At 45.1% G+C, this 144179-nt stretch overlaps 1 long non-coding RNA gene across 1 annotated transcript; it reads left to right on the top strand.

Annotated features, from left to right (window-relative positions):
- Nucleotides 1–26771: 26771 nt before the first annotated feature.
- LOC147964306 (uncharacterized) lies at nt 26772–27395 on the top strand. The gene is made up of 4 exons (XR_015607722.1): nt 26772–26854; nt 26944–27096; nt 27189–27251; nt 27342–27395. It is a non-coding gene; the product is annotated as an uncharacterized LOC147964306 (long non-coding RNA).
- The last annotated feature ends 116784 nt before the right edge of the window (nt 27396–144179 follow it).

Below are 144179 nucleotides of genomic sequence, written 5' to 3'. Positions count from 1 at the left end.
CCCGATTCCTGACTGTCGTGGTTCTAAGTCTGACAGTAGAATGGAGGGTAGGAATGTAGAGGCAAGATCCTAGCTATGGAGGAGTTGTACACACGAGTTTTACGAGTTCAGGCCCTTCTCGGAGGAAGTAACAGCCCTACGTCTCGGAGCCCGGAGGCGTTCGACTGGATTATATGCGTGTGTGTTACAGGGGGTGCGAACCCTTGTCCCTGAGGAGGGGGTGGCTTATATAGAGTTCACCAGACCCCTCCCACCCTCAGTTATGAAGGGTTTAAGGTACATAAAGATGGAGACGTTACTGGTAACGCCTGTAATAAAAGTACATAATGACCATTAAGGCTATGACTGGAATCCCGACCGTTGCAGAGTGGAGTGGCTCTAGATCTTCTGGTAGTCGAGTGGTTGTCCGTACGGTCGAGTGTCTTTAAGACTGTCGAGTGGAACATGGCTTCATGGTCGAGTGGATGATGATTTTTCTTCGACTGCTTCTGGTTCTTTTAGGGATGTCCTTGTGGAGTGTATCTTGAACAGATCCATGACCCTACCCTAGGTACATAGCTTCATCATTAGCCCCCGAATGGATCAGGGTTTGAGTGAGGAAGGAGTTGAGAACACTTCCGACTCATTTTTCGTGCTATGAGTATATCTTGCTCTAGATCAATGAACTGAGGGGATGACACCAACTTCTTTTTCAGTCGCCTTGCTCCATTCTTAGTTTTTGTCGAGTGAACTTTTACGGTAGAGTTCTGAATGACGATGCGAAGGATGTTTTCCGTCTAACAAGTTGTTCTGCTGTCCGCGGATTTTGCGGGATTCGAATTTCGGGAAGCGCACCAGAAGGGCGAGGTCATGGTAATCGGGACCGATTAGGCAGGTCGCCTCGATTCCCGCGCCACCTTTTTTGCCACGTATCACGCACGTGACTGTTGCGGGATTTGTTTAGATCGTCCGGGCCTACAAGTCAGTCACTCGGAAGTGACCTTATAAAAGGCACCGAACTGGGCTTTTGAACAGTGCGCCCTCATTCTTTTTCTTCTTCCTCAGACTTCTCCGCTGCGCCCGCTTCCGCTCTCGGCATCGTAGCCTCGCTCGGATTTGATCCACCGCTATGGGAAAGGAGAAGACGGTGGCGTTGGAGCACGCGAAGAAGGCAACCGTGAAGGCGAAAGGCAAGAGGACCAGCCGGGGTGGATCCTCGTCGAGATCTGGCCTGCCGCCGGGCTAGATCCAGGGCGACTGGATCCGCTTGATGACCAGCCAGGACGACCTCGACGACCTGGTGGAGGGAGGGCTGATCCCCCACGAATCAGCGCGGCTCCCGGGGAATGAGACCGAGCTGCGGCCGCTGGAGGGTGAGTGCGTTCTCCTCGCCACTCATGTCGACCGCGGATTCTCTTTGCCTCCCCACCCTTTATTTCACGGCTTTTTGAACTTCTTCGGGGCTCAACTCCACCACTTTACTCCAAACACCATAGTGTATCTGGCTGCCTTTGTGTCAATGTGCAAAAATTTCTTGGGTTGTCGACCGCACTAGGTCTCTTCAAACACATATTCACCTGCCGCTCCCAGTCGGTCAAGAAAGCCAACCCGAGTGACGAGAGGACGCATGTGATACAGATGTGCGGGGGCCTTGGAATCCAAATGAGGAACAAGAGTACCTTCCCAGCGATGATCCTTCCTGACTCGGTCCGAGGCTGGCAGTCGACCTGGTTTTACTTTAAGGACCAGCCGACCCCAGGCCAGTCGACTGGACTTCCCCCCTTTTCCCTGGCTCGAGTGGAGAAGCCCTCCTCCTTGAGGGTGATCCTAGAAGAGAAGGCGCAGGTCAAGGCGTTGGTCGAGCGGGTCATCCAACTTGTCCGCGACGGGGTGACTGGGATGGACCTGCTGGAGGTCTTTCTCAGTCGACGCATCCAACCGCTCCAAGCCCGTGACCATCCGATGTGGATGTACTCGGGTCTCGAGGACTCCACTCGGATCCACCCGGAGGACGTTAGCAAAGACAAGGTGGAGAAGTGGCTGAGAGGAATCACCGGCAACAAAGATAATCCTCGGGGGTCTAGGAGGGTGATTCCATTCGACCATTCGCGCCAGCCGGAACAGGTGTGATTCTGCATTGTCAAGTATCTTCTCGATTCATTGTGTAGCACTTTTTTGATGGTCGACTGTATTTCTTTTGCTTGTTGTCCTTTCAGGCTATCATTGATATGTACTCGATGCCCAATGGAGTGCAGGAGCAAGACGTCGAGGAAGGGGCGAGCGGGGGCGAGATTGGCCAGTGGCACTCGGATGCAAAGGAGGACGAGGAGAGCGACGACTCGAGTGATGATGATGAGGTCGATTCGCCTCCTCGCAGAGAGAGGAGATCCAAGCACGCTCACGACCCAGCGGGCACCCCGGTCCTGGCGACCGTGCCGACTGGGCAAACTTCGAAGCGCCCTCGGACATCTTCCCCAGCGCCGATTGAGAAGGCATCGAAGCAGCTCAAGGTTGTGCCGCCTCCTGCGCCAAAAGCATCGAAACCCACCTCCTCTAAACCACCAAAGGCTTTGCCCAGAATGAAAGTGATCGTCCCCACCATCTCCGGGTAATCATCTGATCCGTTCTTTTCATCGACTCGAGCAATCGAACATAACCGACTGAGTGTGGACATTTGCAGTGCTGCTACATCGGGAACCTCTTCCTACTAATATCGAGACGAGGATATGGAAGACGCGGTCACCTCCAACCCAGGTAAAACTCTTATGATCTTGTTCTTGATTACTCGGTCGATTGAATTCTAGCGATTCACTTGGGGTTGACTGATTTCTCTGCAGCTCCTCCCAACGTCATCGATCTTCCAGATGATGATGAAGACGTGGCCCCTAGGCCCAGAAAGAACAAAAAAGTAGCAGCTGGCAAGACGTCTCAACAGGGACCGACGACCACACCAACCGCCCGGCAATCTAAAGACGCAGGCGGGGCCTCTGTAACTTTTGTTGTACCATTGTCGAGTGAGCACCTTGCACCGTTGATTGAACCGGTGTTCCCTTTAGTCGTCCAGCCTCACGCTTCGGAGCTCCAAGCTGCCGCACCTAGGTCGTCTGCCCCCTTCTTCACCAACTACCATGTTCCGAAAAACCAGTCGGACGCGGCTGCGGAAGCCATCCGTCAGGCTGACGTGATGATGGAGCGGATGAAGACGGTGCACGAGCATAGCCAGGCTGCTTACGATGCCAGCGCTGCTCTCCGGGCCAATGTCTAGGTAAGAAAACTTCCGACTGACCTTGTTCTATTAGGATATGCTACTCGAAATATTTTCTTCCATGCAATCTCTTATTGTTTGCGTCGAATCTGTACACCCACTGGGTGTTTTGTTGTCTTTGGTATTTGTGCTCTTCTACTCGGTCTGGGTGAGTAGGATCTGAACCGGTGGGGGCACTCTAAGTGCACCCACTGAGCGTAGTCCCTGAGACAGAAGTCGACTGCGGGCAGTCGGCTGGGGTCTGAGTTCTTTTTTCTTTATTTTCTTCCACCCGACCCGGGCGGACCAGTCGAATGAGATCTGAACCAATTGGGGCACGTCAAGTGCACCCACTGGGTGTAGTCCCCGAGACCGCGGTCGACTGCTGGCAGTTGGCCGGGGTCTGAATAGTTCTTTTCTTCTCTTTGTTTTTTTACTCGACCCGAGCGGACCGGTCGAGTTGGGTCTAAACCATTGGGGGCACGCCAAGTGCACCCGCTGGGTGTAGTCCCCGAGACCACAGTCGACTGCGGGTAGTCGGCTGGGGTCTGAGTAAATAACCTTTGATCTTGTCAATTGACACGTCTTTTACCTCCTGCAGAAATCGTGTACTCTCATTTCCAAGTTTGCTGAACTTGAGGAGAAGCAGAGGCAACTCAACCTCGACTTGGAGCTGGTCCAACCGAATTTGAAGAAAGCTCAAGATGAAGCTACTGGTATGGAAGGTAGTAACTGCCTGTCGACTGTTCGCGTCGATCGTCTTTTAAGATATTTCTTCAATCTCTTGTTTGATCCGATTTCTTCTTTTGCAGAGAAAATGAAGTTGGCTCTAGAGAAGAAGGACTTGGACCTTGCAGCTGCGCAGAAGGAAGCCCAAGATAAGACTGCCCTTGCAGACCAGAAGCTGGCTTCAGTCGGAGCGTTGGAAGGGGAGGTGAACAAGCTGAAGTCCTGTCTCAATGAGTCTAACCGAGAAGTGAGTCGTCTGAAGAAGGATAAAATTGCCCTGAATGAGAAGTTGGAGCCTGCGGTCCGCAAGAGAAATGACACGGAAGCCTATTTGAGAACTCTTGCTAAGAAGCTCTATCTTATGCTGGAAGGTACTCCTTTTAAACCGACTATTTTGCTGCTTGCAAGTTAATCCTGTCCAATCGACTCACTAACTCTTTGACTGCAGAATTCTGCCAAAACTTTGACGAGGAAACCGGAAGGATCGAGACGGGTCTGGACCCTATCGCTTCTCCAGTTTGCGATGAAACTGCCATGAATGTGCTCCGACTGGAGTCTCGTGTCGCCAGCGTCACAAGTTACCTCGCGCGTCTGAAGGTGGCAGTTTCACGAACCGACCCATTACTCTGGCCAAGGGCGACGCTTCAAAATGACCTGGAATCTCTGATGGCTCGGCTCGACGAGATCCCTGGTGGAGTGCAAGAATGGAAGAAGTCCTCTGCCCGGTGTGGTGCTGACGTGGCGTTGTCCTTGGTAAGAGTCCACTTCAAGGAAGCTCGTGAAGACAAGCTGGCGGCGATCAAGGCCGCCAACACCAAAAGGCACGACTTCCAGTCCTTTATGGAGACTTTCATCGCTGCTGCTACTCGGATCGCAGATGGAATCGACTTGGACGAATTCATCAAACCCTCCAGCCCTCCTTCTGCCGAGTGAACAAACTATGAGATTTAAACTTGTCTTAAATTTGCCTCGGAATGCCGAGTGGATGTTGTAACCATTAAACTCCTTCGGGCTGGATGCTTGAATACTTTTGATTTGTTGCTTGGAACTTTAGGATTTATCTGAACTACTTTTGAGTATACTTGCGATTGCTTTTGGGATATGCTCCGTTGTATTTGTGGCGTAGCTCGGAGGAGAAGGTTGCAGTCGACCTGCGCCTCGCCGTCCTTGCGGACAAGGATGGAGCGCACGTTGTACTTGTGGTGAAGCTCGGAGAAGAGGGTTGTAGTCGACCTTTGCCTCGTCGTCCTTGGGGAAAAGGGTGGAGCGTACGTTGTATTTATGGCGCAGCTCGGAGGAGAAGGTTGCAGTCGACCTGCGCCTCGCCGTCCTTGCGGACAAGGATGGAGCGCAAGTTGTGCTTGTGGCAAAGCTCGGACAAGAGGGTTGCAGTCGACCTATGCCTTGTCGTCCTTGCGGACAAGGGTGGAGTGCACGTTGTGCTTGTGGCGAAGCTCGGAGAAGAGGGTTGCAGTCGGCTTGCACCTCGTCGTCCTTGCGGACAAGGGTGGAGCGCACGTTGTGCTTGTGGCTAAGCTCGGAGAAGAGGGTTGCAGTCGACCTGCGCCTCGTCGTCCTTGCGGACAAGGGTGGAGCGTACGTTGTATTGGTGGTGCAGCTCTTAGGGAAAGGATTTTACAAACTTAGGGAGGACTGGACTGCAGCTAAGCCCCCGAGTGGGAGGATTGCTCACCACTCGGTAGGAATTTTTAAACTTAGGCGAGTACTGGACTGCAGCTAAGCCCCCGAGTGGGAGGATTGCTCACCACTCGATAGGATTTTATAACCTTAGGAGAGTACTGGACTGCAGCTAAGCCCCCGAGTGGGAGGATTGCTCACCACTCGGTAGGATTTTTTACACTTAAGCGAGTACTGGACTGCAGCTAAGCCTCCGAGTGGGAGGATTGCTCACCACTCGATAGGATTTTTAAACTTAGGCGAGTACTGGACTGCAGCTAAGCCTCCGAGTAGGAGGATTGCTCACCACTTGGTAGGATTTTTTTAAACTTAGGCGAGTACTGGAATGCAGCTAAGCCCCCGAGTGAGAGGATTGCTCACCACTCGGTAGGATTTTACAAACTTAGGTGAGTACTGGACTGCAGCTAAGCCCCCGAGTGAGAGGATTGCTCACCACTCGGTAGGATTTTACAAACTTAGGCGACTACTGGACTGCAGCTAAGCCTTCGAGTGGGAGGATTGCTCACCACTCGGTAGGATTTTTTAAACTTAGGCGAGTACTGGACTACAGCTAAGCCCCCGAGTGGGAGGATTGCTCACCACTCGGTAGGATTTTTTAAACATAGGCGAGTACTGGACTGCAGCTAAGCCCCCGAGTGGGAGGATTGCTCACCACTCGGTAGGATTTTACAAACTTAGGCGAGTACTGGACTGCAGCTAAGCCCCCGAGTAAAAGGATTGCTCACCACTCGGTAGGATTTTACAAACTTAGGCGAGTACTGGACTGCAACTAAGCCCCCAAGTGAGGGGATTGCTCACCACTCGATAGGATTTTACAAACTTAGGCGAGTACTGGACTACAGCTAAGCCCCCGAGTGGGAGGCTGGCTCACCACTCGGTAGGATTTTACAAACTTAGGCGAGTACTAGACTGCGGCTAAGCCCCCGGGTGAGAGGATTGCTCACCACTCGGTAGGATTTTACAAACTTAGGCGAGTACTGGACTGCAGCTAAGCCCCCGAGTGAGAGGATTGCTCACCACTCGGTAGGATTTTACAAACTTAGGCGAGTACTAGACTGCAGCTAAGCCCCCGAGTGGGAGGCTAGCTCACCACTCGGTAGGATTTTACAAACTTAGGCGAGTACTGGACTGCAGCTAAGCCCCCGAGTGGGAGGCTGGCTCACCACTCGGTAGGATTTTGAAAACTTAGGCGAAACGGGTTCGCAGCTAAGCCCCCGAGTGGGAAGCTGGCTCACCACTCGGTAGGTTGTTTGAAAACTTAGGCGAAACGGATTCACAGCTAAGCCACCCACTGGGGGTTTTCAGACGAAAACAAAAGCAACAACAATCGTGCCAGAGGACTGTAAAGCTCTTGTCTTTGATAAACAAATTAAATAGGTACTTCTTATTACACTTTATTCGAACGAGTACTTAAGTATAAAAGGGGTGGAGCAGCTCCGCATTCCAAGCTCGTGGCTCGTCTTTCTGATGCTCGACACTGTAAAGATGGTATGCTCCATTGTGGAGAACTCTGGTGATGATGAAGGGGCCTTCCCAAGCAGGGGCGAGCTTGTGTGGCTTCTGTTGATCCACTCGAAGAACCAAGTCTCCCTCTTGAAAGGCTCGACCCCTCACGTTTCTGGCGTGGAATCGACGCAAGTCTTGCTGATAAATGGTCGACCAGATCAAGGCCATCTCTCTTTCTTCCTCTAAGAGATCGACTGAATCTTGTCGGGCCTGTTCTGCTTCTTCTTCAGAGAAGAGCTCGACTCGGGGTGCGTTGTGGAGCAGGTCACTTGGCAGGACAGCCTCGGCTCCATAGACCAAAAAGAAAGGAGTTCGTCAAGTCGATCGATTTGGAGTTGTCCTCAAACCCCAAAGAACTGACGGAAGTTCATCGACCCAAGCACCTGCTGCGTGTTTGAGATCACGCATCAGTCGGGGTTTCAGTCCTTTGAGAATTAGGCTATTCGCTCTTTCTGCTTGTCCGTTCGACTGTGGGTGAGCGACTGAAGCATAGTCGACTCGTGTGCCTTGAGAAGCGCAGAAAGCTCTAAACTCATCAGAATCGAAGTTCGACCCGTTGTTAGTGATGATGTTGTGTGGAACTCCATATCTAAATGTCAATTCTCTGATAAAACTGACAGCGGTGCTGGCTTCAAGATTCTTGATAGGTTTAGCTTCAATCCATTTGGTAAACTTGTCGACTGCAACGAGCACATTAGTGAAGCCGCTCCTACCAGTTCTCAGTGGTCCAACCATATCCAATCCCCAAACAGCAAAGGGCCAGACGAGGGGAATGGTCTTCAGGGCTGACGCTGGCTTGTGAGACATGTCAGAGTAAAACTGGCAGCCTTCACATCTGTCGACTATATCTTTCGCCATTTCATTTGCTCGTGGCCAATAAAATCTGGTCAATATGCTTTAGCCACGATGGCCCAAGAGGACGCATGGTGACCACAGGTCCCCGAATGGATGTCATTGAGGATCATTCGACCTTCTTCTGGCGTTATGCATCTCTGACCAACTCCAGTCACGCTTTCCCTGAACAATTGTCCTCTTATCACAGTAAAGGCCTTGGATCGACGGACGATCTGTCGAGGCTCTTCTTCGTCCTCTGGGAGTTCCTTCCTAAGGATGTATGCAATGTATGGAACTGTCCAGTCGGGAGTAATGACCAGAACCTCCATGATTAGATCGACCACGGCTGGGACCTCGACTTCAGTCGGATCTGTGGCGCTCTTAGGCTACGGGGGCTCTTCAGTAAAAGGATCTTCCTGAACTGTCAGTGTGTGAATATGTTTCAGAAACACATTGCTGGGAATGGCTTCTCTCTTGGAACCTATCTTTGCCAAATCATCGGCTGCTTGATTTTTCAGACGGGGTATGTGATGGAGCTCTAACCCCTCAAACTTCTTTTCCAACTTCCTCACCGCATTGCAGTAACCAGTCATAGCTGGGCTTCTAATGTCCCATTCTTTCATCACTTTATTGACCACCAAATTTGAGTCGCCGTAAACCATGAGGCGATGGACGCCGAGTGAAATGGCCATACGTAACCCATATAGGAGTGCTTCATATTCTGCTTCGTTATTGGAGGAATAAAGTGAATCTGGAGGACGTATCTGAGCTTGTCTCCTCGGGGGGATACCAGTACCACCCCAGCACTAGAACCATTCAGCATCTTGGATCCATCAAAGAACATGGTCCAGTGCTTCGAGTGAACTTGAGTTGACAGTTGTTGTTCGATCCACTCGGCGAGGAAATCTGCCACTGCTTGGGCTTTCTTTGCCTCAAACTTGATATCTAAAGAAGGAGTTCAATCGCCCATTTTGCCACTCGACCAGTTGCATCTCTGTTGTGCAGAATCTCCGACAATGGAGCGTCGCTGACGACTGTAACAGAGTGATCAGAGAAATAGTGTGCAACCTTCTTCGTGGTCATGTAAATCCCATAAACAAGCTTCTGATAGTGTGGATATCTCTGCTTTGACGAAGTCAGAACTTCAGAAACATAATAAACCGGGCGCTGAACTTTATAGGCTTTTCCCTCTTCTTCCAGCTCGACCGCAAGTACTATACTAACGACTTGTCCAGTGGCTGCTATACAAAGCAGTAAAGGATCTTTGCTGATTGGGGCAGCAAGCACCGGCTGGGTGGAAAGCAGGGCTTTTAGCTCTGCAAATGCTGCATCAGCTTCAGGAGTCCACTCGAACTTATATGATTTCTTCATCAGTCGGTAAAGAGGCAGTGCCTTTTCACCGAGGCGAGAAATAAATCGACTTAGGGCGGCCAAACAACCAGTAAGTTTTTGGACATCGTGCACATGCACAGGGCTTTTCATCCGGAGTATGGCACCCACTTTTACTGGGTTAGCGTCGATCCCTCGTTCGGAAACGAGAAAACCGAGTAATTTTCTGCCTGGAACTCCAAACGTGCACTTTGATGGATTAATCTTGATATCATACCTTCTGAGGTTGGCAAAGGTTTCAGCAAGGTCAGCCAGTAGGTCGGAACCTTTACGTGACTTGACCACAATGTCATCCATGTATGTTCCACATTATGACTGATCTGAGTGAGCAGGCACTTCTAAATCATCCACATGAATGTGGCTCTAGCGTTCTTCAAACCGAATGGCATAGTGACATAACAGAAGCACCCAAATGGGGTGATGAAAGCTGTTTTTATCTCGTCGGGTCCGTACAGATGGATCTGGTGGTACCCGGAATAGGCGTCCAAAAAGGACAAACGCTCGCACCCCGCAGTCGAGTTGACTATTTGGTCAATGCGAGGGAGAGGAAAGTGATCTTTTGGGCAGGCTCGATTGATATGTTTGAAGTCGATGCACATGCGAAGTGAGTCGTCCTTCTTTGGGACCATGACAACATTAGCTAACCACTCGGAGTGGTAAATCTCACGGATAAACTCAGCTGCCAAAAGCCGAGCCACCTCTTCACCGATTGCCTTCCTCTTCTGTACGGCGGGACGTCGAAAATGTTCCTTGACTGGTTTCACTTTTGGGTCGACTCGCAAACGATGCTCAGCCAGTCCCCTGGGAACACCTGGCATGTCCGAAGGTTTCCATGCAAAGATGTCCCAGTTCTCACGGAGGAACTGGATGAGCGCTTCTTCCTATTTGGAGTCGAGTGTTGTTGAAATGTGAGTCGGAGCAGCATTGGGATCCGTCGGGTGAATGTGAATCGACTTTGTTTCGCTAGACGACTGGAATGCTAAATCCGTGGCAGGCTTCTTGGCTCCCAACAAATCACTCGGATCTGCATTTTTTTGATATTCCTGCAATTCTACTACGGCCATCTATGCATCGGCGATCTTTGAGCCCTTCTGGAGGCACTCTTCCACCTTCTTCCGACTACCAGTGATAGTGATCACCCCTTTTGGACCACGCATCTTCAATTTGAGGTACACATAACATGGTCGAGCCATAAAACGTGCATAAGCTGGCTTGCCCAGAATAGCATGATAGGCACTCTGGAAATCCACAACTTCAAATGTCAACTTTTCTTTGCGGTAATTCTTGGAATCACCGAAAACCACGTCGAGAGCAATCTGGCCGAGTGATGCAGCCTTCTTGCCGGGAATGACCACATGGAAACTCATATTGCTTTCACTGAGTCTGGATATCGGAATTCCCATTCCTTTCAACGTTTCTGCATACAGTATATTCAGGCCACTGCCACCATCCATCAGAACCTTAGTCAGTCAGGTGCCTTCGACTACTGGGTCGACCACCAACGCTTTCCTCCCAGGGGTGGCTATGTGCGCTGGGTGATCAGACTGGTCGAATGTAATGGCAGTCTGGGACCACTTCAAATAATTAGGTGTCATCAGAGTGACCATGTTCACTTCTCTGTTGATGACTTTCAATCGACTTTTACTCTCAACCTTGCCTGCTTCTTTCTCCTTTTCCTTGGGTTGTTTCTCTCGGAATTGCTAGATTAGGAGTCGACACTGTCGAGTGGTATGCTTCGGGTAAATGAAATTACCCTCTTCGTCTTTTTTGGTGTGAATGTGGCATGGTAAATCCAGCACATCATTTCCATCTTGATCTTTTACTGTCTTGGGGTTCCACGGCCCTTTGGGCTTCCCCTTGAACTTTCCTTGAGTCACGGCTAAGGCTTCACCAGGAGCGGCTGGCTCGGCTTTGCGCTTCTGCTTCCGACTGGAGTTTCTTCCTCTGGTTTCGTGGGCGACTGTTTTGTGCTTGCCACTCCGGAGTCGGTCTTCTTCTTCACCGTTGGTGTACTTGGTGGCAATTTCCATCATCCGAGTCAGAGTCATATCTCCTGTCCGACCGAATTTCATATTCAACTCCCGATATTTGACGCCTTCTTTAAAGGCACAAATTGCCTGATGATCAGACACATTTTCCACCATGTGGTGCAATGTGGTCCATCTCTGGTTATAATCTCTCAAAGTTTCATTCGGTTTCTGAATGCAACATTGCAATTCTGTCAGCCTTGCCGGCCGTTTGCAAGTACCTTCAAATGTTCTGACAAATACTCGGGCAAGATCTTCCCAAAGTATAAATGCTACCAGGTGCTAACTGATTCAGCCACGCTCTAGCTGAGCCCTCCAACATCAAGGGAAGGTATTTCATGGCCACCTCATCGTTGCCACCACCGATCTGAATAGCCACTCGGTAATCTTCAAGCCAAGTATCAGGCTTGGACTCACCAGTGAACTTACTGACTCCATTCGCTAACCTGAAGTTGGGAGGAATCACCGCAGCCCTGATGGCTCTGCTGAAGCACTCTGGACATGAGACACGCGCTCTGCTGCTGGTTGGAAAATCTCTGTCGGGACCTTCTCTGTGAGCTCTATTTCTGTCGACCAGACCCTGAACGAGAATAGATCTCGCGTAAAAGCCCGGTTCCCTGGGGTCGACTGGAATCCTTCGCCCACCACTGTGAGGGCGTCTGTCATCTTGTTGCCGAGGCCCGTACGATCCACTCCTTGGGGGTGGCGTGGGCACTCGACGACGATCGTCGTGATCGAGTCGGTGATCATACTGCTCGCGGCTTCTGTACTGATCTCGTCGATCTCCACGTCCCTCACGCCTCGGGGGTGATCTTGGGCTGTGAGCCGACTGGACTGTGTCTGCAACCATGGATCTGCTGTGAATCCTATTCCGCGACTGAGATACTACTGTGTTCTGCTCACCCGCGGCTCGGAGCAAGGCCCGGATCTGCACAAAACCCCGACCAGCTTCTGACTGGGAAGGTTGAATTGACTCCGCTATTCGGGCCGCAGCTGCGAGATTCTGGATTGGAGTTCGGTATACCTGAGTCGGAGGCGGAAAAAGTTGACGTCGACTGGATTTGGGAGCATGCTGCCGAGCACGCTCGTGGAGTTCGCGCTGGAGGGTCTCCAGTCAAGTGCGCTCAACCAAGTTGGCCAGGCGTGCCTCCTCCAAGGCCTGGGCCTCAGGGGTTTCTCCAACGATAGGAGTGTGAAGTGCATCCATGTTCTGGCGGCGAAGTTCTTCTCTCCGCTATGAAGAGAGGGGTTCGGGGCGGTACTCTTCATGAACAAGCGACGAATCACCGCCCCCATCGCCTCCGTCTTCATGGGTGAAGCCAGGAGGACTGCGTGGTCCATTGACCATCAAAACTTCCACCGTAGGGTCGCTGCTGTCGCACTCGGATGCAGTCTCTACGGAGCCAGTCGATAGATCGAACAAGCCGTAGAGGGTTTCATCGGGCTCGATTGCCGCGACTTGGGGGTGGCCGACTGGCGAGCCACCGCAGGCTTCACCCATCGCTGAAGCCTCGATCGACCAGAACGTTTGCTCCGGCGGGCCGCAGGGAGGGGGAAGCTACAGGAGCCGACCGATACTGGGTCGACAGCTGCTGCAGGAGGACGCCGCAGATGCACGCGCCAAAGTGCGTTGCCCCGCGGACAGGGAGTGCGTCGACGTCGAGTGGAGCCTCCTGAAGCCAAGCGGAGTCGTCGGCGACAAACACGAGCGCGCCAAGACGGATCTCGCGGCCCTCAGCCAAACCTCCACCTGAAACCATGATGAAGGGGATCGGAAAAATTGCAACTTCACCAAAAAGTCGCTAAGACACCTGCCCCACGGTGGGCGCCAACTGTCGTGGTTCTAAGTCTGACAGTAGAATGGGGGGTAGGAATGTAGAGGCAAGATCCTAGCTATGGAGGAGTTGTACACACGAGTTTTACGAGTTCAGACCCTTCTCGGAGGAAGTAACAGCCCTACGTCTCAGAGCCCGAAGGCGGTCGACTGGATTATATGCGTGTGTGTGTGTTACAGGGGGTGCGAACCCTTGTCCCTGAGGAGGGGGGGTGGCTTATATAGAGTTCGCCAGACCCCTCCCGCCCTCAGTTACGAAGGGTTTAAGGTACATAAAGATGGAGACGTTATTGGTAACGCCTGTAATAAAAATACATAATGACCATTAAGGCTATGACTGGAATCCCGACCGTTGCAGAGTGGAGTGGCTCTAGATCTTCTGGTAGTCGAGTGGTTGTCCGTACGGTCGAGTGTCTTCAAGACTGTCGAGTGGAACATGGCTTCATGGTCGAGTGGATGATGATTTTTCTTCGACTGCTTTTGGTTCTTTTAGGGATGTCCTTGGGGAGGGTATCTTGAACAGATCCATGACCCTACCCTAGGTACATAGCTTCAGCACTGACCACCTCCATGGTATATAGGTGCCTCCCCAATGCTCCACCATGTACAGGCTGGCTCTTGCATGAAAGCCCACTCCTCCACTTTTTCCTTGCCTCTTTCCTCCATGCAAAAATGCCATCTAAGCGGGCTTATAGCCCACTATTGTACTTGCTCGTATAGGTGCTAAGCCTGCCACATAGGCATAAAGTCTGATGTGGCAAGTTAATTACTCCCTCCGTCTAGGTGTGCAAGTCATTTTACGAAAACCAAATAATCCCAAAACACTTAGGCGCGGTGCATACATAGTTTCTTATTTCTTGACATATCAACCAATAAGAGATGTGGGGTGTGCATGCTTTTAATGACTTGAGACTACCATTTCATTGGAAGAGGTCACTCCTTGGCAAATGCAATAAATACTAGTTACATTCCTTTTAGTTCTAGATACATTCCTTTTTGTCAATTTTGATGACAAGTATTTTTAGACGGAGGGAGTACATACGAAGAAAGAGATAGAGAGAAGTAAAAAATACTCTTATAGCTAACCTTGTTGTATGAGTGACTAAGTGATCACTATGTATGACATGCCAATATCAAATAGCCTAACGCACCATGTTAAATCTCCAAGGGCGCGACCGCGCGAGCAAGGCGACGGTCGTGGGAGGCGTGACCATGATACGGGCTGCTGGCAGCCCTTAGATCTGAGATCGAACGGTCGCATGCTAAGTTGTTGAAAATTTGCAGAATAACCCTCCAGGATAGGATATTCACTCATAGGTCTAGAATCACGCCATGCAACCGTTCGATCTCAGATCCAAGGGCTCTCGGAAGCCCGTATCATGGGAGAATGGAAAGCTTCATATCACCTGTAATTTTCCCGACGCTTGACATGACATCGAAAGCCATTTAATTTGGCATCGAGTAGACATGACATCTAATTGGGCCCCCATAGTACTGTGCATGAATCCATTTATCCACCACGCAAGCCACTACCCTACCGTTCGCACGCCCCACTCAGCATTTTTACAAAAATCGCTGGCACTTCACTCCTACTCGTCCCCGGATGTCCTTTAACATTACGACAGTTTGCTCCTAGTCGTCCCGTCCTTTCACATTACGGCAGTTCCACTAATCCTAGCCCTCCTCCCAAATCCATGGTGTCCCAAATCTCCACGATCAGCGGTGAGTACAAGGTTGGAACCATCACCAGTGATGAGTTCGACGTCATCTACACCGGTTCTTCTGTGACGGTGAAAGGATGCCTTGCTCACTTCAGATGCATGTTTGAAAACTCAAAGGATGAGTGGGTCGCTGGGCTAGATGTTGAGTACACCACAGTCCTGCAAAGCAAGAAGACTCTAAAGGAGGCAGAGAAGAAGAAGCCCGCCATGATCCAGGTTTGCGTGCATGACTTATGCTTGGTCTACCACACATGCCATGCCGACGTTGAGTGCCAGGATTTTAAGAACTTCCTCAAGGATGGCCGAGTCAAATTCGTTACTGTAGACTTTAGGAACGACAAGGAAACCCTGGGTCAGATAGGCCTCATTGTAGGCAACCCCTTCGACCTCCAGAAGAAAGGGCTGGTGCCCTCCTGTGATCTGCCTTCAATGCTGACCCTGGCAAGAGCCATGGTTCATCCTTCGTACGGTACACTGAAGAAACCTTTGTTCAAGTTCCATCATGCATGGGAGTGGAATGTACTAGATATAGACCACATCCACTATGCTGCAATGGATGGCTACCTTTGTTTCAATATCTACAAGGGTTGGATGAAGAGCAAGAGCCAGGTGTGCAGTTCAAGCAAAGAAGTATCGGACAAGAGGAAGAGGGACAAGGACGAAGTCGAGCACATGGACGAGGAGTCCGAGTAAGGTGGCAGTGTCGTTGCTCATGGTGGTTCTAATGCAGTGTCTACCGGATTAGTTGCTTAGTTCAATTTCAGGTGTGCTTAGTTTTATTTGAGGGGTGTGTTGTGTTGAGCCCCCAGCAGAACTATGTTATGTTCCTTCTCGTTACTTTAACTCTTCAGTTCGTGCATACTAGTATTTCTTACAGTTCATCTTTTAGTTGGTATAGTACTACCACTCGTTTCTTCACATTATATACTTACAATATATATGGCCAACATCATACAGCCAGCAGTTTAGTTGTCAAAGAATTTCAGGGTGCTTAGTTCTATTTGAGGGGTGTGTTGTGTTGGACACCATTATTGTGACTCAAATCTCTTTGGCCATGTTATAATGACATAAATACCGATTGACCAACATGCCAGCTCTCCCTCTATCTCACTACAGTAAAATAAAGTGTGGGGCCTACTTGACCCCAACAACGTTCTTATATTCCTGTAAAATTATTCACTTGTTTACTCCTGACAAGCAGGGCCACACTTATCAATGTTAGAATCGGCTTATTTTGTCATACGTATAACATGGTCAATGGGTTTGACGTGAAAATAACAATGTCTAATGGCATTTTTGAGCAAACATCTAACTTAACGATGGCATTTTTGAGATATCTAATTGGATTTTTGAGCAGGCATGTCACGGATCGATGGCATTTTTTAGTAGTTGTAACTTCTAATGGCAAAACTGAGTAGTGATACACAACTAGTGGCATAAATAATAAGAACCCAAGAATTAAATAGGTATGCTAATTTCTTTAATATAATTTAGCACCCCATTTAAGCACGTACTAGATTTTTTAATAGTACTATATGCACAATTTGGCGACGAGCGCTCTCTATGTATCACCTTTTTTTCTTTAATTCCATCTTGTTAGTTTTGCTCCATTGCGCAATCCATCGATACTACTACTGTACGGAAGTATACATTTTTTAAACGGCTAGAGGGTGGGGCAGTCTAGCTTGGTCGGTTTCAAGAGAGGCGAGGGCCTTTGTGATTTGACGGCTCATTACTGCTAGAAGGCGGGGCCTTGTGATTTGAATGCTCGTATAAATGTGCCAACGACCTGAGGAGCAGCAAAGAACCATGCGGTATACTCAAGTTTTCCACTGGAGTAGTACGACGGAGGATCACAAAACACGGCAGCCCAGTGACATATAGCGATAAAAAATGATCTAATTTGCTAGTCATCTCATTTTTAGAATTGTTCTATTCATGCCTCGTAGAGAACGTGACACGTGCGGCGAAACACCCGAAGCAAAAGAAGAAACACAGGAGCAAAAGAAGAAGGAAGATTATCACCCAAAAAAAGAAGGAAGACGCACACTGAGGGAGTCCTAGATTAGGGGGTCTCCGGATAGCCGGACTATATCCTTTGGCCGGACTGTTGGACTATGAAGATACAAGATTGAAGACTTCATCCCGTGTCCGGATGGGACTCTACTTGGCGTGGAAGGCAAGCTAGGAAATACGGATATGCATATCTCCTCCTTTGTAACTGACCTTGTGTAACCCTAGCCCCCTCTGGTGTCTATATAAACTGGAGGGTTTTAGTTCCGTAGGACAAGATACAATCATACCATAGGCTAGCTTCTAGGGTTTAGCCTCTCTGATCTCGTGGTAGATCAACTCTTGTAATACTCATATCATCAAGAACAATCAAGCAGGACGTAGGGTTTTACCTCCATCAAGAGGGCCCGAACCTGGGTAAACATCGTGTCCCCTGCCTCCTATTACCATCTGCCTTAGACGCACAGTTCGGGACCCCCTACCCGATATGCGCTGGTTTTGACACCGACATTGGTGCTTTCATTGAGAGTTCCACTATGTCGTCACCATAAGGCTCAATGGCTCCTTCGATCATCGCTAGCGATGCAGTCCAGGGTGAGGCTTTCCTCCCCGGATAGATCTTCATATTCGACGGCTTTGCACTGCGGGCCAATTCGCTTGGCCATCTAGAGCAGATTAAGAGCTACGCCCCTGGCCATCAGGTCAAATTTGGAAACTTGAACTACATGGCCGATATTCGCGGAGACTTGATCTTCGACGGATTCAAGCCCATGCTGGACGCGCCGCGCAGTCACGAAGAGAAAGACGTAACTCTACCGTCGGACAGTGTTCGGGAGATAGCATCCGCAGCTACTCCGGCTTTTAATCTGGAGCAAGTCGCGCCATCCGAGAGCGAAGGCATGGACCCCGCCATGAAGGCCGCACTCTCAGCGGCGATAGAGCCGGATACTAACTTCACCCCTTACGAGAGCCATGTCGCCAAACCACTGGATTCATCTTCGGCCACGGACTCCGAGCTGCTTGTATCTGTGCCCGTCGAGTCCGACTAGGCGCCGATCATGGAGTTCACCTCTGTGGATATCTTTCAGCACTCACCTTTTGGAGATGTGCTAAATTCATTAAGGTTTCTCTCCTTGTCAGGAGAACCTTGGCCGGACTATGTCCGGCTAGAAAGGGATGTGGACGACGAAGAAATTCGCGCCCCACCCACCACCCACTTAGTAGCCACTTTCGACGACTTATCTGACATGCTGGACTACGGCTCCGAAGACTTCGACGGTATGGAGACGAAGCCGGAGACGAACGGGATCCACCGCCCTCGGGGCACTGGACCTCCACCTCATCATATGATATATATATAGGACTCCTCTTCTGTACTCCTGGGAGTATGTACTCCCATTCACAATATACCTCATATACGCATTAATTATACTTCTTTATTATTCTCAATATACTTCATTAAATATTCTAAGATACCCCAATACGAGTTTTGTTGAAAAAATATCATCTGCGATGTACTTTTTGTAATATAACTTTTTCACGTACAAACACATCAGTATATACGTAAACATTTAAAAATATGTAGACTCACATGAATTTTTTCATGGAACTCATTTTGGGGTATCTAATAATTACTAATGAAGTATATTAAAAATAATAAAGTGGTATAAAAGATTTATCTATGTGGTATATGAGAAGCGGGAGTACGAAATCGCAGGAGTACACAACCATTTTCCTATATATATATATGGTGGACACCCCCAAAGAAGCCAATGGCGATGAGAAAGCGGAGGATGACCACTCCAACACTACTGGAATCAGCTACTTTGCCATCTGCCAGCTCTTTGCCGTCAGCTAGCGGACGGCAAAGAAGCTCTTTGCCATCAGCTACCTGAAAGCAGATGGCAAAGAACAGGCTGATGGCAAAGAAAGCCTTTGCCATCAGCCTGTTCTTTGCCGTCTGCTAGCTGACGGCAAAGAATCTTTGTCGTCCGCTAGCGGACGGCAAAGAGGGAGGGGGACCCACTGAGGAGCTGGTTAAAAAAAACTTAACGGCCCCCCTCTTTGCCGTCCGCTAGCGGACGGCAAAGCGCACATTAGCGGACGGCAAAGGTGGCGGACGGCAAAGATTAAACCTATCTAGCTAACGGCCGGCGCGCCCCACCCCCCCTCTCTCTCTGTTTCCCTCCCACACACGCGCGCCGCCGCCCCCACCACACGCCGCCGCCCGGTCGCACCACCGCCGCGCCGCCCCACCGTCCCCCCGCCCCGTTGCCCCACCGCCCCGTCGCCTCGGCCCCCCGCCCCGTCTCGGCGCCGCCGCGCCCAGGCCCCCCCCGCGCCCCACCGCCCCGGGCGCCGTCGCTCCACCGGCCGCCCGCCCCGTGGCCCCCGCCGCGCCCCGGCCCCCCGTGCCCACCCGCCCTGGGACCGGCGCCGCCGCCCCAGGCCGCCCCGCCCCCGTCCTCCACCGGCGCAGGTGAGCTCTGCCTCTCCTTTTTTTTCTGTTTTTTTAGTTTTAGGTTTATGTTTAGTTTAGATTTAGTTTTAGTTTTAGTTTTAGGTTTAGTTTTAGGTTTAAGTTTAGTTTTAGTTTAGTTTTAGGTTTAGATTTACTTTTTTACTTTTTTTCTTCTGTTTTTTTAGTTCTAGGTTTATGTTTAGATTAGATTTAGGTTTAGTTTTAGGTTTAGTTCAGTTTTAGGAAAGAAAAAGAAGAAGAAGAAAAAACAGGAGAGGAGGAGAAGAAGAAGAGGAAAAAGGAAAGGAAGAAGAAGAAGAGGAGGAGGAGAAGAAAAAAGAAGAAGAGGAAGAAGAAGAAGAAGAAAAAACAGGAGAGGAGGAGAAGAAGAAGAGGAAAAAGGAAAGGAAGAAGAAGAAGAGGAGGAGGAGAAGAAAAAACAAGAAGAGGAAGAAAAAACAGGAGAGAAGGAGAAGAAGAAGAGGAAAAAGGAAAGGAAGAAGAAGAGGAGGAGGAGAAGAAAAAAGAAGAAGAGGAAGAAGAAGAAGAAGAAAAAACAGGAGAGGAGGAGAAGAAGAAGAGGAAAAAGGAAAGGAGGAAGAAGAAGAAGAAGAAAAAGAAGAAGAAGAAGAAGAAGAAGAAGAAGAAGAAGAAGAAGAAGAAGAAGAAGAAGAAGGAAAAAAAGGAAGAAAAGGAAGAAAAGGAAGAAGAGGAAGAAGAAAAGGAAAAAAGACCCCGACCCGGCACCCCGACCCCGACCCCGACCCCCCGAGCCTGACCCGACACCCCGACCCCGAGCCTGATCCGACACCCTGACCCCGACACCACACCCCGACACCGACACGGCACTACCCCGACATCGACACGACACCCCGACACCCCGACCCCGAAACAGCACCCCGACCCCGACACGGCACCCCGACACCGACAGGACACCCCAACCACCGACACCTCCCGAAAAGGTGTTCTTTGGCCTTCCAGAGGCCGATGGGGTCATATATTTGTGAATTATAAGTTAGGTCATATATTTTTCGATTTTGTTATGAAAAACATCATATATAATTGTGTTGATCGTGTAGTTTTAAATGTGCAGTTGTTTCATCGCTGCGAAGTTTGGTGTTCGACGACCTCGCCGTGCGTTTGACGAGCTCTGCCCCTTCGTTCGTGGGTGAGCACAAATGACAAGTCCTCCTCCCCCATTAATTATTTGATCTATTCCGATGAAACTTGATAGCTAGCTATATATGTGTCTTGAATCATCAGTATGCGTAACCAATATGTGTCTCCCGTTCGAAAGCGTCATAGTTATAAATATGCATGCGTTTGCATATTTATAACCTTGATTCTTTCAAATTGTCCAACGCTGTCCATGGACAGCCCGAGTATGTGTAGATTGGGTTCGTTTTCCCATATGCTTTGCTCCGGATCCGACGCATATATTTCGTCAGTGCCTCCCCTGTTGTTCTCCGGGTACACATCCTCTCTGTTTATTGCAGAGACGTGTATCAGGAGAACAGCGGGGAGGTGCTGCCGAAATTTTGCGTCGGATCTGGAGCATAGCATGGGAAAATGAACCCAATCTACACATACACGGGTGGGATTAGGACCTATCATTACCTATTAGAGTGTAGGTTGCATGGACGTAATAAAATTGACAAAGTAGATCAACTGATGAATATATACATGGTGAATTACATATATAATTGTTGTGTGCCCAGTAGCTCTGAAAGTCAAGATGAGTGACCGTGCGTGGATGTATACCGGTCACACTGGTCAGAACAAATGGAGCGCTGAATGGTTCACAAAAACTAAGGGGTTTGTGCAAGCCGCATTTGCAAATGGCCAAAATAAAACCTGGTGCCCCTGTTTCCGGTGCGGCAATTGGGAAAAGAAGACAGAGGCTGAAATGGGCAAACACCTGCAGAAGAGTGGTTTTACGCCCGATTATACGGTGTGGACATTTCATGGTGAGTCTGCCCAACGTGACCGAGCTGAGGTGGATCATCGTCGCACCGACGAGCATGGTACCGGGATGGAAAACATGGTGCAAGGCTATGATGATGCTTGGGATTCGGACGAGGAGATGGAGGAATCTGCAAAGGCCTTCAATGAAATGTTGGAGTCTTCGAAACGTCCGCTCCACGAGCACACTGAGCTTTGTCAGTTGGATGCCATCTCACAAGTAATGGCTCTGAAGGCTCAGTTCAACTTGGGCAGAGAATGCTATGACGCAATTATGACAGTATTTGGATGCTTTCTACCCAAAGGCCATGTAATGCCTGCAAACCTGTACCAGTCGGACAAAATCCTCCGTGCACTGAAGATGCCCTATGAGAAGATACATGCCTGTGAGAAAGGATGTGCCTTATTTAGGCTTGACTATGCGGACTTGAACTATTGTCCTATTTGCAAGTCTTCCAGGTATATTGTGGTAGACAACGGTATGGGTGAGAAGACACAGACCAAAATCCCCATTAGTGTTCTTCGGTATATGCCAATCGTACCAAGACTTCAACGTCTTTTCATGGTCGAAGAGACGGCCAGACAGATGACATGGCACAAAACAGGCAAAAGAACCGAACTAGATGCAGATGGAAATCTGATGATGGTACACACATCGGATGGTGTTGCGTGGAAAAAGTTTGATGAATTACATGCTGACAAAGTGGCAGATCCGAGGCATCCTCGAGTCAGCATCAGCACGGATGGGTTCAGTGTGTTTGGTATGACGGCAGCCCAATACAGTTGTTGGCCCGTATTTGTCTTTCCACTCAATCTCCCCCCCGGACAGATTATGCAAAGAAAGAACATTTTCCTGACGTTGATAATTCCAGGACCCAACTATCCGGGCAAAAATATGAATGTGTACATGCAGCCGCTTAAGGATGAATTGCAAGAAGCCTGGGATAATGGGTTCAAGACATACGACGCCTTTAGCAAACGGAACTTCATAATGCGTGTCTGCTACATGTACTCGACGCATGACTTGCCGGCGTATGCGCTATTCGTTGGCTGGTGTGTGCATGGAAGGTTCCCGTGCCCCACATGCAAGGGAGCTCTTGAGTTTCATTGGCTTCAGGCCGATCGCAAGTTTTCTTGCTTCGACATGCATAGACAGTTCCTGGATCCTCGCCATAAGTTCAGGAAAGACAAGAAGAACTTCATCAGGGGTAGAGTTGTCAAAAACTCTGCACCACCTGCATTGACAGGCCAACAGACCCTGGATCAGTTAAACGCTCTCGAGCCAGATCCACAACGTCTAGGGTACTTCAAGGGGTATAATACTAAGCACGCGTGGACTCACAAAACATGCTTATGGGATCTGCCTTACTTCAAAGACCTCCTTTGCCCACACAACATCGACGTGATGCACACTGAGAAGAATATCGCCGAGGCACTTTTTGGTACATTGTTCGGCATAGATGGGAAGTCAAAGGATAATACTAAGGCTAGAGTCGATCTGGAGGCGCTATGTGATAGGCCGTTACAAAACATGAAAGAACCGAAAGGAAAGCAGATCTGGATGAAGCCAAAGGCATGGTTCAATCTTGGAAGGCCAGCTATGAGGGAAATTCTCTTGTGGGTGCAACAGCAGTTGATGTTCCCCGATGGGTATGCAGCGAATCTAAAGAGGGGAGCGAATCTTGATAAACTGAAGATATTTGGTCTCAAGAGTCATGATTGGCACATATGGATTGAGCGGGTAATGCCGGTGATGTTGCGTGGCTTCATCCCTGAGGATGAATGGCTAGTACTGGCAGAACTCAGCTATTTCTTCCGTGTTCTTTGTGCGAAAGAACTATCGCCTGGCGTGCTAGAAGAAATGGAAGAGTTGGCGCCGGAGTTGATTTGCAAGTTAGAGAAGATCTTTCCACCAGGCTTCTTTAATCCAATGCAGCATTTGATTTTGCATCTCCCGACCGAGGCAAGATTGGGGGGGGGGGGGCTCGTGAAAAATCGTTGGTGCTACCCAACTGAGAGGATGCAGAAGACGCTTCGAGAAAAATGTAAAAATAAACGTAGAATTGAAGCATCGATGGCTGAGGCATTCATCACAGAGGAGGTGGCAAACTTCGTAACAGTGCACTACGAAGCCAAAAATCGTCATTTGCATAATCCGAAGCCTCGGTACAATGCTAACGAGCCTAAAAAGGGTGGATCCGACCTCAGCCTATTCAAAGGGAATCTCGCACCAGATAGTGTTTCACATCCAGTATCTTTGGATAACGAAGAATGGCGGACCATTTCGTTGTATATCTTCAACAACCTGATAGAAGTGCGGCCGTACATCGAGTAAGTTCTCGGTACATTGTTTCGCAACTTCTATTTCCTTTGAACTACTCTTATTCCTGGATATGTCATACAGTCGATACGTCACCATATTCTCGTATGGAGCGGAGATCCAAAAGGATTCCGTCGAAGAGTATGAGCTTCTCGCAAAGCAAGGAGGTGGCTATCCCGGTTTCATCTCTTGGTTCAAACAAACAGTAATTTCTATTAGACAATTTCATTTCATTCGCTAATTTGTGCATAATGCAACAATCCTTTCATATTAAACTTGTAGGCTAATTCAGAGTCTATGGACGCCGAATTGAGACAAGTCGCTAATGGTTTTGACTATAAGGTCCGTTCATTTGACAAGTATGACATCAACGGGTATCGCTTTCGTACCTATGGCAAAGAGCTATCTATGGCCGACCGAAAGTCTACAAATTGTTGTGTATCTGCTATTGGCGAAGGAGGTACCGAGTATTATGGGAGAGTTGAAGCAATTTATGAACTTCTGTTCTATGGTGAAAACCCACCGAATGTCGTAGTCTTCAAATGTTATTGGTTTCAGCCGAAGGAGACTAGAAGGACTCATGAACATATAGGGCTAGTTGAAATCAACCAAAGCACTCATTTAGATGTTCCTGATGTCTATATTATGGCTCAACAGGCGACCCAAGTATTCTATCTACCGTGGGCCTGCCAAACTAATCCAAATCTGAAAGGTTGGGATGTCGTTTATGAAGTGCCGCCACGTGCTAGACTTTCTCCCCCAAAGGAAGAGGATTATGAACCTCACATTAACCCAAACACATATGAAGGAGAATTCTTCCAAGAGACACGTCTTTCCAAAAAGCGTTTCAAGAACCGCTATACTTCACCCCAAAACATTGAAGTAGACAGCGACAATGAATCTGACATCACCCCAGAGGAGGAACAAGAAGAGCCGGAACAAGAAGAGGTTACTGCTGCGGATGACCTGTCAATGCTTGACCAATTACGTCAAGGTGGCCTTGCAGATGTTGATGCCAATGAACCCTATGAGCCCATCATTGATTATAGTGATGATGATGATTATGCATTTATTGATGATACTGATCGAGATTATTAGTAGTGTCAGGTATTCAATTTTTTTATGTTGTACTTGATGATGATACACTTAAGTGATATACACATTATTATTCATGTCGGTACTTTTTTTATGTTGTACTAATTTCGTTTATTCTTTGTCATGGCAGGTGTTGAAAGATGGTGGGCGCTGGTCGGGAGCGCGCCGAGGCCCCTTCTTCGTCGGCGCGTGGTGCGAGGTCTTCCATTCCACATGCACCTCTCCGCCGAGCGTTGCTGGATAGTATGGCGACACCGCCAGGCCCTTCTTCATCGACCGCGGTGCCCAGCAGGGGACGAGGTAAGAAGAAGAGAGGAGTTGGAGCACGTGGTCGCGGGAGAGGACGTACGGTGACTGCTAGGGCGCCTTCCTCGCCGCCACCCCCAGCTGTTTCACCCGAGCACGTGACTGCTAGGGTGGACTCGTCTGAGGAGGAGGCTGCACAGACTCCGGTCCACGAGCCTCCGGTCCACGAGTCTTCGGCCCACGAGCCTCGGGTCGACGGGCCTTCGGCCCACGAGACCCCGGAGGAGCACACGTCTGGATGGGGTACCTGGTCGGGTCAGCCTGAGCATGGCGGGGAGCCGAGTGGCCATGCTGATGATGGCGGGGAGCCGACTAATGAGGAGGGGGAGGAGGGGGCAACGTCTACCAGCGTGGTGCTACACGGCTCCCGTCCGTGCCGGTGACCCGCGAGCAGAGGTGGTTGATTTTCCCTGATGGGGAGAGGTACGTAAGTGCATTTAATATTTTTGTACCTTCTGCATTCATGTTTCTTCAAATAACTAATGCGTTGGCCTTGTCATGCTGCAGGGGTTGGGACCACCATCATAGTGTCCACCGGCCCAACTCCGTCCTTGGAGTTCTTTGCCGGCAAAACTTCCCGGGGTTTGTCATGTTGCCTGGTGAGGGTCGGCTTCCAGAGCTTGGATTGAGCTGGGAGCACTACGTGGCTGCCCCGGCCCCGCCGGATGAGATTATCGACGGTGTCGTGTGCGACACGAGGGCAGACATGGTGATCAGAAAGTTCTGGGTAATTTCTCCTTTACACATTTAAAAATCTTCAACTAGCTAGTTATTAATTGTACTAATCAATATTGTCTCATTTTATTGCAGACATTCTACAGGTGTGAGGAGGGATACGAGGAGGACGCGGCACATGTTATCGAGAACGTCTGCAAGCGCCTACTCCAGAACTTACGGCATGAGGCTCGGGTGCAGGCTGTTCGAGACTACTACGCCTTGCGTGGTATCAAGAAGACCAAGCCGGCGTGCCGCGATAAGTTCCTGAGTAAGGAGCAATACATGAAGGTAATTCTTAAGGCCTTCTCTACTTAAGTTCCTTCATTTAGTAATTCTTAGCCGTAGTGCTCAAGTTTCTATTTGCTAACTTAGGCGCCTCCGAGATGGTGTGCGGATCGGATGGATTGTTGGGAGGTGTTGGTCGATGAGTGGTGCTCAAAACAATGGCTAGCCCTCCACAACGAGGCCAAGGACAAACGTGCCCAAATGGAAGGTGTGCCACACCATCAAGGCAGCTCCAACTTATATCAGTTCGGGCGCAACTGGGTATGTGGTTTGCTTCATGATTCATGCAATTCATTCATCATGCTAGCTTGAGCCCTTTAATTACTAATTTCATTGTTTCTCTCTTTCAGGCACGCTACAATAAGGCGGATAAGGTGCCAGAGGTGTACGACCTGTATGCCATGGCCCACACTGCCTCTTTCAAGAAAGTCAAGGCTTTCTCTCAGTCTGACCTCGATGATGCAAACAACTTCACCAACATCTCCTCCCACAACAAGCTCGTGAGATATAGAGATGAGGGGAAGGCGAGGAAAGGGGAGGACTTTAACCCGAGCCAGGGTCCCATTGATCCAGAGCTGGTGATGATATCTGGTGGCGGGAGGTCCCATGGCTCCATAGCCATTGGAGATGGACTTATCCGTTGTCCTAGAACTCTCCCGGAGATCAAGGCGCGCCAGTCGAGCTCCGCTCCTGAGATAAGGCCTCGTGAACGGCCAGTGCAACTCGCCATCAAGGTTAGTGATACATACTCAGTTATCTTTCTCCATTACATTGTATGCGCTTCCATCAATGATTACAAATGGTCATGTGAGTGGTGTTGCAGGCTGCTATACAGAGTGAGAGAGATAGAACGGAGAAACTTCTGGCGAAGGCGGCGGAGAGGCAGCGGGAGTTGGAGGAGAGGACGACAAAGATGATGGAGGAGGAGAGGGCACGGAATGACATGCAGGCAAGGGCCATGTACGAGCTCCTTGTGGTAAGTTTCTTCTACAGATTAGCCAAAACATTCATGTAGTGTTTGTCTCGTTACTAACTAGTATGACTGAGTCGTCAAAACCAAATGTGCAGTCTGTGTGCGAGAAGACAGGTCAGACCGCTCCGCCGATGCCAGTGATTGCTCCTGGGACCACGGTGAGTTTTATTTGAATGGACATTACTTGCTAGTCTTAACATTTGAGTGTCATCATGCTAACAAGACATTGGAAATGATCTTTGGTGCAGCGTAACTCCAGACAAGCATCGCACGATCCTTCTCCAGCTACCGACACGAGCCACCCTGCTCCTACACCTCCTGGATCTTGGTAGGTTTATCTAGTGTTTTGCTTAACACATGCATAAAGACCTAGACTTAGCTTTATTTCGTCCAATGCTTACCATAATGACCTAGACTTAGCTTCTTCTCCTCCAAAATGACTTAATAAGCTTACTGACCTCCAAAACCATCCATTTTACCTAAGTTAGCTCTAAAACGATCTGTACTTAGCTTACTTATGTCAAAAATTGCATAATTATCTTAGTTAGCTCATAGACGATCCATTTTACCTAAGTTAGCTCTAAAATGACCCATTTTACCTAGGTTAGCTTATAAATGATCCAGTTCATCCAAGTTAGCTCAAAAATGACCCATTTTACGTAGATTAGCTCCTAAATGATCCATTTTACCTACGTTAGATTTAAAATGACCCATTTCACCTAGGTTAACTCCAAAATGACCCATCTTACCTAGGTTATCTCATAAACGATCCATTGCAACTAATTTAGCTCATAAACAATCCATTTCACCAAGTTAGCTAAAAAACGATCCATTTCACCTAAATTAGCTCTTAAATGATCCATTTCACCTAAGTTAGCTCAAAAAGATCCATTTCAACTAAATTAGCTCATAAATGATCCATTTCACCTAAGTTAGCTCAAAAACGATCCATTTCAACTAAGTTAGCTCATAAATGATCCATTTCACCTAAGTTAGCTAAAAAAAGATCCATTTCACCTTAGTTACCTAAAAAATGATCCATTTGACCTTAGTTAGCTCATAAACGACCCATTTCAACTAAGTTAGCTCATAAATGATCCATTTCACCTTAGCTAGCTCATAAACGACCAATTTCAGCTTAGTTAGCTCATATATGATCCATTTCACGTAAGTTAGCTCATAAATGACATACTCTTCTTGTTCTAGTCTTCTTCTTGTTCTACTCTTCTTGTTCTAGTCTTCTTCTTGTTCTACTCTTCTTCTTGTTCTACTCTTCTTGTTCTAACTTTCTTATTTTTCATTTTGCAGATTTCATTCACTTGACGAAAGCTTGCATAGATGGAGTGCTCCTTATCCCTTTCTCTGTTTCTTTTGTATCGTTGAACTATGCATGTATCGTTGGATGAAACTATTGTAATATATATGGTTGGATGCCTCTATGTTGAACTTGTTATGTATGATGGAACTATGCATGTAATATATATGGTTGGATGATGAAGTTATGTGTTGGATATCTTATATGTTTGCTCTGTAATGGCCTTTTGAAATATATCTATATATGTCATATATATTTGTGATGAAAATTGTTGGATTTAATAAAAAAACAGATAAAAGAGCCAATATGCAGGCTCTTTGCCGTCTGCCACCGACGGCAACGGGCTCTTTGCCGTCTGCCGCGGACGGCAAAGAAGACACATGGCATCCAGCTGTGCTTCCTGGGAGCTGACCCTTTTGGTCAGTTTGCCTACAGTGGCAGACGGCAAAGACTTTGCCATCAGTGGCAGACGGCAAAGAACCTGCACTTTGCCATCAGTGGCAGACGGCAAAGAACCTGCCATGTAGTGACGTGTAGATGACATCATACGGCGGACGGCAAAGACACTAGAAATTTTGACGTCAGCGGCTGACGGCAAAGGCCTGCCGTTAGCCACTTAACGGACTGACAGCGCAATTATTGCCGTCCGCTCTCTTTGCCGTCCGCCGCAGACGGCAAAGGGCCTTTGCCGTCAGCCGCCAGGAAGCGGACGGCAAAGTAGCTGTTTACCGTAGCCTACTTTGCCGGAGCCTTTTGCCGTCCGCGGCTGACGGCAAAGGCCTTTGCCGTCCGCCGTTCATGCCTTTGCCGTCCACTGTGGCAGACGGCAAAATAGCTGATTCCTGTAGTGCAAGAAGCAACCCAAGCGCCGACGTCAGCGGCGCCGCTCTAAGTCCCGCCACAGCAATAGCAGTGATACCGGCACAGGAGATAATAACACTCCGGATAGCGCCGAAGACAACAACAATCCCCTCCAGCACGGCGAAGAGCTAGAGGACTAACAAGCTATCCCTCCAGAGCAGGCAGCAGATGGAGAACCGGAGGAGGACAATTACATGCCTCTCTCCGAAGATGAGGCGAGCCTCGGCGACGACGAGTTTATCGTGCCTGAGGACCCCGTCGAGCAAGAGCGCTTCAAGGGCCGGCTTATGGCCACGGCAAATAGCCTAAAGAAGAAACAACAATAGCTTCACGCTAATCAAGACCTGCTAGCAAACAGATGGACCGAAGTCCTTGCGGCCAAGGAGCATGAACTCGAGCGCTTGTCCAAGAGTCACCCAAAACGCAGGTTGCTACCTCACCTCGAGGAGGAAGCATTGAAACCTCATTCACCAGTGTACGATGCAGCTGACCGGCCACTACGCGGCCGAGCCAAAGAGGCGTTTCAGCCTAATGTTCAGTCTGCACCACGTCGCCACTCAGTCAAGGATACTAAGGCCTGGGGCAACACAGAGGACCAGCGAGACATCTTGGACAGCAAGGCAAAAATCGCAAGGTCAATATACGGGACACGAACACGTGCGCCCACATGGGACGATGATCGTCGCGTCGGATACACCAAGAGTAAATCCGGCCGGGCCGAATACAGCAGACAAAACTCATACGAACTAAGTCGGGATATAGCCCGGCATAGAGGCGCCGCACACCCCCTATGCTTCACTAATGAAGTTATGAATCATGCATTCCCGGAAGGTTTCAAACCTTTAAATATCGAATCATACGATGGCACAACAGATCCCGCTGTATGGATTGAGGATTTCCTCCTTCACATCCACATGGCTCGCGGTGACGATCTACATGCCATCAAGTACCTCCCACTAAAACTCAAAGGACCAGCTCGGCATTGGCTGAATAGCTTGCCAGCAGATTCCGTCGGCAGTTGGGAGGATTTGGAAGATGCATTTCTTGACAACTTCCAGGGCACTTAAGTGCGGCCAACGGATGCTGATGACTTGAGCCACATAACCCAGTAGCCAGGGGAATCGGCTAGACAATTTTGGACACGGTTCCTGACTAAGAAAAATCAAATTGTAGACTGTTCGGATGCAGAAGCCCTAGCGGCATTCAAGCACAACATCCGCGACGAGTCGCTCGCCCGCCACCTCGGCCAAGAGAAGCCGAAATCTATGGCAACCCTCACAACACTCATGACCCGCTTTTGCGCGGGCGAGGACAGCTGGCTGGCTCGCAGCAACAACACATCAAGGAATCCGGATACCTCGGATACCAAAGACGTTAACGGTAGGCAGCGTCGTAATAGACCAAAGCTCCACAATAACGGTGATAACACCGAAGATACGGCAGTCAATGCTGGATTCAAAGGCTCTAGATCCGGTCACGGAAAAAGCAATTCAAAAGAAATACTCCGTCTCCGTCCAGTCTGGATCGCATACTGGATCGCTCGTGTCAAATCCACGGCACCGCTGACAAGCCAGCCAATCACACCAACAGAGAATCCTGGGTGTTCAAGCAGGCCGGCAAGTTAAATGCCGAAAACAAGGACAAGGTCCTGCATAGCGATGACGAGGAGGATCCCCGGCCGCCAAACCCAGGAGGACATAAGGGGTTTCCCACAAGTGAAGACAGTGAACATGATATACGCAACCCACATTCCCAAGAGGGAGCGGAAGCGTGCACTAAGGGATGTCTACGCGATGGAGCCCGTCGCCCCGAAGTTCCACCCATGGTCTACTTATCCGATCACCTTCGATCGCAGGGACCACCCCACTAGCATCCGTGATGGCGGATCCGCCGCACTGGTCCTAGACCCCATCATTGACGGATTTCACCTCACTCGAGTCCTTATGGACAGCGGCAGCAGCCTGAACCTGCTTTATCAGGATACAATGCGAAAAATGGGTATCGATCCCTCAAGGATCAAACCCAGCAAAACCACCTTTAAAGGCGTCATCCCAGGTGTAGAGGCCCATTGCACAGGCTCAATCACACTGGAAGTGGTCTTCGGATCACCGGATAACTTCCGAAGCGAAGATTTAATCTTTGACATCATCCCGTTTCGCAGTGGCTATCATGCACTGCTCGGACGGACAGCATTTGCAAAATTCAATGCAGTGCCGCATTACGCATACCTCAAGCTCAAGATGCCAGGACCTCGCGGGGTCATAACAGTAAATGGAAACACATAACGCTTGCTCCGTACGGAAGAGCACACTGCGGTCCTTGCAGCAGAGTCACAAAGCAGCCTGTTCAGACAGACCACTCATTCGGCGTTACAGCCCCCGGACACCTTCAAGCGAGTCCAGAATAATCTACAACAGGATCGCCTGGCGCGATCTGCGCTCGCCTAGCAATTCAGCCCCGTACCAGTCCCAGTGCAGTGACTAAATTCGTGTCGCGCATACATAACTACGCATTGAAAATACCATGGACATAGGCGGGGGCACAATCAGGACACGCCCCGCATTGTGGCTTAACCACACCAGAGGCCGTATACCTTTGACATTCCCTTTCTCTTTTAGGGCCTAACTCTTCGGAAGGCCTTTCCGGCAATCCGTCTGCCAGACACATTCCGGAAGCAACAACCAAGGCGACAAGAAGCTAAGATGAACATGGGAACCGCCAGGTGGTCTCTAGTAATACTTGATATAGCCGCTTTTCACTATTATTGCGTAGCTTGCCTTGGATAGGACATTTTGAATTGTCCTACTTTATGCTTATTGCACTACTTGTACGAGTACGCTTCGACATATTATCCAAATAACAATGCATATTATTAATCTGTTATTGCATTATTTAATTTTTCTCTTTCTCTTATATGTCCATTTACGACATTCCGCACCTGCATGCTCGGGTACGGTAAGTATGCCAGGGGCTCTTGTTTACCCCGTAATACGGCGCAAGAAGTCCGAACACTTTCGACAGTGCGGCACCCCGAACTTATAGCATTATATGCATTAGCTCCGAATCATGTCTTGGGTCAAATGTTGGGTTGCCCGGCTCCCATGCTTTGGTACCTTACGTTCCGCTATATCGGCTAAGGTAGAAGTGGGAGAACTACTGCGATTGTGTCCCGGTTCTTCCAGACGAGCACCTCAGTAGAGAAAGCCAAAAACTGACTGTCATGATAAGGCGAGAGACTGGTCGCTGTTCGAGAGGTCTCAAGTCCTTAAAGACTTTTTTCGCTTCGGGCGAGGAGGCAGCCTTGTCCGGCTTAGGCGTGTATAGCGCCCCAAATTCGGCCCTCCGAATACCAGGGGCTTCGCCAGAAATTCAAAATCATAGACTTCTATGGCAAAGTGAGAGTGATAAAGCATTATAGTCCTATTGCCTGGTTCTTTGCGCTGAGCACCTCCCTTGAAGGACCCAAAATTGGGGTAAAGAGTGTTCAGATTTACCCCGAACACCGCAGTACTAGATACATGGGGGCAGAAGCCGACGACTGGCCAACTCTCAGATTTTATAAACAGTCGCACAGAAGGTAATATTTTAAATTAAGAAAGCGTCGCATGGCGCAAAAGAACTCGTTTCATATTACAAGATCACGTGGGCATGTTCATTCAAAAATTACATCCTTGGCACACTCATCTGCCGCTAAGCAGGAACCCTTCAGGACGCTCTCATAGTAATTCTCGGGGCAGCGATGCTCCTTGCCCTCCGGCGGCCCCTCCTTCACAAGCTTCACGGCGTCCCGCTTCGCCCAGTGCACCTTCGCCCGGGCAAAAGCTCTGCGTGGACCTTCGATGTAGATGGATCGCTTGATGGCTTCAAGCCGTGGGCAGGCTTCCACCAGCCGCTTCACCAGACCGAAGTAGCTGCCGGACAGGAGCTCGCTAGGCCACATCCGGACTATAAGGCCCCTCATGGCCTGTTCGGCCGCCTTGTGAAGTTCGACCAACTGCTTCAGTTGGTCGCTCAAGGACACGGGGTGTTCGGTCCCAGTATACTGAGACCAGAACAACTTCTCCGTTGAGCTCCCCTCCTCAGCTCGGTAAAACACTACGGCATCCAGCACACTGCGGGGAAGATCTGCAAACGCTCCTGGAGAACTCTGAACTCGGGTAAGAAAAAGGCACGTCTCCTTCACATGCTTGCTTTGCATATTGAATGCCTTACCCGCTGCTATCTTCTTTGCCGCATCAATCTCCTAGAGGGCCTTGTGGGCTTCGGCCTTGGTGCTCCGGACGCTTTCAAGCGCCTGTGCGAGCTCGGACTCCCGCGTCTTGGAGTCAAGCTCCAAGGACTCATGCTTCTTGGCAAGAGCCTCGAGCTCTTGCTGCACCTCGCCCACTCGGGCTTCTTGTTTCTCCCGTTCAATACGTTGTTTGGCCGCTTTGTCTTCGGCCGCGGACAACGCGTTCCTCAGGGTTTCCACCTTAGTCGTGGCCCCTCACAAATTCATGATGATCCTATTACTTTACACCGAGCTTCTTTTTAACTATATAAACTGGGGTATATCTTACCTTTGCTCTCTATGAGCTGCCCCTTGGTAAGGCCAAGCTCGTCCTCGGACCGCTTCAGGGCCTGCTTCAGCGCAGAGACCTCCGCAGTATGTGCGGCAGCGGCCAGTAGGGAAGCCTGCACATACACATAGACATACTCTAATTAGACTCCTGAGTTATCATTTGATAATCTATTCGGCTTTTCTTCGCGAACGCCGAACAGAGCATCAGGGGCTACTATCTATGCGGTAATATTTTTATATTTTGAATGCTTACCTCAAAGCCTGTTAGGAGGCTGGCGCAAGCTTCGGTCAGTCCGTTCTTGGCGGACTGAACCTTATTAACCACCGCACTCATGATAGTGCGGTGTTCTTCATCGATGGAAGCGTTGTGAAGCGCTTCCAGCAAGTTGTCTGGTGCCTCTGGTTGGACAGAGGACACCAGCATGGATGGTTGGCCCCCCTTAATGGGGGACCGCCTACCGGAGTCCGGAACCATTGAAGGTTCCGGCGCAGTGTCCGGCTGGGGCCCGAACTCGAAGCCCATAGGAGCCTCACTCCCTTGGTACCCAGGGTCCGGGAGGTCGCCGTGAGGCACCCCCAGGACCGCCTCCCCTTGGGTCGGTGCCTTTTGAGACACCACCTTGGCTTTGTCCGTAGGGCGAGGGGTGGAAGCCGTCGGAGGAGAACCGCTGTTCATATCCGACGAGCCCAAAGAGCCACTCGACGAGGGTACGTCGAGACGAGCTCGGGCCAAACTGCATAATCAAGTTCGGCATGAGCAAAGGCAGTACAATAAAACATACCATGAAGTACTATGGTGTCCGGACACTTACAATTTCGCCAGGGGCTTGTCCCTGGGTAGCCAGTGAGCAAAGGCGGCCGTCGTGGCACAGTCCGGAGGGAGGGTCCTTCCCTTCTTGGACCCTTCGGCCTCCCCGGATGGGTCGGCCTTCCTTTTCTTGTCTCCCCCGGCTGGGGGGGAGAACTTTTCTCCTCCTCCCCGTTTCCATGGGAGGAGTGCGCGTCGGACTCATCGGATGATGAGTCCGACAGAACCACCTTGCGCCGGAGACCCTTTCGGGTCCCCGCGGCCTTCTTCTTGGCCGTCTTTTCCGGCACCTCGTAAGGTGCCGGAGTCAGCATCTTCGTTAGAAGAGCGTTTGCAGGATCTTCGGGCAGGGGCGCTGGGCAATCAAGCTGCTCCGCTGTCTTTATCCAGTCCTGTTAATGACGTGAAAGCTTAGATCCAGCACATAACTAAGCCAGGGCACATAAATACCCTGAGTGATATAAAAGCCTACCGGATGGGCGCGACGCTTTGTGCTGAGTCTGCGGTCCTCGGTGAGGGAGGGAGGCATCTCGACGCCCTTGAACAACACCCTCCAGACGTTCTCGTGCATCGTGTCATAGAGCTCTCGCAGCTTCTGGTGCTGGGCTGAGTCGAACTCCCACAAAACAAATGCCCGTTGTTGGCACGGAAGGATCCGGCGGAAGAGCATAACCTGGACCATGTTGACGAGGTTGATTTTCTTGTTCGTCATGTTCTGGATGCAGGTTTGGAGTCCGGTCAGCTCTACCGAAGAACCCTAGGACAGGCCCTTCTTTTTCCAGGAGGTGAGCCGCATGGGGATTCCGGATCGAAATTTGGGGGCCGCCACCCAGTTGGAGTCACGCGGCTCGGTGATGTAGAACCACCTCGATAGCCACCCCTTTATGGTATCCACGTAGGTACGCTCGAGCCAGGTGACATTAGGCATCTTGCCCACCATGGCACCTCCGCATTCTGCTTGCTGGCCACACACCACCTTCGGTTTAACATTGAAGGTTTTTAGCCATAGGCCGAAGTGGGGCCTGATGCGGAGGAAGGCCTCGCACACGACGATAAACGCCGAGATGTTGAGGATGAAGTTGGAGGCCAGATCATGGAAATCCAGCCTGTAGTAGAACATGAGCCCACGAACAAACGAGTGGAGAGGAAATCCCAGTCCACGGATGAAATGGGTAAGAAAGACTACCCTCTCATGGGGTTCGGGCATTGGGACAATCTGCCCCGCATTCGGCAGCCGGTGCGCGATATTCGTAGGTAGGTATCCGGCCTCCCGTAACTTTTTGATGTTTTCCTCCGTGACAGAGGAAACCATCCACTTGCCTCCTGCTCCAGACATGCTTGGAGTGGTTTGAGAAGAGGAACGTGAGCTTGGGCGCTAGAGCTCGAGTGTGCGGGAATGGGTAAGCGAGAAGGAAGAAGGCGTGGGTGAAAAAGGTAGATCTTTGTCCCTTTATAAGGGCGAAGGAGGCGATGAGTCTCCCCACTTGCCTGGAAAAACCGCTTATTCCCCAGGCGCCGTAATTGATGGCGCGGTTGGGTTACCCATGTCCGTATTGATGAGAATCCCATGATAAGGGGAGCACGATCTCTGCTTTGACAAGACGTATCAAGGAAACCGCCTCGCGATATGTGCGGGGCTGGTTGAGAAAAGTGGTTCGGCTAATAACCGGGCCGTGAAGTAATGTCATACTATCGAAACGTGTCAGCAGCTTAGATTTGTGGAAGTATTATTCTCTCTACGGTGGTATGTGGAACTTATTTTGCAGGGTCGGACACTATCCTTGTATTCAAACTCTTCCATGGTGTATTCGGAGGAGGAACCCGCCTTGCAATGCCGAAGACAGCACTGCGCCGGACTCATCGTCATGAAGCCTAGTTCAAGGGCTACTGAGGGATTCCTGGATTAGGGGGTCTCCGGACAGCCGGACTATATCCTTTGGCCGGACTGTTGGACTATGAAGATACAAGATTGAAGACTTCGTCCCTTGTCCGGATGGGACTCTACTTGGCGTGGAAGGCAAGCTAGGCAATACGGATATGCATATCTCCTCCTTTGTAACCAACCTTGTGTAACCCTAGCCCTCTCCGGTGTCTATATAAACCAGAGGGTTTTAGTCCGTAGGACAAGATACAATCATACCATAGGCTAGCTTCTAGGGTTTAGCCTCTCTTATCTCGTGGTAGATGAACTCTTGTAATACTCATATCATTAAGAACAATCAAGCAGGACGTAGGGTCTTACCTCCATCAAGAGGGCCCAAACCTGGGTCAACATCGTGTTCGCTGCCTCCTGTTACCATCTACCTTAGACGCACAGTTCGGGACCCCTACCTGAGATCCACCGGTTTTGACACCGACACACACACAAGTCTAGGGCGTTGCTCTCTACTACACGAAGGGTTGCTGGCCGCATAGTCGTAACTGCTTCTTCATTGCCTCTGAGACCTCCATCTCCTTGTGTGTCTCCTCTGCCATCTTCTTCATTTTGTCCATGACACGGGATTTCTCGACTCGAGCCTTCATCATCTGTTCCATGACCGCATTACATACCTTGACAGTAGTCGGGTGCTCGATGCGAAGCCTCGCCAACTCCTCTTTCTGTTCCATGACGAGGGCCTACAGCATCTTCATCAAGGAACTACTATTATCATGCAGCTTCTTCCAGCCGACGTTCTCCTCCTTCAGCAGGTCGAGCTCGTGGTAGAGCTTCACCTTGTCCTCCTGAAGTTGCAGGATTTCGCCGGTCGCCTTCTTCTCCGAGGCAATGTGCTTCTTCAGTAGCATCACCAAGACGACAGTCAACTCCCCCTGCTAATTGAGCTCAGCGGGCATGTCGTCGAGGCTCTGCTTTAGCAGCTCCACCAAGCCGTGGATGAGCTCCTTCTGCTTATTGAGGTGCTTGTTGAGTTGATCGGGCATGCCGGCATGTTTGCCTCTGTGGCTAGGGTGCTCCTGGGAGCCATCGCCTGCCCGTGAGAGATCTTTCAAGGTCTCTGCGAGGCGGCGAGCCCTCTCCTTTTTTTCCACGGCCTTGGTGGCTGCTCCCTTGTTACGAGTAGTTTGGATAGTTCTCAACCTAGAGTTCTGCACACCGGCCATGGCAAGGACAGATGAACAAGAAAGACTTATGAGGAGGAAGAGGTAGAGTGATTTTCAGCTAGGTACTAGTTCCCCTTTTTATAACCTAGTACTCGCACTAGTACTAAAACATGCATAGTGGGAACACGTTCAGGTTTGACACGTACTAGGTGTGAGCAGGTTTGCACTTAATTATACTATTCCCTCCGTCTAGGTGAATAAGTCATCTTAGGTTGTCCAGCGTGACCAAGAAGGAGGGGAGAACGAGAGAACTTAATGTTTATTTGCTAATTAATAGCATTGCATGCAATGAACTAACCACTACGCATGTCGTGTTTGGTAGTCTTGAGTCATTGAAAACATGCACGCCCCACATCTCGTATTGGTTGATATGTTAAGAAATAAGAAATGAGGTGGGAGCATTTGTATGCACTTTTGGAATGTGATGGGAACAAGCTAAAGATTAATTGATGGTTTTGGTTTCGAGGCCAGAAACGGCTCCCGATGAGTTTAGTGGAACATACATTTCAAGTACACCCTCCATCTCCAGTTTATAAGGCTTGCACGTGTATCTAGGTCGTCAATGTAACTTACATAAAATAAATTGTTTAACATAAAAATACTCTGAATATTTGAAGTTTGTAATAATTTTTGTAATGTATGCATGTTATTAAGTTGGTCAAATTAATGACCTAGGTACATGTGTAAGACTTGTAAACTGAGATAGAGGGAGTACTACACTGCTCAAATGCGGTCGCACAAGTCAATGATGTAACTGGTCATACATGTCATACCAAGCCGATTCGTGTCTCTTCGGTGAGACGCGGGTGCGACCGACCGTGAAGTATTACACGATGGAGACTTCTGGTTGTGGCTTCGGTTGATTGTCACGACCAAGCATTCTAAAACTAGTGATAAATCAATTACCATCTTTTCCCAAACGACCAAGTATTTTCACAGGAATACAATACATATAGATGGAGTGATTGTCAAGGTTGCAAACCGACATGGCATTGCAAGTTCACTGCAGCAGCAACCGACTAGGTCACTACATTGCTGGCGGGGAAGGAGGGCATCTCACCTCGCCAACGATGCATACCCAGTGGCGCCGCCGCAACTCGTCCCGAGATTTGGCTTCTCCTACAACCCATTTGAACAGTTGCACCGGCTGTTCATGCCATTGTGCAGCCATGCACGTTCTTTTCTCCGCAGTCGACTCCGTGAATTTGATATCTGCCATTAGCCCTAGCTCGAAATCAATGCAACGCTAGCAGATGCTGACATCCCTCAGCATCTCTCCCCTGAGATCGACTTGCGCCTCCGCCTTGTGCTGCGCCAGGCGCAGCTCCTTGGAACTTCTCTCCAATCGATGCGACGCTTCCTCGATCCGATTTGCCCTTGCCGCCCACCACCTGAAACACAGCCCTGGCATGTCCTCCAGCGCCACCGGTCTATGATTCCAGAGCAATGGATCCCCTCTAAAACACATGTGGGTTTCACTCAAAGGCGGCAGTGCTGTGGGCCGCAGCGAGAGGGCAGCCCGTGGGATCCTGGGATCTAAGGGATTATCCATGGCGGGAATCTCCATGGCAGGATGGGCCTAGGCGCTGGGAGAGCCCTACGAGGCTAAGATAAATATAGTACTACTCCACTTCGTCCATATTTCAATACAAAGGCCACCAACAGTAGCCCTGGCAAAAATTGATCATGCTGCCTGCATCCTGGTTTATTGGCCCCCTTATTTTTGTGCCACTTTTTATGACATGCATAAATATTATGTTACTTAAAAATATGGTCAAAATTGGCACAAAATACGAAGTAGGCCAATGGAGGTAGCAACCCATGATTTGACTACTCGCATGCATGCAGTGGACTAGTAATGTCTTTCTTCCTCCCTCACGTCCACTCAATTTGCATGCACTGTATTAATTGACCATCAATGAAGTGAAGGACTTTACACGTGTCAAAGTATCACATGGGTTGGACCTTTGTACAAAAATGTGTCCCCCCGTGTACCCGCGTGTGCGTGCGAGGGAATGAGTGCGTGCGTGGTGTGCGTGCACATCTTCGCTTCATGCATGTACCGCCAGTGTGCCTCAGAGAGGACGAGTACATTCTTCTGGAACCAACATCACGTCACTGTGATCAATCCACACAAGGAGGTCGTGACAACGCCTCCACATGTGCCACGTGGCTTCATGAACTCTAAAGGAGACACTGCCTAGCGTGCCATTGAAATTCTAATTTACGTGTTTTGCACATACTCGAAGAACTAGTAAGGTACACGTGTATTGCACGGATCAGATTTGGCAACCAATTTATGAATAAATACCACACTATAGCATATAAGCTGTGAGTCATATATGCCTGATGTTGATGTTCGTTTAATTCCTATAGTTCAACTCATTCAAAATCAATTAGTTTTTATAAAAAAGCTAGGGCCTCTTTGATTCGTAGGATTTCAAAACGCGGTAATAGGAAAAACATGGGATTAGAGTGGAATGTCGTCTTGAATCCTATATGATTGTACAAGTGACTGATTGTGCATAGAAATAACGCGGGATTCTTTCAAACAAGTTTGAGTCGATGGGATGTTTCCTATGAAATCTGGTGCAAATGAATCCTATGGAAAAATTCCTATGGTTTACAATCCTTCGAATCAAACAACCAAGATAGGAAAAATTCCTAAGGGTTAGAATCCTCCAAAATTCCTTTGAGAATCATTTGAATCAAGGAAGCCCTTAATCTATTTTAGGATTCATGGAATTGTGCATTGTAAAGCATAAAGTAAAAAAAATAATGTCAATTCAACTAGAAAAAAAGTTTGGGCAATTATGATACAGAAGATTCTAGAACAAAGGAGAAGCACTTGTGTTTTGAGGTTTGTGCATTATGCTTAAGTTCAACCATGGAGTCTGCTAGATTGTACATGTGGAAAAATCTGGTGGGGGCTAGAAGATGGTGCGAGGGTCCCAGTGGAGGGAGACTATGAAGGAGTGCACATGTGTGATATCGATATTTAATGAGAGGGGGTGAGAACGTGCGCTGTTGCACGCAGTGGCGGAGTCATGAAAAATAAATGAGCTAGGGGGCCAAGCATTGCTAATCCTTTACGAGGAGGGCCAATTCATCAACTTAAACCATTTAGAGGAACATCGATCATTGCACATGCACGTGCGAGATAAAGAATGCCTGATATGATGGAGAGGGGAGGTGAGTGTGTGTGTGCATGCATGGGAGACCGACCTGAAGAAAAAGATTGCATGTGTGCGATGGATAATGCTGACTGGTAGTGTGTGTGTGCATGCATGCACGGGAGAAAGTTAGTAGTACAATTATAAAGAGAAGATGATTGTGTGGGTGTAAAAGACTAGGTAAGGTCGTAATCAATGTAAAGTTGAATTCAAATATTTGAATAAGAGATCATGATGTTTGAAACCCAGGCATGCATGAATATAACTGAGATATGTGTGGTGTGGTTTGGAAACGAGCATGTTGTACTGTATACACATAGAACAAGGTCAGTGTCAGGACCCTGATCCTAAGCCATATTGATCTAGCATGTAACACATCATATCACTTTGCGGCCTCACGCACGGTATCCCCACGGGTGCCACCTTACCTGGCCCGGGACCGTTTGCGTCTTTTGGCTCACGTATATGATAGTGTCGCTAGCATCCATATGACAGAGAACCCGGGCCAACATGACTAGTCATGAACCCAAAGTGGCACTAACTTACAGGGACAGACATACATGACCCAGCAACGAAGATGTCGGTCATCAACAAGTGAATTCGGGCTGTAGCAACCAGGCTAGCAGGACTCCGGGAATCCGGGCTGTAGCAGGCTAACAGGACTCCGAAAGACACCGTGTGACATTTCCCCGAAGGTACAGACACAGGATCGAAGAAGGACACATGCCGGCCAGTCTAAGTGTTCCGGAGCAGTAGCAACTGGGCTAATAGGACTCCGGTAAACCGGGCTGTAGCAGACTACCATGGCTTAGTGGAAGCACTAGACCACATTTCCCCATAAGAGAGACTACTAAGGATAGACAACTAGGTTGTCAGATCCAACATACCAAGCATTTCAGTCATACACACAATATGCTCGATATGTGTAAATACAACATGGCATCACAACAAAACTCTACGACTCAAGTATTTATTCATAAGACTCCGAAGAGTTAGATATTACCAACATGGGTCTCATGACCCAGAATTCAAGTCATACAAGCAATAGCACATGCGGAAGCTTATCTTGTCTGAGTACAGACAGCTACAAATGAAAAAGCCTGAGAAGCCTGACTAACTACAAGATCCTGCTGAGGGCACAAGATCGTAGCTGAGGTAACAAGCTAAACGTCGAAGTCCATGTAGAACTACTAGCGAGACTGAAATCTCTCTGTAAAAACATAAATTAAGCAAACATGAGTACAAATGTACCCAGCAAGACTTACATCAGAACTATCTACATATGCATCATTATCAATAAAGGGATGGTGTGGTTTAACTATAGCAAGCCAGCTTTGACTCAGTGGCTAACCTGAACTACTACTGCAAGTAACTCTTTTGAGGTGGCGCACATGAGTCCACATATTCAACAATCAATACGCCACTATGGATCCGCTCCCGTCTCCCTATGAGAACGCCATCCACAGCACTCACGCTTATCTTGCGCATTTTAGAGTATCCACTTTCACTTGTCTAGGAAGTGTACAGGCAACCCAGAAGTCCTTTACTGCGGACGCGGCTATTCGAATAGATCCTTTATAACTCTGCAGGGGTGTACTTCTTCACACGTGCTCTCGCCACTTACCACCATGTATACGTTGTGTATCTCGGCAACCTTCAAGCGGAAGCCTGGCGAGGGAGTCGGCCACGACCTGACTAACCACACAAGTCTCTAGTCCAGGTTTATCACCTATTCGCGTTCCATCCGCAAGGAGATCCGGTCGGGGTTTTCTCACGGCCCCAAATGATGAGATCAGGGTTCCCGAGGCACCAAACGGGCATCCCGGTACACCGTGCCTCATGTCTCTACCGCATCATAGCCCAACCCTAGGGTCAGTGCTACACACGGCCCCCAACACATATCCTACAAACACCAGAAACTAGTTGTAACTCCTGGACAGAGATCAAGGCAATTAATAAGCCGAGAGGGGTCGAGTTATCGGAACCCAATGTGTGGTAGTAACTGTTCATGGATCACCAACACAGAACTCAGTTCCTGACGATGGTTTCAATGAGACAACCCACCATGTACTCCTACATGGCCTCTCACCACTACCTTTACCAAATCGTGTTCACACACTTAGCTCTCAACAGTAGGACATGTTCACCACATTCCAATCCATCCCCGATGAATAAGACCTGACTCAACTCTAAGAAGTAGCAGGCAGGACAAACAAGCATGAACGAGTAGGCACATCAGGGCTCAAACAACTCCTACTCATACTAGTGGGTTTCATCTATTTACTGTGGCAATGACAGGTCATGCAGAGGAAAGGGGTTCAACTACCGCAGCATGTAACTGTTGAATTGTTGTTGTCCTAATGCAGTAAAAGAGAGCAAAAGCGAGAGAGTGGGATTGTATCGGAATGAACAAGGGGTTTTTGCTTGCCTGGCACTTCTGAAGATAATGATAGCTCTTCATCGGTGTCATCAATCACATCGTCGGTGCAACGTCTACTGAGAGGGGACAAATACCGGCAACAGAGAAGGAACACGATCAATGCAATGCAACAATATGATGCATGAATGTGACATGGAAATATGCTTTGATTTGAGCTAATGCAGCTAGTAATGATTTAAATGGATTTGGTTTGAACGCAAGATTCAAATTCAAATTCCACATAAGGCATTTCCAATTCCATTAATTCAAATTGTCATATACAGTAGCTTTAGGTTTCTCAAACATGTATGACAATGCCATAAACAGATTCTTTGGGTTTTTATGATAATTTTTCATATATAATTTGTTTCATTTAGAGTTACTGATTAATTTCTATGATTTTCTAAGTTTATAGCAATTTCTGGAATTTTCTGAATTATTTTAAATCTAGAAAACCACTTCAGCAGCAGGCCGCACAGGTAGGCGCCAGGTAGGTTTTCTCTCTCTGGTTTTTCTATTTATTTATGTTTTCTATTTTCTACAATTGGTTTTGATTTTATCTAAATACCAAATCATTTCATAAACTTCTGAAAATTACTATGTGGCCTTTTTAAAAAGTATTCAAAGCCACTTACAAACTTTCAGAGTTGTTGGAGTTATATTTAATATATAACAAATATAACTACAATGCAAATAATTATCGAGTTAACTCAAATGTCCAAAATAAATATTTATGAGCTCTTAAAAATATTGGTTTTAATTTTACCTCTGGCCAATATTTTTAGAGAGAAACATCAACATTTTCTTGGACCTATTTGAAGCAATTTTTATCTTGGTCATTTTCAGAAATGTTTTCTGAGGCTTTCACATGTCCCCATTTCAAATTCATTGAAATTTAAACATGATGCACACATGACTAGTGGGTCTAGGTCAAGGTAAAGCTAGGGATGTGACAACTCACCCCCACTAAACAAGAATCTTGTCCTGAGATTCAAGACATGAGGTAAGTAGACAAAGGGGGCACAAAGCTAACACGGTCTTCATGATCCAACTGCCCTCATCGAAGATGTTGATTCATTGCTTCAAATTGATTTTGACGATCTTGCTTTTGAGATCTTCATCCAACACGACGAAAGAGAGAGGAAAATTCTACAAGAATCGATCTTCACAAAGATCGAGCAACTCTGGATCAACTCATGGATTGAGACATAAAACATTTCTCGAGCTGAGACACAAAACACATATCTGGAACGAGGAAAGGTAGCAGATGATGAAGGTTCAATTTGGTAGGCAAGAACTCCACACTTAAGTAAGTTGGTGCATAGTTTTCAAAGTAGCGAGGAAGTAATTGCCATGATTCCATAAAGGGGCACCTTAGGGAAGGTAACTCGTAGAATTATTCCCTTAAGTGGAAAAAAGAATTACATTTGATCTAGAAATCATTGAAACTCTCTAAACCAGCCCAAGGAAAATCACAAACGATCGTTTGAAAGAATTCGGAGAAATAGCGTACTCAGCTTGGAAAGAAAACTAGAATTATAAGACAACTCAGCAAATAGAAAGTACATTCCAGATGATGCCGAGGATATAACCTAGTGAATGAGCGTGCTCTCAAGAATTTGAGCATTTCCTTACTCATCAGGGTCTTACCAACATCCGTGTCGAGGATCCTAGCAACACATCGTACTACCATGATGAATATTGATGGATGATTGCAAATGCAAAGGAAGACAACACATTCTCAGATTTCACCTTAGCGATGCCAAGGAAACGAAATCTAGATGTTCGACCGAGAGACATTTAGCACTCCGCTTCTACTGTTCTCCTTGATGTACCAGCTTAACCCAATAACATTCGGTATCTCGAACATCAAGTAAAGGTCTGACTTCGGGATCTCAAGGAACCCATAAGGAACAACTTATGTACAAAGTCATACCAACTCCTCAAGGAAGAATGGCCAAATTGCTGACTCAAGATACTACAATAAGGGATCTCCCGGATAAGTGTGTTGGCGATGACATCCACTTAACGGTTCAAAAGACCAATATTATAATTCTTGGGAATGTCCCAACCATTATCTCTGCCTAAGATTCAGATCTGGTTGGTGTCAGGATATTCCAGACTCATCAAGTCTAGAAAGAAAAATGAAAGTTTGCAACACAAATCGACGAGATGGTGTTGCGATATTCTCTGGGAGTGAACTACGATAGAAAGCTCCAAAACATGAGCCGGTTCTACTACATACATGTGAACACGTTGTCCAAGACAAGTATAACCACATAGTAGTCTTACAACGAAACACTATCGAGTTTTGATTGCGAACCATCATTGCGGAGAGTGAAGTCCTGCGCATGTACCTTTGGGTCCTTAAGGATTAGCGCTTAAGAACTTCTTTTCCTTGAAAAAATCAATCAGTGGCTTGGTGTGCTAGGAAACACATATGGAGTGGAGGCGGCCAACCTATCAAACCATAGAGTACTTCGCACATATGCGTGACTAACTTGGGATGATTCCAGAGGAAGAAAAAACAAGCTTTCTCAAATTCGCGGCGGCAACTTACATCAAGTGCACGTGAATTAGAGGAAGTCACTCCTTTCATCCAAACGTATACCTCATGAACGGAACATGAAGGCAATGTTTACAAAGTTTCCAATGCTAGCTTTAGTGTTCAACACGAGTCGTGGAGAAGATAAGGATGTTGCTGATGGGCTCAACAACAATTTATCAAAATTCCAATGGAGATGGAATTCCACAACTATGTGAACAAAATTATAGCATTGGTCAGACCCAAAAGATATAATGATGTATGCTCGAGGAAATGTCCACGAGTAAGACAACATTACGAATATCATTGGTCCTGAGTTGATTTGACGATATAGCCCACACTCAAATCAAATATTTGGACAAGACAATAGATCCAATAACTGATCATGATGACCAATCGATGAAGATATCATCTTTCTTCAACACACACACCCAAAAGATATCCTTTTAGCATGAACTAAGTAAGGCAAGCTTTTATCTTCCAACTCTCCAAGTTGTTGTTTAGCTTAACCGACTAGCTCAGGGGTAACCAACACAGATTCTTGGAGAAAGGGGTGGCTACAAGAAACCAACTTGATCACGAACTCAACATAGCGGTCAGGTGACAACCTGGTAACACTTTCGAGAAGATATTCGGAAAATCACGAACCACCGATATGTTACTAAGCTCGAGAACAATCTTGCTTTTCAGGGCAAGACGATGTGACCAAGAGTGTGATGGATTGACACAATCCTATCTCATTGATCAAGGAGTGCACCAGGGAAAATGGACTAGGTAGCACGATCAATCTTAGAATGATGGTTCAGTAACCAACACACTAAGAATGGAATTATTGTCCATTAACTACCAAGCAACGAAGTTGCTAGGAGTATTGATTTCACACCTCACAATTCACTTGTCGGTATTCCGGTTACAATAACACGGAGACCGAGAAATGAACAATGATGGTGAGAGGTATCACTGTATCAAGAGTTCATAGGAGGTGGTGCAATTCCCATGACATTCTTGACATAAAGATGGTAATGCTCTAGGATAGAACGGAACAATAGCTGGATTGGTATTTTGATCTGTGGAATACAACTACTTTGACCCAATCCGAGATATGGATGAGGTGCTGGAGTTTGTTTCTCTTAGTCATTCCGGAATAGAATGGCTTGACGGACCACAAGAATAATAGGCATCAATGAACACGATCGCACACATACTCTAGACTATCGATTGATAGATAATGGTCGGAATACAAGTGAAGAGTAACAACTCAAGGAACATATATCTTTCTGAGTTGTGGATGTATAGATTAGTATGTCGAGCAAAGCTCAACATTTCTTTCAGATAACCCATGCAGAACAGTAGAACTGGCAGATTCGCAATGTAGAATGGAGAACTCATTAAGAGCACTCTGGTTGTGATCTTTTGGTTCAAAGAACTTCTGCCATAAGCGGTTCATGGTATTTGGAAGAAGGAAATACCACGGACCTCGAGGACTATCACAAAGGTTACTAATATCCTAAAGGAACTAGCAAACACCATCAACGGGAGGTGAGTGGAGTGAATCTTGGGTTCAAAACCCAGGAATAGAATACCTACTAACTAAATGGCATCACGGGATGCTTTCAAGAATGGTGGCCAGAATCATCACACTGGGAACAAAAAGCATTGCTAGATTACTGGGTGACTCCCTAAGACACCTAGGGTCATAATAATAGCTCCAACATATATGTCGAGGAAATAGAGTACCTCAACTCACCGATTAGTGTGGTTGAACTGGCCCAAAGGGACATCGAGAACGGAAAGAAGGGATTTGCAAATGCATCGGACTACTTAGAAACCTGGGATGACTCGGACAGCATAACAGCTGTAAATGCTCAAAAAGATTTGAGACATCCTGCAAAATGGTGGCATAACCACTCAACAACATCATATCAGGGTTTTGAGTCCAACTAACAACACACTGGAGTAGTAGAAACTAAACTGAGGCTTGAGACCAACAATCCTATGAGTCTATGGATTAGTAACATGTGATCCTGATAGAAAGATGACAAGCCTAGTTCTTAATCCTCGTAGAAGAGAAGAGGGTGACTCAGATCAGAAGGCATAAGTTATAAGGAGTAAAAAGAGCCTTACGTTCCCTTCCACAATCAATTCCCTTATATAACTAAAGCGTTTCTAGACTCAACTTAGACCAGTTTGGCCTGGTAATCCTAGAGGCAGTCAGGCTCTGATACCAAAGCTGTTAGGACCCCGATCCTAAGCCATATTGATATAGCATGTAACACGTCATATCACTTTGCGGCCTCACGCACGGTATCCCCACGGGTGCCACCTTACCTGGCCTGGGACCGTTTGCGTCTTTTGGCTCACGTATATGATAGTGTCGCTAGCATCCATATGACAGAGAACCCGGGCCGACATGACTAGTCGTGAACCCAAAGTGGCACTAACTTACAGGGACAGACATACATGACCCAGCAACGAACGTGTCGGTCATCAGCGAGTGAATTCGGGCTGTAGCAACTAGGCTAGAAGGACTCCGGGAATCTGGGCTGTAGCAGGCTAACAGGACTCCGAAAGACACCGCGTGACATTTCCCTGAAGGGACAGACACAGGATCGAAGAAGGACACATGCCAGCCAGTCTAAGTGTTCCGGAGCAGTAGCAACTGGGCTAACAGGACTCCGGTAAACCGGGCTGTAGCAGACCACCATGGCTCAGTGGAAGCACTAGACCACATTTCCCCATAAGAGAGGCTACTAAGGATAGACAACTAGGTTGTCGGATCCCACACATACCAAGCCTTTCAATCATACACACAATATGCTCAATATGTGTAAATACAACATGGCATCACAACAAAACTCTACGACTCAAGTATTTATTCATAAGACTCCGAAGAGTTAGATATTACAAACATGGGTCTCATGACCCAGCATTCAAGTCATACAAGCAATAGCACATGCAGAAGCTTATCTTGTCTAAGTACATATAGCTACAAATGAAAAAGGCTGAGAAGCCTGACTAACTACAAGATCCTGCCGAGGGCACAAGATCGTAGCTGAGGTAACAAGCTAAACATCGAAGTCCACGTGGAACTACTAGCGAGACTGAAGTCTCTCTGTAAAAACATAAATTAAGCAAACCTGAGTACAAATGTACCTAGCAAGACTTACATCAGAACTATCTACATATGCATCATTATCAGCAAAAGGATGGTGGGGTTTAACTTTAGCAAGCCAGCTTTGACTCAGTGGCTAACCTGAACTACTACTACAAGTAACTCTTTTGAGGTGGTGCACACGAGTACACATATTCACCAATCAATATGCCACTATGGATCCGCTCCCGTCTCCCTACGAGAACGCCATCCATAGCACTCACGCTTACCTTGCGCATTTTAGAGTATCCACTTTGACTTGTCTATGAACTGTACAGGCAACCTAGAAGTCCTTTACCGCAGACGTGGCTATTCGAATACATCATTTATAACCCTGCAGGGGTGTACTTCTTCACACACGCTCTCGCCACTTACCACCATGTACACGTCATGTATCTCGGCAACCTTCAAGCGGAAGCCTGGCGAGGGAGTCGGCCACGACCTGACTAACAACACAAGTCTCTAGTCCAGGTTTATCGCCTATTAGGGTTCCATCCGCAAGGAGATCCGGCCAGGGTTTCGCTCACAGCCCCAAACGATGAGAGCGGGGTTCCCGAAGCACCAAACAGGCGTCCCGGTACACCGTGACTCATGTCTCTACCGCATCATAGCCCACCCCTAGGGTCAGCACTACGCACATCCCCCAACACATATCCTACAAACACCAGAAACTAGTTGCAACTCCTGGATAGAGATCGAGTCGATTAATAAGCCGAGAGGGGTCGAGTTACCGGAACCCAATGTGTGGTAGTAACTGTTCACGGATCACAAACACAGAACTCAGTTGCTGAGGACGGTTTTAATGAAACAACCCACCATGTACTCCTACATGGCCTCTCACCACTACCTTTACCAAATCGTGTTCACACATTTAGCTCTCAACAGTAGGACATGTTCACCACATTCCAATCCATCCCCGATGAATCAGACCTGACTCAACTCTAAGCAGTAGTAGGCATGACAAACAAGCATGAATGAGTAGGAACATCAGGGCTCAAACAACTCCTACTCATACTAGTGGGTTTCATCTATTTATTATGGCAATGACAGGTCATGCAGAGGAAAGGGGTTCAACTACCGCAGCATGTAACAGTTGAATCGTTGTTGTCCTAATGCAGTAAAAGAGAGTAGAAGCAAGAGAGTGGGATTGTATCAAAATGAACAAGGGGGTTTTGCTTGCCTGGCACTTCTGAAGATAATAATAGCTCTTCATCGGTGTCATCAATCACATCATCGGAGCAACGTCTACTGAGAGGGGACAAATACCGGCAATAGAGAAGGAACACAATCAATGCAATGCAACAATATGATGCATGAATGTGACATGGAAATATGTTGTGATTTGAGCTAATGCAGCAAGCAATGATTTAAATGGAGTTGGTTTGAACGCAAGATTCAAATTCAAACTCCACATAAGGCATTTCAAATGCCATTAATTCAAATTGTCATATACAGTAGATTTTGGTTTCTCAAACATGCATGACAATGCCATAAACAGATTCTTTGGATTTTTCTGATAATTTTTCATATATAATTTGTTTCATTTGGAGTTATAGATTAATTTCTATGATTTTTTTAAATTTATAGCAATTTCTAGAATTTTCTAAATTATTTTAAATACAGAAAACCATTATTGCGTCAGCATGACAACAACATTCGTCAGCAGGTCAACTGGGTTGATCCAGGTCAAACCTGACGACTGGGACCCACACGTCAGTGTCTCAGGTCTGGTTTGGGTGGATGACATGTGGGACCAGTCAATGCTGACTTGGTCAAAGTCCAAGCTGACATGTGGGGTCCGCAAGATTAGCACTAATCTAAACAGGAATTAAACTAACATAAACACACACAGGGGCCCACATGGCAGTGTCTACGCTTAAACACTAATCATGGTAATTAGACTAGTCTAATTCATCCACGTCACCGGGTTAACTCCGCGATGAACGGAGCGTGGCGGCGATGCCCGTCCGGCCAACTCCGGCGTCGGCTGGGTGCACGGCCGAGTGCGTTCGAAAGCCCATGATGCGGCGCATCTAAAAGTGTCCGCGGTGTGTGCTGGGATGGCGAGCAGCAGCGACGGCGACGAGCCGGGCAGCGGCCGGAGCTCGGGACACACGGGCGCAGTTGCCGCAGTGCGTTAGCGAGCGGGATTAGGTGTTGGGTAGACAGCACTTTGCTCTAGGAGCATGCGGGACTTGATGGTTCGAGGAGCGGAGCACAACAGCTAGGTTCCCGGCGGCCATGGCGGACGGCGGTGCTCAGGCACGCGGCGAGGGTGCTACAACATGGGACGAGCGAAATTAAGAAGGGGAAAAGGCCAGGAGCTCATAGCGGTCATGTAAACAAGATCAGCGGGCTTGGGGATGTCCTGCGTGCGGCGAATCGATGGTGGCGATGGTCGGAGCCCGAGTTGGAAGACGACGGCAATGGGGGTGTTCGGGAGCGTCCGGCGATGCTTGGCTCCGCGAGGATGAAGCTGGCGATGATACAGAGCTCGGGGACGCAGAGATGGAGCGAGGGAGTGGCTGGCCGTGGTGGTTCTCGGCGATGTGGCCATGGCGGCTTCGGCCAAGAGGGAGCGAGAGGGAGAGCAAGAGAGAGAGAGCGAGAGAGAGGATCGAGGGGGTTCCAGGGTGGGTGCATGGCGCTCGGGGCCGTCTCCAGCAGCAGTAAGCAGGCAGGAGGTGGCCGTGTGCGTGCTCGCGCGCGTCGGCCACGCGCGGTTTCCGACGGGCGCGGGGAGGAAGACAGCAGACGGTGAAGCGATGGTGGGCTGGGCCACTTCAGCAGCAGGCCGCACAGGTAGGCGCCAGGTAGGTTTTCTCTCTCTCTGGTTTTCTATTTATTTATGTTTTCTATTTTCTGCAATTAGTTTTGATTTTATCTAAATACTAAATCATTTCATAAACTTCTGAAAATTACTATGTGGCCTTTTTAAAAAGTATTCAAAGCCACTTACAAACTTTGAGAGTTGTTGGAGTTATATTTAATATATAACAAATATAACTCTAATGCAAATAATTATTGAGTTAACTCAAATGTCCAAAATAAATATTTATAAGCTCTTAAAAATATTGGTTTTAATTTTACCTCTGGCCAATATTTTTAGAGAGAAACATGAACATTTTCTTGGACCTATTTGAAGCAATTTTTATCTTGGTCATTTTCAGAAATGTTTTCTGAGGCTTTCACATGTCCCCATTTCAAATTCATTGAAATTAAACATGATGCACACATGACTAGCAGGTCTAGGTCAAGGTAAAGCTAGGGATGTGACAGACTGATTTGAATGTGAGATACCGATGGCAAACATCGTTTGGCCACATTGCATCCATGCATGGACACACTATTCTAACAGGAGATGATGGTTGGCTTTCGCATCACATATCTATATCTATGCCCCTATATTTTATATTTTATATAGTGTGTGGATAACTTTAACTTTGAAACATGGTCGTTGGATGAAGCCAATCCGATGGTGCAGAGATGGCAAATTTGAGCACTACTGGCCGTTGGATATCATCTAGATTCCATCAGATTTTGCCACATGTGCAATCTAGAAGACTCCATGGTTGAACTTAAGCATAATGCACAAACCTCAAAACACAAGCACTTCTTCTTTGTTCTAGAATCTTCCGTATCAGAATTACCCAAATGTTTTTCTACATGATTTGCCATTTTTTTTACTTTACGCTTTACAACGCACAATTCCGTGAATCTTAAAATAGATTAGCTTTCTTATAAAAACTAGATGATTTTGAATGAAATGAACTATAAGAATTAAACGAACATCTACATCATGCATATATGACTCAAAGCTTACATGCTATAATGTGGTATTTATTCATAATTTGGTTGCCAAATCTCATGCGGGCAATGCACGTGTACCTTACCAGTCTAAATGGTGTTTGTGTGTTTGTGTTGTGCCTGTTAAACACATTGTACGTAGTATCATACATGGTTTAGATTCTGAACATCTAGCTAGAGCATACATGTACTATGATTTGAATTCAACATAAAATGGATACATATATATTTGAATTTCAGATCGTATGTACATGTAGTTCGTATTTATATAGGAATCTACTTCCCCTATATTCATGTCATGTGTTGTGAAGATAATATTTAGATGGTTGTATAACTAACCCGAGTACAATCCCATTCAAATAGGGAAAATGTACTCAAATTTAATTAGTCCATATGCTAGACAACACACGTTTTTTTTTATTGTTGAGGGAAGTGCAAATTGTTTTGGTATTGTACATGTTATGTTTGTTGTTTCCCGATTCTTTTAGTTTTTGTTGTCGTATTTGAATGCATTTGTAGTAATATAGTAAAACGGGACATGGCTCTCTCTAGTGATGAGGTGCGAATTGTTTTTTTGGGTACATGTTAAGCTTGTTCTCCCGAAATTTCAAGCCGCACCTTGTTATGCCGAAATTTCAAGCTAGCATCTCTGTCTATCGTGTTGCGAAACTCCTGCCTCTTCAACTCACCCCTTGTTACCCCGAAATATTTAAGATATATCTTTGTCTCATTGTGCTCCGAAAACTCCCTCCATCTCAACCCACGCTTTACTATCCCAAAATTACAACGCGCGCGAAAACTCTGACCTCTTGCGAATAACCCAACACGCGAAATGCCCGTGATACCCCTGAACCGAAAGAACCACCTAGCTCAAATCGGTGGGGGTACTTTCATAACTTACCACACATTTCGGACAAGCGCGTCCCTAAGCCATGGTTCCCCCTCGCATCGCCTCCTTTTCGCCATTCTAAATCCCAGGCCGCCATAACCTCTCCGCTCCAGCCGCGAAACCCCACCCTCCTCCATTCGCCACCTCACCGCTGCTTAGTCGGAGCCTCTTACCCGACGACGTCGTCCACAGCAACGCCTCAACGTCCATCATTCACCATACCAGATGAGGATCTGTCGTCGATCTCGTCGTCCCGCCGGTTCAACCACCATGTCCTCCACCTCCAAGGATCTACCCTGACGTTCCCCTCATCTTTCGTGCCACCTCCATTCCCACACTGGCGTCTTCACCTGCACCACTAGAAGAGCATCATCATCACCATTTCCTCGGATGAATCTGAGGCCAAATCGGCACCACCAAAGATGTTGTACACTAAGCGCCACATTTTCTTCTTGATTCGATCTCACGGTGCTGTCGGCGCTCGGTCCCCAGCCGACATGGCGCGGCTCCATCCATGGTGGCATCGCCGGCCACTTCCTCCACGGCGTCGCTCCCTCGGCAGCGACGTCCACATCAGTAGGAGCTGCTGCTGCTTTAGCTCTCACTCGCGCTGCTGCTCTGCTCTTGCTCTTGGTCACCTGCCGGGTTTGCTCTTGCTATTGCTCTTGCTCGCGCTGCTGCTCTCACTCTTGCTCTTGCTTGCGATGCTGCTTCGATTTGGCTACACTTCAGTCGAATGAATCGAATTTTGGGTTAGTCGATTTTTAGGGGGTGGGAGGGCTCGCCAGAGTTAAGGAAGAACCAGCCGCAGCAGGGAGGGGGGCTCGCCGGAGAGGTACCCCACTATCTATCTTAGGGTTCAGGGTGGGGGCGGTGGTCGCCGACAGTGGTGGGCGGTGGCGTCAGGATCGCCGGAGAAAAAGCTCGGCATGGGGGGCGCTAGAGAGATGGCCGAGGTGGTAGCGGACCGGCGGTGGGGAGTGGTTTCGGGGCAGGCGGGGCGGCGCACCGCCTGCCGCGGGCGGCGGGGGCGGCGGTTTGGCCGGTGATGGCTGGCGGCTCAGTGGGTGGAGGTTGAAGATGAACTGCTACACGACCAGCTGCCCCGGCTCTCGCACGAGCTGCTGCTACTGCTTTTCTGCTACTAGTGCGTTCAGTTTCGACAGCAAAATTCAGTTTTGACAGCAAAATTTAGTTTCGACAGTTAAGTTCAGTTTCGACAGTTAAATTCAGTTTCAACAGTTAAGTTCAGAGATGAGCGACTGATGTATTTTACATCTAGCACTTTGTGGTTATGTATTTTATGTCATCTATTGGAGATGCTATTAGAATTCCACTCAGGTTAACGTTGTCTCTCTTGTCCTGCTTCAGCCTCGGCGTCGTACAACTCACGAGAGCTACTCCAACAACGAAACCCTCCATTACAGCGGAGCAGTACCCCGGGCTCCATCTCCAGATGCCTAAGATCTTCTTCCCCTCCTCCGACGGCCAAGTCAGCCGGAGCATCCTCACCGACCAACCCAATCATGCTGAGATCAACATGGCTTCGCCAAAGAGGTTGTACACTTGTTGCATCTCTTTTTTACTCTACATGTTATACATATTGTCCACTGAGCACACGTAGTAACGTGAAATACAATTATTTTATCCTACTCTATGACAAGCAGTGAGGTACCAGGCAACTTAGCTATCCGTGATGGACTCTCTTGAACGCAGTCATTATTTATCTCTATGCGTTTGAGCTATGCATTTGTCAATGGGCCTGGGACTTGAGCTGGTAGGGCAGTGGCATGGGTCCAAAGTAGTAGAAGTAGCACAAAAACATTTTTTGAGTGTAGGTTTTTCCTTACTCAAGCCTGCCTACTAGAATCACCAGTGCTTGAAAGGAAAAGTGAAGGAAAAAACATAGGAATTGGAAAGTTTTCTATGGTACTACTATTCATGCATTTGGTTCAAAGGAATGGAGCAAAGGAAAACTGTAGGATTTGTTCCTTTAGTGTCTCCTTGAAAGAAAACCATAGGAATTTTAATTTCCATTTATCCTCCTTTTCAAATTCCTATTCATGAAGCACAAGACTAAGAGATAGTAGCATAATAGCATTATAACCGTACATTTTCTTGTGGTTTGACTTAATCTCACCATGCTTCTTTGCATCCTGTGATCTTCCAATTCTTGTGAACCAAACACCCAGATTGGCAGAAATCCTATGTTTTTAAATTCTCTGTTTCGCACGTGCATTCCTATCCTATTCCTGTCTATTTCCTATCCTTGCATTGTTAGAATCCTCAAATTCAAACAAGCCCTTACATAATTACTTCTGTTACACATATGTGTCAAAGAAAACCTTGTGTGGTTTGTCCTGCTCCTGTTGCGCTGTGTTCCACCCTAGCTCAGCTGCTCCAACGACGGAAGGGTTCACCACAGCAGGGATCTGCTCTCCAAACTGTCTTTCGCCGCCTCAGATCTTCTTCCTCGCAGCCAGCAGCCACGACAACTGCATTACCATCATCAACTGAGCAGATGACCTTGAGGACTACACGGGTCCGCAAGAGAGGTCGCACTCTTCCGTGTCTGCTTGCATTATGCATCACTTAATACGATGACATGCTACTTTATCATCGTGTTCACCTATTAGACTCTGAGTCAGGTCCAAACTAATGCTGAAACTTGAGTTTTTAAATGGTTGTGGGGTACATATTGGGGCAGCAATCAGTACTATTTGTCTACTATCTTGTTAATCTCGGGTGTCTACTATGAGTTTCATGTTGGGTGCAAACAAACATTAAAGATCCATTATCTGTATTTTTCACTAAAGCTATTATCTGCCTGCTATCATTGGTTTTGGGTCTATCCACAGTTTGCTAGCAGCACTCTGGATTTGTGCATGCACTCCTTAAATAATCTCACAATGTTTTATTCCTATGCATGTCAGTTATTGTACACAATGGAACTGAACATGTAGAGAAAAAGAGATGAGCCTTGCGTGGCAATAAAATTTCATGCAGACGTCGCTCCATGGTGGGCGCAAAGGCAGCCCCCCTCCACCCATTTCAGATTGTAATCAAGAGGAAGATAACTGTTCTGAGGGGGTTCAGAAGGAGAATACCACTCCTATTTACCCCCTGAGGTCTTCGCTCTAACTTGGCATGCTGATGTTGGTAATATCATGCATATGGTGCCTTGCATTGCTTACTTTATACATCAAATATGTCATCTGCTTAGTTTAGACATGCTTTGTGTTAATGCCATCTATTTAGTTTCTTTATCGTATATGTGAATCATGCAATACCATTTTATTTAGCCAGGCATCATATATGTGAATTTTGCAATGCCAACCTGGTTAGCCAGTCATCTTATATGTGAATTATATCATGCCATCATTTTTTATTACGTGTTAAATTTGTCAACAATTTTAGTACATTCAATTACTCTTCCTATGCATTAGCCATTCGGCACGGTCATGGAAAAATCTGGAGTGGAAACAAGGTCTTCAGAGAAGACAATGTTGTCTGACGAAGCGCATGTCTTGCTGGTTACGGATAGATCCTCAGAGGAGGATTCAGAGACAGATGATCAGTCCTATTCCCCCTCCCCCCTCCCCCCCCCCCCCCCGAGGTGCATGCTCCAACTTGGCAGGGTTATGTTGCTCATATCGTGCATATGGTATCTTGCATTGCTATGTCATTTGCTTAGTTTAGACATGCTTTGTGTGAATGCCACCTGTTTAGTGTCTAATTACCATATATGTGAATTATGCAATGCCATCTTGTTGCAGGACATAATATATAAGAATTATGCAATGCTATCTTGTTGCAAGGCATTATATATGTGAATTATGCAATGCCATGCAGTTTAGCCAAGCGTCATATATGTGAATTATATCATGCCGTCCTTTTTTTGTATTTCTCGTTGCATTTGTTGACAATGTTTGTATATTCAACTGCTCTTCCTATGCATCATCCATTTGAATTGGTGATGGAGAAATCTGGAGTGAAAACAAGGTCTTCACAGCAGACAATGCTACCTGCTGAAGCAGATATCTTGCTGGTTACAGATAGCTCTTCAGAGGAGGATACAGAGGCAGATGACCAGTCCTATTATCCCCCAGAGGTGTATGCTCAAACTTGGCAGGGTTACATTACTCATATCATGCATATGTTGTATTGCAATGCTTAGTTTTTAAATCATATACACAATATTGAATGCCATCTCCTTACTTGACACATCATATATGTGATTGCCCTCTGCTCACTTGCTTAGTATATAAATCATATATTTGAATTATATCATGCCATGATGTTTACATAGACAACATGTATCTGAATTATGGCATGCCAACCCGTTTTCTAAAGACATAATATAGTTATATCATCTCATCATGTTTACATAGTCATCATATTTTGAATTATGTCATTCTATCCGTGAATTATATCATGCCATCATGTTTCCATCGACGACATGTTTGTGATTTATGGCATGCCAACCACTTTAATAGACACATTGTATAGTTATATCATGTCATCCTGTTTACACAGTCAGCATATTTTGAAGTATGACATTCTATCCTGTCTAGTTAGCCATCATACATGTGAAATTGTGTCATGCTATCCTGTTTAATTAGCCATCATATATGTAAAACTATGTCCTGCTATTATGTTTGGTTAGACAACATAAATATGAATTATTTCATGCCTTGTTTTCTTCCCTACTATCCATTGCACCTGTCTATCTTACAATGTACATTCAATGACTTTTCTTGTTTATCAGCCATTTCAATTGGAGGGGTGATGGCAGTATCTGTGGGAGTAAAAACGCGGTCTTCAGAAAAGATCATGCTACTTGTCGATGCAGATAGAACCACGGTTGTACTTGCCCAAGAACCAGCCTCACCACACATAACCCAGACTCACGCAGATTGTACCCCTACCCAGTTGGACAGGGAACTAGCTACACCCCTTCTAACCCCAACCCCAGCAGATAGTAATCCAGTTCCAGTTGACACATCACCGTCTCCACCACAAAGCACCCAAACACGATCAGTTAGTAAGGCAACTGCAGTGCCCAAAGCACAAGGACCACCACTCCGAACCCCAAGTCAATGCTTAAAGTAGAGGAAGAATTGTTCTTAGGTCAGGTTCCGTAGCTATGGTTCATACTACTTTGCTCTTGCATCACTGTATTTACTCATACCAACTAATTTCAAATTTGAAGGATGCAATTGAAACTCCAATGGTGCAACAGGTATGTTTTAAACCTGTTTCTTTAACGTGTTTGCTGTTGTAACTTGCTCTATGTTGATTTTAGTTTCAATTGAATAAACAGTTATGTTCTCATGCCATGCACATTACAAGTGTTGTTATTGCTGTGTAGTTTCCCACACTTATACTCTGTCCATGCTGCTTTGTATTAAATAGATATGATTCGAACTGTCTCTATCTTGATTTGGCAACATATACTAGAATGATATAGACCATACAGTGACCATACTACATAGATATATGTTTGTTTCGTGCTGTTATCATGTCCACCTTAGTACTGAACTGGTTTACCAAAATGAGTTTCATATACAACATGGTAAACATGTGATGTGTTTGTTTGTTTCTCTTTTAGAACGTGGATAAAATATTGGAGAAGAGTACCCCGTTATGCAATGCTAAAGGAAGTAATGCAGATAAGGTTCAAGATAGTGAGACATCCCTGTTGGTCTCCAAGAAAGCTGATAAAAACTATATTGAAGACACTGACACAACCCACAAGTCTTGTCTTGATGTGGTGTTCGATTTACTGGCTACTGCTGCTGGCACCAGCTCCACGAACTCGCTGCCTGAATCAGTTCGGCTTCTTGAGTCTCAACTTCAATTTGAAAGACATCGATCAGATGTTATGTGACAGGAAGCCGAAGGACTAAGGGGTCCCTACAGAATTCAGATGCATACTTTCTGGTGCAACAGCAAGTGCTGAAGGATTTAAGCGCCAAACAAGAGAAAGTTAATAAGCTTGCTAAGCATCTTGCTAGCATTATGGGTACCCAGGATATTTTTTCTTGAGCTCTTCTGATGTGGTTTCAGTTCTGGACTTGTTTTGCAGTGGCGTTTATTTGCACTGGTCACCAACTTTGACAACTAGTGTATATGATATGCGGCTTTGTTCCCTATATTTGCACTGGTGGCGAACTTTGATGCCCAGGGGATGTAATATGTGTATTATCCGTGATAGCCTAGCATAAATTGCTTGCTTATTTATTTCCTTGTTGTCTTGTTTATGTGTTTGCTTGTATTCAGTGCAGTTCTTTTTCCGCGGTTTGCTAGTGGCCGCAATAACCTATTTTTTAAAACTAGGCCACAATAACCATGGGCTACATATTTACTGTATTTACCATGGGCCTTCTACGGGCTGTAGAAACAATGGGCCTTCTAAGGGCCATAGAAACAATGGGCCTTCTACGGGTCGTAGCATCAATGGGCCTTCTACAGGCCGTATGATCGATCGGCCAAACATGGGCCAACAACAAACCGCATTATGGGTCGTAAACAGGCTAGATTTGAAATCATCCGTTCATGGGCCGACCATAACGGGCCATCGTTAATCAGTCGTATTTGATGACGCTACGAAAACAGCCCAAAGGATTAACGGGCCGCAAACGGGCCAATTGTAACCACGGGCTGAATTTGGCCCACAAGCAGAAAAGGCCAGTAACGGGCCATAAGTAACCGAATGATGGAAATAAGCCCAAGAATAAATGGGCCCTGAGAAGGCCGAAAGATAACACGGATTGGAAACGGCCCAATGGAATAATGGGTCGTTAATGGGTATAAAGCGGTACACTGTTCATTGCGGGCCAGATTCACCACGGGCCATTAATGGGCCAAGAGTTACAATGGCCTCGTATGGGCCGAAAGATATCATGGGCCATACATGGGCTAGAAGTTACAACGGGCTGGAATCATATTGGACGGCCCAGATGAAGCTACTGAGCTTAATTCCGATAGGCCGTAACAGGTCATGAGTTAGCGGGCCGTAATGGGCTATATACGAATAGGTCGTTAACAGGCTTTCCGAGGGCTGGCCCGTTGCCTTTTGACCAAGTAAAACGGGCCGACCTTTTCATCGGAATGGGCCTCTATTGGGTCGTGCCACATGTCGACGTATCATAGGCGCCTCCTGTCCAATGAATGGATGACATCTATCCCAACGGTGAGCCAACACGTGTTTCCTCCGGCCAATGACAATTTTACACATGGAAAATCCTCATTGGTCTGGGTTGTTAACGGGTTATCGGATCCAAAACCGGACCCGGTAGCGTAACGGCGGCCCGTTATGGTGGATGCCACGTGTCGGTCAGCCTTGACGAAAGCACTTCTATGACGCGCGATTTATCATCATGGAAGTGGACACTTCCGTGATGATAATTTTGGTAATGTCATGGAACACTTCTACGACAACACAGGTATGACTATCTTGATTCTGTCATAAAATTGTCATGGATGTACATTCATGACAGAAAACGTGACCTACTATGACAAACACGTATCATCACGGAAGTGTCTTTTTTGTGTAGTGCAAGGTTCTGGAGGTTACACCTATCTCCATCGAAGTTGTCAGATAAACTAGAGGATGTTGTTGAGCTGCTTGCTGAGCCGCCAGCTCAGCCTCTCAACGGGCTCTGCCTTGGTCCACCAAATCCTGAGCACCATCACATGTCGGGTCATGTCCACGAGGCTGGTTACGACACCTGTCACTGCTTGAAACGGCTGGTGAGTCAATGTGTCTGCTATAACTCCAGCATGGGCGAGGGGTTGAGTGAATCCTCTCATGACTGTAGGAATAAGCCTCCTGCTATACCAATGATGTCTGAAGAAGCTCTCTAGCACTCCGCGTTTCAATCGCAGCTGGAGACTCGCCTTGAACTGGGAGAGCCGCCAATCGTGTCGCCGCGGCGATCATATTATCCAAAGGGTTAGAATAATGACCCGGTGGCGTCGGCACATATTGTAGCGGGATATTATTCAGACTAGGCAGATCCATTGTGTGTGACTGAGCCGGTGCTCCAGTCCTAGGCGTGGCTACCACCCGGTTTACCTCTGGCGGGTCACTGATCCTTGCACCAGGTGTGTTGAAGAGGTTCCTCACCTCGTAAACCGGAGGCAGACAACTTCGGTGCCTTCTCCTCATGACTTCGTTTGAAGCGTTCTAATCCAACGTGAGCCGGAAGGAATCAGCCGAGATCCGTTGTGCCTGAGCATCCAGAGTAGCTCGCTTCATAGTCATCCTCACGTCCTCAGCTGCCAGATCTTCCTTGGCTTGAGCTATCTCATCTCACAGCCTTGCAACTTCCGCGTTCTGCTGAGCTTGATTTGCCGGATTAACCTCTGCTATTAACAATGTTGTCAAAGTGTCCAATAAGTCGAACAAGACCTAAGCCGGCGGGCGCACAGGGCCTCCTGCCCCGTCCGCCGTCGCCGTTGCTGACTCGGAAATCACTGCTGCTGTAGTCGTAGAATTCTGCCTTGGCTGTGTACCGGCCATGAAAATCGCCACCCGGTTCGGCAGCTCATAGGGGTCCGGAATACTATCGCCATAAAAACAGCCCCCAAGCCTGCCTTCTTGCAGTTGATACAATGAAGTAGTCTTGCCCATGGACGACTCATCATCAGAATAGATGGTCGTCTAACCGCCAAACACGGATCCTTCTTCAAATTCCGCCCCATGGATGAATCCAACGAAGGCGTGCTTCACGGCGGGTTGCACCTGGGTGGGTCGTGCATGCTGTGCCGTCTCGATGATGTCGGTGCAGATGTCCAGCTCAGGGCCCGGTTCACCGATCTTGCCGATGAAGACGTGAATTTCGCCGGAGGGGACCCGGTACCCGTACTCGATTGAGCCGGCCTCGGGGTCCCAGCCTGCGTCGTCGATGTAGAGCTTGCCACGATGACTCTTGGTCATCCGGCCCATGGCGTATCCTTTGATCCCTTCAAAGTTGCCCTGTAAGAACTCAAAACCACCGTGCGCTAGCCCCACGGTGGGCACCAACTGTCGTTGAATTGTCACGGCAGATGTGCTAGCAGAAGGACTTAGTCGCGGAGCCATCGCAACAAGGTTAACTTAAAGGGGTTAAACGAGACAGAGGACACAAGGAGTTTGTACTAGTTCGGCCCCTTGCGGTGAAGGTAAATGCCTAATCCAGTTTCAGGTGGTATTGCTTATGTCTCGGTTACCAGGGAGCGAATACGCTTGACCTAGCTTTCGATCTATTGCCTCTTGTCCCTAAGCCACCACCGGGTCGTCCCTTTATATACACAGCTTGACGCCTAGCGGCTTATAGAGTCCTGGCCGGCTCATAAACAACGTGTCTGGCTCGGTGACTAACTACACTTGCCTTACGATACAAGTCATACATACATGGCGGTTTACACTTATGGGCCCTAAGCCGCCTCTGGTCTTTGGGCCCTTTAGTAAGTCTTCATCCTGAACCATCATCTTCGACATCTTCATGGGTTTCGTGATGATGAATCACCATTGGTATCACCCGGCCCCTCCTGGGCGGGTCATACCCAATAGTTATATCCCCAACAGGTCCATTCTCCATTAATACAAAGCTCTTATAATTTTGCTCTTTTATTTCCCTTTACTTTTGGCCGTTTACTATCATCATTATCTATTTGCTTTTAATGGTGTCGTGGCATTCTCATGGTAGATGCCATAAGATGGCTAAAAGTGATGGTAGGAAAGGCTACGGCGAAGATCCGGGACAAGATTGGGCCCATGCGGTGGTTTACCCAAGTTCGGGGCCCTCACGAGGAGGTAACACCCCTGATCATGCATGTCTGGTGTATATGCGGGGTATATGGTAGTGCAGAGTTGCTCCTAGGGCTGTATTAGAGGAGGAAGTAAGAGTTGTGAGAACCTTTCCCTTTGCCTTGTACGGGTGTGAGAATGAGAGAGTGGGAGAGTGTGGGCTAGTGCATCTTATAAAGTGATGCCCAGGGGAGAAGGAGTGGCCCACTTGGCCTACTACACTATTGGAATGGACATGCGAGGTGACGCATGACATAGGCTATATAGTGTGTCATTATTGGTCAATAGTGCTAGACTATTGGGGCGCAATGAAGTGATAGATGAATAGTGCATACTTTATCAGCAACAGTGACCATGGTATGGTTGTCTTGTCCGCGTCAGGTCAGATGTGGCGTCACGGTTCACTTCGGGCAACCGGCTGGTCAGAGCAGCCAGCCACTGGCACGAACTGGAGCAGTCGGCCCGGGTGATACGTCTCCAACGTATCTATAATTTTTTTTATTATTCCATGCTATTATATTATCAATCTTGAATGTTTTATATTCATTTACAAGCAACTTTATATCATTTTTTTGGACTAACCTATTAACTTAGTGACCAGTGCCAGTTGTTGTTTTTTGCTTATTTTTTACTTTTCAAGAAATCAATATCAAACAGAGTCCAAACGGAGAAAAAACTTTGGATTATTTTTTTCTGGATCAGAAGAGACCCTAGAAGGTTCGGGAGAAGACCAGACGAGTCACGAGGGAGCGACAAGCTCGTGGAACCTCTTGACCTTATTCCGCCACTATAAATTCTCAAGTATTCCCCTGACATTAGAGAGCCACCCGAAATACTTCTTTTGCCATCGCAAGTTTTTGTTCTCGTGAGATCTGATGTCACTTGAAGCTATGTCAGTTTTTCCCCAAAGAGGAAGGGATGATGCAGCACAGTGGCGGTAGGTATTTCCCTTAGATATGAAACCAAGGTTATCGAACCAGTAGGAGAACCAAGCAACACAACGTAAACAGCCCCTGCACACAAATAACAACACCTCACAACCTGACGTGTTAAAGGGGTTGTCAATCCCTTTCGGGTGATGGCGCCTGAAATGGCGTGTTGATGGGAGAAATTTGTAATAGATTGAATAACTAGATCGCAAATAAAATAAAGTGCAGCGGGATATTTTTTATTTTTGGTTTAATAGATATGAAAATAAAAGCAAGAGAAAAATTGATCACAAAGGCAAATATATGAGAAAGAAGACCCGGGGGCCGTAGGTTTCACTAATGGCTTCTCTCGAGAAAAATAGCAAACGGTGGGTGGACGAATTACTATTGGGAAATTGATAGAACCTCAAATAATTATGATGATATCCAGGCAATGATCATTACATAGGCATCACGTCCAAGATTAGTAGACCGACTCCTGCCTGCATCTACTACTATTACTCCACACATCGACCACTATCCAGCTTGCATCTAATGTATTAAGTTCATGGAAGAACGGAGTAATGCAATAAGAATGATGACATGATGTAGACGAGATCCGTTTATCTATGGTGGTAGATATAGATCCCATCTTTTTATCCTTAGTAGCAACGATACATACGTGTCGGTTCCCTTTCCGTCAATGGGATCAAGCACCGTAAGATCGAACCCACTACCGCGCACCTCTTCCCATTGCAAGATAAATAGATCAAGTTGGCCAAACAAAACCCAAATATCAGAGAAGAAATACGAGGCTATAAGAGACCATGCATAAAAGAGATCAAACAAACTCAAATACTTTCATGGATATAAAAAGATAGATCTAATCATAAACTCAAAGTTCATCGATCCCAACAAACACACCGCAAAAGAGTTACATCATATGGATCTCCAAGAGACCATTGTATTGAGAATCAAGAGAGAGAGATGAAACCATCTAACTACTAACTACGGACCCGAAGGTCTACAAAAAACTAGTCACGCGTCATCGGAGAGGCACCAATGGAAGTGGTGAACCCCTCCGTGATGGTGTCTAGATTGGATCTGGTGGTTCTGGACTCTGCGGCAGCTGGATGAATATTTCATCGACTCCCCTAGCTAGGGTTTTGGGAATATTTGGGTATTTATAGAGCAAAGAGGTGGTCCGGGGGGCACCCGAGGTGGGCACAACCCACCAGGGCGCACTTGGGCCTCCTAGCGCGCCCTGGTGGGTTATGCCCCCCTCGGGGCACCACCCCAAGTGCAGCCAGGGCCCGTTGTGTTTCTTCTGGCCCATAAAAAATCTCCGTAAAATTTCGTGGCATTTGGACTCCATCTGATATTGATTTTCTGCGATGTAAAAAACACGGAAAAAACAGGAACTGACACTTGGCACTATGTCAATAGGTTAGTACCAAAAATGATATAAAATGACTATAAAATGATTATAAAACATCCAAGATTGATAATAAAACAGCATGGAACAATAAAAAATTATAGGATATGTTGGAGACGTATCAGCATCCCCAAGATTAACTCCTATTCGTCCTCGAGTAGGTAAGTGATAAAAACAGAATTTTTGATGTGGGGTGTTGTTTAACATGTCATATCATATTCTTTTCCTTATAGCATGGACAATTGGAATTTTATGTGATTCAAAGCAATAGTCTAGTTTTGACATGATAATTTAGATACTCAAGCATATCAACAAGCAACCATGCCTTTCAAAATATCAATGCTAAAATAAGTTATCCCTACAAAATCATATTGTCTTGTCATGCTCCGTCTTCCTAACACAAAGTATTTATCACGTACAACCCCGATGACAAGCCGAGCAATTGGTTCGTACTTTTCAACGCGCTTTAGCTTTTTCAACTCTCACGTAATACATGAGCGCAAGCCATGGATATAGCACTATGGGTGGAATAGAGTATGATGATAGGGGTAAATATACAAAAGACAAAAAATTAAGAAAGTCTCACATCGATCCGGCTAACCAACGGGCTATGGAGATGCCCATCAATCGATATCAACATGAGGAGTAGGGATTGCCATGCAACGAATGCACTAAGAGCTATAAGTGTATGAAAGCTCAGTATGAAAACTAAGTGGGTGTGCATCTAATCCTGTCATGAAAAAATTCCCACTAGTATATGAAAGTGACAACATAGGAGACTCTCCATATGAAACACATGGTGCTACTTTAAAGCAAAAGTGTGGTAAAGGATACTAGCAATGTCCCTTCTCTCTTTGTTTATTTATTTTTTTTCTCTTTTTTTCTTTTTCTCTCATTGTCCGGAGTCTCATCCCGACTTGTGGGGGAATCATAGTCTCCATCATCCTTTCCTTACCGGGGCACCACTCTAAAAATGAATAATGATGATCATCACACTTCTTTTTACTTATAACTCAAGAGAAAAAAATTACAACTCGATACCTATGACAAGTATGACTCTATATGAATGCCTCTAGCAATGATCTAGCGTAACATGTATGAAAAATAATGAACGGTGGCTAAGCCACAAACACTATGTCAGTTATATGATCATGCAAAGCAATATGACAATAAATGCTCAAGTCATCAAAGGGAAGCGGTGGAAGTTGCATGGCAATATATCTCAGAATGGACATGGAAAATCCATAATAGGTAGGTATGGTGGCTGTTTTGAGGAAGATATAATGAGGCTTATGTGTGATAGAGCGTATCGTATCACGAGGTTTGGATGCACCTGCGAAGTTTGCACCACGTCTCAATGCGAGAAAGGGCAATGCATGGTACTGTAGAGGCTAGCAAATTGCGAAAAGGTAAGAGTGTGTATAATCCATGGACTCACATTAGTCATAAAGAACTCATATACTTATTGCAAAAGTTTATTAGCCCTCGAAGAAAAGTACTACTACGCATGCCCCTAAGGGATAGATTGGTACGAAAAGACCATCGCTCATCCCCGACCGCCACTCATAAGGAAGACAATCAAAAATAAATCATGCTCTAACATCATAGCATAACGAGAGACTATACGTGCATGCTTCAGGAATCACAAACCTTAACACCAATATTCCTACTAGAGCATAATTACTCATCAACATAACTCACATATCACATCATCATATCTCAAAACTATTACTAAGAATCAAGTGTATTTTGTGTAATAATCTGCATGACATTTTTCTTTTTTTCTCTTTATCCTTCTTGGATATCTATCACTTTGGGACTAATTTTCATGCATAAGCTCAGACAAATATAAGTGAAGATCATGAGCATAATATTTCTTTCTCTAAAAAATAATTTAAGTAAAGCAAGAGAGAATTTCTTATAAGTTTTACTAACTCTCAAATAAATCTAAGTGAAACAAAAGAGAATTTCTTCAAACATAACAAAGCGCACCGTGCTCAAAAAGATATAAGTGGAACACTAGAGTAAGTCCTAGCTCATAAAGATTTAAGTGAAGCATAGAGAGCAATTCTAACAAGTCATAACATAATTTTGGCTCTCTCAAATAGGTGTGCCCAGAAAGGATTTATTACTTAAAACACAAAATAAAACAAGCAAAGACACATATCATACAAGACGCTCCAAGTAAAGCACATATCATGTGATGATTAAAAATATAGTCTCGGGTAAAATACCGATAGTTGTTGGAAGAAAGCGGGGATGCCACTCGGGGGCATCCCCAAGCTTAGTTGGTTGCTCATTCTTGGATAATATCTTTGGTATGTCGAGGCATCCCCAAGATTAGGCTCTTACATACTTCCTTAATCCATCGTAAGATAACCCAAAACTTGAAAACTTCAATCACACAAGTGATGTATCAAACCACTACTATAAGTGATGTATCAAACCAATTCATATTTTGTTTTTGTATTATATCTACTATATTCCAACTTTTCTATGGCAAAAACTCATCAAAGAAAACCATAGAGCCATCAAAATAAGCACACAACACAAAGAAAATAGAATATGTCAAAACAGAACAGTCTGTAGCAATCTGACTATTTCAAATACTTCCTTAACTCCAAAAATTCTGAAAAATAGGAAGGCCTAAGAAATTTGTATATTGATCTACTGCAAGTGGAATGGGAGTTTTATCGCTCTCTAGTAAAAAATGAAAATTAATTTCATGAGCGCAAAAGTTTCTGTTTTTCAGCAAGATCAAACAACTACTGCCCAAGAAGATCCTAAAGGCTTTACTTGGCACAAAAACTAATTAAAACATAAAAACACAATCATAACAGTAGCATAATTGTGCTAACACTCAAGAACAGGAAGCAAAAAAGCAAAAATAAATTTTATTCATTCGGTTGCCTCCCAACAAGCGCTATAGTTTTACGCCCTTAGCTAGGCATAAAGCAACGATCTAAGTTTTGTCATCTTTGGTTCGAGATCCATAAGATGCCCTCATGATTGATTCATAGGGTGGCTTAATTCTAGTTCTAGGAAAGAGTTCCATACACTTCCTCAAAGGAAATTGGAACTTAATATTGCCTTCTTTCATATCAATCACGACACCGATAGTGCGTAAAAACGGTCTACCAAGAATAATTGGAAAAGACAGATTGCAATCAATATCAAGAACAATAAAATCTATGGGCACATAATTTCTATTTGCAAGAATAATAAAATCATTAATTCTTCCCATAGGCTTTTTAATAGTAGAATCCACCAAGTGCAAATTCAAAGAACATGATTCAATATCGGTAAGACCAAGCACATCACATATAGATTTCGGAATTGTAGAAACACTAGCACCCAAGTCACACAAAGCAAAACACTCATAATTTTTAATCTTGACTTTGATAGTAGGTTCCCATTCATCATGTAATTTTCTAGGAATTGAAACTTCTAATTCCAACTTTTCTTCTAAAGCTTTCATCATGGCATCAACAATATGTTTAGTAAAAGCTTTATTTTGTTCATAAGCATGGGGTGAATTTAGCATGGATTGCAACAAAGAAATACAATTAATAAAAGAGCAACTATCATAATTAAAGTCTTTGTAATCCAAAAGAGTAGGTACATCACTAGCTAAAGTTTTGACCTCTTCAAACCCACTTTCATCAATTTTTTCAACAAAATTTTCACCCTCTGAAATATTGGGACTTCTTCTACCTAAAGTTGACTCTTATTCAATACCTTTTTCATCAATATTAACTTTACTAAACAAGGAATCAACAGAAGAAACACCAATCATTTTAAGATCTTCATCACTTTTGCGAAAGAAATCACTAGTAAACGCTTTTTCTAAGAATTCTCTTTTAGCTCTAAGCATAGCGGTCCTTTTCTTACTTTCATCCATAGAAAAATAAAGAGCTTTAATTGATTCATCTACTTTAGGCACAAAGAATTTCATCTTGAGATTTTCCACATCATAAGAAATTATATCAACACTTCTAGACAAATCATCAATCTTGTTCAACTTTTCTTCTATGGAAGTGTTGAAAACTTTTTGCGAGTTGATAAATTCTTCAATATTATTCTCAAGATCAGAGGTATTCCTATTATTATTATAAGATTGATTTCCATAGGAGTAACCATACTTATTAGAGGAATTACTAGGAAAAGGCCTAGGATTAAAATTACCTCTATAAGCATTGTTATTGAAATTATTTCAAGAGATAAAATTCACATCTATGGCATCACTATTTTGCTCAATCAAAGTAGATAGAGGCATATCATTAAGATCAATAGGAGCACTTATACTAGCAACCAATTTCATAAGAGCATCAACTTTTTCACTCAAAGAAGAAATTTCTTCAACCGAATTAACCTTTTTACTAGTAGGAGCCCTTTCGGTATGCCATTGCGAATAATTTGCCATGATATTGTCAAGCAATTTGGTGGCTTCACCCAAAGTAATTTCCATAAAAGTACCACACGCGGCAGAATCTAAAAGATTACGAGAAACAAAATTCAACCCCGCATAAAAATTTTGTATGATCATCCAAAGATTTAAACCATGAGTTGGGCAACTCCTTAGCATCATTTTCATCATTTCCCAAGATTGTGCAACATGCTCATGTTCAAGTTGCATGAAATTCATGATCTGTGTTCTAAGGGAAATAATTTTTGCGGGAGGAAAATACTTAGTGATAAAAGCATCTTTGCACTTATTCCAATAATCGATACTATTGCGAGGCAAAGAAGAGAACCAATTTTTTGCAGAATCACGCAAGGAAAATGGAAATAATTTCATCTTGACCACATCATTGTCCACATCTTTTTTCTTTTGCATATCGCATAATTCCATGAAGGTATTAACATGGGACGCGGCATCCTCATTAGGAGTACCAGAAAATTGGTCTTTCATGACAAGATTCAACAAAGCAGTATTAATATCACAAGTCTCCACAGTATTGTTGTTGGTATTTGAGAAATCACATAACTTGGTGTTCTCTTGAATCATGATGACTACACAACAAGATTGCACTCAAAAATAGATCCGGCAAGAAAACGGCGAACGAAAAAGAGAGGCGGATAAAACGGCAATTTTTTGTGAAGTGGGGGAGTGTAAAAGGACATGCAAATGGCAAATAATGTAAATTGCAAGGAGATGAGATTTGTGATTAGGAACCTGGTTATGAAGAAGATCCTCCCCGGCAACGGCGCCAGAAATTCCTTTTGATGTCGCTTGAAGCTACATCGGTTTTCCCCCAAAGAAGAAGGGATGATGCAGCACAGCGGCGGTAGGTATTTCACTCAGATATGAAACCAAGGTTATCGAACCAGTAGGAGAACCAAGCAACACAACGTAAAACAGCCCCTGCACACAAATAACAACACCTCACAACCTGATGTGTTAAAGGGGTTGTCAATCCCTTTCGGGTAATGGCGCCAGAAATGGCGTGTTGACGGGAGAAAGTTGTAACAGATTGAATAAATAGATTGCAAATAAAATAAAGTGCAGCAGGATATTTTTTATTTTTGGTTTAATAGATCTGAAAATAAAAGCAAGAGAAAAATAGATCGCAAAGGAAAATATATGAGAACGAAGACCCTGGTGCCGTAGGTTTCGCTAGTGGCTTCTCTCGAGAAAAATAGCAAATGGTGGGTGAACAGATTACTATTGGGCAATTGATAGAACCTCAAATAATTATGACGATATCCAGGCAATGATCATTACATAGGCATCACGTCCAAGATTAGTAGACCGACTCCTGTCTGCATCTACTATTATTACTCCACACATCGACCGCTATCCAGCATGCATCTAGTGTATTAAGTTCATGAAAAAACAGAGTAATGCAACAAGAACGATGACATGATGTAGACAAGATCCATTTATCTATGGCGGTAGATATAGATCTCATCTTTTTATCCTTAGTAGCAACGATACATACGTATCTGTTCCCTTTCTATCACTAGGATCACCGTAAGATCGAACCCACTACCGGGCACCTCTTCCCATTGCAAGATAAATAGATCAAGTTGGCCAAACAAAACCCAAATATCAGAGAAGAAATATGAGGCTATAAGATATCATGCATAAAAGAGATCAAAGAAACTCAAATACTTTCATGGATATAAAAAGATAGATCTGATCATAAACTCAAAGTTCATCGATCCCAACAAACACACGCAAAAGAGTTACATCATATGGATCTCCGAGAGACCATTGTATTGAGAATCAAGAGAGAGAGAGAGAGAGATGAAGCCATCTAGCTACTAACTACGGACCCGAAGGTCTACAAAGAACTACTTACGCATCATCGGAGAGGCACCAATGGAAGTGGTGAACCCCTCTGTGATGATGTCTAGATTGGATCTGGTGGTTCTGGACTCCGCGGCGGCTGGATGAATATTTCGTCAACTCCCCTACGGTTTTGGGAATATTTGGGTATTTATAGAGAAAAGAGGCGGTCCAGGGGGCACCCAAGGTGGGCACAACCCACCAAGGCGCGCCTGGACCTCCTGGCGTGCCCTGGTGGGTTGTGCCCCCCATGGGGCACCCCCAGGTGCAACCAGGGCCCGTTGTGTTCCTTCTGGCCCATAAAAAATCTCCGTAATTTTGTGGCATTTGGACTCCGTTTGATATTGATTTTCTGCGATGTAAAAAACACGGAAAAAACAGGAACTGGCACTTGGCACTATGTCAATAGGTTAGTACCAAAAATGGTATAAAATGACTATAAAATGATTATAAAACATCCAAGATTGATAATAAAACAGTATGGAACAATTAAAAATTATTGGTACGTTGGAGACGTATTAAGATCCCATCTGGAGGCCTTCTCCGGCACTACGTCGGAGAGGGAATCGATCATGGAGGGGCTCTACATCAACCTTGTTGCCCTTTCGATGATGAGTGAGTAGCTTACCACAAACCTACGGATCCATAGTAAGTAGCTAGATGACTTATTCTCTCTATTTTATTTTCAATACAATGTTCTCATCGATGTTCTTGGAGTTCTATTCGATGTAATCACCTTTTGTGGTGTGTTTGTTGGGATCTGATGATTTATGAGTTTATGATCAGATTATCTATGAATATTATTTGAGTCTTCTCTGAACTATTTTATGAATGATTATTATAGCTTTGTATTTCTCTCCGATCTATTGACTTGGTTTGGCCAACTACATTGATTTATCTTGCAATGGGAGAGGTGCTTTATAATGGGTTCGATCTTGCGGTGCTCAATCCCAGTGACAGAAGGGGACATGACACGTATGTATCATTGCTATTGAGAGTAAAAAGATGCGGTTTATTCATGCGTGAGTTTACTTTGTCTACATGATACGTCCATTTTGCATCATGTTTTCTTACTATTATTTATAATGTTTTTATCCATAATAATGCTTTTTGGAGTAATTCTAATGCCTTTTCTCTCATAATATCCAAGGTATACACAAAGAGGGAGAATTCCAGCAGCTGGAAATCTGGACCTGGAAAAGCTACGTCAGGCCACCTATTCTGCACAACTCCAAATGAGCTGAAACTTCGCGGAGAATTTTTATGAAATATTTGAGGAATATTGGAGCAAATAACTACCAAAGGGTGCCCACCAGGTGGGCACAACCCACCTGGGCGCGCCAGGCAGCCCAGGCGCACCCTAGTGGGTTGTGCTCACCCAGGTCCAGCTCCGGTGCCCATCTTCTGTTATATAAGTCATTTTGACCTAGAAAAAGTAAGGAGAGGATTTTTGGGACGGAGCGTCACCGTCTCGAGGCGGAACTTGGGCAGGAACACTTTTGCCCTCCGGTGGAGCGATTCTGCCGAGGGAACTTCCCTCCTGAAGGGGGAAATCATCATCATCACCAGCAACCCTCCCATCTTGAGGAGGGAAATCTCCATCAACATCTTCAACAACACCATCTCCTCTCAAACCCTAGTTCATCTCTTGTGTTCAATCTTGTTACTGAAACTATAGATTGGTGCTTGTGGGTGACTAGTAGTGTTGATTACATCTTGTAGTTGATTACTATATGGTTTATTTGGTGGAAGATTATATATTCAAATCCAATATGCTATTTAATACCCCTCTGATCTTGAGCATGATTATCGTTTGTGAGTAGTTACTTTTGTTCTTGAGGTCACGGGAGAAATCATGTTGCAAGTAATCATGTGAACTTGATATGTGTTTGATATTTTGATAGTATGTATGTTGTGATTCCCTTAGTGGTGTCATGTGAACGTCGACTACATGATACTTCACCATATTTGGGCCTAAGGAAATGCATTATGGAGTAGCAATTAGATGATGGGTTGCGAGAGTGATAGAAGCTTAAACCCCAGTTTATGTGCTATTTCGTAAGGGACTGATTGGATCCAAAAGTTTAATGGTATGGTTAGAATTTATTCTTAATACTTTTCTCGTAGTTGTGGATGCTTGCGGGAGGGTTAATCATAAGTAGGAGGTTTGTTCAAGTAAGAACAACACCTAAGCATCGGTCCACCCACATATCAAATTACCAAAGTACCAAACACGAATTAAGCCAACATGATGAAAGTGACTAGATGAAATTCTCGTGTACCCTCAAGAACGCTTTGCTTATCATAAGAGACCGTTTTGTCCAGTCCTTTTCCTCAAAAGGATTGGGCTACCTTGTTGCACTTTTGTTACTACTATCATTACTTGCTCATTACAAATTACCTTGCTATCAAACTACTATGCTACTTACAATTTCAGCACTTGCAGACATTACCTTACGGAAAACCACTTGTCATTTCCTTCTACTCCTCATTGGGTTCGACACTCTTACTTATCGAAAAGATCTACAATTGATCCCCTATACTTGTGGGTCATCACTACATCATGTCATCTTGCTTAGTAAGGCATTACTCCATTCTTTATGAACTTAATACTTTAGATGCATGCTGGATAGCGGTCGATGTCTGCAGTAATAGTAGTAGATGCAGGCAAGAGTCGGTCTACTTGTCTCAGACGTGATGCCTATATACATGATCATTGCCTTGGACATTGTCATGATTACTTCTTTTTCTATCAATTGTCCAACAGTAATTTGTTTACCCAACGTATGCTATTTTCAAGAGGGAACTCTCTAGTGAAAACTATGGCCCCGGGTCTACTTTTATCATACTAAAATCCTACAAAACCTTGATGCAATTTTATATTATTTATTTTATTTTGTATTTTTGTTCAATCTATCTATCAATTACTACATAATTTTATCTTGCACGTAACCGCCAATGGATTGACAACCCCTTGTTCGCCTTGGGTTGCAAGGATTTTTTATTCGTGTGTAGGTGCTGCTAACGAGGTGTTGCGTGGTTCTCCTACTGGATTGATAACTTTGGTTCTTAACTTAGGGAAATACTTATCTCTACTATACTGCATCATCCTCTCCTCTTCGGGGAAATCCCAACACAGTTCACAAGTAGCACCAGGCAGGCAGGCACCCTGTCCGGCTCACCATCTTGGGACTACCCCGGGGTCATCCCCCCGACAAATGACAAGACAAGGGGACTGACAACTCTCTTGACAAGTTGGGTGCAAACATTTTGTTTTGTGTTTGTGTGCGGGTGTTGTTTACATTGTTAGCTTGTAGACTCCTACTAGTTCGATAATTTTGTGTTATTAACCGAGGAAAATATTTTATGTTGTTGTGACACATCACCTTTCCTTTTCAGGGAATCCAACAACTCCAATGGGAGTAGAAGAACGCTAGAGAACTGAGAGAGGGAAAGTAGCTCAGAAGTTTTTTGCTCTGTTCTTTGGGCACTGAAGCTTGAGGATGATGGAAGCAGGAGCAAGATGGAAAGCATGGAGATTGATTCATTTTACAGTGTGCCTTTTATAAGCAGTAAAAAGTAAAAACACCGAAGGTGCGTACTGTGTGGTAGTAAATTTCACGAGTACCCAATGTGGTATGTGTAATGTGTGCACATGAATCGAGGGGGTTTGCTGGTACTGACGCCAAAAATCTGGGGCTTGGTCGCTTTATTGACAATACGTGCCAATAGTAATGGCCTCGAGCTGCACTAACACGATATAACAATAACTCAAGGCATCTTTCGATTTTGCAGTGCGTGGTAGCATTTCGGGTTCGGTCGAAGTTGTCAGAACACCGCCAAACTGACGTCCCCATCCTGACACAAGAAGACTTCGTCGTTAAGATAACTAGGCACTGAAAGGGTCTTCAGATCTAGCGAAAAGAAAAAAACATTGGAAGCTTCGTTGGGGCTCCTCGGACAAGATTCTGGTCACTCTGGAGACAAACACGCAAAGAAGATGATTGAACCAATTTACAAGGCCAAAGACCTAAGATGAACAACAACCTTTCTGAGGACAGTCCTCGGCTTGAAGACTGGTTCAGGGGCTAATGATGGTATCCTGAATGGGTGGTGTTAACCACGTCGGCTCCGAGACATTGGTTGGGTCGAGAACCCCCAGATGACCAACCAGTGGGCCACATTCGTCAGGCCCCATGGAGGAATCAAGACGGCATGAATGCAATGTTCGACATGTTTATCTTCGGATGTAACCGACCTATGTGCAAGATGAAATCTTCCGAAGACTTGACACATACTTCAAGGCATGAATGCATCTTTGACGTGTTTATCTTCGAATTTAACCGACCTATGTGCAAGATGAGATCTTCCGAAGACTTGACACATACTTCAAGGCATGAATGCAATCTTTGACGTGTTTATCTTCAAATGTAACCAACCTATGTGTAACCCTAGGTACACTGGTGTCTATATAAACTGAGGGGTGTAGTCCGTAGAGAAAAACCAACTCATTTATACACGATCTCGAGGTGGATCAACATGTATTCTGTACCCCATCCATAATCAATACAAACAAAGTAGGTCGTAGGGTTTTATATCTTCGAGAGGGCCTGAATCTGGGTAAACATCGTGTCCCCCTTGCCCTGTTACCATCGTCCTAAGGCTACCAGCTCGGGACCCCCTACCCGAGATCTGTCGAGTTCGACTCCATCACCACGAAAGGGAAGCCGCAAAAACCAACGGGAGACCTCTGATAATTGGATGTAGTTGAAGAATCAAAAACCGCAAAAACCTCTCGAACCTTCCATGAGAAGGTGTTGTCACGCTAATCCCCGATTTAGTTGCACAATTCAACCCTGATGAGATCGGTAGTGATCTCGATGGTCGACAGCGGCACCTGGGAAGGCACCATAAAGGTTAAAGCACTACAACCATAATAATACAAGTCATGAATTGTATGATACATGGGGTACAAATTAAAATAGAATTATGTATAGATGGAATCTCAAAGCTACTTACATAATAAGCTCATGATTATCTATTTTTCAAATGGATTTTATTTTCAAAAAATAAACAAATTGTATGAGCATTGTATTGACTTTTTCGTTTCGAACCATTTCACTTTTTTTGAATGAAAGGGGCCCCCTGCCCCACTTTATAGAATGAAGCAGAAAAGCAACTAGTCACAAGTTTCGGACCATTTCAGTGTATTATAATACATGGAAGTCGCCAACTTACATATGCATCCATCATGGAATTAACAAACGCACACCAACAATAACTGAGAAATGCAGTTTCGATTGTTCTGTTTGAGAATCGCAGGTGGCTTTAAGGTGCCAACTTATTTGTTAGTGTAGTTCTACTATGCATTAATTACTGATTACACATGATGAAATTGTGAATGTGCATCCGCCCTTCGCTCTATTAACATTGAATAGACAATTGCATATTAGCTGGAAATCATATTTGTAACACACTACTGAAGATCGCGGCAGGTAAGGCGTTTAGTATGCAAAGCAAATATATAAAGAAGAAGTATTTCTTACTAACCCGGATTCAGAGTTCTCCAGGAGCCTTCGCAGATCTACCACATAGTGTGTCCGATGCCGCGGAGTTCTTCCGAGCCGAAGAAGGGAGCTCCACGGAGAAATTGTTCTGGTCGTAGTATCTTGCGCCAGAGCATCCCGTGCCCTTCACCGATCAGCTAAAACATCTGGTGGAGCTACATAGGGTGTCCGTACTGGCCATGAAGGATTTGATAATCCGGCTGTGGCCAGCCGAAGCTATTCTCGGCAGCTACTTCGGACTCGTGAAGCGGATGGTGAACGCCTGTCCTCGGCTGGATGTCGTCAAGCGATCGGCCTGCATTGAAGGTGCGCGCATGGCCTTCGCCGGCTGCAAGATGTGGTGGGCGAAGATGGACACCGTTGAGTTGACCAAGGGGCCGCCGGAGGGCAAGGAGCACCGCACACCAGCGCTATTTTGCAGATGTCCTAGAGGGGTCTCGCATTGTAGCAACGCAATGTTCGCAGGATGTTATCTTTGAATGAATGTATTCAAGTTCCTTCTACTTTGTATGATAGAACAAAGTGGATTTGTGATATAATGCTTGTTATGTTTTTAAATTTTACCTCTTGTGCGGCCGTGTTGTATGAAATCTGAGGGTTAACTAGTCGTCGGCTTCTGCCCCCACGTAGGTAGTACGGAGGTGTTCGGGATGGAATCTAAACAATCTTGATCCAATTATATGGTCCTTGAAGGAGTTGTTTAGCGCAACGAACCAGGCAATCAGACTATGCGGCTTTAACGCCCTCACTTAGCCATAGGAGTTTGATGATAAAAACATGGGCGCAGCCCCTTGTATCAGAACCAGAGTGCTATAAGTGTCTGATCGGGAAGTACAGATCCTTCGTGTAATGCGGAAGAAATCTCCAATGATTTGCAACCTCCGAACAGCTGACCGACTCTCGCCACATCATGACAGTCAGTTTTAGGCTTTCTCTACTGAGGTGCTCCTTTGATAAACCAAGGCACAATCGCAGTAGTTCTCCCTTTACTACCTTAGCCAATATAGCAGAACGTAAGGTAGCAAGCACAGGAGCCGGGCAACCCAACTATTGACCAAAGACATGATTCGGAGCCAATGCATATAATGCTAAATTCGGGGTGCCGAACTATACTATAAAAGGTGTTCGGACTTTTGTTGCCATAGTGTGGGGTGCTATGAAGCCCCTGGCAAACATCAAACATACCAAAGTGTATGGGTGCTACCTGATGGGGTTACCCACAGGGAAGAAGAAAAGAAAAAAAGAATAAAAAGGAAAGAAAACAGAAAGGGTGCAAAAGGTAATAAGCTGGGGCTTTAAAGCTCCAGCCACGAACTGTTTTCATTGTAATTTGATTAATACGTCGAGGCACATTGATACAAGTAGTGCGATAAGGAACATGCTATTTAATATGCCAAAAACCAGGGGAGAGATGCATATGGGTCCTGACAAACAGGTAGAGTGATTGTTAACGAAACCACCTCGAAATTCCCCTATACGCCTGTGTTTCTCGCCGTATTGGTGTGTTCATCCTTCAAGAGGGCTGGTGATCAGGCCATCCGACGGGGCCTGCGGGATTGAAATCTGAAAAGGAAACGAATAAAAGTGAAAGTATGTGTGTATCCGGTGCCGGTTGAGCCGTACTGTGGATCACAAACTAGCTATGCCTCCGTCGATGCCCATGGAATTTTGAGTGCGTAGTTACGTATGCGTGGTGCGAATGCCACTGCTTTACCAGGGCTGAGACAGAGGCCAAATTTCTAGTCTAGCTCCTGATGAGCCGAGCTATCCTGCTGCAGGGTAGTTCGGACCTTCTTGACAGTGTCCGTGGGCTCGGCAGCCGAATTAAGGTTCTGCCTGAGAAGTCCGCTCTGTACTTCTGCTACTAAGGCAGCTGTGTGCTCTTCTGTACGGAGGGAGCATTCCGTATTTCCATTCACTGTTATGACGCCACGTGGACCGGGCATCTTGAGATTGAGATAAGCATAGTGTGGCACTGCGTTGAATCGGGCGAATGCGGTCCGTCCGAGCAGTGCGTGATAGCCGCTGCGAAAGGGGACTATGTCAAAGATTAACTCCTCGCTTCAGAAATTGTCCGGAGATCCGAAGACAACCTCGAGCGTGATTGAGCCCGTACAGCGGGCCTCTACACCTGGTATGACTCCTTTGAAGGTAGTCTTTGTGGGTTTGATCCGTGATGGATGAATGCCCATTTTGCGCATTGTATCCTGATAGAGCAAGTTGAGGCTACTGCCACCGTCCATCAGGACTCGCGTTAGGTGGAACCCATGAATTATTGGGTCCAAGACCAGTGCGACTGAACCGCCATGACAGATATTGGTCGGATGATCCTGGTGATCAAAAGTGATCGGGCATGACGACCATGGATTACATTTTGGGGCGACTGGCTCTATCGCGTAGACGTCCCTGAGCGCACGCTTGCGCTCCCACTTGGGGATGTGGGTAGCGTATATCATGTTTACCGTTTTGACCTGAGAAGGGAACTTATTCTGTCCCCCTGTGTTCGGCGGCCGTGGCTCCTCGTCGTTGTCTTCGCTTTGTGATCCCTTATCCTTGTTTTCAGCATTTAACTTGCCGGCCTATTAAAAAACCCAACAATCTCTATTGGTATGATTGGGTGGTTTCGGTGCCATGAATCTGACACGGACGATCGAGTATGCGGTCCAGGCTAGATGGGCCCGAATTGTTCTTTTTGAACGGCTTCTTCCCCGACCAGGCTTAGAGCCACTGAATCCAGCATTGACCACCGTATCCTCGGTGTTGTCATTGTTATTTCGACGTTTGTACCTGTTGTGTCGAGACTTGTCGTTGCTATTTTTAGCTTCAGGGGTGCCAGCGGCGCTTGCATTGTTTTTGCTACGGGCCAGCCAACTATCCTTGCCCGCGCAAAAGCGGGTCATGAGTGCTGTGACGGCCGTCATGGACTTTGGCTTCTCTTGGCCGAGCTGGCGGGCGAGCCATTCGTCGCAGATGTTGTGTTTAAAGGCCGCTAGGGCTTCGGCATCCAGACAGTCGACTATCTTGTTCTTTTTAGTTAGGAACCTAGTCCAGAATTTCCTAGCAGACTCTCCTTGCTGTTGAAGTATATGGCTTAAGTCATCAGCGTCCGGAGGTCGAATGTATGTACCTTGGAAGTTATCAAGGATGGCTTCTTGCAAGTCCTCCCAGCTGCCGATGGAGTTTTCGGGCAGGCTGTTCAACCAGTGCCATGCTGGTCCTTTGAGTTTCAAGGGGTGGTATTTAATGGCATGAAGGTCATCGCTGCGGGCCATATGAATGTGGAGGATGAAGTCTTCGATACATATCGCGGGGTCTGTGGTGCCATCATATGATTCTATATTCACGGGTTTAAACCCCTTTGGGAATTCATGTTCCATGACTTCGTCGGTGAAGCAATGAGGGTGTGCAGCGCCTCTATATCGGGCCATATCACAACGTAGCTCTGATGGGGTCCGTCTGTGGCTTTCAGCCCGCGCATGACTAGGTTTGTCACGTATGAATAGATGGCCGTCGTCGCGTGTCGGGGCACGTCCTCGCGATCCGTAGATTGATCTGGTATGTCCTGCTTTATTGTTCAGGTCATGTCGAAGGTCATATGTATGACCATGAGCTAATTTGCCTCTGCCTCTGCGATGAGGTGGGGCGGGCTGGTGTTCGGCTTGAGTTGCCGCTTTGTCCCGGCCACGTGGTGGTCGGTCAGCCGCATTGCGCGATGGTGGTATGTGTTCCGGCGCCTCGTCGTCGAACTGAGGTAGTAATTTGCGCTTCGGGTAGCTTTTGGCCGGGCGCTTGAGGCCGTATTCTTCAGCTGCTAGGACATTAGTCTATTTATCATTGAGCAGATCTTCGTCAGCTTGAAGCTGTTGCTGCTTCTTTTTCAGGCTCCTTGCAGTGGCTATTAGCTGGCGCTTGAAGTGCTCCTTCTCTAGAGGTTCCTCAGGCACGACGAAATCCTCTGTGCCGAGGCTCGCCTCATCCTCGGAGAGTGGAAGATAATTACTGTCCTCCAAGTCCTCCTGCGTGGACTGTTTACCAGGGCTAACCTGCCCATCTTCCCGTTCATCATGTTCGGTAGCTGCGTCAATAGGGTCTTCGTTGTCTTTGGCACCTTCCAGGGTGTTATCTTCTCCTGTGCCGGTGTTGCTATCTTTACAGCAGTGTGACTTAGAGCGGCGCCGCTGATGTCGGCATTTCGATTGTATCTCAGGAGGTTTATCCTCAACTGGATCTTCTTTGTCATCGCCGCTGTTCTCCTTTGGTGCATCCACCATGTATACATCATAAGAGGAAGTGGCCATCCAGCGTCCGGTGAACGGCGGGTCCTGGGCCTCTTCTTCTCTGGCATCGCCGTCCATACCGTCGATGTCGTTGGAGTCGTAATCGAGCATGTCAGTTAAGTCTTCGACAGTGGCTATGAAGTGGGTGGCGGGTGGGGAGCGAAATTCCCTGTCATCAACTTCTAGTTCGAACCGGATATAGTTCGGTTGTGAATCCCCCGCTAAGGATGGATTTTTTAATGAGCTTAGCACGTCGCCCAAAGGCGAGTGCTGGAAGATGTCTGCGACGCTGAATTCGAAGATCGATAAATGATCAAGTTCGGCGTCCGCAGACTCACATGATTCAGAATTTATTGCCGGAGACAAGTCCGGGGTTCTGGTGACATAGATATCGTGTGAGGTTAAGTCCATGTACGGCTCCACGCCGGGGAATCTGTGGCCTCCGTGGTGGGGTTGAGCCTCTGGTCCTTGGATGGCATAGTATGCTCCGGATATAAGGCCAGAGCGGTTATAGGAGCTATCTCCTGGATGCGGTCCGATGACTAATTTAGGTCATGTCCATCGGGGTGACCCGGAGTGGTTGTCGCGGTCTCGAATTCGGCGAAGATCAAGTCTCCACGGATGTCTACAACGTAGTTCAAGCTCCCAAATCCGACCTGATGGCCAGGGCATAGCTATCGATCTACTCTAGATGGCCAAGTGAGTTAGCCCGCAGTGCGAAGCCACCGAACACGAAGATCTGTCCAGGGAGGAAGGTATCACCTTGAACAGCATCGTTGTTGATGATTGAAGGGGCCATCAAACCTTTTGGGGACGACACAGTGGAACTCTCAATGAAAGCACCAATGTCCGTGTCAAAACCGGTGGATCAATAGTGCTAGACTATTGGGGCGCAATGAAGTGATAGATGAATAGTGCATACTTTATCAGCAACAGTGACCATGGTATGGTTGTCTTGTCCGCGTCAGGTCAGATGTGGCGTCACGGTTCACTTCGGGCAACCGGTTGGTCAGAGCAGCCAGCCACTGGCACGAACTGGAGCAGTCGGCCCGGGTGATACGTCTCCAACGTATCTATAATTTTTTTTATTATTCCATGCTATTATATTATCAATCTTGAATGTTTTATATTCATTTACAAGCAACTTTATATCATTTTTTTGGACTAACCTATTAACTTAGTGACCAGTGCCAGTTGTTGTTTTTTGCTTATTTTTTACTTTTCAAGAAATCAATATCAAACAGAGTCCAAACGGAGAAAAAACTTTGGATTATTTTTTTCTGGATCAGAAGAGACCCTAGAAGGTTCGGGAGAAGACCAGACGAGTCACGAGGGAGCGACAAGCTCGTGGCACCTCTTGACCTTATTCCGCCACTATAAATTCTCAAGTATTCCCCTGACATTAGAGAGCCACCCGAAATACTTCTTTTGCCATCGCAAGTTTTTGTTCTCGTGAGATCTGATGTCACTTGAAGCTATGTCAGTTTTTCCCCAAAGAGGAAGGGATGATGCAGCACAGTGGCGGTAGGTATTTCCCTTAGATATGAAACCAAGGTTATCGAACCAGTAGGAGAACCAAGCAACACAACGTAAACAGCCCCTGCACACAAATAACAACACCTCACAACCTGACGTGTTAAAGGGGTTGTCAATCCCTTTCGGGTGATGGCGCCTGAAATGGCGTGTTGATGGGAGAAATTTGTAATAGATTGAATAAATAGATCGCAAATAAAATAAAGTGCAGCGGGATATTTTTTATTTTTGGTTTAATAGATATGAAAATAAAAGCAAGAGAAAAATTGATCACAAAGGCAAATATATGAGAAAGAAGACCCGGGGGCCGTAGGTTTCACTAATGGCTTCTCTCGAGAAAAATAGCAAACGGTGGGTGGACGAATTACTGTTGGGAAATTGATAGAACCTCAAATAATTATGATGATATCCAGGCAATGATCATTACATAGGCATCACGTCCAAGATTAGTAGATCGACTCCTGCCTGCATCTACTACTATTACTCCACACATCGACCACTATCCAGCTTGCATCTAATGTATTAAGTTCATGGAAGAACGGAGTAATGCAATAAGAATGATGACATGATGTAGACGAGATCCGTTTATCTATGGTGGTAGATATAGATCCCATCTTTTTATCCTTAGTAGCAACGATACATACGTGTCGGTTCCCTTTCCGTCAATGGGATCAAGCACCGTAAGATCGAACCCACTACCGCGCACCTCTTCCCATTGCAAGATAAATAGATCAAGTTGGCCAAACAAAACCCAAATATCGGAGAAGAAATACGAGGCTATAAGAGACCATGCATAAAAGAGATCAAACAAACTCAAATACTTTCGTGGATATAAAAAGATAGATCTAATCATAAACTCAAAGTTCATCGATCCCAACAAACACACCGCAAAAGAGTTACATCATATGGATCTCCAAGAGACCATTGTATTAAGAATCAAGAGAGAGAGATGAAACCATCTAACTACTAACTACGGACCCGAAGGTCTACAAAAAACTAGGCACACGTCATCGGAGAGGCACCAATGGAAGTGGTGAACCCCTCCGTGATGGTGTCTAGATTGGATCTGGTGGTTCTGGACTCTGCGGCAGCTGGATGAATATTTCATCGACTCCCCTAGCTAGGGTTTTGGGAATATTTGGGTATTTATAGAGAAAAGAGGTGGTCCGGGGGGCACCCGAGGTGGGCACAACCCACCAGGGCTCACTTGGGCCTCCTAGCGCGCCCTGGTGGGTTATGCCCCCCTCGGGACACCACCCCAAGTACAGCCAGGGCCCGTTGTGTTTCTTCTGGCCCATAAAAAATCTCCGTAAAATTTTGTGGCATTTGGACTCCATCTGATATTGATTTTCTGCGATGTAAAAAACACGGAAAAAACAGGAACTGACACTTGGCACTATGTCAATAGGTTAGTACCAAAAATGATATAAAATGACTATAAAATGATTATAAAACATCCAAGATTGATAATAAAACAGCATGGAACAATCAAAAATTATAGGATATGTTGGAGACGTATCAGCATCCCCAAGATTAACTCCTATTCGTCCTCGAGTAGGTAAGTCATAAAAACAGAATTTTTGATGTGGGGTGTTGTTTAACATGTCATATCATATTCTTTTCCTTATAACATGGACAATTGGACTTTTATGTGATTCAAAGCAATAGTCTAGTTTTGACATGATAATTTAGATACTCAAGCATATCAACAAGCAACCATGCCTTTCAAAATATCAATGCTAAAATAAGTTATCCCTACAAAATCATATTGTCTTGTCATGCTCCGTCTTCCTAACACAAAGTATTTATCACGTACAACCCCGATGACAAGCCGAGCAATTGGTTCGTACTTTTCAACGCGCTTTAGCTTTTTCAACTCTCACGTAATACATGAGCGCAAGCCATGGATATAGCACTATGGGTGGAATAGAGTATGATGATAGGGGTAAATATACAAAAGACAAAAAATTAAGAAAGTCTCACATCGATCCGGCTAACCAACGGGCTATGGAGATGCCCATCAATCGATATCAACATGAGGAGTAGGGATTGCCATGCAACGAATGCACTAAGAGCTATAAGTGTATGAAAGCTCAGTATGAAAACTAAGTGGGTGTGCATCTAATCCTGTCATGAAAAAATTCCCACTAGTATATGAAAGTGACAACATAGGAGACTCTCCATATGAAAAACATGGTGCTACTTTAAAGCAAAAGTGTGGTAAAGGATACTAGCAATGTCCCTTCTCTCTTTGTTTATTTATTTTTTTTCTCTTTTTTTCTTTTTCTCTCATTGTCCGGAGTCTCATCCCGACTTGTGGGGGAATCATAGTCTCCATCATCCTTTCCTTACCGGGGCACCACTCTAAAAATGAATAATGATGATCATCACACTTCTTTTTACTTATAACTCAAGAGAAAAAAATTACAACTCGATACCTATGACAAGTATGACTCTATATGAATGCCTCTAGCAATGATCTAGCGTAACATGTATGAAAAATAATGAACGGTGGCTAAGCCACAAACACTATGTCAGTTATATGATCATGCAAAGCAATATGACAATAAATGCTCAAGTCATCAAAGGGAAGCGGTGGAAGTTGCATGGCAATATATCTCAGAATGGACATGGAAAATCCATAATAGGTAGGTATGGTGGCTGTTTTGAGGAAGATATAATGAGGCTTATGTGTGATAGAGCGTATCGTATCACGAGGTTTGGATGCACCTGCGAAGTTTGCACCACGTCTCAATGCGAGAAAGGGCAATGCATGGTACTGTAGAGGCTAGCAAATTGCGAAAAGGTAAGAGTGTGTATAATCCATGGACTCACATTAGTCATAAAGAACTCATATACTTATTGCAAAAGTTTATTAGCCCTCGAAGAAAAGTACTACTACGCATGCCCCTAAGGGATAGATTGGTACGAAAAGACCATCGCTCATCCCCGACCGCCACTCATAAGGAAGACAATCAAAAATAAATCATGCTCTAACATCATAGCATAACGAGAGACTATACGTGCATGCTTCAGGAATCACAAACCTTAACACCAATATTCCTACTAGAGCATAATTACTCATCAACATAACTCACATATCACATCATCATATCTCAAAACTATTACTAAGAATCAAGTGTATTTTGTGTAATAATCTGCATGACATTTTTCTTTTTTTCTCTTTATCCTTCTTGGATATCTATCACTTTGGGACTAATTTTCATGCATAAGCTCAGACAAATATAAGTGAAGATCATGAGCATAATATTTCTTTCTCTAAAAAATAATTTAAGTAAAGCAAGAGAGAATTTCTTATAAGTTTTACTAACTCTCAAATAAATCTAAGTGAAACAAAAGAGAATTTCTTCAAACATAACAAAGCGCACCGTGCTCAAAAAGATATAAGTGGAACACTAGAGTAAGTCCTAGCTCATAAAGATTTAAGTGAAGCATAGAGAGCAATTCTAACAAGTCATAACATAATTTTGGCTCTCTCAAATAGGTGTGCCCAGAAAGGATTTATTACTTAAAACACAAAATAAAACAAGCAAAGACACATATCATACAAGACGCTCCAAGTAAAGCACATATCATGTGATGATTAAAAATATAGTCTCGGGTAAAATACCGATAGTTGTTGGAAGAAAGCGGGGATGCCACTCGGGGGCATCCCCAAGCTTAGTTGGTTGCTCATTCTTGGATAATATCTTTGGTATGTCGAGGCATCCCCAAGATTAGGCTCTTACATACTTCCTTAATCCATCGTAAGATAACCCAAAACTTGAAAACTTCAATCACACAAGTGATGTATCAAACCACTACTATAAGTGATGTATCAAACCAATTCATATTTTGTTTTTGTATTATATCTACTATATTCCAACTTTTCTATGGCAAAAACTCATCAAAGAAAACCATAGAGCCATCAAAATAAGCACACAACACAAAGAAAATAGAATTTGTCAAAACAGAACAGTCTGTAGCAATCTGACTATTTCAAATACTTCCGTAACTCCAAAAATTCTGAAAAATAGGAAGGCCTAAGAAATTTGTATATTGATCTACTGCAAGTGGAATGGGAGTTTTATCGCTCTCTAGTAAAAAATGAAAATTAATTTCATGAGCGCAAAAGTTTCTGTTTTTCAGCAAGGTCAAACAACTATTGCCCAAGAAGATCCTAAAGGCTTTACTTGGCACAAAAACTAATTAAAACATAAAAACACAATCATAACAGTAGCATAATTGTGCTAACACTCAAGAACAGGAAGCAAAAAAGCAAAAATAAATTTTATTCATTCGGTTGCCTCCCAACAAGCGCTATAGTTTTACGCCCTTAGCTAGGCATAAAGCAACGATCTAAGTTTTGTCATCTTTGGTTCGAGATCCATAAGATGCCCTCATGATTGATTCATAGGGTGGCTTAATTCTAGTTCTAGGAAAGTGTTCCATACCCTTCCTCAAAGGAAATTGGAACTTAATATTGCCTTCTTTCATATCAATCACGACACCGATAGTGCGTAAAAACGGTCTACCAAGAATAATTGGAAAAGACAGATTGCAATCAATATCAAGAACAATAAAATCTATGGGCACATAATTTCTATTTGCAAGAATAATAAAATCATTAATTCTTCCCATAGGCTTTTTAATAGTAGAATCCACCAAGTGCAAATTCAAAGAACATGATTCAATATCGGTAAGACCAAGCACATCACATATAGATTTCGGAATTGTAGAAACACTAGCACCCAAGTCACACAAAGCAAAACACTCATAATTTTTAATCTTGACTTTGATAGTAGGTTCCCATTCATCATGTAATTTTCTAGGAATTGAAACTTCTAATTCCAACTTTTCTTCTAAAGCTTTCATCATGGCATCAACAATATGTTTAGTAAAAGCTTTATTTTGTTCATAAGCATGGGGTGAATTTAGCATGGATTGCAACAAAGAAATACAATTAATAAAAGAGCAACTATCATAATTAAAGTCTTTGTAATCCAAAAGAGTAGGTACATCACTAGCTAAAGTTTTGACCTCTTCAAACCCACTTTCATCAATTTTTTCAACAAAATTTTCACCCTCTGAAATATTGGGACTTCTTCTACCTAAAGTTGACTCTTATTCAATACCTTTTTCATCAATATTAACTTTACTAAACAAGGAATCAACAGAAGAAACACCAATCATTTTAAGATCTTCATCACTTTTGCGAAAGAAATCACTAGTAAACGCTTTTTCTAAGAATTCTCTTTTAGCTCTAAGCATAGCGGTCCTTTTCTTACTTTCATCCATAGAAAAATAAAGAGCTTTAATTGATTCATCTACTTTAGGCACAAAGAATTTCATCTTGAGATTTTCCACATCATAAGAAATTATATCAACACTTCTAGACAAATCATCAATCTTGTTCAACTTTTCTTCTATGGAAGTGTTGAAAACTTTTTGCGAGTTGATAAATTCTTCAATATTATTCTCAAGATCAGAGGTATTCCTATTATTATTATAAGATTGATTTCCATAGGAGTAACCATACTTATTAGAGGAATTACTAGGAAAAGGCCTAGGATTAAAATTACCTCTATAAGCATTGTTATTGAAATTATTTCAAGAGATAAAATTCACATCTATGGCATCACTATTTTGCTCAATCAAAGTAGATAGAGGCATATCATTAAGATCAATAGGAGCACTTATACTAGCAACCAATTTCATAAGAGCATCAACTTTTTCACTCAAAGAAGAAATTTCTTCAACCGAATTAACCTTTTTACTAGTAGGAGCCCTTTCGGTATGCCATTGCGAATAATTTGCCATGATATTGTCAAGCAATTTGGTGGCTTCACCCAAAGTAATTTCCATAAAAGTACCACACGCGGCAGAATCTAAAAGATTACGAGAAACAAAATTCAACCCCGCATAAAAATTTTGTATGATCATCCAAAGATTTAAACCATGAGTTGGGCAACTCCTTAGCATCATTTTCATCATTTCCCAAGATTGTGCAACATGCTCATGTTCAAGTTGCATGAAATTCATGATCTGTGTTCTAAGGGAAATAATTTTTGCGGGAGGAAAATACTTAGTGATAAAAGCATCTTTGCACTTATTCCAATAATCGATACTATTGCGAGGCAAAGAAGAGAACCAATTTTTTGCAGAATCACGCAAGGAAAATGGAAATAATTTCATCTTGACCACATCATTGTCCACATCTTTTTTCTTTTGCATATCGCATAATTCCATGAAGGTATTAACATGGGACGCGGCATCCTCATTAGGAGTACCAGAAAATTGGTCTTTCATGACAAGATTCAACAAAGCAGTATTAATATCACAAGTCTCCGCAGTATTGTTGTTGGTATTTGAGAAATCACATAACTTGGTGTTCTCTTGAGTCATGATGACTACACAACAAGATTGCACTCAAAAATAGATCCGGCAAGAAAACGGCGAACGAAAAAGAGAGGCGGATAAAACGGCAATTTTTTGTGAAGTGGGGGAGTGTAAAAGGACATGCAAATGGCAAATAATGTAAATTGCAAGGAGATGAGATTTGTGATTAGGAACCTGGTTATGAAGAAGATCCTCCCCGGCAACGGCGCCAGAAATTCCTTTTGATGTCGCTTGAAGCTACATCGGTTTTCCCCCAAAGAAGAAGGGATGATGCAGCACAGCGGCGGTAGGTATTTCACTCAGATATGAAACCAAGGTTATCGAACCAGTAGGAGAACCAAGCAACACAACGTAAAACAGCCCCTGCACACAAATAACAACACCTCACAACCTGATGTGTTAAAGGGGTTGTCAATCCCTTTCGGGTAATGGCGCCAGAAATGGCGTGTTGACGGGAGAAAGTTGTAACAGATTGAATAAATAGATTGCAAATAAAATAAAGTGCAGCAGGATATTTTTTATTTTTGGTTTAATAGATCTGAAAATAAAAGCAAGAGAAAAATAGATCGCAAAGGAAAATATATGAGAACGAAGACCCTGGTGCCGTAGGTTTCGCTAGTGGCTTCTCTCGAGAAAAATAGCAAATGGTGGGTGAACAGATTACTATTGGGCAATTGATAGAACCTCAAATAATTATGACGATATCCAGGCAATGATCATTACATAGGCATCACGTCCAAGATTAGTAGACCGACTCCTGTCTGCATCTACTATTATTACTCCACACATCGACCGCTATCCAGCATGCATCTAGTGTATTAAGTTCATGAAAAAACAGAGTAATGCAACAAGAACGATGACATGATGTAGACAAGATCCATTTATCTATGGCGGTAGATATAGATCTCATCTTTTTATCCTTAGTAGCAACGATACATACGTATCTGTTCCCTTTCTATCACTAGGATCACCGTAAGATCGAACCCACTACCGGGCACCTCTTCCCATTGCAAGATAAATAGATCAAGTTGGCCAAACAAAACCCAAATATCAGAGAAGAAATATGAGGCTATAAGATATCATGCATAAAAGAGATCAAAGAAACTCAAATACTTTCATGGATATAAAAAGATAGATCTGATCATAAACTCAAAGTTCATCGATCCCAACAAACACACGCAAAAGAGTTACATCATATGGATCTCCGAGAGACCATTGTATTGAGAATCAAGAGAGAGAGAGAGAGAGAGATGAATCCATCTAGCTACTAACTACGGACCCGAAGGTCTACAAAGAACTACTTACGCATCATTGGAGAGGCACCAATGGAAGTGGTGAACCCCTCTGTGATGATGTCTAGATTGGATCTGGTGGTTCTGGACTCCGCGGCGGCTGGATGAATATTTCGTCAACTCCCCTACGGTTTTGGGAATATTTGGGTATTTATAGAGAAAAGAGGCGGTCCAGGGGGCACCCAAGGTGGGCACAACCCACCAAGGCGCGCCTGGGCCTCCTGGCGTGCCCTGGTGGGTTGTGCCCCCCATGGGGCACCCCCAGGTGCAACCAGGGCCCGTTGTGTTCCTTCTGGCCCATAAAAAATCTCCGTAATTTTGTGGCATTTGGACTCCGTTTGATATTGATTTTCTGCGATGTAAAAAACACGGAAAAAACAGGAACTGGCACTTGGCACTATGTCAATAGGTTAGTACCAAAAATGGTATAAAATGACTATAAAATGATTATAAAACATCCAAGATTGATAATAAAACAGTATGGAACAATTAAAAATTATTGGTACGTTGGAGACGTATTAAGATCCCATCTGGAGGCCTTCTCCGGCACTACGTCGGAGAGGGAATCGATCATGGAGGGGCTCTACATCAACCTTGTTGCCCTTTCGATGATGAGTGAGTAGCTTACCACAAACCTACGGATCCATAGTAAGTAGCTAGATGACTTATTCTCTCTATTTTATTTTCAATACAATGTTCTCATCGATGTTCTTGGAGTTCTATTCGATGTAATCACCTTTTGTGGTGTGTTTGTTGGGATCTGATGATTTATGAGTTTATGATCAGATTATCTATGAATATTATTTGAGTCTTCTCTGAACTATTTTATGAATGATTATTATAGCTTTGTATTTCTCTCCGATCTATTGACTTGGTTTGGCCAACTACATTGATTTATCTTGCAATGGGAGAGGTGCTTTATAATGGGTTCGATCTTGCGGTGCTCAATCCCAGTGACAGAAGGGGACATGACACGTATGTATCATTGCTATTGAGAGTAAAAAGATGCGGTTTATTCATGCGTGAGTTTACTTTGTCTACATGATACGTCCATTTTGCACCATGTTTTCTTACTATTATTTATAATGTTTTTATCCATAATAATGCTTTTTGGAGTAATTCTAATGCCTTTTCTCTCATAATATCCAAGGTATACACAAAGAGGGAGAATTCCAGCAGCTGGAAATCTGGACCTGGAAAAGCTACGTCAGGCCACCTATTCTGCACAACTCCAAATGAGCTGAAACTTCGCGGAGAATTTTTATGAAATATTTGAGGAATATTGGAGCAAATAACTACCAAAGGGTGCCCACCAGGTGGGCACAACCCACCTGGGCGCGCCAGGCAGCCCAGGCGCACCCTAGTGGGTTGTGCTCACCCAGGTCCAGCTCCGGTGCCCATCTTCTGTTATATAAGTCATTTTGACCTAGAAAAAGTAAGGAGAGGATTTTTGGGACGGAGCGTCGCCGTCTCGAGGCGGAACTTGGGCAGGAACACTTTTGCCCTCCGGTGGAGCGATTCTGCCGAGGGAACTTCCCTCCCGAAGGGGGAAATCATCATCATCACCAGCAACCCTCCCATCTTGAGGAGGGAAATCTCCATCAACATCTTCAACAACACCATCTCCTCTCAAACCCTAGTTCATCTCTTGTGTTCAATCTTGTTACTGAAACTATAGATTGGTGCTTGTGGGTGACTAGTAGTGTTGATTACATCTTGTAGTTGATTACTATATGGTTTATTTGGTGGAAGATTATATATTCAAATCCAATATGCTATTTAATACCCCTCTGATCTTGAGCATGATTATCGTTTGTGAGTAGTTACTTTTGTTCTTGAGGTCACGGGAGAAATCATGTTGCAAGTAATCATGTGAACTTGATATGTGTTTGATATTTTGATAGTATGTATGTTGTGATTCCCTTAGTGGTGTCATGTGAACGTCGACTACATGATACTTCACCATATTTGGGCCTAAGGAAATGCATTATGGAGTAGCAATTAGATGATGGGTTGCGAGAGTGATAGAAGCTTAAACCCCAGTTTATGTGCTATTTCGTAAGGGACTGATTGGATCCAAAAGTTTAATGGTATGGTTAGAATTTATTCTTAATACTTTTCTCGTAGTTGCGGATGCTTGCGGGAGGGTTAATCATAAGTAGGAGGTTTGTTCAAGTAAGAACAACACCTAAGCATCGGTCCACCCACATATCAAATTACCAAAGTACCAAACACGAATTAAGCCAACATGATGAAAGTGACTAGATGAAATTCTCGTGTACCCTCAAGAACGCTTTGCTTATCATAAGAGACTGTTTTGTCCAGTCCTTTTCCTCAAAAGGATAGGGCTACCTTGTTGCACTTTTGTTACTACTATCATTACTTGCTCATTACAAATTACCTTGCTATCAAACTACTATGCTACTTACAATTTCAGCACTTGCAGACATTACCTTACGGAAAACCACTTGTCATTTCCTTCTACTCCTCATTGGGTTCGACACTCTTACTTATCGAAAAGATCTACAATTGATCCCCTATACTTGTGGGTCATCACTACATCATGTCATCTTGCTTAGTAAGGCATTACTCCATTCTTTATGAACTTAATACTTTAGATGCATGCTGGATAGCGGTCGATGTCTGCAGTAATAGTAGTAGATGCAGGCAAGAGTCGGTCTACTTGTCTCAGACGTGATGCCTATATACATGATCATTGCCTTGGACATTGTCATGATTACTTCTTTTTCTATCAATTGTCCAACAGTAATTTGTTTACCCAACGTATGCTATTTTCAAGAGGGAACTCTCTAGTGAAAACTATGGCCCCGGGTCTACTTTTATCATACTAAAATCCTACAAAACCTTGATGCAATTTTATATTATTTATTTTATTTTGTATTTTTGTTCAATCTATCTATCAATTACTACATAATTTTATCTTGCACGTAACCGCCAATGGATTGACAACCCCTTGTTCGCCTTGGGTTGCAAGGATTTTTTATTCGTGTGTAGGTGCTGCTAACGAGGTGTTGCGTGGTTCTCCTACTGGATTGATAACTTTGGTTCTTAACTTAGGGAAATATTTATCTCTACTATACTGCATCATCCTCTCCTCTTCGGGGAAATCCCAACACAGTTCACAAGTAGCACCAGGCAGGCAGGCACCCTGTCCGGCTCACCGTCTTGGGACTACCCGGGGGTCATCCCCCCGACAAATGACAAGACAAGGGGACTGACAACTCTCTTGACAAGTTGGGTGCAAACATTTTGTTTTGTGTTTGTGTGCGGGTGTTGTTTACATTGTTAGCTTGTAGACTCCTACTAGTTCGATAATTTTGTGTTATTAACCGAGGAAAATATTTTATGTTGTTGTGACACATCACCTTTCCTTTTCAGGGAATCCAACAACTCCAATGGGAGTAGAAGAACGCTAGAGAACTGAGAGAGGGAAAGTAGCTCAGAAGTTTTTTGCTCTGTTCTTTGGGCACTGAAGCTTGAGGATGATGGAAGCAGGAGCAAGATGGAAAGCATGGAGATTGATTCATTTTACAGTGTGCCTTTTATAAGCCAGTAAAAAGTAAAAACACCGAAGGTGCGTACTGTGTGGTAGTAAATTTCACGAGTACCCAATGTGGTATGTGTAATGTGTGCACATGAATCGAGGGGGTTTGCTGGTACTGACACCAAAAATCTGGGGCTTGGTCGCTTTATTGACAATACGTGCCAATAGTAATGGCCTCGAGCTGCACTAACACGATATAACAATAACTCAAGGCATCTTTCGATTTTGCAGTGCGTGGTAGCATTTCGGGTTCGGTCGAAGTTGTCAGAACACCGCCAAACTGACGTCCCCATCCTGACACAAGAAGACTTCGTCGTTAAGATAACTAGGCACTGAAAGGGTCTTCAGATCTAGCGAAAAGAAAAAAACATTGGAAGCTTCGTTGGGGCTCCTCGGACAAGATTCTGGTCACTCTGGAGACAAACACGCAAAGAAGATGATTGAACCAATTTACAAGGCCAAAGACCTAAGATGAACAACAACCTTTCTGAGGACAGTCCTCGGCTTGAAGACTGGTTCAGGGGCTAATGATGGTATCCTGAATGGGTGGTGTTAACCACGTCGGCTCCGAGACATTGGTTGGGTCGAGAACCCCCAGATGACCAACCAGTGGGCCACATTCGTCAGGCCCCATGGAGGAATCAAGACGGCATGAATGCAATGTTCGACATGTTTATCTTCGGATGTAACCGACCTATGTGCAAGATGAAATCTTCCGAAGACTTGACACATACTTCAAGGCATGAATGCATCTTTGACGTGTTTATCTTCGAATTTAACCGACCTATGTGCAAGATGAGATCTTCCGAAGACTTGACACATACTTCAAGGCATGAATGCAATCTTTGACGTGTTTATCTTCAAATGTAACCAACCTATGTGTAACCCTAGGTACACTGGTGTCTATATAAACTGAGGGGTGTAGTCCGTAGAGAAAAACCAACTCATTTATACACGATCTCGAGGTGGATCAACATGTATTCGGTACCCCATCCATAATCAATACAAACAAAGTAGGTCGTAGGGTTTTATATCTTCGAGAGGGCCTGAATCTGGGTAAACATCGTGTCCCCCTTGCCCTGTTACCATCGTCCTAAGGCTACCAGCTCGGGACCCCCTACCCGAGATCTGTCGAGTTCGACTCCATCACCACGAAAGGGAAGCCGCAAAAACCAACGGGAGACCTCTGATAATTGGATGTAGTTGAAGAATCAAAAACCGCAAAAACCTCTCGAACCTTCCATGAGAAGGTGTTGTCACGCTAATCCCCGATTTAGTTGCACAATTCAACCCTGATGAGATCGGTAGTGATCTCGATGGTCGACAGCGGCACCTGGGAAGGCACCATAAAGGTTAAAGCACTACAACCATAATAATACAAGTCATGAATTGTATGATACATGGGGTACAAATTAAAATAGAATTATGTATAGATGGAATCTCAAAGCTACTTACATAATAAGCTCATGATTATCTATTTTTTCAAATGGATTTTATTTTCAAAAAATAAACAAATTGTATGAGCATTGTATTGACTTTTTCGTTTCGAACCATTTCACTTTTTTTGAATGAAAGGGGCCCCCCTGCCCCACTTTATAGAATGAAGCAGAAAAGCAACCAGTCACAAGTTTCGGACCATTTCAGTGTATTATAATACATGGAAGTTGCCAACTTACATATGCATCCATCATGGAATTAACAAACGCACACCAACAATAACTGAGAAATGCAGTTTCGATTGTTCTGTTTGAGAATCGCAGGTGGCTTTAAGGTGCCAACTTATTTGTTAGTGTAGTTCTACTATGCATTAATTACTGATTACACATGATGAAATTGTGAATGTGCATCCGCCCTTCGCTCTATTAACATTGAATAGACAATTGCATATTAGCTGGAAATCATATTTGTAACACACTACTGAAGATCGCGGCAGGTAAGGCGTTTAGTATGCAAAGCAAATATATAAAGAAGAAGTATTTCTTACTAACCCGGATTCAGAGTTCTCCAGGAGCCTTCGCAGATCTACCACGTAGTGTGTCCGATGCCGCGGAGTTCTTCCGAGCCGAAGAAGGGAGCTCCACGGAGAAATTGTTCTGGTCATAGTATCTTACGCCAGAGCATCCCGTGCCCTTCACCGATCAGCTGAAACATCTGGTGGAGCTACATAGGGTGTCCGTACTGGCCATGAAGGATTTGATAATCCGGCTGTGGCCAGCCGAAGCTATTCTCGGCAGCTACTTCGGACTCGTGAAGCGGATGGTGAACGCCTGTCCTCGGCTGGATGTCGTCAAGCGATCGGCCTGCATTGAAGGTGCGCGCATGGCCTTCGCCCGCTGCAAGATGTGGTGGGCGAAGATGGACACCGTTGAGTTGACAAGGGGCCGCCGGAGGGCAAGGAGCACCGCACACCAGCGCTATTTTGCAGATGTCCTAGAGGGGTCTCGCATTGTAGCAACGCAATGTTCGGAGGATGTTATCTTTGAATGAATGTATTCAAGTTCCTTCTACTTTGTATGATAGAACAAAGTGGATTTGTGATATAATGCTTGTTATGTTTTTAAATTTTACCTCTTGTGCGGCCGTGTTGTATGAAATCTGAGGGTTAACTAGTCGTCGGCTTCTGCCCCCACGTAGGTAGTACGGAGGTGTTCGGGATGGAATCTAAACAATCTTGATCCAATTATATGGTCCTTGAAGGAGTTGTTTAGCGCAACGAACCAGGCAATCAGACTATGCGGCTTTAACGCCCTCACTTAGCCATAGGAGTTTGATGATAAAAACATGGGCGCAGCCCCTTGTATCAGAACCAGAGTGCTATAAGTGTCTGATCGGGAAGTACAGATCCTTCGTGTAATGCGGAAGAAATCTCCAATGATTTGCAACCTCCGAACAGCTGACCGACTCTCGCCGCATCATGACAGTCAGTTTTAGGCTTTCTCTACTGAGGTGCTCCTTTGATAAACCAAGGCACAATCGCAGTAGTTCTCCCTTTACTACCTTAGCCAATATAGCAGAACATAAGGTAGCAAGCACAGGAGCTGGGCAACCCAACTATTGACCAAAGACATGATTCGGAGCCAATGCATATAATGCTAAATTCGGGGTGCCGAACTATACTATAAAAGGTGTTCGGACTTTTGTTGCCATAGTGTGGGGTGCTATGAAGCCCCTGGCAAACATCAAACATACCAAAGTGTACGGGTGCTACCTGATGGGGTTACCCACAGGGAAGAAGAAAAGAAAAAAAGAATAAAAAGGAAAGAAAACAGAAAGGGTGCAAAAGGTAATAAGCTGGGGCTTTAAAGCTCCAGCCACGAACTGTTTTCATTGTAATTTGATTAATACGTCGAGGCACATTGATACAAGTAGTGCGATAAGGAACATGCTATTTAATATGCCAAAAACCAGGGGAGAGATGCATATGGGTCCTGACAAACAGGTAGAGTGATTGTTAACGAAACCACCTCGAAATTCCCCTATACGCCTGTGTTTCTCGCCGTATTGGTGTGTTCATCCTTCAAGAGGGCTGGTGATCAGGCCATCCGACGGGGCCTGCGGGATTGAAATCTGAAAAGGAAACGAATAAAAGTGAAAGTATGTGTGTATCCGGTGCCGGTTGAGCCGTACTGTGGATCACAAACTAGCTATGCCTCCGTCGATGCCCATGGAATTTTGAGTGCGTAGTTACGTATGCGTGGTGCGAATGCCACTGCTTTACCAGGGCTGAGACAGAGGCCAAATTTCTAGTCTAGCTCCTGATGAGCCGAGCTATCCTGCTGCAGGGTAGTTCGGACCTTCTTGACAGTGTCCGTGGGCTCGGCAGCCGAATTAAGGTTCTGCCTGAGAAGTCCGCTCTGTACTTCTGCTACTAAGGCAGCTGTGTGCTCTTCTGTACGGAGGGAGCATTCCGTATTTCCATTCACTGTTATGACGCCACGTGGACCGGGCATCTTGAGATTGAGATAAGCATAGTGTGGCACTGCGTTGAATCGGGCGAATGCGGTCCGTCCGAGCAGTGCGTGATAGCCGCTGCGAAAGGGGACTATGTCAAAGATTAACTCCTCGCTTCAGAAATTGTCCGGAGATCCGAAGACAACCTCGAGCGTGATTGAGCCCGTACAGCGGGCCTCTACACCTGGTATGACTCCTTTGAAGGTAGTCTTTGTGGGTTTGATCCGTGATGGATGAATGCCCATTTTGCGCATTGTATCCTGATAGAGCAAATTGAGGCTACTGCCACCGTCCATCAGGACTCGCGTTAGGTGGAACCCATGAATTATTGGGTCCAAGACCAGTGCGACTGAACCGCCATGACAGATATTGGTCGGATGATCCTGGTGATCAAAAGTGATCGGGCATGACGACCATGGATTACATTTTGGGGCGACTGGCTCTATCGCGTAGACGTCCCTGAGCGCACGCTTGCGCTCCCACTTGGGGATGTGGGTAGCGTATATCATGTTTACCGTTTTGACCTGAGAAGGGAACTTATTCTGTCCCCCTGTGTTCGGCGGCCGTGGCTCCTCGTCGTTGTCTTCGCTTTGTGATCCCTTATCCTTGTTTTCAGCATTTAACTTGCCGGCCTGTTAAAAAACCCAACAATCTCTATTGGTATGATTGGGTGGTTTCGGTGCCATGAATCTGACACGGACGATCGAGTATGCGGTCCAGGCTAGATGGGCCCGAATTGTTCTTTTTGAACGGCTTCTTCCCCGACCAGGCTTAGAGCCACTGAATCCAGCATTGATCACCGTATCCTCGGTGTTGTCATTGTTATTTCGACGTTTGTACCTGTTGCGTCGAGACTTGTCGTTGCTATTTTTAGCTTCAGGGGTGCCAGCGGCGCTTGCATTGTTTTTGCTACGGGCCAGCCAACTATCCTTGCCCGCGCAAAAGCGGGTCATGAGTGCTGTGACGGCCGTCATGGACTTTGGCTTCTCTTGGCCGAGCTGGCGGGCGAGCCATTCGTCGCAGATGTTGTGTTTAAAGGCCGCTAGGGCTTCGGCATCCAGACAGTCGACTATCTTGTTCTTTTTAGTTAGGAACCTAGTCCAGAATTTCCTAGCAGACTCTCCTTGCTGTTGAAGTATATGGCTTAAGTCATCAGCGTCCGGAGGTCGAATGTATGTACCTTGGAAGTTATCAAGGATGGCTTCTTGCAAGTCCTCCCAGCTGCCGATGGAGTTTTCGGGCAGTCTGTTCAACCAGTGCCATGCTGGTCCTTTGAGTTTCAAGGGGTGGTATTTAATGGCATGAAGGTCATCGCTGCGGGCCATATGAATGTGGAGGATGAAGTCTTCGATACATATCGCGGGGTCTGTGGTGCCATCATATGATTCTATATTCACGGGTTTAAACCCCTTTGGGAATTCATGTTCCATGACTTCGTCGGTGAAGCAATGAGGGTGTGCAGCGCCTCTATATCGGGCCATATCACAACGTAGCTCTGATGGGGTCCGTCTGTGGCTTTCAGCCCGCGCATGACTAGGTTTGTCACGTATGAATAGATGGCCGTCGTCGCGTGTCGGGGCACGTCCTCGCGATCCGTAGATTGATCTGGTATGTCCTGCTTTATTGTTCAGGTCATGTCGAAGGTCATATGTATGACCATGAGCTAATTTGCCTCTGCCTCTGCGATGAGGTGGGGCGGGCTGGTGTTCGGCTTGAGTTGCCGCTTTGTCCCGGCCACGTGGTGGTCGGTCAGCCGCATTGCGCGATGGTGGTATGTGTTCCGGCGCCTCGTCGTCGAACTGAGGTAGTAATTTGCGCTTCGGGTAGCTTTTGGCCGGGCGCTTGAGGCCGTATTCTTCAGCTGCTAGGACATTAGTCTATTTATCATTGAGCAGATCTTGGTCAGCTTGAAGCTGTTGCTGCTTCTTTTTCAGGCTCCTTGCAGTGGCTATTAGCTGGCGCTTGAAGTGCTCCTTCTCTAGAGGTTCCTCAGGCACGACGAAATCTTCTGTGCCGAGGCTCGCCTCATCCTCGGAGAGTGGAAGATAATTACTGTCCTCCAAGTCCTCCTGCGTGGACTGTTTACCAGGGCTAACCTGCCCATCTTCCCGTTCATCATGTTCGGTAGCTGCGTCAATAGGGTCTTCGTTGTCTTTGGCACCTTCCAGGGTGTTATCTTCTCCTGTGCCGGTGTTGCTATCTTTACAGCAGTGTGACTTAGAGCGGCGCCGCTGATGTCGGCATTTCGATTGTATCTCAGGAGGTTTATCCTCAACTGGATCTTCTTTGTCATCGCCGCTGTTCTCCTTTGGTGCATCCACCATGTATACATCATAAGAGGAAGTGGCCATCCAGCGTCCGGTGAACGGCGGGTCCTGGGCCTCTTCTTCTCTGGCATCGCCGTCCATACCGTCGATGTCGTCGGAGTCGTAATCGAGCATGTCAGTTAAGTCTTCGACAGTGGCTATGAAGTGGGTGGCGGGTGGGGAGCGAAATTCCCTGTCATCAGCTTCTAGTTCGAACCGGATATAGTTCGGTTGTGAATCCCCCGCTAAGGATGGATTTTTTAATGAGTTTAGCACGTCGCCCAAAGGCGAGTGCTGGAAGATGTCTGCGACGCTGAATTCGAAGATCGATAAATGATCAAGTTCGGCGTCCGCAGACTCACACGATTCAGAATTTATTGCCGGAGACAAGTCCGGGGTTCTGGTGACATAGATATCGTGTGAGGTTAAGTCCATGTACGGCTCCACGCCGGGGAATCTGTGGCCTCCGTGGTGGGGTTGAGCCTCTGGTCCTTGGATGGCATAGTATGCTCCGGATATAAGGCCAGAGCGGTTATAGGAGCTATCTCCTGGATGCGGTCCGATGACTAATTTAGGTCATGTCCATCGGGGTGACCCGGAGTGGTTGTCGCGGTCTCGAATTCGGCGAAGATCAAGTCTCCACGGATGTCTACAACGTAGTTCAAGCTCCCAAATCCGACCTGATGGCCAGGGCATAGCTATCGATCTACTCTAGATGGCCAAGTGAGTTAGCCCGCAGTGCGAAGCCACCAAACACGAAGATCTGTCCAGGGAGGAAGGTATCACCTTGAACAGCATCGTTGTTGATGATTGAAGGGGCCATCAAACCTTTTGGGGACGACACAGTGGAACTCTCAATGAAAGCACCAATGTCCGTGTCAAAACCGGTGGATCAATAGTGCTAGACTATTGGGGCGCAATGAAGTGATAGATGAATAGTGCATACTTTATCAGCAACAGTGACCATGGTATGGTTGTCTTGTCCGCGTCAGGTCAGATGTGGCGTCACGGTTCACTTCGGGCAACCGGTTGGTCAGAGCAGCCAGCCACTGGCACGAACTGGAGCAGTCGGCCCGGGTGATACGTCTCCAACGTATCTATAATTTTTTTTATTATTCCATGCTATTATATTATCAATCTTGAATGTTTTATATTCATTTACAAGCAACTTTATATCATTTTTTTGGACTAACCTATTAACTTAGTGACCAGTGCCAGTTGTTGTTTTTTGCTTATTTTTTACTTTTCAAGAAATCAATATCAAACAGAGTCCAAACGGAGAAAAAACTTTGGATTATTTTTTTCTGGATCAGAAGAGACCCTAGAAGGTTCGGGAGAAGACCAGACGAGTCACGAGGGAGCGACAAGCTCGTGGCACCTCTTGACCTTATTCCGCCACTATAAATTCTCAAGTATTCCCCTGACATTAGAGAGCCACCCGAAATACTTCTTTTGCCATCGCAAGTTTTTGTTCTCGTGAGATCTGATGTCACTTGAAGCTATGTCAGTTTTTCCCCAAAGAGGAAGGGATGATGCAGCACAGTGGCGGTAGGTATTTCCCTTAGATATGAAACCAAGGTTATCGAACCAGTAGGAGAACCAAGCAACACAACGTAAACAGCCCCTGCACACAAATAACAACACCTCACAACCTGACGTGTTAAAGGGGTTGTCAATCCCTTTCGGGTGATGGCGCCTGAAATGGCGTGTTGATGGGAGAAATTTGTAATAGATTGAATAAATAGATCGCAAATAAAATAAAGTGCAGCGGGATATTTTTTATTTTTGGTTTAATAGATATGAAAATAAAAGCAAGAGAAAAATTGATCACAAAGGCAAATATATGAGAAAGAAGACCCGGGGGCCGTAGGTTTCACTAATGGCTTCTCTCGAGAAAAATAGCAAACGGTGGGTGGACGAATTACTGTTGGGAAATTGATAGAACCTCAAATAATTATGATGATATCCAGGCAATGATCATTACATAGGCATCACGTCCAAGATTAGTAGATCGACTCCTGCCTGCATCTACTACTATTACTCCACACATCGACCACTATCCAGCTTGCATCTAATGTATTAAGTTCATGGAAGAACGGAGTAATGCAATAAGAATGATGACATGATGTAGACGAGATCCGTTTATCTATGGTGGTAGATATAGATCCCATCTTTTTATCCTTAGTAGCAACGATACATACGTGTCGGTTCCCTTTCCGTCAATGGGATCAAGCACCGTAAGATCGAACCCACTACCGCGCACCTCTTCCCATTGCAAGATAAATAGATCAAGTTGGCCAAACAAAACCCAAATATCGGAGAAGAAATACGAGGCTATAAGAGACCATGCATAAAAGAGATCAAACAAACTCAAATACTTTCGTGGATATAAAAAGATAGATCTAATCATAAACTCAAAGTTCATCGATCCCAACAAACACACCACAAAAGAGTTACATCATATGGATCTCCAAGAGACCATTGTATTGAGAATCAAGAGAGAGAGATGAAACCATCTAACTACTAACTACGGACCCAAAGGTCTACAAAAAACTAGTCACGCGTCATCGGAGAGGCACCAATGGAAGTGGTGAACCCCTCCGTGATGGTGTCTAGATTGGATCTGGTGGTTCTGGACTCTGCGGCAGCTGGATGAATATTTCATCGACTCCCCTAGCTAGGGTTTTGGAAATATTTGGGTATTTATAGAGCAAAGAGGTGGTCCGGGGGGCACCCGAGGTGGGCACAACCCACCAGGGCGCACTTGGGCCTCCTAGCGCGCCCTGGTGGGTTATGCCCCCCTCGGGACACCACCCCAAGTGCAGCCAGGGCCCGTTGTGTTTCTTCTGGCCCATAAAAAATCTCCGTAAAATTTTGTGGCATTTGGACTCCATCTGATATTGATTTTCTGCGATGTAAAAAACACGGAAAAAACAGGAACTGACACTTGGCACTATGTCAATAGGTTAGTACCAAAAATGATATAAAATGACTATAAAATGATTATAAAACATCCAAGATTGATAATAAAACAGCATGGAACAATCAAAAATTATAGGATATGTTGGAGACGTATCAGCATCCCCAAGATTAACTCCTATTCGTCCTCGAGTAGGTAAGTGATAAAAACAGAATTTTTGATGTGGGGTGTTGTTTAACATGTCATATCATATTCTTTTCCTTATAGCATGGACAATTGGACTTTTATGTGATTCAAAGCAATAGTCTAGTTTTGACATGATAATTTAGATACTCAAGCATATCAACAAGCAACCATGCCTTTCAAAATATCAATGCTAAAATAAGTTATCCCTACAAAATCATATTGTCTTGTCATGCTCCGTCTTCCTAACACAAAGTATTTATCACGTACAACCCCGATGACAAGCCGAGCAATTGGTTCGTACTTTTCAACGCGCTTTAGCTTTTTCAACTCTCACGTAATACATGAGCGCAAGCCATGGATATAGCACTATGGGTGGAATAGAGTATGATGATAGGGGTAAATATACAAAAGACAAAAAATTAAGAAAGTCTCACATCGATCCGGCTAACCAACGGGCTATGGAGATGCCCATCAATCGATATCAACATGAGGAGTAGGGATTGCCATGCAACGAATGCACTAAGAGCTATAAGTGTATGAAAGCTCAGTATGAAAACTAAGTGGGTGTGCATCTAATCCTGTCATGAAAAAATTCCCACTAGTATATGAAAGTGACAACATAGGAGACTCTCCATATGAAAAACATGGTGCTACTTTAAAGCAAAAGTGTGGTAAAGGATACTAGCAATGTCCCTTCTCTCTTTGTTTATTTATTTTTTTTCTCTTTTTTTCTTTTTCTCTCATTGTCCGGAGTCTCATCCCGATTTGTGGGGGAATCATAGTCTCCATCATCCTTTCCTTACCGGGGCACCACTCTAAAAATGAATAATGATGATCATCACACTTCTTTTTACTTATAACTCAAGAGAAAAAAATTACAACTCGATACCTATGACAAGTATGACTCTATATGAATGCCTCTAGCAATGATCTAGCGTAACATGTATGAAAAATAATGAACGGTGGCTAAGCCACAAACACTATGTCAGTTATATGATCATGCAAAGCAATATGACAATAAATGCTCAAGTCATCAAAGGGAAGCGGTGGAAGTTGCATGGCAATATATCTCAGAATGGACATGGAAAATCCATAATAGGTAGGTATGGTGGCTGTTTTGAGGAAGATATAATGAGGCTTATGTGTGATAGAGCGTATCGTATCACGAGGTTTGGATGCACCTGCGAAGTTTGCACCACGTCTCAATGCGAGAAAGGGCAATGCATGGTACTGTAGAGGCTAGCAAATTGCGAAAAGGTAAGAGTGTGTATAATCCATGGACTCACATTAGTCATAAAGAACTCATATACTTATTGCAAAAGTTTATTAGCCCTCGAAGAAAAGTACTACTACGCATGCCCCTAAGGGATAGATTGGTACGAAAAGACCATCGCTCATCCCCGACCGCCACTCATAAGGAAGACAATCAAAAATAAATCATGCTCTAACATCATAGCATAACGAGAGACTATACGTGCATGCTTCAGGAATCACAAACCTTAACACCAATATTCCTACTAGAGCATAATTACTCATCAACATAACTCACATATCACATCATCATATCTCAAAACTATTACTAAGAATCAAGTATATTTTGTGTAATAATCTGCATGACATTTTTCTTTTTTTCTCTTTATCCTTCTTGGATATCTATCACTTTGGGACTAATTTTCATGCATAAGCTCAGACAAATATAAGTGAAGATCATGAGCATAATATTTCTTTCTCTAAAAAATAATTTAAGTAAAGCAAGAGAGAATTTCTTCAAAGTTTTACTAACTCTCAAATAAATCTAAGTGAAACAAAAGAGAATTTCTTCAAACATAACAAAGTGCACCGTGCTCAAAAAGATATAAGTGGAACACTAGAGTAAGTCCTAGCTCATAAAGATTTAAGTGAAGCATAGAGAGCAATTCTAACAAGTCATAACATAATTTTGGCTCTCTCAAATAGGTGTGCCCAGAAAGGATTTATTACTTAAAACACAAAATAAAACAAGCAAAGACACATATCATACAAGACGCTCCAAGTAAAGCACATATCATGTGATGAATAAAAATATAGTCTCGGGTAAAATACCGATAGTTGTTGGAAGAAAGCGGGGATGCCACTCGGGGGCATCCCCAAGCTTAGTTGGTTGCTCATTCTTGGATAATATCTTTGGTATGTCGAGGCATCCCCAAGATTAGGCTCTTACATACTTCCTTAATCCATCGTAAGATAACCCAAAACTTGAAAACTTCAATCACACAAGTGATGTATCAAACCACTACTATAAGTGATGTATCAAACCAATTCATATTTTGTTTTTGTATTATATCTACTATATTCCAACTTTTCAATGGCAAAAACTCATCAAAGAAAACCATAGAGCAATCAAAATAAGCACACAACACAAAGAAAATAGAATATGTCAAAACAGAACAGTCTGTAGCAATTTGACTATTTCAAATACTTCCGTAACTCCAAAAATTCTGAAAAATAGGAAGGCCTAAGAAATTTGTATATTGATCTACTGCAAGTGGAATGGGAGTTTTACCGCACTCTAGTAAAAAATGAAAATTAATTTCATGAGCGCAAAAGTTTCTGTTTTTCAGCAAGATCAAACAACTATTGCCCAAGAAGATCCTAAAGGCTTTACTTGGCACAAAAACTAATTAAAACATAAAAACACAATCATAACAGTAGCATAATTGTGCTAACACTCAAGAACAGGAAGCAAAAAAGCAAAAATAAATTTTATTCATTCGGTTGCCTCCCAACAAGCGCTATAGTTTTACGCCCTTAGCTAGGCATAAAGCAACGATCTAAGTTTTGTCATCTTTGGTTCGAGATCCATAAGATGCCCTCATGATTGATTCATAGGGTGGCTTAATTCTAGTTCTAGGAAAGTGTTCCATACCCTTCCTCAAAGGAAATTGGAACTTAATATTGCCTTCTTTCATATCAATCACGACACCGATAGTGCGTAAAAACGGTCTACCAAGAATAATTGGAAAAGACAGATTGCAATCAATATCAAGAACAATAAAATCTATGGGCACATAATTTCTATTTGCAAGAATAATAAAATCATTAATTCTTCCCATAGGCTTTTTAATAGTAGAATCCACCAAGTGCAAATTCAAAGAACATGATTCAATATCGGTAAGACCAAGCACATCACATATAGATTTCGGAATTGTAGAAACACTAGCACCCAAGTCACACAAAGCAAAACACTCATAATTTTTAATCTTGACTTTGATAGTAGGTTCCCATTCATCATGTAATTTTCTAGGAATTGAAACTTCTAATTCCAACTTTTCTTCTAAAGCTTTCATCATGGCATCAACAATATGTTTAGTAAAAGCTTTATTTTGTTCATAAGCATGGGGTGAATTTAGCATGGATTGCAACAAAGAAATACAATTAATAAAAGAGCAACTATCATAATTAAAGTCTTTGTAATCCAAAAGAGTAGGTACATCACTAGCTAAAGTTTTGACCTCTTCAAACCCACTTTCATCAATTTTTTCAACAAAATTTTCACCCTCTGAAATATTGGGACTTCTTCTACCTAAAGTTGACTCTTATTCAATACCTTTTTCATCAATATTAACTTTACTAAACAAGGAATCAACAGAAGAAACACCAATCATTTTAAGATCTTCATCACTTTTGCGAAAGAAATCACTAGTAAACGCTTTTTCTAAGAATTCTCTTTTAGCTCTAAGCATAGCGGTCCTTTTCTTACTTTCATCCATAGAAACATAAAGAGCTTTAATTGATTCATCTACTTTAGGCACAAAGAATTTCATCTTGAGATTTTCCACATCATAAGAAATTATATCAACACTTCTAGACAAATCATCAATCTTGTTCAACTTTTCTTCTATGGAAGTGTTGAAAACTTTTTGCGAGTTGATAAATTCTTCAATATTATTCTCAAGATCAGAGGTATTCCTATTATTATTATAAGATTGATTTCCATAGGAGTAACCATACTTATTAGAGGAATTACTAGGAAAAGGCCTAGGATTAAAATTACCTCTATAAGCATTGTTATTGAAATTATTTCAAGAGATAAAATTCACATCTATGGCATCACTATTTTGCTCAATCAAAGTAGATAGAGGCATATCATTAAGATCAATAGGAGCACTTATACTAGCAACCAATTTCATAAGAGCATCAACTTTTTCACTCAAAGAAGAAATTTCTTCAACCGAATTAACCTTTTTACTAGTAGGAGCCCTTTCGGTATGCCATTGCGAATAATTTGCCATGATATTGTCAAGCAATTTGGTGGCTTCACCCAAAGTAATTTCCATAAAAGTACCACACGCGGCAGAATCTAAAAGATTACGAGAAACAAAATTCAACCCCGCATAAAAATTTTGTATGATCACCCAAAGATTTAAACCATGAGTTGGGCAACTCCTTAGCATCATTTTCATCATTTCCCAAGATTGTGCAACATGCTCATGTTCAAGTTGCATGAAATTCATGATCTGTGTTCTAAGGGAAATAATTTTTGCGGGAGGAAAATACTTAGTGATAAAAGCATCTTTGCACTTATTCCAATAATCGATACTATTGCGAGGCAAAGAAGAGAACCAATTTTTTGCAGAATCACGCAAGGAAAATGGAAATAATTTCATCTTGACCACATCATTGTCCACATCTTTTTTCTTTTGCATATCGCATAATTCCATGAAGGTATTAACATGGGACGCGGCATCCTCATTAGGAGTACCAGAAAATTGGTCTTTCATGACAAGATTCAACAAAGCAGTATTAATATCACAAGTCTCCGCAGTATTGTTGTTGGTATTTGAGAAATCACATAACTTGGTGTTCTCTTGAGTCATGATGACTACACAACAAGATTGCACTCAAAAATAGATCCGGCAAGAAAACGGCGAACGAAAAAGAGAGGCGGATAAAACGGCAATTTTTTGTGAAGTGGGGGAGTGTAAAAGGACATGCAAATGGCAAATAATGTAAATTGCAAGGAGATGAGATTTGTGATTAGGAACCTGGTTATGAAGAAGATCCTCCCCGGCAACGGCGCCAGAAATTCCTTTTGATGTCGCTTGAAGCTACATCGGTTTTCCCCCAAAGAAGAAGGGATGATGCAGCACAGCGGCGGTAGGTATTTCACTCAGATATGAAACCAAGGTTATCGAACCAGTAGGAGAACCAAGCAACACAACATAAAACAGCCCCTGCACGCAAATAACAACACCTCACAACCTGATGTGTTAAAGGGGTTGTCAATCCCTTTCGGGTAATGGCGCCAGAAATGGCGTGTTGATGGGAGAAAGTTGTAACAGATTGAATAAATAGATTGCCAATAAAATAAAGTGCAGCAGGATATTTTTTATTTTTGGTTTAATAGATCTGAAAATAAAAGGAAGAGAAAAATAGATCGCAAAGGAAAATATATGAGAACGAAGACCCTGGTGCCGTAGGTTTCGCTAGTGGCTTCTCTCGAGAAAAATAGCAAATGGTGGGTGAACAGATTACTATTGGGCAATTGATAGAACCTCAAATAATTATGACGATATCCAGGCAATGATCATTACATAGGCATCACGTCCAAGATTAGTAGACCGACTCCTGTCTGCATCTACTATTATTACTCCACACATCGACCGCTATCCAGCATGCATCTAGTGTATTAAGTTCATGAAAAAACAGAGTAATGCAACAAGAACGATGACATGATGTAGACAAGATCCATTTATCTATGGCGGTAGATATAGATCTCATCTTTTTATCCTTAGTAGCAACGATACATACGTATCTGTTCCCTTTCTATCACTAGGATCACCGTAAGATCGAACCCACTACCGGGCACCTCTTCCCATTGCAAGATAAATAGATCAAGTTGGCCAAACAAAACCCAAATATCAGAGAAGAAATATGAGGCTATAAGATATCATGCATAAAAGAGATCAAAGAAACTCAAATACTTTCATGGATATAAAAAGATAGATCTGATCATAAACTCAAAGTTCATCGATCCCAACAAACACACGCAAAAGAGTTACATCATATGGATCTCCGAGAGACCATTGTATTGAGAATCAAGAGAGAGAGAGAGATGAAGCCATCTAGCTACTAACTACGGACCCGAAGGTCTACAAAGAACTACTTACGCATCATCGGAGAGGCACCAATGGAAGTGGTGAACCCCTCTGTGATGATGTCTAGATTGGATCTGGTGGTTCTGGACTCCGCGGCGGCTGGATGAATATTTCATCAACTCCCCTACGGTTTTGGGAATATTTGGGTATTTATAGAGAAAAGAGGCGGTCCAGGGGGCACCCAAGGTGGGCACAACCCACCAAGGCGCGCCTGGGCCTCCTGGCGTGCCCTGGTGGGTTGTGCCCCCCTTGGGGCACCCCCAGGTGCAACCAGGGCCCGTTGTGTTCCTTCTGGCCCATAAAAAATCTCCGTAATTTTGTGGCATTTGGACTCCATTTGATATTGATTTTCTGCGATGTAAAAAACACGGAAAAAACAGGAACTGGCACTTGGCACTATGTCAATAGGTTAGTACCAAAAATGGTATAAAATGACTATAAAATGATTATAAAACATCCAAGATTGATAATAAAACAGTATGGAACAATTAAAAATTATTGGTACGTTGGAGACGTATTAAGATCCCATCTGGAGGCCTTCTCCGGCACTACCTCGGAGAGGGAATCGATCATGGAGGGGCTCTACATCAACCTTGTTGCCCTTTCGATGATGAGTGAGTAGCTTACCACAAACCTACGGATCCATAGTAAGTAGCTAGATGACTTATTCTCTCTATTTTATTTTCAATACAATGTTCTCATGGATGTTCTTGGAGTTCTATTCGATGTAATCACCTTTTGTGGTGTGTTTGTTGGGATCTGATGAATTATGAGTTTATGATCAGATTATCTATGAATATTATTTGAGTCTTCTCTGAACTATTTTATGAATGATTATTATAGCTTTGTATTTCTCTCCGATCTATTGACTTGGTTTGGCCAACTACATTGATTTATCTTGCAATGGGAGAGGTGCTTTATAATGGGTTCGATCTTGCGGTGCTCAATCCCAGTGACAGAAGGGGACATGACACGTATGTATCATTGCTATTGAGAGTAAAAAGATGCGGTTTATTCATGCGTGAGTTTACTTTGTCTACATGATACGTCCATTTTGCATCATGTTTTCTTACTATTATTTATAATGTTTTTATCCATAATAATGCTTTTTGGAGTAATTCTAATGCCTTTTCTCTCATAATATCCAAGGTATACACAAAGAGGGAGAATTCCAGCAGCTGGAAATCTGGACCTGGAAAAGCTACGTCAGGCCACCTATTCTGCACAACTCCAAATGAGCTGAAACTTCACGGAGAATTTTTATGAAATATTTGAGGAATATTGGAGCAAATAACTACCAAAGGGTGCCCACCAGGTGGGCACAACCCACCTGGGCGCGCCAGGCAGCCCAGGCGCACCCTAGTGGGTTGTGCTCACCCAGGTCCAGCTCCGGTGCCCATCTTCTGTTATATAAGTCATTTTGACCTAGAAAAAGTAAGGAGAGGATTTTTGGGACGGAGCGTCGCCGTCTCGAGGCGGAACTTGGGCAGGAACACTTTTGCCCTCCGGTGGAGCGATTCTGTCGGGAGAACTTCCCTCCCGAAGGGGGAAATCATCATCATCACCAGCAACCCTCCCATCTTGAGGAGGGAAATCTCCATCAACATCTTCAACAACACCATCTCCTCTCAAACCCTAGTTCATCTCTTGTGTTCAATCTTGTTACTGAAACTATAGATTGGTGCTTGTGGGTGACTAGTAGTGTTGATTACATCTTGTAGTTGATTACTATATGGTTTATTTGGTGGAAGATTATATATTCAAATCCAATATGCTATTTAATACCCCTCTGATCTTGAGCATGATTATCGTTTGTGAGTAGTTACTTTTGTTCTTGAGGTCACGGGAGAAATCATGTTGCAAGTAATCATGTGAACTTGATATGTGTTTGATATTTTGATAGTATGTATGTTGTGATTCCCTTAGTGGTGTCATGTGAACGTCGACTACATGATACTTCACCATATTTGGGCCTAAGGAAATGCATTATGGAGTAGCAATTAGATGATGGGTTGCGAGAGTGATAGAAGCATAAACCCCAGTTTATGTGCTATTTCGTAAGGGACTGATTGGATCCAAAAGTTTAATGGTATGGTTAGAATTTATTCTTAATACTTTTCTCGTAGTTGCGGATGCTTGCGGGAGGGTTAATCATAAGTAGGAGGTTTGTTCAAGTAAGAACAACACCTAAGCATCGGTCCACCCACATATCAAATTACCAAAGTACCAAACACGAATTAAGCCAACATGATGAAAGTGACTAGATGAAATTCTCGTGTACCCTCAAGAACGCTTTGCTTATCATAAGAGACCGTTTTGTCCAGTCCTTTTCCTCAAAAGGATTGGGCTACCTTGTTGCAATTTTGTTACTACTATCATTACTTGCTCATTACAAATTACCTTGCTATCAAACTACTATGCTACTTACAATTTCAGCACTTGCAGACATTACCTTACGGAAAACCACTTGTCATTTCCTTCTACTCCTCATTGGGTTCGACACTCTTACTTATCGAAAAGATCTACAATTGATCCCCTATACTTGTGGGTCATCACTACATCATGTCATCTTGCTTAGTAAGGCATTACTCCATTCTTTATGAACTTAATACTTTAGATGCATGCTGGATAGCGGTCGATGTCTCCAGTAATAGTAGTAGATGCAGGCAAGAGTCAGTCTACTTGTCTCAGACGTGATGCCTATATACATGATCATTGCCTTGGACATTGTCATGATTACTTCTTTTTCTATCAATTGTCCAACAGTAATTTGTTTACCCAACGTATGCTATTTTCAAGAGGGAACTCTCTAGTGAAAACTATGGCCCCGGGTCTACTTTTATCATACTAAAATCCTACAAAACCTTGACAAAATTTTATATTATTTATTTTATTTTGTATTTTTGTTCAATCTATCTATCAATTACTACATAATTTTATCTTGCACGTAACCGCCAATGGATTGACAACCCCTTGTTCGCCTTGGGTTGGAAGGATTTTTTATTCGTGTGTAGGTGCTGCTAACGAGGTGTTGCGTGGTTCTCCTACTGGATTGATAACTTTGGTTCTTAACTTAGGGAAATACTTATCTCTACTATACTGCATCATCCTCTCCTCTTCGGGGAAATCCCAACACAGTTCACAAGTAGCACCAGGCAGGCAGGCACCCTGTCCGGCTCACCGTCTTGGGACTACCCCGGGGTCATCCCCCCGACAAATGACAAGACAAGGGGACTGACAACTCTCTTGACAAGTTGGGTGCAAACATTTTCTTTTGTGTTTGTGTGCGGGTGTTGTTTACATTGTTAGCTTGTAGACTCCTACTAGTTCGATAATTTTGTGTTATTAACCGAGGAAAATATTTTATGTTGTTGTGACACATCACCTTTCCTTTTCAGGGAATCCAACAACTCCAATGGGAGTAGAAGAACGCTAGAGAACTGAGAGAGGGAAAGTAGCTCAGAAGTTTTTTGCTCTGTTCTTTGGGCACTGAAGCTTGAGGATGATGGAAGCAGGAGCAAGATGGAAAGCATGGAGATTGATTCATTTTACAGTGTGCCTTTTATAAGCCAGTAAAAAGTAAAAACACCGAAGGTGCGTACTGTGTGGTAGTAAATTTCACGAGTACCCAATGTGGTATGTGTAATGTGTGCACATGAATCGAGGGGGTTTGCTGGTACTGACGCCAAAAATCTGGGGCTTGGTCGCTTTATTGACAATACGTGCCAATAGTAATGGCCTCGAGCTGCACTAACACGATATAACAATAACTCAAGGCATCTTTCGATTTTGCAGTGCGTGGTAGCATTTCGGGTTCGGTCGAAGTTGTCAGAACACCGCCAAACTGACGTCCCCATCCTGACACAAGAAGACTTCGTCGTTAAGATAACTAGGCACTGAAAGGGTCTTCAGATCTAGCGAAAATAAAAAAACATTGGAAGCTTCGTTGGGGCTCCTCGGACAGGATTCTGGTCACTCTGGAGACAAACACGCAAAGAAGATGATTGAACCAATTTACAAGGCCAAAGACCTAAGATGAACAACAACCTTTCTGAGGACAGTCCTCGGCTTGAAGACTGGTTCAGGGGCTAATGATGGTATCCTGAATGGGTGGTGTTAACCACGTCGGCTCCGAGACATTGGTTGGGTCAAGAACCCCCAGATGACCAACCAGTGGGCCACATTCGTCAGGCCCCATGGAGGAATCAAGACGGCATGAATGCAATGTTCGACATGTTTATCTTCGGATGTAACCGACCTATGTGCAAGATGAAATCTTCCGAAGACTTGACACATACTTCAAGGCATGAATGCATCTTTGACGTGTTTATCTTCGAATTTAACCGACCTATGTGCAAGATGAGATCTTCCGAAGACTTGACACATACTTCAAGGCATGAATGCAATCTTTGACGTGTTTATCTTCAAATGTAACCAACCTATGTGTAACCTAGGTACACTGGTGTCTATATAAACTGAGGGGTGTAGTCCGTAGAGAAAAACCAACTCATTTATACACGATCTCGAGGTGGATCAACATGTATTCTGTACCCCATCCATAATCAATACAAACAAAGTAGGTCATAGGGTTTTATATCTTCGAGAGGGCCTGAATCTGGGTAAACATCGTGTCCCCCTTGCCCTGTTACCATCGTCCTAAGGCTACCAGCTCGGGACCCCCTACCCGAGATCTGTCGAGTTCGACTCCATCACCACGAAAGGGAAGCCGCAAAAACCAACGGGAGACCTCTGATAATTGGATGTAGTTGAAGAATCAAAAACCGCAAAAACCTCTCGAACCTTCCATGAGAAGGTGTTGTCACGCTAATCCCCGATTTAGTTGCACAATTCAACCCTGATGAGATCGGTAGTGATCTCGATGGTCGACAGCGGCACCTGGGAAGGCACCATAAAGGTTAAAGCACTACAACCATAATAATACAAGTCATGAATTGTATGATACATGGGGTACAAATTAAAATAGAATTATGTATAGATGGAATCTCAAAGCTACTTACATAATAAGCTCATGATTATCTATTTTTTCAAATGGATTTTATTTTCAAAAAATAAACAAATTGTATGAGCATTGTATTGACTTTTTCGTTTCGAACCATTTCACTTTTTTTGAATGAAAGGGCCCCCCTGCCCCACTTTATAGAATGAAGCAGAAAAGCAACCAGTCACAAGTTTCGGACCATTTCAGTGTATTATAATACATGGAAGTCGCCAACTTACATATGCATCCATCATGGAATTAACAAACGCACACCAACAATAACTGAGAAATGCAGTTTCGATTGTTCTGTTTGAGAATCGCAGGTGGCTTTAAGGTGCCAACTTATTTGTTAGTGTAGTTCTACTATGCATTAATTACTGATTACACATGATGAAATTGTGAATGTGCATCCGCCCTTCGCTCTATTAACATTGAATAGACAATTGCATATTAGCTGGAAATCATATTTGTAACACACTACTGAAGATCGCGGCAGGTAAGGTGTTTAGTATGCAAAGCAAATATATAAAGAAGAAGTATTTCTTACTAACCCGGATCCAGAGTTCTCCAGGAGCCTTCGCAGATCTACCACGTAGTGTGTCCGATGCCACGGAGTTCTTCCGAGCCGAAGAAGGGAGCTCCACGGAGAAATTGTTCTGGTCGTAGTATCTTGCGCCAGAGCATCCCGTGCCCTTCACCGATCAGCTAAAACATCTGGTGGAGCTACATAGGGTGTCCGTACTGGCCATGAAGGATTTGATAATCCGGCTGTGGCCAGCCGAAGCTATTCTCAGCAGCTACTTCGGACTCGTGAAGCGGATGGTGAACGCCTGTCCTCGGCTGGATGTCGTCAAGCGATCGGCCTGCATTGAAGGTGCGCGCATGGCCTTCGCCCGCTGCAAGATGTGGTGGGCGAAGATGGACACCGTTGAGTTGACCAAGGGGCCGCCGGAGGGCAAGGAGCACCGCACACCAGCGCTATTTTGCAGATGTCCTAGAGGGGTCTCGCATTGTAGCAACGCAATGTTCGCAGGATGTTATCTTTGAATGAATGTATTCAAGTTCCTTCTACTTTGTATGATAGAACAAAGTGGATTTGTGATATAATGCTTGTTATGTTTTTAAATTTTACCTCTTGTGCGGCCGTGTTGTATGAAATCTGAGGGTTAACTAGTCGTCGGCTTCTGCCCCCACGTAGGTAGTACGGAGGTGTTCGGGATGGAATCTAAACAATCTTGATCCAATTATATGGTCCTTGAAGGAGTTGTTTAGCGCAACGAACCAGGCAATCAGACTATGCGGCTTTAACGCCCTCACTTAGCCATAGGAGTTTGATGATAAAAACATGGGCGCAGCCCCTTGTATCAGAACCAGAGTGCTATAAGTGTCTGATCGGGAAGTACAGATCCTTCGTGTAATGCGGAAGAAATCTCCAATGATTTGCAACCTCCGAACAGCTGATCGACTCTTGCCGCATCATGACAGTCAGTTTTAGGCTTTCTCTACTGAGGTGCTCCTTTGATAAACCAAGGCACAATCGTAGTAGTTCTCCCTTTACTACCTTAGCCAATATAGCAGAACGTAAGGTGGCAAGCACAGGAGCCGGGCAACCCAACTATTGACCAAAGACATGATTCGGAGCCAATGCATATAATGCTAAATTCGGGGTGCCGAACTATACTATAAAAGGTGTTCGGACTTTTGTTGCCATAGTGTGGGGTGCTATGAAGCCCCTGGCAAACATCAAACATACCAAAGTGTACGGGTGCTACCTGATGGGGTTACCCACAGGGAAGAAGAAAAGAAAAAAAGAATAAAAAGGAAAGAAAACAGAAAGGGTGCAAAAGGTAATAAGCTGGGGCTTTAAAGCTCCAGCCACGAACTGTTTTCATTGTAATTTGATTAATACGTCGAGGCACATTGATACAAGTAGTGCGATAAGGAACATGCTATTTAATATGCCAAAAACCAGGGGAGAGATGCATATGGGTCCTGACAAACAGGTAGAGTGGTTGTTAACGAAACCACCTCGAAATTCCCCTATACGCCTGTGTTTCTCGCCGTATTGGTGTGTTCATCCTTCAAGAGGGCTGGTGATCAGGCCATCCGACGGGGCCTGCGGGATTGAAATCTGAAAAGGAAACGAATAAAAGTGAAAGTATGTGTGTATCCGGTGCCGGTTGAGCCGTACTGTGGATCACAAACTAGCTATGCCTCCGTCGATGCCCATGGAATTTTGAGTGCGTAGTTACGTATGCGTGGTGCGAATGCCACTGCTTTACCACGGCTGAGACAGAGGCCAAATTTCTAGTCTAGCTCCTGATGAGCCGAGCTATCCTGCTGCAGGGTAGTTCGGACCTTCTTGACAGTGTCCGTGGGCTCGGCAGCCGAATTAAGGTTCTGCCTGAGAAGTCCGCTCTGTACTTCTGCTACTAAGGCAGCTGTGTGCTCTTCTGTACGGAGGGAGCATTCCGTATTTCCATTCACTGTTATGACGCCACGTGGACCGGGCATCTTGAGATTGAGATAAGCATAGTGTGGCACTGCGTTGAATCGGGCGAATGCGGTCCGTCCGAGCAGTGCGTGATAGCCGCTGCGAAAGGGGACTATGTCAAAGATTAACTCCTCGCTTCAGAAATTGTCCGGAGATCCGAAGACAACCTCGAGCGTGATTGAGCCCGTACAGCGGGCCTCTACACCTGGTATGACTCCTTTGAAGGTAGTCTTTGTGGGTTTGATCCGTGATGGATGAATGCCCATTTTGCGCATTGTATCCTGATAGAGCAAGTTGAGGCTACTGCCACCGTCCATCAGGACTCGCGTTAGGTGGAACCCATGAATTATTGGGTCCAAGACCAGTGCGACTGAACCGCCATGACAGATATTGGTCGGATGATCCTGGTGATCAAAAGTGATCGGGCATGACGACCATGGATTACATTTTGGGGCGACTGGCTCTATCGCGTAGACGTCCCTGAGCGCACGCTTGCGCTCCCACTTGGGGATGTGGGTAGCGTATATCATGTTTACCGTTTTGACCTGAGAAGGGAACTTATTCTGTCCCCCTGTGTTCGGCGGCCGTGGCTCCTCGTCGTTGTCTTCGCTTTGTGATCCCTTATCCTTGTTTTCAGCATTTAACTTGCCGGCCTGTTAAAAAACCCAACAATCTCTATTGGTATGATTGGGTGGTTTCGGTGCCATGAATCTGACACGGACGATCGAGTATGCGGTCCAGGCTAGATGGGCCCGAATTGTTCTTTTTGAACGGCTTCTTCCCTGACCAGGCTTAGAGCCACTGAATCCAGCATTGACCACCGTATCCTCGGTGTTGTCATTGTTATTTCGATGTTTGTACCTGTTGCGTCGAGACTTGTCGTTGCTATTTTTAGCTTCAGGGGTGCCAGCGGCACTTGCATTGTTTTTGCTACGGACCAGCCAACTATCCTTGCCCGCGCAAAAGCGGGTCATGAGTGCTGTGACGGCCGTCATGGACTTTGGCTTCTCTTGGCCGAGCTGGCGGGCGAGCCATTCGTCGCAGATGTTGTGTTTAAAGGCCGCTAGGGCTTCGGCATCCAGACAGTCGACTATCTTGTTCTTTTTAGTTAGGAACCTAGTCCAGAATTTCCTAGCAGACTCTCCTTGCTGTTGAAGTATATGGCTTAAGTCATCAGCGTCCGGAGGTCGAATGTATGTACCTTGGAAGTTATCAAGGATGGCTTCTTGCAAGTCCTCCCAGCTGCCGATGGAGTTTTCGGGCAGGCTGTTCAACCAGTGCCATGCTGGTCCTTTGAGTTTCAAGGGGTGGTATTTAATGGCATGAAGGTCATCGCTGCGGGCCATATGAATGTGGAGGATGAAGTCTTCGATACATATCGCGGGGTCTGTGGTGCCATCATATGATTCTATATTCACGGGTTTAAACCCCTTTGGGAATTCATGTTCCATGACTTCGTCGGTGAAGCAATGAGGGTGTGCAGCGCCTCTATATCGGGCCATATCACAACGTAGCTCTGATGGGGTCCGTCTGTGGCTTTCAGCCCGCGCATGACTAGGTTTGTCACGTATGAATAGATGGCCGTCGTCGCGTGTCGGGGCACGTCCTCGCGATCCGTAGATTGATCTGGTATGTCCTGCTTTATTGTTCAGGTCATGTCGAAGGTCATATGTATGACCATGAGCTAATTTGCCTCTGCCTCTGCGATGAGGTGGGGCGGGCTGGTGTTCGGCTTGAGTTGCCGCTTTGTCCCGGCCACGTGGTGGTCGGTCAGCCGCATTGCGCGATGGTGGTATGTGTTCCGGCGCCTCGTCGTCGAACTGAGGTAGTAATTTGCGCTTCGGGTAGCTTTTGGCCGGGCGCTTGAGGCCGTATTCTTCAGCTGCTAGGACATTAGTCTATTTATCATTGAGCAGATCTTGGTCAGCTTGAAGCTGTTGCTGCTTCTTTTTCAGGCTCCTTGCAGTGGCTATTAGCTGGCGCTTGAAGTGCTCCTTCTCTAGAGGTTCCTCAGGCACGACGAAATCCTCTGTGCCGAGGCTCGCCTCATCCTCGGAGAGTGGAAGATAATTACTGTCCTCCAAGTCCTCCTGCGTGGACTGTTTACCAGGGCTAACCTGCCCATCTTCCCGTTCATCATGTTCGGTAGCTGCGTCAATAGGGTCTTCGTTGTCTTTGGCACCTTCCAGGGTGTTATCTTCTCCTGTGCCGGTGTTGCTATCTTTACAGCAGTGTGACTTAGAGCGGCGCCGCTGATGTCGGCATTTCGATTGTATCTCAGGAGGTTTATCCTCAACTGGATCTTCTTTGTCATCGCCGCTGTTCTCCTTTGGTGCATCCACCATGTATACATCATAAGAGGAAGTGGCCATCCAGCGTCCGGTGAACGGCGGGTCCTGGGCCTCTTCTTCTCTGGCATCGCCGTCCATACCATCGATGTCGTCGGAGTCGGAATCGAGCATGTCAGTTAAGTCTTCGACAGTGGCTATGAAGTGGGTGGCGGGTGGGGAGCGAAATTCCCTGTCATCAGCTTCTAGTTCGAACCGGATATAGTTCGGTTGTGAATCCCCCGCTAAGGATGGATTTTTTAATGAGTTTAGCACGTCGCCCAAAGGCGAGTGCTGGAAGATGTCTGCGATGCTGAATTCGAAGATCGATAAATGATCAAGTTCGGCGTCCGCAGACTCACACGATTCAGAATTTATTGCCGGAGACAAGTCCGGGGTTCTGGTGACATAGATATCGTGTGAGGTTAAGTCCATGTACGGCTCCATGCCGGGGAATCTGTGGCCTCCGTGGTGGGGTTGAGCCTCTGGTCCTTGGATGGCATAGTATGCTCCGGATATAAGGCCAGAGCGGTTATAGGAGCTATCTCCTGGATGCGGTCCGATGACTAATTTAGGTCATGTCCATCGGGGTGACCCGGAGTGGTTGTCGCGGTCTCGAATTCGGCGAAGATCAAGTCTCCACGGATGTCTACAACGTAGTTCAAGCTCCCAAATCCGACCTGATGGCCAGGGCATAGCTATCGATCTACTCTAGATGGCCAAGTGAGTTAGCCCGCAGTGCGAAGCCACCGAACACGAAGATCTGTCCAGGGAGGAAGGTATCACCTTGAACAGCATCGTTGTTGATGATTGAAGGGGCCATCAAACCTTTTGGGGACGACACAGTGGAACTCTCAATGAAAGCACCAATGTCCGTGTCAAAACCGGTGGATCTCAGGTAGTGTCACGACCGGGTTTTCTGGGTATTAAATTTCCAGAAAATGGCCGTCGTGCTCACCAGCCCCAGGATTACTGTTAGCTGATGAGGCACCAACTTGATACAGAAATTCCAAGCAAAAAATACAAAATATGTAGTACAAGACCATTCTGGCCTGTGAGTACAACAATTGGTTTCTAGTGGTCGATGGCGGAAGCGGTTTGTGAGCCATCAGTGTCTCTAGGACTCCATTTCCCACAAGAACAGCTGACCAGGTCAACTCCTATCTTCGCGAGGCTGCTATCACCATTGCTTAGTTTCCGGGGCTGTCACCGCAACGCTCCTCTCCATGCAGAAATCTAGCCAAGACAATAGCCAGGGACAAGCCAGTGAGTACTTTGAATGTACTCGCAAACATTATGAACACTGGGATAATATAATTGATAATTATGCACTGAAATATTCTATGATCACATCGTCAGTCATAAATAAAACATCTTTTATGCATGCAAGCAGGTTATTTTTATGCAACATGAATAAGCAATAATGGAGTGGGAATAAAATGCCGCAGTCGGGCGTCTGTGTGACACCACATAAAAGGGCTTATAAAGTAAATAAATAACAAGCAATGCCACAGTCGGGCGTCTCAGCGACACCACATAAAGGGCTTATAAAGTAAATAAATAACAAGCAATGCCACAGTCGGGCGTCTCAGCGACACCACATAAAGGGCTTATAAAGTAATTAAATGACAAGAAATGCCACAGTTGGGCGTCTCAGCGACACCACATAAAGGGCTTATAAAATAAATAATTAACAAGCAATGCCACAGTCGGGCGTCTCAGCGACACCACATAAAGGGCTCATAAAATAAATAATCACAATGAATATCCAGGAGGTAGAACCATCCCAGGGATACTCGATAATACAAATAATGCAACGGGTTAGTCCATCACAAAATAATGATCATGGTCCTCACAAGTCACCAGTCGGTATCCAAGTTTGGTTTAACAATATCTCCTCCGAAGACCGACACTAAGACCAACACTTGACCCATCCCAGACTGTAATCCTTAACCATGGACACGGCTATTCGAATAGGTTTAATCTCTGCAGAGGGTGTACTCTTTACCCACGAGTAACAGATTCTTTTAGTCCATCGGGACTAATTCCGTCTACGGTCTTTTAATTGAAAACACACCTGACTTGCACACACCAGCTTAACTCGCCGGTGTCTGGAATCACCCACGACACTTGTTAAGAAAAACTCTAAGTGGGGAGGCTACAACCTCGCGTAGCATGGGATCAAATTTATATCGCGCGCTCTAAGGGGTGGCCTCCCCTCTCGGTCCCAACCGGAAACACCCATGCCCCCGGACCAGGTGGCCTGCCTACTGGCTACAACCGGTATCTTCCACCATGGCCTCTCTGTACGGTGTGTGCTTGAAAGGGGTTGACGATTTACTGAACCGTACCCTACCTGCGGCAGGGACATGTGGTAGTACGAGGCAAGTATGGGGGTTACTGGAACAAGACTCGATCTATGGTTGACTCAGGAGGTTTATAAATTCCCTGCATGACATGTATAACAAAAAAAATATTTCAACCAACAAAATCAACACTCATTATACCTTACTATGCCATACCGGACATAACCGTCCCGACGGAGACCGGTGACAAGCTCACGCCTACCCAAGGCAGAGGCTTTCAGAATTCCTTTCCGGCATGCATGCAAGGCACATGAGGGTGATTACCATCACAAGTATATTCATTTCCAACAGCAAGGAAATCACTAGTATGCATTCATGCAAATGATCGTATCACCACATAAAATAACGAGTTCTCCGAAATAAGGTGGTGTTATAAACGTGCCATCTAACACATCAAAAATATTATTCCGGGGTTCAGAATGCTTGCCTTCAAGGTGTGGAAAGGTAGGGTGCACTCCAAAACTTTTGAAAGTTTTCTCCTCTCTCCAAAAATCCTATTCAAACTATTTTTGAATCAATATATAGTTTCAAAAACAGTACCAAAAAGTTGTCTGAATTTTTTTGAAATAAATCTTAAAATAAACTAGATAATATTTGAGAGAGGTAGGAAAAAGAATCAACTCATTTGGAGTTTTATTTAAAAAGTTAGAGCTAGTCAAAGTTTAGGTCAAAATCTGTTATTTAAAATAAATCAGAAAAGATAACGTTTCGAATAAACACGTACACGTCGAAAGCATATTTTGGATTTACGCTTCCACTTACTCCGGCGTGTACGGCGCGCGAGTCACTGACAGTGGGCCCGCCTGGCCCACTGGTCAGGTTTGACTGGTCTATCTCTCCCTCCTCTTCCTCTGCCCGAACGGAGGCGAGGCAACGGCGATCATCGCCGGCGAATGGCGGCTCCCCGCGGGTTCCAGAGGGTCTGGATGGATCCGCGAGACCGGGGCGGTCCTCCCGGTGGTCGTTGGGTCGATGGGGGTGGAAGGAGTCGTCGGCGGTGAGCTTCGTGGCGGAGGGGGCTTCGGGAGCAAAGTGGGTTTGGGGCTACGGTGGTTCCCGATGAAAATCGAGTAGGGGGATGGGTTCACGGGAGGAAGAGAGAGCTCCTGGTGAAGAGAACGGAGAGGGGAAGGCTCTGGTGGCGCCGGAATGGCTGGGGCAGTGGCGGCGGCTGCGGTTGCCGGAGATGGGGAAGGAGACCTCCCCGGGTCGATTGGCTGCCAATGGGGGTCCTAGGGAGATGTCTTGGGACTGCCTGCGTGCGGAGACGAGCTCGGGGCTCCTTAAATAGGCGATCGGGGTCGGTTCCGACGGTGGCCGCGGATAAGGTCGCCGGCGACCGCCATTCTGTTGCGGCAGAGCGTCGTGGCGGCGACGAGAGCTAGCGGACACGCTTGTGGATGAGCTCGCGCTGCTCCAGGGGGCAGGTGGCGAGCGGGAGAGGCTCGGGCGGCGCCGACATGAGCAGGGGCTGTCGGGCGGCCGTGGCGGCTAGCTCCTAGCTTGGCGGGGACGTGGCGAGGGGCGGCTTGGCGTGATGCGGTGAGAAGGGGAGTCCGTGGCGTGGCTCTGCAGTGGGTAAAACCAGGGGCGCGACGCGTTGGCTCAGGCGCGGCACGTGCAAAACGCGTGCTCTGCTCACGCCCAGAGCACGCACGGAACATGCTCGACGAAATGCCAATGCATGCTAGTGGGCTCTAAACCACAAGGGAGTTAGCAGGGTGGGGTTATAGTCTATGGCAAAACTATGGGACATGCTGGTCTGGTCAGAAGATCAAGTTCATAACACAAACTTACAATCGTGCCAAATCTGTTCATGCCCACAGGGTGTTTGACAAAATGCCAGAGGCATCTAGGCAGTACTTGGAGTGGCCAAAACTTCCAGAGTGGGGTCTCTTTAGATGCATAAGAGGGTGGTAAGGTCATTTGGACAAAAGGAGAAACTTGCTAGTGCAAGTTTTACAAAACTTCAATTCTGGACAGGAGATAAATGGCATCATTTCATGAACCAAAAATGATCCAATGGGTGCATGCTCCTGGACTTAGGGGTTTTGTAGGGTTGACTACAAGTAGGAGAAGGCACAAGGTTACTGGAGCAAAAATAAATAGGGTTGCAGTAGAAATCACAAGGCTGGACCAGAATGGAAAAGAGGTTGATTCACTCAAAATTTTCAAAGAACAACACTAGGTTTTTGCATAAAGTTGAATTGCGTGCTACCACTGACATCCCATAATTTTGGTGGAGGCTAGAAAGAAATATTCAAATGGGTTGTAGTGCAAAAATTGCCCACTGGACCAGAGAAGAAAATTGGTTGTAGAGCTCAAAATATTTCAAGAATAAAAGATATTCTTGTATAAAAGTGATTTAAAAACATCACATGACATCTCCAAATTTTGGTTGGAATTTTAAGTGAATTAATCAAATGGTTGTAGTTCAAATATGGCCATATAACCTTCAAAAAACATTTTTCAAGAAAATAAAGATCAAGCAAATTAATTATTTAATTAGTTCTACTAATAAAAGAAGAGTTTTTCTTGAGAGGTTTAAACAAGTCCAATAACATATTTGAAAAGTTTTCACTTTGGGGAAAAACTCCATAATAACAACGGAGAAAATGGTTCAAAAATCAAAAGGGAGCCCAGAAAATAAAAGTTTTATTTCCTGGCAAAATTTTAATTTATTAAAACAAGGCCAAAATTTTGGGGTGTCACAACACTACCCCCTTAAGAAAAATCTCGTCCTCGAGATTTGTTAAAAGCTGTTTTAAGAAAAACTATAAGCAATAAAAATGTGGCTACAGTGAGAGGGCAATAAGTGGTGCAAAACCACAGTGTGGACACTGGCGCTGCGTGGAAAACTCCACGGTTTTGGGGAAAAATGAGCGATTTCTACGCCGGATATAAATTTAGAATAAATTTAGAATAAATTCTAAATTTAAGAATACGCTGGTCGTACCCGAGGGCACAGTGCTCCCTCTGGCTGACAGGTGGACCCAGGGCCCACTGTCGGCCTCTTCTTCTTCCTCTGGCTCTTCCTTCTTCCTCTCTCCCGCGTGCTTTCCCGCGCTTTCTCCACCAGCGATGTCTAGCGCGTAGGGCATCTAGGCCGTACCGCAGTAGTGCGCGGCGTGCTAGCTGCCGGTGCAGCATGCACTCACCTCGCGGGCCACTGTGCTGTCGGCACTGCTCGCGGATTCGTCTCCAAACACCGGCGATCGGGCGACGAGCGGCGTTGGTGGACTTCGCCCACCGTACACCGAGCTCGAGCTATAAAATGGCCGAGGTGTTCCTCTCTTCTCCCTCACACCTGGCCTCGCTTTCTCCTTCCTCCTCCATATCTGTTTACAGAAGCTCGGGTGAGGCTCTAATGGCGGAGGCGATGCCGGACTGGTTCGCGATCCTGGTATGCGGAGGGCTGGCGACACTGCTGGGGCTCTCTGTGCTCCTGTGCGCGATGATCCTCGATGATCGTCGCGATGCTGCTTCTCGGGTGTTGGCTCTCTGCGGTGGCGGTGATCACGAGGAGTAGGTGGGGTGTGCCGGGTGCTAACTGTTGTTCGGGGGTGCTTAGTTAGATGTAACACCGTTGCAAAGTTTTGCAAACAGTGTATGTGTTCGAATGATTATGGTTGTGAGTCTGCTGCCGTGGTGTTGCGTGAAATAAAATAATCCACGTCGTGAGAAGGTGCAGATGCAGCAACTCAGGGAAAAGAAATCTCACTCCAGGATTATTCGCGAGAGAAAACAGTAATACATTAGAGTCAAACCGCAACAGAACCACTCACATTAATAGAATCTAAAAGGTTGGCTTGCTGCGCAAACTCGGGGTACCACGCATAAGTTACAACTTATAAATAAATGTTGCAATAATAAACACATCAGTGATGTCTACAAGAAAAACGGTAGCTGGACGGGGTCCCTACAAAACGTCTCTGGTACTAGGATACACTCCTCCTCTATCGGGGGAAGTGGATTGACCAGTTGATGAACGTGTCTCTCCTGGTCGGGCCTTAGTGATCTACCGATGGCGATCTGAGGATTTAAATCCGCGAGGCTCTGGAGATAACCCATCACACGTTGGGTTAAACGCTCTTGAGCGATGACGTACTGGACAAGGTTGGCCAGGACTGGGTCTCTCTCAATTCGTCCACCGGGAAAAGATGTTACTCCTCCGGGTGCTGCACGGCTCGGGAAGTAATAATACCCTCGTTCGCTGGCATAGGGTACCGCGAATCGAAGGCGAGCAAGCGCTTCGTATGCAACAGCTTCTATGGCCATATGTGGGGTTGGCATAGATTTCCCCACGAAGGATACCTCCGTTGGATCTTGGTTTGAGTTTACGGGAGGGATGTGTACTGCTGCCCAATATCTCGAGGTGGAAGGGGTGATTCTCGATTTGAACAGCTCGTACTGGGGTGGCTGGGTAGCGCCCATGGTACTGCAGGTAAAATCCCACAATATCTTGACAAAACTACCCGGGGTTGCATCTGGGGTTCTCAGATAAATACTAGGGCTCGGCATGGCAAGAAATGGCTGTGAGGGTGGTGCACAAGATGAGGGGTGCTTGGCAAGGTCACGCGGTGGCCTTTTTATAGCACTGGAGCTGGGTCATTTTACCGTGGTGAATGGTAATGAAATTTCCAGCTCTGCTCCATGGGTTGGGGTCAAGCCACAGATACACACATTCCACTAATGTGACGTGTTACTGTGGGGGTTGACGGGGTGATTTTGGGTATCTGTGCGTGGGATAGAAATTTATACTACATGCTGGCATATCCATGTAAGGCTACAGAGGCACAACGACAGGCGGCGTTTATTTACAAGGTCACACGATTACAAAGTGAGGATACACTGGGACTCGACACTACTCGAGTGACTTAGTCTACCTCGTTTATATCCAAGCGGGCGTGCCTTGTGGATGTCGATGCTTCTCCTCGGGTCTCACTGTCGGGATTAGCTGGAGGGGGTTGAGCGGCTGCAGGCTCGGGGTAGCGATGATGACCATCTCGGGGATTGTTGGCCACAACCCCATTGGAGTGTGCTCCCAAGAGGCAACGAAGCACTTCTGGGGTCATCAGAGTACCTTGGCCGACGGCTGGGGCAGACCTCAGGGACTCGATCGGGTGTCCAAACAGCACGACTGGGTTGTCGGCGTTGGGCTCGTTCTCTTCTCTCGCCGGGGCTCGACGAACCAGCTCTCCACGAGCTGCGATTAGATCAATGGTGATTTGATCGAACAGTTCCTCTAGTGCACCTACATAGCGCACTAGGTGCAACAATGCAGGATCTGTCTCGTGATCTCCGTTGGCAACTTGGGGTGATCTACCATACCCTTCACGACTAGGGTAGTAGTAGAACGAGCGACAGTTAACTCTGGGCGACAAGTGCCGGAGTTGAACTACAGCTTCTCGAGCAGCTAGTTGGATGGCTTGTGGCTCAAAGGAAGTTGTCCTTCCGGTGAACCTGTAGGGGCGCTCGGGCTCTAGACCCCTACCGTAGATGTGTACAATGGCCCAGAATTGACGGCTCTCACCGCTCATGGTCCCTTGGTACACAACATATTCCGGGGGCTCTTCTAGCGTATAGGCGCGACGGGTGAGGTTTGCGAGTATGGTCACAAAGCCTCCAAGGTTGGTTGCTGTGGTCTCATTGTGCACGACGGGGCCAGGCATTATGGCTCGATTTGGGGTAGCGGCTGTGCTATGCTGGGTTGAGACTAGCGTGCCCTTTTTATAGGAAAAGGGGACGGAGTCTTCTTCCGCACGCTTGCGAATGAGACGCCTTGGGTGCTGGTCACGGGTGCGTGATCGACAGGCTAGGTTGATTGGTTGGGCACCGACTGCCAAAATGTGTCGGGTCACTGTGTGGCTATCTTGCATGAGAAGCTTGGCTGGGGTTTGGTTAAGGTCTGGTGGGTTGGTTAACCAAGGTTTTTCGACCTGGCTAAGATAGGATTAGCCAATGGTCAGCCTGGCTCTGATACCAAGTCTGTCATGACCGGGTTTTCCGGGTATTAAATTTCCAGAAAATGGCCGTCGTGCTCACCAGCCCCAGGATTACTGTTAGCTGATGAGGCACCAACTTGATACAGAAATTCCAAGCAAAAAATACAAAATATGTAGTACAAGACCATTCTGGCCTGTGAGTACAACAATTGGTTTCTAGTGGTCGATGGCGGAAGCGGTTTGTGAGTCATCAGTGTCTATGGGACTCCATTTCCCACAGGAACAGCTGACCAGGTCAACTCCTATCTTCGCGAGGCTGCTATCACCATTGCTTAGTTTCCGGGGCTGTCACCGCAACGCTCCTCTCCATGCAGAAATCTGGCCAAGACAATAGCTAGGGACAAGCCAGTGAGTACTTTGAATGTACTCGCAAACATTATGAACACTGGGATAATATAATTGATAATTATGCACTGAAATATTCTATGATCACATCGTCAGTCATAAATAAAACATCTTTTATGCATGCAAGCAGGTTATTTTTATGCAACATGAATAAGCAATAATGGAGTGGGAATAAAATGCCGCAGTCGGGCGTCTGTGTGACACCACATAAAAGGGCTTATAAAGTAAATAAATAACAAGCAATGCCACAGTCGGGCGTCTCAGCGACACCACATAAAGGGCTTATAAAGTAAATAAATAACAAGCAATGCCACAGTCGGGCGTCTCAGCGACACCACATAAAGGGCTTATAAAGTAATTAAATGACAAGCAATGCCACAGTCGGGCGTCTCAGCGACACCACATAAAGGGCTTATAAAATAAATAATTAACAAGCAACGCCACAGTCGGGCGTCTCAGCGACACCACATAAAGGGCTCATAAAATAAATAATCACAATGAATATCCAGGAGGTAGAACCATCCCAGGGATACTCGATAATACAAATAATGCAACGGGTTAGTCCATCACAAAATAATGATCATGGTCCTCACAAGTCACCAGTCGGTATCCAAGTTTGGTTTAACAATATCTCCTCCGAAGACCGACACTAAGACCAACACTTGACCCATCCCAGACTGTAATCCTTAACCATGGACACGGCTATTCGAATAGGTTTAATCTCTGCAGAGGGTGTACTCTTTACCCACGAGTAACAGATTATTTTAGTCCATCGGGACTAATTCCGTCTACGGTCTTTTAATTGAAAACACACCTGACTTGCACACACCAGCTTAACTCGCCGGTGTCTGGAATCACCCACGACACTTGTTAAGAAAAACTCTAAGTGGGGAGGCTACAACCTCGCGTAGCATGGGATCAAATTTATATCGCGCGCTCTAAGGGGTGGCCTCCCCTCTCGGTCCCAACCGGAAACACCCATGCCCCCGGACCAGGTGGCCTGCCTACTGGCTACAACCGGTATCTTCCACCATGGCCTCTCTGTACGGTGTGTGCTTGAAAGGGGTTGACGATTTACTGAACCATACCCTACCTGCGGCAGGGACATGTGGTAGTACGAGGCAAGTATGGGGGTTACTGGAACAAGACTCGATCTATGGTCGACTCAGGAGGTTTATAAATTCCCTGCATGACATGTATAACAAAAAAAATATTTCAACCAACAAAATCAACACTCATTATACCTTACTATGCCATATCGGACATAACCGTCCCGACGGAGACCGGTGACAAGCTCACGCCTACCCAAGGCAGAGGCTTTCCCGGATTCCTTTCCGGCATGCATGCAAGGCACATGAGGGTGATTACCATCACAAGTATATTCATTTCCAACAGCAAGGAAATCACTAGTATGCATTCATGCAAATGATCGTATCACCACATAAAATAACGAGTTCTCCGAAATAAGGTGGTGTTATAAACGTGCCATCTAACACATCAAAAATATTATTCCGGGGTTCAGAATGCTTGCCTTCAAGGTGTGGAAAGGTAGGGTGCACTCCAAAACTTTTGAAAGTTTTCTCCTCTCTCCAAAAATCCTATTCAAAATATTTTTGAATCAATATATAGTTTCAAAAACAGTACCAAAAAGTTGTCTGAAAATTTTTGAAATAAATCTTAAAATAAACTTGATAATATTGGAGAGAGGTAGGAAAAAGAATCAACTCATTTGCAGTTTTATTTAAAAAGTTACAGCTAGTCAAAGTTTAGGTCAAAATCTGTTATTTAAAATAAAACAGAAAAGAAAACGTTTCGAATAAACACGTACACGTCGAAAGCGTATTTTGGATTTACGCTTCCACTTACTCCAGCGTGGACAGCGCGCGAGTCACTGACAGTGGGCCCGCCTGGCCCACTGGTCAGGTTTGACTGGTCTATCTCTCCCTCCTCTTCCTCTGCCCGAACGGAGGCGAGGCAACAGCGATCATCGCCGGCGAATGGCGGCTCCCCGCGGGTTCCAGAGGGTCTGGATGGATCCGCGAGACCGGGGCGGTCCTCCCGGTGGTCGTTGGGTCCACGGGGGTGGAAGGAGTCGTCGGCGGTGAGCTTCGCGGCGGAGGGGGCTTCGGGAGCAAAGTGGGTTTGGGGCTACGGTGGTTCCCGATCAAAATCGAGTAGGGGGATGGGTTCACGGGAGGAAGAGAGAGCTCCTGGTGAAGAGAATGGAGAGGGGAAGGCTCTGGTGGCGCCGGAATGGCCGGGGCAGTGGCGGCGGCTGCGGTTGCCGGAGATGGGGAAGGAGACCTCCCCGGGTCGATTGGCTGCCAATGGGGGTCCTAGGGAGATGTCTTGGGACTGCCTGCGTGCGGAGACGAGCTTGGGGCTCCTTAAATAGGCGATCGGGTCGGTTCCGACGGTGGCCGCGGATAAGGTCGCCGGCGACCGCCATTCTGTTGCGGCAGAGCGTCGTGGCGGCGATGAGAGCTAGCGGACACGCTTGTGGATGAGCTCGCGCTGCTCCAGGGCGCAGGTGGCGAGCGGGAGAGGCTCGGGCGGCACCGACATGAGCAGGGGCTGTCGGGCGGCCGTGGCGGCTAGCTCCTGGCTTGCCGGGGACGTGGCGAGGGGCGGCTTGGCGTGATGCGGTGAGAAGGGGAGTGCGTGGCGCGGCTCTGTAGTGGGTAAAACCAGGGGCGCGACGCGTTGGCTCGGGCGCGGCACGTGCAAAACGCGTGCTCTGCTCGCGGCCAGAGCACGCACGGAACATGCTCGATGAAATGCCAATGCATGCTAGTGGGCTCTAAACCACAAGGGAGTTAGCAGGGTGGGGTTATAGTCTAGGGTAAAACTATGGGACATGCTGGTCTGGTCAGAAGATCAAGTTCTTAACACAAACTTACAATCGTGCCAAATCTGTTCATGCCCACAGGGTGTTTGACAAAATGCCAGAGGCATCTAGGCAGTACTTGGAGTGGCCAAAACTTCCAGAGTGGGGTCTCTTTAGATGCATAAGAGGGTGGTAAGGTCATTTGGACAAAAGGAGAAACTTGCTAGTGCAAGTTTTACAAAACTTCAATTCTGGACAGGAGATAAATGGCATCATTTCATGAACCAAAAATGATCCAATGGGTGCATGCTCCTGGACTTAGGGGTTTTGTAGGGTTGACTACAAGTAGGAGAAGGCACAAGGTTACTGGAGCAAAAATAAATAGGGTTGCAGTAGAAATCACAAGGCTGGACCAGAATGGAAAAGAGGTTGATTCACTCAAAATTTTCAAAGAACAACACTAGGTTTTTGCATAAAGTTGAATTGCGTGCTACCACTGACATCCCATAATTTTGGTGGAGGCTAGAAAGAAATATTCAAATGGGTTGTAGTGCAAAAATTGCCCACTGGACCAGAGAAGAAAATTGGTTGTAGAGCTCAAAATATTTCAAGAATAAAAGATATTCTTGTATAAAAGTGATTTTAAAACATCACATGACATCTCCAAATTTTGGTTGGAATTTTAAGTGAATTAATCAAATGGTTGTAGTTCAAATATGGCCATATAACCTTCAAAAAACATTTTTCAAGAAAATAAAGATCAAGCAAATTAATTATTTAATTAGTTCTACTAATAAAAGAAGAGTTTTTCTTGAGAGGTTTAAACAAGTCCAATAACATATTTGAAAAGTTTTCACTTTGGGGAAAAACTCCATAATAACAAGGAAGAAAATGGTTCAAAAATCAAAAGGGAGCCCAGAAAATAAAAGTTTTAATTTCCTGGCAAAATTTTAATTTATTAAAACAAGGCCAAAATTTTGGGGTGTCACAGGTAGGGGGTCCCGAACTGTGCGTCTAAGGTCAATGGTAACATGAGACAGGGGACACAATGTTTTACCCAGGTTCGGGCCCTCTCTATGGAGGTAATACCCTACGTCATGCTTGATTGATCTTGATGAATATGAGTATTACAAGAGTTGATCTACCACAAGATCGTAATGACTAAACCCTAAAAGTCTAGTCTGGCTACGATTATGAGGATTCGGCCTATCTACGGACCTAGCCCTCCAGTTTATATAGACACGGGAGGGATCTAGGGTTACACAAGGCCGGTTACAAAGAAAGGAATCTTCATAGTTGGTTGCCAAGCTTGCCTTCCATGCCAAGGAGAGTCCTATTCGGACACGAGTGGAGTCTTCGGTCTTTGTATCCTTACGGCCCATCAGTCCGGCCCATATCCAATAGATCGGACACCCGAGGACCCCTTAGTCCAGGACACCCTCACCCGCCGCCGCCGTCGCAAGGCCTCCCTTGTCAACATTTGCCGGTTTGCCCGTGCAGCTTACCCACCGATCTCCATACCCAGGCCGCCCTGAGTTTCTTAGATGACGCCTGCCAAACGCTCCCTTTCCTCCAGATCCCCATCCCCCACTCCAGAGCGTCGTAGCCTAAGCCCGGCTACGCTTCTCATGGAGCTCAAGGAGCGACTGGGCCAAAAGAGGTGTATCACGGTCTCTTCGCCCGACGTTGCCGAGGAAGCTGACGACCATTACTGGCGGCAGGCACTCAAGCAATGGGCTAGAATATGCGTGCATGTCTCGGCCACCGGCTACGACATCAAGGTCATCGACAACGGTGGCCTGAGGCGGGCCATGTCATAGGTTAAGTGGCCCACCCCAACCCCTCGAGTTCAACCACCGTCGATCTCATCCATGGCCCCGCCGCTGATCTCCTCTGGATCACTGTCAACAATTTGCCATCCTACATCGCCAGTGAGCCCCTTTTGTCATTTCTGAAGGACACATTCTGCGACGCTGGCTTGGTATCCACAGCTTCCAAGTTAGACCTCATCGACAGCGACCACGAGGAGGTCACCCTCTCCGGCTCTTCCAAGGGGAAAGAGCCCATCTGCTCTTCCAAGGGGAAAGCACCCGTCTGCAACATCAGGGAGGGCACCCTACAGCCGTGCTCTTCCAAGGGGAAGGAGCCCATCTGGGACAACATGGAGCGCATCCATGGTTCGTGATCTTCCCCCGGGAACGAGCCCATCTGTGAAAAGTGAGGAAACCCATGATTTGTTTTGCCGTGCCTCTTCACAGGGGGAAACCCATGATTTGTTTTCTCAAGTCCCTTTTGTACTGTAATGAGAATATGTCCGGTTTTAATTGCTATATCTAGTTGTTTGCAGTATGCCTTGTTTATTTCAGTTATTCACAATGTGATGCTCTATATGTGCAATTATTTATTGTGTAGTACATTTCATCAATCCAATTTTAAACATACCGATAGGAATGCATATATTTGCTTGTTGTTAAGCCTATTATCACTAGCATATGCCTCTTTTAAAGTTTTTTGATTGTTCGGTTGTTTGTAGTTAGCATATGTCCAGTTTCAAATGCTATCTTTGGTTGTTCGTAGTATGCCTTGTTTATTCCAGTTATTCACAGCGTGATGGTCTATATGTGCAAGTGTGAACTGTGCAGTTCAATTTCATCACTACCAGTTTCAACAATACCACTATGAATGACTACATTTGGTTGCTGCATCTTGTAGTTAACACGCATTTCCATTTTTATTTAACAATAACCAGTGTACTTAGACCGGCACAATACCAGTTTGAATGACTATGTTTGCTTGTTGTTAAATGTTAGGCCTGTTGCAGTTAACACACCTTTCCACTTGTTTTGCTTTACTAGCATGCTTAAAACTACACACTGAAGCTATCTTTTTGGAGATTATTTTGTCTGCCATGGATAATTTTGGTTGATGTTTAGCCTATTGTGCATAACATGCTTCTCGATGTACCTACACAGGACAATTTTGGAAACGACTATTGTTTTCCATCGAGATTAGTTTCATCCCATGGCTTATATATGCTCACTGTTTAGGATATCGGTAGCTGGTACCATATAGGTCAGGGCTGATAAGGGACTAATCGGTGCATCGGACTTTTAACTGAATATATCTGCAACCCATTTATCGTTAGGTTAACTAGGGCCATATGTAATATATCTGAGGCTACATAGCAACATGCATTGTACTTAATGTCTAAATATGCAATCCTAGGCTACATAGCAACAAGGAAGAGTGTTACATTAATGTTCTGATGATGTCTAGATATACGTAGAAGAGTAGCAGCAACAACAACAACACAACCCTGTTTGGATACTCAACTTAGCTAGAGGTTATAGTTAGTTTCTAGCTCATCACTCACCCTGAACTAACTCCATCCAAAGAGTTGTTTGGATGGCAGGGTTAGATTGACAATAAATGCACTAGGAGAACTAGCTCCAATTAGCACCTCTTGGGTTGGATAGTTTTTTTGGGTGGGCTATAGATGAAACTAGCTCAAACTAGCCCTCATGTTTAGATATACTTTAGGGCTATTTGAGCCCAAACTAGGTCAAACTAACTGTAACCCATGGATACAGCAGCAGTTAATCAGCCGATAATTTGTAAGAATGCACTAAAATCCTTCCGGACCATAATATAAGATGTTAATTCATCTAATATGTGAGTATATTGGATGTTATAAGATACTATAAAAGAGTGTTGTACTACATCATTGTGCAATTGCTGTTTAGCTTCCAATATTAACTTGGTGCTTTTCGATACATATGTCATTGGTAAAGATCTGCGGTTCGACCCTTTCTGCATATGGGGCAATAAGATATCGATGAACCAGCATCAAGTGAGGAAGCTGATAAAGATTGTTAGTAAAATGGGTCCAAAGATGGCAATTAAACTATTTCTTTACACTTTATCCAAGACAATAATGAACTGCATGATGGTAAGTAAGAACTCTGCAGCCTTCTTTTTACTGCCCATAATGAGTTGTGTTAGATGACAATGTCTGAATCTTTTTCCTTTGCAGTGGTTGCCAAAGCAGTTTACTCAAGATTACCTCTCAAACTACATGATTGGTGGGCATGCAAAGGTTAAAGTATTTCTACCAGAACACGATGATTATCTAGATGTTTTCATGAAGACCGTAAAGGATGGGCGGCCATCCATCACAAGGGGTTGGACTAGATTCGTGCGTGCCTTCTGCATGGAGGAGGGCACAATATGGGCATTCTGCTTCACCTTGTTCAGCAACCAGAATGTATTTCGCCTCTTTCTTTGCCGTCTTTAATAGTACAAGTATACAATTGTGGTTCATCGTTCTTTATTTGGTTCTTATTTAATTCTTGAACATATGTACCTATGAATCGAATAATGCATTGGTTGTTTGAACCTGATGGATATGAATAAATCTGTAGCATACATTCAAATTCAAATTCAAATCTGGTACAATTTGAAATATCAGCAATTAAATTATGGTGAAATTATGCTCTTCAGGTCGTTACAACACACATGGTTGGTAAAACACAAACGTTTGCGATATACACGATAATCCGAGACGGTTCATAGAGAGGAAACGTGTGCAAGCATGCACACAGTTGCCGTTTGCAAAGCGTGTGTGATGTCAGACAATATCACAAATGGTGCGGGCGAACTAAACGTTTGTGTTAGTTGCCTTATCATACACGATTCGCAGCCATGAACTGTTTCTGATGAAGTATGCATCATAAATGTTGCACCACAAAATAGTGTGTGCGATAGTTGTCGTGTACGACAATGTTACGACGGTCCGACGTTTCATAATCCTGTCCGACACTCATACGATGATTAGCTAATCTTCTTAATTAGTTATCGCACAAGGTTTGGGAAAAGCGAATGTGTGTGATTGTATGCTTATCATACACGTTCTATAATAGTGAACCGTTTGTGATGGTCCGCGCATCGTAAACATAGCACCACAGAATACCGACTATGATGGCAATGCAAGCACAAACGAGTAGGACTACTGTATATGCATCTTGGCTCCCTATACCCGACGGTTTTTGGGTTGTGCGAGAAGGACCCCCCTATCGCCGTCACTCACTAGGTGACGGTTCCAAATGTCGTCGCGGAAAGGGGTTAAAAACCATTTGTATAGCACCAAAGCGTACCAGTGTAAATGATCTTTGGTGCAGCGTGCCTCCAGACAAACATCACACGATCCTTCTCCAGGTGGTGGTACCGGCACGAGCCACGCCGGTGCTTCACCTCCATGATGACGGTAAGTTTTCTCTAGTGTTTTGCTTAAGAAATAAATAAAGACCTAGACTTAGCTTTATTTCCTCCAAAATGCTTACCAAAATGACCTAGACTTACTTTATCTTCCTCCAAAATGACATAATTAGCTTACTTAGCTCCAAAATGATCTATACTTAGCTTTGTTTCCTCCAAAATGACCTAAGTTAGCTCTAATATGCTAAGTTATCTCTAATATGCTTAGTTACCTAGGTTTGCTCAATAATGACATACACTTAGCTTAATTATGTAAAAATGGCATAATTAGCTTACTTAGGTTTGAAATGGCATAACAACCTTGGTAACCTCATATATGTCATATATTTAGTTAATTTTCCTCGAAAATGACATAATAAGCTTCATTAGCTCTAAAATGATCAATTTTACCTAAGTTAGCTCTAAAATGCTAAATTAGCTCTAATATGCTTAGTTACCTAGGCTAGCTCAATAAAGACCTATACTTAGCTTACTTATGTCAAAAATGGCATAATATACTTAATTAACTCAAAATTGGCATAATTAGCTAGGTTAGCTCCAAAATGACCCATTTTACCTAGGTTAGCTCCAATATGATCCATTTTACCTAGGTTAGCTCCAAAATGACCAAGTTTACCTAGGTTATCTCCAAAATGATCCATTTTACCTACGTTAGCTCAAAAATGGCATAATTACTTATGTTAGCACAAAAATGACCTATACTTACCTTATTTTCCTCCAAATTGACATAATAAGCTTAGTTAGCTAAAAAATGGCATAATTACCTATGTAAGCTCTAAAATGACACAAATAAGGAATAATAAGAAGAAAAATAAGGAAGAGGAGAAAAAGAAAGAATAGAAGAAGAAAGAGAAGAAAAAGAAAGAATAAAAGAAGAAGAATGAGAAGGAAAAGGGTAAAAACCTTCTTCTTCTAGTCTTCTTCTTATCCTCCTCCTAGTCTTCTTCTTCTAGTCTTCTTCCTCTAGTTCTTCTTCTTCTTCTTCTAGTCTTCTTCTTCTTCTCCAAAATGACCTAAGTTAGCTCTAATATGCTTAGTTACCTAGGTTAGATCAATAATGACCTATACTTAGCTGCTTTATATCAAAAATGGCATAATATGCTTAGTTCACTCAAAATGGCATAATTAGCTAGGTTAGCTCCATTTTACCTAAGTATGCTTACTTCTTCTTCTTCTTATAGTCTTCTTCTTCTAACTTTCTTGTTTCCAATTTTGCAGATTTCATTCGCTTCATGGAAGCTTGCAGGGATGGAGTGCCTGTTTTCCCTTTCTGCTTTTCTTTTGTATCGATGAACAATGTGGAACTTGTTATATGGATGGATGGAACTATGTGTTGGTTATGCATGTATGGTGAAACTTGTGTGTTGGATATGTCATATGTCTGCTGTGAAATTGGCCTATGAAATATATATATATCATATATTTTGCTGTGAAATTGATTGGATATAATAAAAACAGAAAAAGAGGCAATGTAGCCTCTTTGCCGTCTGCCACAGACGACAAAGAGGCCACGTGGCAGCAACCTATGCAACCTGGGAGCTATACCATTGAAGGAAATATGCCCTAGAGGCCATAAAAAAATTATTATTTATTTCCTTATATCATCATAAATGTTTATTATTCATGCTAGAACTGTATTAACCGGAAACATGATACATGTGTGAATACATAGACAAACAGAGCGTCACTAGTATGCCTCTACCTGACTAGCTCGTTAATCAAAGATGGTTATGTTTCCTAGCCATAGACACAGAGTTGTCATTTGATTAACGGGATCACATCATTAGGAGAATGATGTGATTGACTTGACCCATTCTGTTAGCTTAGCACTTGATCATTTAGTTTGTTGCTATTGCTTTCTTCATGACTTATACATGTTCCTATGACTATGAGATTATGCAACTCCCGTTTACCGGAGGAACACTTTGTGTGCTACCAAACGTCACAATGTAACTGGGTGATTATAAAGGTGCTCTATAGGTGTCTCCGAAGGTACTTGTTGGGTTGGCGTATTTTGAGATTAGGATTTGTCACTCTGATTATCAGAGAGGTATCTCTGGGCCCACTCGGTAATACACATCACTTAAGCCTTGCAAGCATTGCAACTAATGAGTTAGTTGCGGGATGATGTGTTACGGAACGAGTAAAGAGACTTGCCGGTAACGAGATTAAACTAGGTATTGAGATACCGACGATCGAATCTCGGGCAAGTAACATACCGATGACAAAAGGAACAACGTATGTTGTTATGCGATTTGACCGATAAAGATCTTCGTAGAATATGTAGGAGCCAATAAGAGCATCCAGGTTCCCCTATTGGTTATTGACCGGAGACGTGTCTCGGTCATGTCTACATAGTTCTCGAACCCGTAGGGTCCGCACGCTTAAAGTTCGATGACGGTTATATTATGAGTTTATGGTTTTGGATGTACCGAAGGTAGTTCAGAGTCCCGGATGTGATCACGGACATGACGAGGAGTCTCAAAATGTTTGAGACGTAAAGATCGATATATTGGACGACTATATTTGGATACCGGAATGGTTCCGGGTGAGATTGGGATAATACCGGAGCACCGGGAGGTTATCGGAACCCCACGGGAGGTATATAGGCCTTAATGGGCTTTAGTGGAAAGGAGGGGAAAGGAGCAAGGGAGCGGGCGCACCCCCCCCCAAGCCCAATCCGAATTGGGAGGGGGGCCGGCCCCCCCTTTCCTTCCTCCCTCCTTCCTCTTCCTTCCCTCTCCCTCTCCAAATAGGAAAAGGAGGAGTCCTACTCCCGGTGGGAGTAGGACTCCCCCCTTGGGCGCGCCTCCTCCCCTTGGCCGGCCCTCTCCTCCCCTCCTTTATATACGGAGGAGAGGGGCACCCCATAGACACAACAATTGATCTCTTGGATCTTTTAGCCGTGTGCGATGCCCCTCTCCACCATAGTCCACCTCGATAATATTGTAGCGATGCTTAGGCGAAGCCCTGCGACAGTAGAACATCAACATTGTCACCACGCCATCATGCTGACGGAACTCTCCCTCAAATCTCGGCTGGATCGGAGTTCGAGGGACGTCATCAAGTTGAACGTGTGCAGAACTGAGAGGTGTCGTGCGTTCGGTACTTGATCGGTCGGATCATGAAGATGTACGACTACATCAACCGCGTTTGCTAACGCTTCCGCTCTCGGTTTACGAGGGTACGTGGACACACTCTCCCCTCTTGTTTCTATGCATCACCATGATCTTACGTGTGTGTAGGATTTTTTTTTGAAATTACTACGTTCCCCAACAGTGTCATCAAAGCCTGGTTATATGCGTTGATGCTATATGCATGAGTAGAACACAAGTGAGTTGTGGGTGATACAAGTCATACTTCTTACCAGCATGTCATACTTTGGTTCAGCGGTATTGTTGGATGAAGCGGCCCGGACCGACATTACGCGTACGCTTACGCGAGACTGGTTCTACCGACGTGCTTTGCACATAGGTGACTGGCGGGTGTCAGTTTCTCCAACTTTAGTTGAACCGAGTGTGGCTACGCCCGGTCCTTGAGAAGGTTAAAACAACACTAACTTGACAAACTATCATTGTGGTTTTGATGCATAGGTAAGAATGGTTCTTGCTCAGCCCGTAGCAGCCATGTAAAACTTGCAACAACAAAGTAGAGGACGTCTAACTTGTTTTTTAATGGCATGTTGTGATGTGATATGGTTAAGACATGATGCTATATTTTATTGTATCAGATGATCATGTTTTGTAACCGAGTTATTGACAACTGGCAGGAGCCATATGGTTGTCGCTTTATTGTATGCAATACAATCGCCCTGTAATTGCTTTACTTTATCACTAAGCGGTAGCGATAGTCGTAGAAGCAATAGTTGGCGAGACGACAACGATGCTACGATGGAGATCAAGGTGTCGCGCCGATGATGGTGGTGATCATGATGGTGCTTCGGAGATGGAGATCACAAGCACAAGATGATGATGGCCATATCATATCACTTATATTGATTGCATGTGATGTTTATCTTTTATGCATCTTATTTTGCTTTGATTGACGGTAGCATTATAAGATGATCTCTCACTAAATTTCAAGATAAAAGTGTTCTACCTGAGTAAGCACCGTTGCCAAAGTTCGTCGTGCCCAGACACCACGTGATGATCGGGTGTGATAAGCTCTATATCCATCTACAACGGGTGCAAGCCAGTTTTTGCACACGCAGAATACTCAGGTTAAACTTGACGAGCCTAGCATAGGCAGATATGGCCTCGGAACACTGAGACCGAAAGGTCGAGCGTGAATCATATAGTAGATATGATCAACATAGTGATGTTCACCATTGAAAACTACTCCATTTCACGTGATGATCGGTTATGGTTTAGTTGATTTGGATCATGTGATCACTTAGATGATTAGAGGGATGTCTATCTAAGTGGGAGTTCTGTAATAATATGATTAATTGAACTTAAATTTATCATGAACTTAGTACCTGATAGTATTTTGCATGTCTGTGTTTGTTGTAGATAGATGGCTCGTGCTGTTGTTCTGTTGAATTTTAATGCGTTCCTTGAGAAAGCAAAGTTGAAAGATGATGATAGAAATTACACGGACTGGGTCCATAACTTGAGGATTATCCTCATTGCTTCATAGAAGAATTACGTCCTGGAAGCACCGCTAAGTGCCAAACCTACTGCAGGAGCAACACCATATGTTATGAACACCTGGCAGAGCAAAGCTGATGACTACTCGATAGTTCAGTGTGCCATGCTTTACGGCTCAGAACCGGGACTTCAACGACGTTTTGAACGTCATGGAGCATATAAAATGTTCCAGGAGTTGAAGTTAATATTTCAAGCAAATGCCCGGAATGAGAGATATGAAGTCTCCAATAAGTTCTATGGCTGCAAGATGGAGGAGAATAGTTCTGTCAGTGAGCATATACTCAAAATGTCTGGGTATTATAATCACTTGACTCAACTGGGAGTTAATCTTCCTGTTGATAGTGTCATTGACAGAGTTTTTCAATCACTTCCACCAATCTACAAGAGCTTCGTGATGAACTATAATATGCAAGGGATGAATAAGACAATTCCCGAGCTCTTCGCAATGCTAAAGGTTGCGGTGGTAGAAATCAAAAAGGAGCATCAAGTGTTGATGGTCAATAAGACCGCCAGTTTCAAGAAAAAGGGCAAAGGGAAGAAGAAGGGGAACTTCAAGAAGAACAGCAAACAAGTTGCTGCTCAGGAGAAGAAACCCAACTGTAGACCTAAGCCTGAGACTGAGTGCTTCTACTACAAACAGACTGGTCACTGGAAGCGGAACTGCCCCAAGTATTTGGCGGATAAGAAGGATGGCAAGGTGAACAAAGGTATATGTGATGTACATGCTATTGATGTGTACCTTACCAGAGCTCGCAGTAGCACCTGGGTATTTGATACTGGTTTTGTTGCTAATATTTGCAACTCGAAATAGGGACTATGGATTAAGCGAACACTGGCTAAGGATGAGGTGACGACGCGCGTGGGAAATGGTTCCAAAGTTGATGTGATCGCCGTCGGCACGCTACCTCTACATCTACCTTCGGGATTTGTTTTAGATCTAAATAATTGTTATTTGGTGCCAGCGTTGAGCATGAACATTATATCTGGATCTTGTTTAATGCGAGACGGTTATTCATTTAAATTTGAGAATAATGGTTGTTCTATTTATATGAGTAATATCTTTTATGGTCATGCACCCTTGGAGAGTGGTCTATTTTTGATGAATCTTGATAGTAGTGATACACATATTCATAATGTTGAAGCCAAAAGATGCAGAGTTGATAATGATAGTGCAACTTATTTGTGGCACTGCCGTTTGGGTCATATTGGTATAAAGCGCATGAAGAAACTCCATACTGATGGACTTTTGGAATCACTTGATTATGAATCACTTGGTACTTGCGAACCATGCCTCATGGGCAAGATGACTAAAACTCCGTTCTCCGATCTATGGAGCAAGCAACTGATTTGTTGGAGATCATACATACTGATGTATGTGGTCCAATGAATATTGAGGCTCGCAGCAGGTATCGTGATTTTCTCACCTTCACAGATGATTTAAGAAGATATGGGTATATCTACTTAATGAAACAAAAGTCTGAAACATTTGAAAAGTTCAAAGAATTTTAGAGCGAAGTTGAAAATCATCGTAACAAGAAAATAAAGTTTCTACAATCTGATCGTGGAGGAGAATATTTGAGTTACGAGTTTGGTCTACATTTGAAATAATGTGTAATAGTTTCGCAACTCACGCCACCCAGAACACCATAGTGTAATGGTGTGTCCGAGCGTCGTAATCGTACTTTACTAGATATGGTGCGATCTATGATGTCTCTTACTGATTTACCGCTATCATTTTGGGGTTATGCTTTAGAGACGGCCGCATTCACATTAAATAGGGCACCATCAAAGTTGCCGTTTCTTAAAGTTTGGGGCTGCGATGCTTATGTGAAAAAGCTTCAACCTGATAAGCTCGAACACAAATCGGAGAAATGTGTCTTCATAGGATACCCAAAAGAAACAGTTGGGTACACCTTCTATCACAGATCCGATGGCAAGACATTCGTTGCTAAGAATGGATCCTTTCTAAAGAAGGAGTTTCTCTCGAAAGAAGTGAGTGGGAGGAAAGTAGAACTTGATGAGGTAATAGTACCTGCTCCCTTATTGGAAAGTAGCTCATCACAGAAACCGGTTCCTGTGACGTCTACACCAATTAGTGAGGAAGTTAATGATGATGATCATGAAACTTCAGATCAAGTTGTTACTGAACCTTGTAGGTCAACCAGAGTAAGATCCGCACCAGAGTGGTATGGTAATCCTGTTCTGGAGGTTATGTTGCTAGACCATGATGAACCTACAAACTATGAAGAAGCAATGGTGAGCCCAGATTCCGCAAAATGGCTTGAAGCCATGAAATCTGAGATGGGATCCATGTATGAGAACAAAGTGTGGACTTTGGTTGACTTGCCCGATGCACGGCAAGCCATCGAGAATAAATGGATCTTCAAGAAGAAGACTGATGCTGATGGTAATGTTACTGTCTATAAAGCTCGACTTGTTGCAAAAGGTTTTCGACAAGTTCAAGGGATTGACTACGATGAGACCTTCTCACCTGTAGCGATGCTTAAGTCTGTCCGAATCATGATAGCAATTGCCGCATTTTATGATTATGAAATTTGGCAAATGGATGTCAAAACTGCATTCCTGAATGGATTTCTGGAAGAAGAGT

The sequence above is a fragment of the Triticum urartu genome, chromosome 6A (genome assembly GCF_056163025.1).
Source record: "Triticum urartu cultivar PI428250 chromosome 6A, HENAU_Tu73, whole genome shotgun sequence".
NCBI classification, from domain to species: Eukaryota; Viridiplantae; Streptophyta; class Magnoliopsida; order Poales; family Poaceae; genus Triticum; species Triticum urartu.
Note: the sequence above shows the minus strand (reverse complement) of the source record. Positions and strands in the feature narration are given on the sequence as shown.